Source organism: Marmota flaviventris, chromosome 3 (assembly GCF_047511675.1).
Source record: "Marmota flaviventris isolate mMarFla1 chromosome 3, mMarFla1.hap1, whole genome shotgun sequence".
Taxonomy (NCBI): Eukaryota; Metazoa; Chordata; class Mammalia; order Rodentia; family Sciuridae; genus Marmota; species Marmota flaviventris.
This window is the reverse complement of record NC_092500.1, coordinates 121,023,526-121,130,169: the sequence shown is the minus strand read 5'-3', so window position 1 is coordinate 121,130,169 and position 106,644 is coordinate 121,023,526. Positions and strand designations below refer to the sequence as shown.

At 41.0% G+C, this 106,644-nt stretch overlaps 4 protein-coding genes and 1 non-coding gene across 8 annotated transcripts; 2 read left to right on the top strand and 3 right to left on the bottom strand.

Annotated features, from left to right (window-relative positions):
* Positions 1 to 9,753: 9,753 nt before the first annotated feature.
* Tulp3 (TUB like protein 3) lies at positions 9,754 to 76,020 on the bottom strand. 2 transcript variants are annotated; one of them, XM_027951066.2, is made up of 11 exons: positions 75,908 to 76,020; positions 37,765 to 37,816; positions 24,532 to 24,691; positions 22,938 to 23,114; positions 17,173 to 17,306; positions 16,630 to 16,827; positions 14,308 to 14,420; positions 13,885 to 13,999; positions 12,615 to 12,713; positions 12,052 to 12,223; positions 9,754 to 11,406 (listed from the first exon to the last, which is right to left on the bottom strand). In XM_027951066.2, the coding sequence occupies exons 1-11, from the start codon at positions 75,946 to 75,948 to the stop codon at positions 11,273 to 11,275; spliced, it is 1,395 nt and encodes a 464-aa protein (XP_027806867.2). In that variant the 5' UTR covers positions 75,949 to 76,020; the 3' UTR covers positions 9,754 to 11,272. The 2 variants fall into 2 exon arrangements, with proteins under 2 accessions (XP_027806867.2, XP_071466420.1); XM_071610319.1 differs by lacking the exons at positions 24,532 to 24,691; positions 37,765 to 37,816; positions 75,908 to 76,020 and adding an exon at positions 24,421 to 24,483.
* Trnat-agu (transfer RNA threonine (anticodon AGU)) lies at positions 14,938 to 15,011 on the bottom strand. The gene has a single exon. It is a non-coding gene; the product is annotated as a tRNA-Thr (tRNA).
* Positions 76,021 to 77,201: 1,181 nt separating the features above from the next.
* On the bottom strand, positions 77,202 to 83,804 carry Rhno1 (RAD9-HUS1-RAD1 interacting nuclear orphan 1). Of its 3 annotated transcripts, none has more exons than XM_027951158.2 (3): positions 83,737 to 83,804; positions 80,239 to 80,510; positions 77,202 to 78,590 (listed from the first exon to the last, which is right to left on the bottom strand). In XM_027951158.2, exons 2-3 carry the CDS (start codon positions 80,404 to 80,406, stop codon positions 78,036 to 78,038), a joined length of 723 nt encoding a protein of 240 aa, XP_027806959.1. In that variant the 5' UTR covers positions 80,407 to 80,510; positions 83,737 to 83,804; the 3' UTR covers positions 77,202 to 78,035. The 3 variants fall into 3 exon arrangements, with proteins under 3 accessions (XP_027806959.1, XP_027806957.1, XP_071466419.1); XM_027951156.2 differs by having other exon boundaries at positions 80,239 to 80,490; positions 83,737 to 83,800; XM_071610318.1 differs by having other exon boundaries at positions 80,281 to 80,490; positions 83,737 to 83,800.
* A 146-nt stretch (positions 83,805 to 83,950) lies between these two features.
* Positions 83,951 to 99,745, top strand: Foxm1 (forkhead box M1). The gene is made up of 9 exons (XM_027951287.2): positions 83,951 to 84,064; positions 86,817 to 87,365; positions 87,960 to 88,111; positions 89,849 to 90,040; positions 92,608 to 92,736; positions 93,411 to 93,455; positions 94,043 to 94,112; positions 94,305 to 94,480; positions 97,713 to 99,745. Exons 2-9 carry the CDS (start codon positions 86,864 to 86,866, stop codon positions 98,727 to 98,729), a joined length of 2,283 nt encoding a protein of 760 aa, XP_027807088.2. The 5' UTR covers positions 83,951 to 84,064; positions 86,817 to 86,863; the 3' UTR covers positions 98,730 to 99,745.
* A 663-nt stretch (positions 99,746 to 100,408) lies between these two features.
* On the top strand, positions 100,409 to 106,022 carry Tex52 (testis expressed 52). The gene is made up of 3 exons (XM_027951055.2): positions 100,409 to 100,483; positions 102,482 to 103,032; positions 105,728 to 106,022. Exons 1-3 carry the CDS (start codon positions 100,409 to 100,411, stop codon positions 106,020 to 106,022), a joined length of 921 nt encoding a protein of 306 aa, XP_027806856.2.
* The last annotated feature ends 622 nt before the right edge of the window (positions 106,023 to 106,644 follow it).

Sequence of the window (106,644 nt, the reverse complement as noted above, 5' to 3'; positions counted from 1 at the left end):
AATTGAGACTGGTGTGGAGCAGCATGGACAAATGTCGGCACGTGCAGGCTGTTTAGCAAAGGTGTGTGAGCAGGAGAATGAGATGTGAAGACTGCAGTTAAAAAGGGGGAGCTGGGAGCTGGGGGCTGGGGTTGTGGCTCAGTGGTAGAGCACTCGCCTAGCATGTGTGAGGCCCTGGGTTCAATCCTCAGCACCACATGAAAATAAATAAATAAAATAAAGGTATTGTGTCCAACCACAACTAAAAAAATATTAAAAAAAAAAAAAAAAAGTGGGAGCCAGGTTGGGAAGATAGTTGTATGGAGTTTTGGCCATCATAAAAGCCATAAAGTGCCAGGCACAGTGGCACTTGCCTGTAATCCCAGCAGCTCCCAAGGCTGAGGCAGAAGGATCAAGGTTCAAGGCCAGCCTGGGCAATTTAGTGAGACCCTATCTGAAAATAAATAAATAAATAAATAAAAAGGGCTAGAGATAAAGCTTGTGGTAGAGCGCCCCTAGATTCAATCCCCAGTATCCTAACAATAGCAAAGCCACTTGGACACAGTTGTGACATATTCAGCGCCACTATCAAGAGACTCTGGCAATAGTCTTGGGGGTGATTCAGAGACTTAGGGTGTCCTAAGCTCAAGGAGTGGTCCTGAAGATGGCAAGTCTGAGTCCAGCCTCAGCAACTTAATTAAGGATCTGGAAGCAGACCAGAGGCAAAATCAGCTGAAACTGTTGCTTAGAGTTTGTCTGTGAAGGTGAGAGAGAAAATAAAAATGGGCTAAACCTTAACAAGGGAGCAATGGATGGTGTCATTACTGAGATAAGAATTCAAACAGCAAGGGATTCAGGTGAGGTGGAAGGTGAGTCCTAGCCAGATTGAGAGGAAGGTAGGACAGGGCACAGTAGAAACAGGAGAGCCACCCTTGGGAGTCATATTCAGCACAGACTGTTCAGAGGGAACTTGAAGTTCAATCTGTTTTCTTTCTTTCCCCCAAATTTTAACTATCCAAAACCAAGACCGTCAGTGGCCAAAGCTGGAAAGCTAGGTCTTTTAGGATTTTGGCTTCCTAGCCTCACCTTCCCTCATAGACTTACCTCCTAATAGAGAGTCTTTGGGAATTTCACACCTGAAGCAGTTGAGGATCCTCTGAGTAAAGAAAGAAAACGGATCAGATACGCCTATTCTGAAGGGTTAAAGACTGACAGTGATTTTAGACATAGAACCCGTCCTTCCCAGGGTATTCCCACTTTTTAAGGGATCACCCCCTCACTCACTGATCCCTAGGAATCAATCTATTGATGGAAATATTTCATCAGTTTGCATCAAGCTGGAAGAGACACAAAAATGCATCATGTAATCCACAACTCTCCTCACTTCCTGGTGATCCAGACCACTCTAATTCTACAAATGGATCCTCAATCAAGCTTGCTGATGGGTGGTGCAGGTGGAGAGCAGCAGGGGTGTGGTGAGAGCTGGTTTTGATGTGGGGAGGGTATTTGTGTCGGTTATAGGCTGAAGTCAAAGTTAAAAATCATATTAATTACTGTTACCATATGTTGTTTGGTATTATTTCCATTGGCATGGGGCGCTGTACCACTGTCATAAACTTTGTTTTTCTAACTCTCATAGGTCATAGTCAAACAAATTATCCATATGACATTTTGTTGAACAAATTCAACCACATCTATGTCATAGAAGTCTTTGCAGCTATTAATAATGAGATGTTTTATATTTTATTCATAGTTATTTTTTGATGCTGGAGATCTAACCCAGTGCCTCCCACATGCTAAGCAACCTGCTACAGCCCGGGCCTCAACAAGATGTTCTTTTTAAATAAACTAAACATATATAAGTGGGAAAGCAGGGTCTAAAGACAGTATTTATATATCTTTATTTTTACCTCTGGAAGCTTGAAGATTGAGATTTCTTTATTTTCTCATGTTATTTATTTTGTATGACTAATTAGTACTTTTACACTTATTTTTATTCATTCATTCATTCATTTTGCAGTGCTGGGAAGATCCTTAAAATGCTAGGCAAGCACTCTACCAATGAGCCATATCTCTAGTCCTACATATTTTTTTGAGATGGAGTCTCACTGTGCTACCTAAGCTGGCCTCAACTCCTGGGCTCAAGCAATCCTCCTGCTTCAGCCTCCTGAGTTGCTGGAACTATAGGACCAGCCACCTTGCCATGTTTATACTGCTTTTATAATCAGGAAGAAAATGGGATTACAACTACATATCTAACCTTCCCTCGTTTCTCACTCCCCTCTCCCCATACTTCACATCTTTTAAAAATGAAATAAGCCCAAGTGCCCATAATCCCAGTGGCTCAGGAGGCTGAGGCAGGTGGATCACAAATTAGAGGCTAGCCACAGCAATTCATTGAGGACCTAAGCAACTTAGAAAGACCATGACTCAAAATTAAAAATAAAAGGTTGGGGATGTGGCTCTCAGTGGGTAAGTGCCCCTTGGTTCAATCCTTGGTACCAAACATAAAATTAAATTAAATAATAAAAAATGCTGGGGATAGTCCAGTAGAAGAGCACTCCTGCATTCCAGTCCCAGTACAATGCAATAAAAAGTAAATAAATAAAAAATAAAAATAAAATAGGTTCTGGGTGTAGCTCAGCACTAGAGAATGTGCTTGGCATGCTCCAGGCTTGGGTTCAATGCCCAGGACCAGAAAAACAAACCCAAACATACATATATCAAAACTTCACATTGTACATTGTAATTATATGTAATTTTTACCTGTTAATTATGCCTTAATAAAGCTGGGGTAGAAAGAGGTTATATAGCCAGGTACAGTGGTGCTCACATGTAATCCCAGCTACTCAGGAGGCTGAGGCAGGAGGATGGCAAGTTCAAAGCCAGCCTCAGCAATTTAGCAAGGTGCTAAGCAACTCGGCAAGACCCTGTCTCTAAATAAAATATAAAAAAGAAGGGCTGGGGATGTGGCTCAGTGGTTGAGTGCCCCTGAATTCAATCCCTAGCACTATTCAATGATCTTTGGATCTTTGAGGAAACACCAACATTTACATCTTCCTAACTCTTCATTCCTTCTTTCAATGTCCAAAATGTTTGTTTCAACCATTCCTAAGTTTATAATACTAGCAAATTATTTTCCAATAAATCTAACCATGTTCCCCAAACAGACAAACAAAAACTGGCAACTGGGATCCAATAGCCCAATAGATCTGACAAGAGCAGTAAGAGACACTGTTTCCCAACCTTTAGGTAAAAGGCAAACAACGTACTGTTTTTGAGATTTCCCCAAAGCTGCTTCCTCCCTTCCTCCCAGAGTGCATTGTGATTGACTCATTCCTACTCTCTCTTGCTCAGCTAAGATTCAGGTTGTTTCTCCCTTTTTTGTACAGTTCCGGAGATTGAACCCAGGTGAGCTCTACCACTGAACTACACCTCAGCCATTTTTATTTTTTATTTTGAGAGAGAGTCTTACTAAAATGCTGAGGCTGACCTCCTAAATTGCTGGGGATTATAGGCCTGCACCACTGTGCCCAGCTTCTTCAGCTTTTTCTTTTCTTTTCTTTAACTGGGGATTGAACCCAGGGGAGTTCTACCACTGAGCTATACTCCAGTCTTTTTTATGTTTAATTTTGAGACAAGATCTCACTGAATTGCTGAGGCTGGCTTTGAACTCAGGATCCTCCTGCCTCAGCCTCCTGAAAGGCTGGGATTATGGGCATGTGCCACTGCACCTGGCTTCTTTTTCCTTTTAAACCTCTGTCTCCTACTTTTCCTTAAGTGGACTCTTCATCTTGTGTTCCAAGAACAAAATGGACTGTGTGTGTGTGTGTGTGTGTGTGTGTGTGTGTGCGTTGTGCTAGAGATGAAACCCAGAGCTGGGTGCCTCCCACCCTCACACATGCCAGGCAAGTGCTCTACCAGGAGTCTTCTCCTTTATTTCTATAGAATAAAAGCAGTCAATAATTTGATAAGCATAATATTAGTTCTGTTATTTCTCTTTTTTTAAATATTTTCATTACTTTTTAGTTGTAGTTGGATACAAAACCTTTATTTTATTTATTTTTATGTGGTGCAGAGGACTGAACCCAGGGTCTCGCATGTGCTAGGTGAGCGCTCTACCACTGAGCCACAACCCTAGTCCAAAGTTCTGTTATTTCTTTATCAAAGAGAAGTAGAGGCCTGGAGTGGAGCTCAGTGGTAGAGTACTTGTCTAGCATGTCAGAGGTCCTGGGTTCCATCCCCAGTACGGCAAAAGAAAAAGGAAAAGCAGCTCTGGGTGTACTATATAGGGAATAGCACACATGACAGACTAAATCTGAACTGAGTTGTGTCCCCCCACCCCAAATTCACATGGTGAAGTGCTAACCCTCAGTACCTCAGAATATGAAAATGATTTGAGATAAGGTGTTCACAGAGGTGGTTAGATTAACAGGAGGTCATTGGGGTAGGCTTTAGTTCACTCTTGAGTGTTGTTCTTCTAAGAAGGTAAACATACACAGATCAAGGGATGGCCATGTAAGAACATAGGAAAGAGGGGTGTCTACAGGTCAAAAAGAGAGATCTCAAATAAACCAAACTTGCCAGTACCTTGACCCTGAACTTCCAGACTCCAGAACTATAAGAAATAAATTTCTGAGCTGAGCATGGTGGCACATGCTCATAATCCCAGCAACTCAGGAGGCTGATGCAGGAAGATCACAAGTTAGAGGTCAGCCTCAGCAACTTAGTGAGGCCCTAACCAACTCAGTGAGATCCTGTCTCTCAAAATTAAAAAGAAAAGAAAAGAAAAAATCTGTTATTGCAGCTTGAGCTGATTGATTTAGTAGTTTTCTAGATTGGGGAAAAAAAAAAAAAAACTGGTTTCTGACACCCAGAGGTTTAAGTTTGCACCCAAGTCTCAAATGGGGATTGTTTCTGAGATACCCAAGATCAGGTATCCAGGGCTGGGGTTGTAGCTCAGTATTAAAGCACTTGCCTTGCATGTGTGAGGCACTGGGTTTGATCCTCAGCACCACATAAAGATACTGTGTGTTCATCTACAACTAAATATACATATATTTTTAAAAAGGTCAGGTATCCAGAGTTGTCTTGAAAAAAATCAAAAGCAACCTACCCAGCTAAAATGTTTTTTAATCTTTATTTATTTATTTTTATGTAGTGCTAAGGATCGAACCCAGTGCCTCATAAGTACTAGGCAAATGCTCTACCACTGAGGTAGAGCTGGGGATGTAGCCCAGTGGTAAAACACCCCTAGGTTCACTTCCTAGTATCGCAACATCATCAAAAAATAAATTAATTAAGCCGGGCTCAGTAGTGCACACCTATGATCCCAGCAGCTCAGCTAAGCAGAGGCAAGAAAAAAACAGCTAAAATTCTCATCTTCAGTAAACCTGTTGGAGACAATATTCTGAAGATAAGTATTAATATGTGTATTATGACCTCAATGGGGATTAAACAATTTGGGTTTAAATTCCAGCTCTGCTACATAATAGACAAGACTCAGTTTCCTCATTGACTTTCCTAGTCCTTTTTATATTTTATTTGGACACAGGATCTCACTAAGTTGCTGAGGGTGGCTTTGAACTTGCAATCCTCTTGCCTCAGCTGAGCTGCTGGGATCATAGGTGTGCACTACCGAGCCCGGCTTAATTAATTTATTTTTTGATGATGTTGCGATACTAGGAAGTGAACCTAGGGGTGTTTTACCACTGGGCTACATCCCCAGCCCTTTTTGATTTTTATTTTGAGATTGTCCAGGCTAGTCTCGAACTCATCCTTCCAAATCATTGGGATTATAGGAATTGGTCACTGCACCCCAGCTGATTACTGCTTTAAGAAACTGTCAAGAGTTTCTTTCTTTCATTTTTATTTTTTGGTACCAGGTATTGAACCCAGTGGCATTTAACTACTCAACCACATCCCCAGCCCTTTTTAAATTTTTATTCTGAGACAGGGTTTCGCCAAATCACTGAGGCTGGCCTTGAACTCACGATCCTTCTGCCTCAGCTTCCTGAGCTGCTGGGATTACAGGTGTGAGGCACTGCACCCCACTGATTTAGTAGTTCATAAACCATAAACCAATATAAAAGTATAAACTTGGGGCGGAGGGTGTGGTTTAATGGTAGGGTGCTTGCCTAGCATGTGAGAGGCACTACTGAAGTACTAAAGCCATATTTCTATATTATGCTGATATAGTTTGTCCCAAGCACGCATTAATTAGCACCTTAGTATTTAAACTTGAACTTAGTTTTTAAAATCATTTTTCATTTCTGTTAGTACTAGGGATTGAACCCAAGCCTCATGTTGATCCTCCTAATTCCTCACCTTCCTCTGCCTATCATCCTTTTCCCTCAGACTGTTCTTCCTTCCTAGCCTTCCTGCCTCCAAGCTACAGAACTTCAAGACAATTATTCTTGAGAATCAGCCAGGCAGGGTTGCACAGGCCCGTGATCCTAGTAGCTCTGGAGGCTGAGGCAAGGAGGATCCTGAGTTCAAAGCCAGCCTCAGCAACTTAGCCAGGCACTAAACAACTGAGGGAGACCCTGTCTCCAAAAAAAAAGTCTGGGGATTTGGCTCAGTGATTAAGTGCCCTTGGATTCAATCCCCAGTACCAAAAAAAAAAAAAAAAGAAAGAAAGAAAATCATAACAACACAACAAGGGACAGAATCTAGGTAGAGAGTGTTTAGATATGAGACCCCTGAGGCTTGAGAGGCACCACATTAAACAAGAGATGTGTCATAAAAGGTGGTGATATGCCAGGAAAGCTCTCACCCCACTTGGTTCCTGATATCATTTGAATGTTGAATGTCCCTCAAAAGCCCATGTGTTAAAAACTTGGCCCCCAACTTGGTGCTATTGGGAAGTTGAGGAGCCTTTAGGAGGTGGGGCCTAGTGAGAAATCCTAGGTCACTGGGGGTATGCCCTCAAAGGGTTCTGTGGGACCCTGACCCTTCCTGTCTTTTTCTTCCTGGACATGAGGACAGTTTTACTCCCCCACTTGGAAACTCTAAAGCCAAGTGTGAGGCCCTGGGATCAGTCTCCACCAAAGGAAAAAAAAAATGAGTTACTAAAGTTCTCAGGCATTTATGAGAGTCATGCTGTAACACTAGGGTGCTTAATAAACAGGATGGTGCAGGAGTCACTCAGCCCTTTTAGACCTCCTCACCTATATTACATCAGTGTTGTTATTTTGTTATTTTAATGTGCAGCTTTGGTCACCAGGTGGTGCCATAAAACCATCTGAAGTCTGTAGTCCTCACAGCACTAACAGCAAATTATTATTGTGGCAGCCTAGGTTTTTGTAGATGGGGGAAAATCTACTGGTTGATCTGTTGATAGACTAGACTTTACTGCAGACTGAACCCAGGGACATCTGCCACTGAGCTACATTCCAGACCTTTTTTTTTTTTTTTTTTGAGACTGGATCTTGTTAAGAAGTTGGCCTCAAACTTGTAATTCTCCTGTCTCAAGACACTATACCCAGCAAGACAGGCATTTTTTTTTTTTTTTTTTCTTTTTTGCAGGGCCTCACACATGCTATGGAAGTACTCTGCCACTGAGCTACATAACCAGCTCAAGACTGAGGTCTGGTGTGGTGGTGCTCACCTGTAATCCAAGATACTCAGGCTGAAGTTGGATGATTGAGAGTTCAAGGCCACCCTCTGAAACTTAGAGAGACCCTGGTTCCCAAAATAAAAGGACTAGGAATATAGCTTAGAGACAGAGTGTCCCTGGGTTCAATCTCCAGAACCAAGAAGAGACACACCAGCCATGATGACAAGGAGACAGAGCAGCAGAGAGTGCATCAGGATGCAGTGTGCACAAGGCAAGGAAATAGGTCTCAGGAGATGGGACACAAGCTGGCTAGTCCCAGGTCAACCCCTGGCTGGGCAAAGAGCAGGCATATGGAGTGAGGATATGGGCAAGGGCCGTTCTACTCAGAGAAGGAGCTGGAGGCCAAGGAAAAGGGCAGCTCCCAGTGTCCCAGCATTTCCTCTGTGGAACAATGTTACTGTAACTGAACTGACAAATGTCAACTCATCTCATAATTGTACTGGTAAAATAAAAGACATTTATTTTTTCAAAATCAGCTGGGCACTGTGGCACATGCCAGTAATCTCAACAACTCTGGAAGCTGAGGCAGGAAGATCCCCAGTTTGAGGCCAGCCTCAGCAACTTCACTACAGACCCTGTCTCAAAATAAAAAGGGCTGGGGCTAGGGTTGTGGCCCAGTAGCAGAGCACTTGCCTCACACATGTTAGGTGCTAGGTTCGATCCTCAGCACCACATAAAAATAAATAAATAAAATAAAGGTATTGTATCCAACTACAACTAACATTAAAAAAAAAAAACCGAATGCTAAGCTAGGTGTGGTGGCACATGCCTGTAATGCCAGTGGTTCGAGAGGCTAAGGCAGGAGGATCGTGAGTTCAGAGCCAGTCTCAGCAACTTAGCCAGGCCCTTAGCAACTCAGTAAGACCCTGTCTCTAAATAAAATATTAAAAGGGGGAATTGAGCACAGGCTCCAGCTCTCACCCTGCTTCAGGCTCCTGCTTTTTTCCTGTGTCTTATTATTGCCATGACACTGCTTTGTGCAGGGAGACCTACTAAAGATTTGTGAACATATGCTTTCTTTTCAACTTATCAATATAAGGTAGCGCTTAAAATGTGAATTCTTAGAGGTGGGGGAGGGGTCTTTTACCATTAGACACTTCACTTGTTTGGCAGCAATGACTATAAAAGACATCCTGAAGGCTCAGCAGTGCAGTGTCCAGGTGATATAAAGGCTGCTCTCTGTAGCCTGTCAGCTTAGCTCTGGGTCCTGCTACCAGTAAGCTCTGGTGTCACATGGATGATGTGCCTTGGTAGCCTCCAAAATAGACGGCTCAGTCTGCAGCCTCCTGCTCTACCCCAGGTCCAAAGTTTGTGCTGATACTGATCACAAAGACCTTATCAGCTCACTGCTGACAGGATGAAAGATTTCACTAGAGACCCTGACAGAGGAACTGTGAGGGATGAGATCAGGAGAAAGATGACGTTCATATTTTTATAAAATTATCATTTATTTCTGTAGCATACAAAAGGTATAAATACGATTTATGTAAAACCAATCACCTGCACACTCAAGACGAGAGTACATGAAACTGGGGTCTGTAGCTTTCTGAGCCAGAGAGAGTAGGAAGAAGCAGGATCAGATCCAGTCACCCCACCGTAGGTCCTCCATTCCCAGACACTGTTATCTTAGGACAGGAAATCAGTGGACAGCTTTCTACTTCAACAAGGGTCACTTGTTAGACGGTACATCAGCACGGTGGGGACAGAGGTATGACAGGCTTTCGGGCACTTTTATAAATGAGGCACTTTATGGGAAGCATGCCTGAGGTGGAAACCAATTATGTCGAAACAAGCAGGCCGCCTTGCCAGTAGGGGATGAGCATGAGATCTCCTCATCTCCCGGATCTCCTGTCTTTATGTGGCTATTTGATGTGGAGAAAGGAGCAGCAACAGGAAGCAGGGATGAAAGGAGGGAAATATCACAGAGCCGCATCAGATTCCTTGCCTCATGCTGGCAAACAGCTCAGTGCCCAAAGGCTTGGGAGTTGAATGATGCTCAATATAGAACTCACAGAGTTTTTGGATTCTCAAGTTCAGATACCACTGTGGTGCCCATGAATTTGTGTAAGAGTCATAATTTGCTGGGAGGAGCTCATACCTGAAAGACTCAGTAGAAATCTTAGGATCTGAGAGGAAAAGTGACGGGAGCAGCATCTGCACTGATGGACCAGCCTTAGGGGGCTAGTGACATGGACATCAAGAAGGGCCCAAAGCTCTTCCCAGAAAGGTGTGCAGAGCTCAAGAGGCAACTAGCGGTATTCACCAAATCTCTTCTGCCACCTCTCTTGACAATGACACTGATATAGTTCCTGCACACAATGTTCCCTTATTTCTTGCAATGTGTGCAGGTGTGTGTGGCCTTCTACACTAGTGGCACCATGGTGTCACAGCTGTGGGAGGCACAGTGGGTTGAGAAGGAGGGCAACTATCAAAGGACTCTCAGTCTTCACTAGAACTAAGTCCCCTCTGGAGTGTGTGCTTTCAGCCTAAACTGAAACGACAATTAAAGAAAATTTTCACATCGTTGATCACAAATCTTGTCACAGCCACTGAGATTGCTGCCTACCCACCTACCCTGAGGGAAGAAAACAAGGGGAACTGTGATGTTAGAACCTTCCCATTCCATGGAAAAAGAAGCTGGTCCCAAGAAACAAATACTACACTCCCTCTGATAAAGAAAACACACTTCTAAGCTGGTTTCCTGGTGCACATAAGGTCTTCTTCCAGGGGAGTACAGTGCAGGCTCTACCTTCTCTTATGATGAGAGAGCAGAATTCAGTCACCTGTGTGGGCTCAAAATGATCACTAACTTTGGGTTTTCTTGGTCCCTATGGTAGACAACAATCTAGAGCCACTGGCACCAAAACAAGGTAAAAGCTACATAACAATGGCTGTAGCACAAGTACCCCTTAAGGTACAATCCGTAAAACTGTTGCTCCTGGGTGTCATTTTCTACTCACGATTCCATGATCACAGACAGGCCCCTTCTGGAAGATGTTCAAGCCCACAAAGCATATGGATATACCTGAAGCAGGAGTTGGCAAACTGGAGCCCACAGGCCAAATCTGGCCTGCTGCCTGTTTTTGTAAATAAAGTTTTATTGGAACACAGCCACACTTGTTTGTGCATGAAATATCTATGGCTACTTTTGCACTGCAAAGGCAGATTTGAGTAGCTGTGAGAGAGATTATTAGGCCATTTGAAGGCAAAGTTTGTAGGCTCTTGCCCGGGAGACTAAAGGCAATTTAGGAAACAAACCATCACTCTCTGAAAAGGCCTTCTAAAAAAGAGACCCAAGTATTTAATCATTAGAATCTGATTCTGCTGCAAATCTCCAAGCATAAGAATCTCACTCTTGAGGCACAGAATCTGTTGGGTGATAACTTCAGGAGCCACTAATGAACTCCTGACAAGAATCTGTCTGTGCTTTAAACCCTCTCTCACCCAAAATAAGCTAAGCTGTGATCCCTGACCAAGTCTCTGGAGCTCGGAGAAGGGTGTGTGTGTGTACATGTAATACATACATGTGTATATGCATGACTGTGTACACACACACACACAGAGGGGTCATTCCAAAAGAGTCATACTCTTGCTCTTCATGTTCTACAAGGTCAAGGTGGCGATTTCCTGCTCCTAAAAGCTCTGTAGCAAGCGAGCTCAGCTCTGATTGCTTTTTTACTCGCACGCTAGCTTGCTGTCAAAGCTAGAAAGCCCAATAGCGAAGGCCTGAAGTGCACACAGCGGGTAGTTGTAGTCCAGCGTGAACACATCATCTGCCACACGTCCAAACTGCATGACTATGTAGTCAGCTAGAAAAAGAAAGAAATTTGGAGGTTAGACCATAATGTGATTGTACTAGGGAAAAACCCAATATATTTTTAGATACAGGGGACAAAACAAAACTCAGGATCAGTTTATCACCAGTTCTCTTTAAATTAGAAAACTGAAACAAAGTGGGTATGGGCTAGGGCGTAACTCAGTGATTTCCATGTGATTAACATATATTGATGCCCTGAGTTCAATCCCCAACATGAAAGAACCTAAAACAAAACCAAAACAAAGAAAAAGAAATGATACAATAGGAAATATATAGAGGATACAAAAGCTTTGTTTTCTTTTGTTTGGTACTAAGGATTGAACCCAGGGTTGCATTCCTAGCCCTTTTTATTTTGAGACAGGGTCTTACCAAGTTGGAGAGTCTGGCCTCAAAACTTGCAATCCTCCTGTCTCAGCCTCCTGAGTCACTAAGATTAACAAGCATGTATTGCCATGCCTGGCTTCAACAACAATTGGGAAGTTTTCTTCTAAAAGTCTAGTTTTGTCTTTCCAGACAAATCCTTTCTTTCTGAAGTAATTCTCTCCTGAATATAATTTCCTATCAGTTATAGGAAGCAATCATTTCTGTCTTGTCAGAACCCTGTCCCCATTCCCACAAAGCCCTTCCTGTGGCTTACGGTCATTTTCGTGAACTATCTGGAAGTTCTTCACAGATGCCTGAGTTACCCGGCCGTGAAAGTTCAGCACATAGGACTGAGTGTCGTCATTCCAGACTGGGGCCTTATTGTGCAGTTCAATCAAGTTCTCCATGGTTTTGTTTTGCCATTTTGAAAGCAAACTCTCATGATCCTGGTGGAAGGTAAAATCATTACTTTGTACTGAGAAGTATGATAACAAATTTATTTTATTTTAAGGCAGAAGTAGGTAAATATTTTCTCCATTTCAGAAAGGGTAAATTAAGAGTTAAATTCAACACTAAGCCAGGTTGTTGTTGTTGTTATTTATTACATATGATCCAGCATTTCTCTTTGCAGAAGAAATGATTTCAAGTCAATGACTTCACTAGCATCTCTGGAACTGCAATTATCCTGAGAATTTGGGCGACGGCTCTCCTAAAGAAGAGTGTGAGCATATTCCAGTTCAGGATCTGAATGAATCAACACTTTCTCTGTGCTGATCTCTTCTGTGTTATGTCATTGTCTTTTTGAGCCCTTTGCCAATCAAGCCTGTCCTTACTTACATTTCGTGGCCGAAACGGGATTCGCTCATGATTCATATTCATCCCTGGAATAATCACAGACATTTTCCTAGGGCCTTTAAATCCAAGCACATTTGTTTCCTGGAAGATGGGAAAATAAAGCACAATTTGAAAGCAGAAAAGAAAAAGAGACCATGTCTGTCCTAACATGAGGCTTCCTTAGGCACACACATGCTGCCAATGGGCCGGGCTCTGGCTCAGCAGAGGAGTGCTCGCCTGGCGTGCGTGAGGCAGTGGGTACGACCCTCAGCACCATATGGAAATGAACAAATAAAACAGAGGCCTGCTGTCCATACACAACTAAGAAAAATCAAAAAAAAAAAAAAAAAAGAAAATACGGACGATGGCTGGGTGCAGAGGTGCACTCCAGTAACCCCAGACACATGGAAAACTGAGGCAGATAGATCACAAGTCAAAGGCCAGACTTGGCAACTTAGTGAAACCCTGTCTCAAAATTTAAAAATGCAAAGGGCTATGGGTGGAGCTCAGTGGATAAGTGCCCCTGAGTTCAATCCCCAGTACCAACACACCGGCAAACGGTAACAATGTCAAGAATACCAAAAATAATTTTATTACTTTGTGTAATTAAATAAAGAGGATGAAAATTAGGAAGCTTGGTCAGTGGCATGTGCCTATAATTAATCCCAGACACTTGGGAGGCTGAATCAGTCCTTAAACCCAGGAGTTCAAGGATAGCCTGGGCAACTTGGTAAGACTATCAAGAATAAAAGAGCCAGACACGGTGGTGCATGTCTGTAATCCCAATGGCTCAGGAGGCTGAGGCAGGAGGCCATCTTCAGCAATGGTGAGGCACTGAGCAACTTAGTGATGAGACCCTGTCTCTCAATAAAATACAAAAAAAAAAAAAAAAGGAAATCAAGTTGAGAAATGGAAAGAGGGAAGGAAGAGAGGGAGGAAGAAGGGAAGAAAAGAAGGAAGGATTAAAAGCAAAGAGATGGTTTTACTGTATTCTAACTTCTGGTCAATGGAGAAAAGGTCAGGAAGGGCTGAATTAAGTGGCATTAGGAAAAGAGAAGAGTAGATGAGGCAAGAAACAGCACAAAAGTCAAAAATAATTCCTACATAAATAATTTCACAATTAAACAATCAAAACATGAATATGTGAATAAAACGATACCAGCAGCAGAAAGAGGGATCAGAGAAATGGAAACGAGCCTGGAGGGCGGCTGGCGGTGGCACCAGCAGGGTGCTCGGGGTGAAGGAGAAAGGGTATGCTGGGAGGGTCACTTACATAGCAGATGGCGGCCAGCTCCTGCCGCGTGTGCGCCTTTTCAACCAGACCCTGGGCCCTGACTGGGCTGACTCCATGGTCATACACTGTGAACTTGGTCCCCATGAGATTGGATCTAGTGTCAGGAGAAAAAGGCACAATGGGATCTGTGTATTTTCCTAACTAGGAGAGAAGAGGTTAAGCAGTAGAAGGGAGGCCTAGCTGTCTGCTCTCCAAATGCTCAAAGGGTCATCATCACTTTTTCAAAGATCTTTCATTAGACAAGGAAGGGACTTAAGATTTTCTTTTAACGTTGTTGTTTTCGTTTTTGATTCCACATCTATACATACTGATTGTGAAAACTAAAAAGCGTATGGACTGTTCTGAAACCATAGGAATGAAGGTATCAGAAATAATAGGATAGTGATATAAGGCTGCTGTCACCTGAGTTTGCCAATGTAACTTTCCCCTTCACGAGATAAATCTGTTGCATCAGTGGAAATCAGGTAGTTGGATGTTTTGCTCTTCTTCCGCTTTCTACCTGCAAGAAGAAATATCTGGAAAAAGAAAACGTGTCAATCAAAAAATGAAATCAAGTGAACCCCCAAGGTTCCGCCTATTACTTCAGCAAATGTTTTACAAATATCTACCATGTACCAAGCACTCAATCTTTGGGTCATTTCCCTTTCCCTTTCCCCTTTTCCTTTCCTGCCTTTCTTCCCTCCCTCCCTCCCTTCCTTTCTCCGTCCCTCTCTTTCCCTTTCTTTTTTTCTTAATGGGAAACTGCTTTCCCTTTATTTAGACTTTAAGGAGAAAAAAACAAACTTTGGTCATATGCTACCATTATTTTGCGGTGGGGAGGGGGGTACCAGGGATTGAACTCAGGAGCACTCGACCACTGAGCCACATCCCCAGCCCTTTTTGTAATTTTATTTTGAGACAGTTTCTCACTGAGTTGCTTAGCACCTTGCTTTTGCTGAGGCTGGCTTTGATCTTATGATCTTCGTACCTCAGTCTCCTGAGCTGCTGGGATTACAGGCATGTGCCACCATGCCTAGCTACATGTTACCTTTAAACTGGTGCTGGGGGTTGAACCCAGGGCCTCATGCACACTAGGCAAGTGCTCTACCACTGAGCTACACCCCAGCACTCTTTTCCTGTTTTCTAAATCTTTCATGCTTCTCAGAATTCAATATCAGGAAGTCTGGGAGTATGGCATAGAGCAGAGGGCTTGCCTAGCACGCGTGGGACCCCGGGTTGAGTCACTAGCACCAAAACTATCACAATTTCCTTCCTGTCCATTTTTATTTACTTTTTATAGTTGTAGATGGAAGAATGCCTTTATATTATTGTTTATTTTTATGTGGTGCTGAGGATTGAACCTAGTGCCTCACACATGCTAGGCAAGCGCTCTGATACTGAGCTACAGCCCCAGCCTGCCTCCTGTACATTTTTAATGAACTCACTAACTTGACTCTCCATATAAGTCTTTACACCTTTATTTTTAAAACTTCCAGTAACTTCTAAAAGAATCATCATCTAATGCCATGAAAAAGTCTTTTCATCTGTAGGAGAGACAGGATCCTAAACACCTTCCTGTAGCTGTTTTTGAAAACTTCTTTTTGTATTTTGTTGTTGTGTTAAGTCCCTGTGGCTTTAGTGATTGTAGGTGTTAACATGCTGGTATATTATTAACCCTCAATAAGTAGTGTTTATATGAATAATATCTACCATCATCATCTCATTTCTAAGCACTTAAAATCATCCACTTATATCTAGAATTAGTCCAAAATGCTCTGCTTATTAGCAAGTATTAAATTGCTTCAAACTTGCTGGGCATGGTGCACATGCCCATAATCCTAGTAACTTGGAAGGCTGAGGCAGGAGGATTGTAATTCCCAGGCTAGCCTCAAAAAAAAAAAAAAAAAAAGAACTGGTGATGTAGCTTAGTGGTAACAGTGGTAAAGAGCCCCTAGGTTCAATCCTCAGTATCTGCCACCCACACAATTTGCCTCAAACATAAATTAGAATGTCTAGGCTAAGAAACAAGACATTTAACTTGCATCTCTTTTCATATTTCCAATTCCTCCTATTCCCTAAAACTTGTTCTCCTTTCCATGTCCTGTTCTACCAAGATAAAAAGAAAAACTAACCAAAACTAAATAATAGGAGAGGGGGGAAAAGAATTACATTAAAACTTTCTCTAGGGGCTGGGGTTGTGGCTCAAGTGGTAGCTCGCTTGCCTAGCATGCTTGAGGCACTAGGTTCAATTCTCAGCAGCACTACATAAAAAATAAAATAAAGATATTGTGTCCACCTAAAACTAAAAAAAACCCCCAAAAAACAAAAACCTTTCTCTAGGGCTGCATAGCTCTGTGCTAGAGTACTTGCTTGGCATGTGCAAAACCCTAGGTTCCATTCCCAGCATGAAAAAAAAATTCTCCTCTATTTATCCTACATACTGATAAGTCTTTTCCCTGGGGCCAGGCAGGGGTGGGGAAGGATAGATCCTGGCTATTTGACTATAGTTCTTTGAAGACAATGAAAACACTTATGGGGATTAACACACAATCCACTTCCAACCAACTAGATAACTATCAGCTTTATCTCCCTGTTGTGAGGCTCACCAATAATCTATTCCTGCAAGTCTTCTCAAGAGTCTTCTCAGGGGCTCAGTGGAAGTGCTTGCCTAACAAACCCTGGGGTCCATCCCCAGCACCACAGAAAAAGAGGGGAAAAAGTTGTCTGAGGAATCAATTCTCATACCTTCCGATTCTCATCTTTTTCCAGGTGCATAAAGTAAGTGGGAAAGAGACCCCGATCCATTCCTTTTTTATCCCTGGTTATCCGACACTTCACTGTGACACCTCGAGGGGCGGGACTATAGGCAAAATCCTCCAAATTCTCCACTTCTCCCAGCTGGTTGTCAACCTGCTGGGACACAGCACTGGAAGCTCCTGGATCCTGAAAGGATTACCACACATGAGCAATAGGCTGGGTAAGAAAACCTCAGACTCTCTGCAAAAAGTACTGATTTCTCCCTTGTCTCTAGTCTTCCAACAAAACACAAGACACTACATAACCAAACAAGGCATGGATATTCAGAGTAATGAAGACACTTAATAAAAAACAGGACATGACCTTACAGTGGCTAACCTAAGACAGAACAATTGAAGTCATAATTTCTAAGTCTAAATTTGAGTTTACAACTTTTGAAGGAATCCTCAATCAGTAATCATATTTAATACATTTGATTATTTGGGAAATAGCCAAATTAGCTCCAAAGGAAGAAGTTTCAGAACTACATACTGTGGTTGATTTCTGGCTGGATGCAGAACTGGGTCTCTCTGTTTCTGAATATGGTGACTGTGAACTTAGTTTTTTTCCTTCTTCTTCCTCACCATCAGTATCCTCCTCATCAAAGTTCAAACTGCTTGAGATACCTGGCAGAAAAGTAAATATTGACAACAATGGCTTAAAAAAAGAAAATCTTTTAAACAAAGATAAGTTTAAGCATATATTGCTTAAAATATTCCTAACCCAGCTAGGGATTCAGCTCAGTGCTGCTGCACTGTAGGAGCACGTGCCCAGCCTGCGCAAGGCTTGGCTTCCATTCCTAGCACCACCAAAGACAGAAAGAAAAAAGGAAAGAAATCCTAACTATTCTGACCCAAAACACAAGATGTTTTACCCCAAATCTGACAATTCATATTCTCATACCCCTCCTTATTTTTTTTCCCTTTCCACTAATGCCACCCCAATTTAGCTGTTTAAAACATCGAGTCTGCCGGGCATGATGGTGCAGGCCTATAATCCCAATGACTGGAGAGGCTGAGGCAGGAGGATCACAAATTTGAGGCCAGCCTCAACAACGCAGAGTGAGGCCCAAAACAACTTATTGAGACCCTTTCTCAAAACAAAAAATAAAAAGAGCTGGGGATGTGGCTCAGTGGTAAAGCACCCATCAGTTAACTCCCCAGTACCAAATAAATAAATAAATTTTTTTTAATTTATAAAATAAAACATATCTAATGGAAAAACTTATTTACAAATCACCCATCTGATAAAGGGGTTAATGTCTAACAAATAAAGAACCCATACAACAATAACAAAAAAAGCAAGTCAAGTAAAAAATGGACAAAGGTTATCAGCAGATGAATGGATTTTTTTAAATGTGGTATATAAACACAAGGGAGTTTTATTCAGCCATAAAGACGAAAAAATTAAATGTCATTTTGGAAAGCAGTATGGAAATTCCTTAGAAAACTTGGGGTGGAACCACCATTTACCCAGCTGTCCCACTCCTCAGTTTATACCCAGAGACTTAAAATCAGTATACTACAGTGATGCAGACACATCAATGTTTATAGCAGCTCAATTCATAATAGTTAACTATGGAACCAACCCAGATGCCCTTCGATAGATGAATAGATAAAGAAACTGTGGTATACATACACAATGGAATATTACTCAGTCTTAAAGAAGAATAAAACTAGGACATTTGCAAGTAAATGGATGGAGTTGGAGAATATCATGCTAAGTGAAATAAGCCAATCCCCAAAAACCAAAGGCCAAATGTTTTCTCTTATAGGCGGATGCTGATCCATAATGGGAGGGCCTAGGGAAGAATGGAGGAACTTTGAATTGGTCAGAGAGAAGTGAAGGGAGGGGAGGGGATGTGGGAGTGGGAAGGGTGGTGGAATGAGATGGATATTATTACCCTATGTACACGTATGACTGCATGAACAGTGCGACTCTGCATCGTGTACAGCCAGAGAAATTAGAAGTTGTGCTTCATTTGTGGACAACAAGTTGAAATGCATCCTGCTGTAATGTAGAACTAATTAGAACAAATAAAAAAGGGGAAAAAAGGTTTATCTAAAAAAATTTGTAGGAAAATGGATAGAACTTGAGAACATTATGTTAGTGAAATAAGTCAAACTCTGATCAAGGATTATATGTTTTCTTTCATATGTGGAAGATAGAGAAGAAAAAGGAAAAGAAAGGTAGGTGGTATCTCATGAAAATCAAGGGGAAATCAGTAGACTAGAGAAAAGGGATGGGGTAGGTAAGGAAGGCAGGCAGTGCTGGGGAGCCAAATTATATTGTTTTATTGTGTGTATATATGAATATGTAACAACAAATTCTATCACAGTATATAGCTATAATGCACCAATAAAAATGTGAAAAATTGAAAGAAAATGGGCAAAGGACTTAGACATTTCTCCAAAAAAGATGTATACAAGAAAATAAGCACACGAAACATGTTCAACATCAGTAGTAATAGGGAAATCAAATCAAAAGCATAAGATACCACTTCACACCACTAGAAGGCTATTATTAAAAAGAAAAAAAGGGGGGGTGATAAGTATTGGCCAGGATTTATAAAATCTGGAGCCCTTGTGCATTGCTAGTAGCAAGGTAAAATTATGTAGCACCTGCAGAAAAATGATAGGGCAATTCCTAAAAAAAGTCAACACAAAATTACCATGTAACCCAGCAATTCCATTTCCAGGTATATACACAAAAGAATTGAAAGCAGAACCTGAACAGGTATTTGTTCAAAAATGTTCACAGCAGCAATATTCAATATATTCAGCAGATGGCAACCATACAATATCCATCCACTGATGAATAAAAGAACAAATTATGGTAGATGCATACAATGCAATTATTATTTGGTCTTTAAAAAGAATGACATTCTGATAAATGACAACACAGGCAAACCCAGACATTATGCTAAATGAAATAAGCTAGATACTAAAAAGACAATCTTGTATGATTTCATTTATATGAAGTACATAGAACAGGAAAATCTGTAGAGACAGAAGGGATAATAGTGGTTGCTAGGAAGTGGGAGCAGGGAGAAATGGGGAATTATTTTGAATAAGTATGGAGGAAGAAGTTCTTAGATGACAAAAAGTTCTGGAGATGTTCTGGTGACAGTTGTACAAGACTGTAAATGTACTTCATGCCACTCAACCTTACACTATAAAATGGTAAATTTTGTTTTATGATGTATTGACGTATTTTTCATAACACACACACACACACAATCAATGATTGCCTATTTTCTAGATCAGTTACTTTTTTATTTTTCTGTATTTTGCTTATGTCTAGTCAACTAACTCCAGTTAAGATATTTAAAATACTACCTAAAATTCATGCAGAATCTTTCATAATCTTTTTTTCTTTTCTTTTTCCCCCAGTGCTGGAGATGAAACCCAGGGCCTTTGCACATGCTAAGCAAGCACTCTACCACTGAGGAACATCCCCAGGCTTATAAAAACTTAAAACTGTTGAGATGAAAACACTTTTTTTCATTGTTTTCCTCAGATTTACTAGAGTTTGAGTAGGAGATCCTGGCAGTATTATTTTTGTTTTGTTTTTTGTTTGTTTATAGGACATACAGTCTAGAGAGGAATACAAATGTAAATGGAAGTGTGACATAAAGTGTAACATGTGAGATAAAAGCATAGTGCTCAGACTTACAGTTGGGAGGAGGCGGCTCAGGGAAAATTATTTCCTTAAGACAAAGCAGCAAAAATAGGACCTAAACTAAATTTCCTTTTTTCTTGTGTCCATAGACTGAAGTGACTCTTATATAATAAGATTTATATAATAAATCATGATTTATATAATAAATCATGGGTTTACAAGCAGATTTAACAACAGTGTGGCTTTTTCTCCAAACCACTTCCTGCCCACATTCAACCATCTTAGATGAAAGAAAATTATGATCTATCCTTACATAGTGCATAAATGTATTAGCTTTATTCAAGGACACCCAAGGATAAGACAAGGCTAGTTAAAACTCAATCTCAAGTGGAAACATATGTCCACACAAAAACTTACCCAATAGTCCCCTGTTATCTGTGATTTCAGTTACCACAGGCAACCATAGCCCAAAACCATTAAAGGGAAAATTCCACATTTTGAGAGAGAGACCACATTCACATCACTTTTTTTTTTTTAGGTATGGATGGACGTAACACAATGCCTTTATTTTTATGTGGTGCTGAGGATCAAACCCGGGTCCTACCTGTGCTAGGTGAGCGCTCTACCACTGAGCCACAATCCCAGCCTCAACACATCACTTTTATTACACTACATTGTTACAATGGTTCTACTTTATTAGTAGTAGCTGTTAATCTCTTTCCGTGCCTAATTTATACTTTACTTTTTATCATAGGTATGTAGGTATAGGAAAAACACAGCATATATATGGCTTCAGGCATCCATAGGGCATCTTAAAATATGTTCCCCACGGATAACAGAGGCTACTCTACATTAATACTCATAGCAACATTATTCATAATAGAGCCTGGTATGCTGGTGCTCGCTTGTAATCCCAGCAACTCCAGGGGCTGAGGCAGGAGGACAGCAAGTTTGAGCTCAACAACCTCAACCAACTTAGTGAACCTCAGAAACTAAGCAACTTAATGAGACACTGTCTCAAAATAAAAAAATAAAAAGGATGTAGCTCAGTGGTAAAGCACTCCAGGGTTCAATCCCCTGTACAAAAAAAAAAAAAAAAAATCACAATAGACAAAAGTAGGACAGGGGCTGGGGATATGGCTCAAGCGGTAGCACGCTCGCCTGGCATGCTTGCGGCCCGGGTTCGATCCTCAGCACCACATACAAACAAAGATGTTGTGTCCGCCGAAAACTAAAAAATAAATATTAAAAAAAAAAAAATTCTCTCTCTCTCTCTCTTTAAAAAAAAAAAAAAAAGTAGGACAAAACCCCAAATGGCCACCAAGTGATAAACAGATACACAGAATGTAGTCTATCTATATAACGGAATGTTATTCAAAATAAAAAGGAATGAAGTAGTGATAAGTGCTACTACATAGATAAACCTTGAAAACATTATGCTAAGTGAAAAAAAAATTACGTTGGACCACATACTGTATGATTCCATTTACAGAAAGTGTCCAGAAAAGGCAAATCCATAGTTGGTAGTTGCATAGGATTGCAGAGGCAAGAGGGAAATAAGAAGCAACTGCTAATGGGTACAAGGTTTCTTTTTGGTGTAATTAAAATATTCTAAAATAAATTGTGATAATGGTTGTAGAACTCTGAATATACCAAAACCACTCAGCTACACCCCCAGCCCAAGAACCATCAAATAAGACTGCTTATGTTAAGTTCCTGACTTATAGAGACATTCAAACCATCGGCGGCTTCCCAGCTGACAGCAGGGCACAGGCAGATGTGGATCTGTCTTTGCCCAGCTTAATCACCACGTCATGGCGCTTTTCTTCTTTTTGTGCAGGGTTGGGGAAAGAACCCAGGTCATTGCTCCTGTTAGATAAGCACTACCACTGAACTATATTTCAGCCTATAGAAAATTATTCTTCTAAGGAACAAAGAAGACTATAGGGACCTCTATAATTATAATAATGAGAACTCCAACTGGTACAAAGTAGGTTCTAGATTATCATGAACTAAGAAATGGAGGCAGGGTAAAGGTATTGAAAGCAACTTTTGTCAAAAGAAGTGAAAAAGCCTAGAGTCCCAAAGAAAAGAGAAAAAAGAGCAAAGTGTTATCCAGTATTTATCCAAATAGTGAGAAAGAGCTGGGTGTGGTGGCATACACCTATAATCCCAGCTACTTGGGAAGCTGAGGCAAGAGAGTTGCAAGTTAGAGACCAGTGGGGCAACTCAGCAAGACACCATTTCAAAAATAAAGAAGAAAGAACAAGAACTGGGGAAATAACTCAGTGGTAGTATGCTTGCCTAGCATGCAGACCATCCTGGGTTTGGGTTTGATCCTCAGCCACACACACACACACACACACAAGTCATATCTAGTAGCTAATATTCTATATTTGATTTAATTATTTTATTTTCTTAGACAATAGCATAAATGTTACTATTTTTGACAATGACCACTACTCAGATATCAAAGTTGCTTACCACTACCATCTCTATAAAGCCCTAAGCCACATTACAAGCAATTTTAAATCATCTTGATTGTTAACCAACAATGAAAGAATGTAAAGGAAAGATTACAAATGTCAAGTGCCTTACAGAAGTTAAATTGCCTTATAATCATTTCCAAACCTCACCATGTTTTTGGAGAATCTCCTCAAGGTCTGGCTTGGAAGCAGTATCCAGAGTGCTTTCCCCATCAACACTACCTTCAATATCTTCTTCTGTAGCAGAAGAACCTACTGAGAGAACATGAAGTTTGGTTTCCAAATCGTGAGCATCTGGCTTCAGGAAGGCAGCTGGACCATCAATGCCTAGAGCCCCAAAGAAAAGAGAAAAAAGATCAAAGTATTATCCAGTATTTAGCTGGGTAGTTCTAGTATTTGTGATCAGAACTAAGAACTACCCCACCATTTCTCTTCCTTGCCTAATATTGGCAAGGACATTGGCCCAAGCCTGGGGTTCAAACAGAACATGCTCTGTTACAGAAGTAACATGTACTTGATGTTGTATTTTAGAAACTTAAGATTGATACCAAGAGGCTGGAGGTATATCTCTAGTGGTAGAATATTTGCCTAGCATGAACAAGGCCCTGGGGTCAGTCCCTGACTCTGTGAGCAGAAAAAGGAGAAAGAGAGACCAAGAAAATAAAGTAGGTCTACGGGAGATGCGTGAGGACCTTTACAGCACTGAAGCCAGTGAGGGGTTAGATCTGGAATTTGGGAACTTATAGTGGCACTCCCGCTATTAAGATTGCCCAATTACAGGTGAACACTCTCTCAGCTCTGCCCTTAAAGGTCCAGCACAGTATGGGAGATGGGCGTGACCTGTTAAGAACTGAGCAGCCTACCTGCTCCACCTCTATCTTGTGAAGAACTTTCTACTGAATCTCTTTGATGTGTTCTGATATAAATAAAAAGGAAGTGGGCTCCCTTCTTTGTCAGAAGGTGCACCCTTCTGGTCAGCTTGGCCCATGGCTGCCCCCATTCTGAACCTATATTTCTGTGTCCTGCAGTTATTTCGTAGTACTACTTTTCTTAGCTTTTGAGACAGGTCCTCCAGAGTATATATCTCGTCAAGCGCTGCTCAAGGGGCGTGACTGAGAAGGTCTTAGTCCTAGTCTTCCTCCTCCCTCACCACCTAAGATGATCCTTTGGCTACCTTTTAGCTACATACCTGTGGCTTTACAGTTAACCTCTGACATGATGTGACAACCACAACTGTATGCTCTTTTGGGCTGGGGATGTAAGTCAGTGGTAGAGCACTTGCCTAGCATGCCTGAGGCCCTGGGTTCCATTCCTAATGCCCAATTTTTTTTTTTTTTTAGTTCTTGATGGACCTTTATTTTATTTATTTATAGGTGATGCTAAGAATCAAACCCAGTGCCTCACACATGCTAGGCAAGTGCTCTACCACTGAGCCACAACCCCAGCCCCTAAAGCCACAATTAAAAAAAAAATAAATTAAAAACCCCAAACTGTAAGCACCTCAGTTAATTCATTTGCTACCTAAAAACAATAGTTCTAGGATGGATGTAAACTTGAAGATATCTTCCACAAAGGGACCATTTTTAAAATTCTATTCAAAGACCCAGAATGTGATTATAAAGATTCAAGGTACCTAGTGACGATGCTAACATTGTCCTTGTGCTCCATCTGAGACTCCTCCTGCCTTCTCCTAGGTCTGTGAAAACTGTACCTCAGCAGGAAACGAGGCTGCCCAAATACACACCATGTAGGATGACATCATTGTGCGGAGTCTGTGGCTCCACCAGAGGCGTGTGCTCCTCACCACCTCTTGGCTTTAACCGACGTAGACGGGCCTCTGGGTTTGGCTGCACCATAAGTGGCTCCAGGCGCTTCTTTCTCTGCTTCTTTTCCAGCAGTGCTCTCTGGGGGAAAAATGATATTTACAGCCAGGAAACCTAGCCACTTCAAATATTTGCAGTGTGCTTTTAATGATCTTCATAAAAACCGTTGTAAATATTTTTTTTTCCTGGCCAGGCACGGTGACGCATGCCTGTGATCCCAGCCATTTCAGAGGCTGAGGCAGGAGGATTGAGAGTTCAAAGCCACCCTCAACAACTTAGTGAGGCTCTAAGCAACTTAGTGAGACCCTGTCTCAGATGTGAATCAGTTGGTTAAGTGCTCCTGGGTTCAATCCCTGGTACCAAAACAAAAATAATACTACTAATTTTTCCCACATGAGAAATGAGGCACCGTTTTTATCATTTATTGAACACCTATGAAAATCTATTTTCAATCATACAATGCATTTCTAGCCCCACTGAGGATATGATTCAAATCTGTGGAAATATATGGTCATTATCGTATTATTATCAAAGCATAATCACAAATTCAAAACAAACACATACACACAGGGAAAAGATGGAGGACATAGCAAAGATGATTTTTTCTTTTTTTCCTTCTTTTTTAAGGGGGGTGGTACTCAACACTGAATACTCAAGGGTGCACTACCATTGAGCCACATCCCAGATCTTTTTTTTAAATATATATTTATTTTTTAGTTGTAAATAATATCTTTATTTCATTTTTATGTGGTGCTGAGGATCAAACCCAGAGCCTCCCACATGCTAGATGAGTGCTCTATCACTGAGCCACAGCCAAAGTCCCCCCAAATCTTTTTATTTATTCTCTGCTTCTTTTCCAGCAGTGCTCTCTGGGGGAAAAATGATATTTACAGCCAGGAGTGTCTCACCCAGGCTGTCCTTGAATTTGTGACCTGCCTGCCTCAGCTTCCTGAATAACTGGGGTGCACCACTGCACCTAGCAGTAACAGTGATTTATTTGGGTACCAGAATATGAACGATTCTTTTTAAAAATATTTATTTCTTAGTTTTAGGTGGACACAATATCTTTATTTTATTTTTATGTGGTGCTGAGGATTGAACCCAGTGCCTCATGCATGCTAGGCAAGTACTCTACCACTGAGCCACAACCCCAGCCCTGAATGATTCATTCTTTTTTCTTTTCTTTCTTTCCCTTTTCTTTTGCATATCAACAACAGAAATTTATTTCTCAGTTCTGAAGGCTGGAAAATCTAAGATCAAAGCACCAGTGTCTAGTCAGGGCTTGCTTTCTGATTCACAGATGGCTGTGTTCTCACTGTGTCCTCACATGGCAGAAGGGGTAAGGGAATCTTATTCAGTCCTCTATTATAAGGGTACAAATGATTATTTCTTTTTTTCTAGTTTTTTGAATTTTCCAAATTTTCTTGTTTTTAAATTTGAAATAAAAAAATTAATACCCTCTGAATCCCAAATTATTTTCATGTTCTAATCAGTCACATAGCAATACATCTGGCTTTTTGTTCATATTACAAAATTAGAAATCAAACAAAATTGGATGGCTAGAAATATAGCTCAATGGTAAAGGGTCTGCCTAGCATAAGCAATGTCCTGGGATCAATCCCAGGCACCACCAAACAGCAGCAATACAAAAAAAATAAAATAAAAAAAAATTGAGTCAGAGGTGAGAAGAAAAAAACACAGCAGTGGGATATGGGATATTCCAAATGGAAAGCAATCAACTCTGTGACAAAAGCAAGACAAAGGTCTGGGGATGCAGATCAGTGGTAGAGCACCTACTGGCCTAGCATGCATGAGGTCTTAGGTTCATACCAGGTCTGGTTTTTTTTTAGTTGTAGATGGACACAATACCTTTATTTAATTTGTTTATGTGTGCTGCTGAGAATCAAACCCAGTACTTCATACACGCTAGGCAAGTGCTCTACAACTGAGCTACAGCCCCAGTCCACCATGTCTGGATTTGATTCCAAGCACAGAAAGGAAGGGGGGAAGAGTAGGAGCTTGAAGCCAACACAGACACACCCTGGTTCAAAAACAAAGAAACAAAAATGAAACATAACAACAATAAAAGCAAGATAAAGAGTATGGTGATAAAATGGGGCTGGGATTGTGACTCAGAGGTAGAGCACTGGGTTTGATCCTTAGCACCACATAAAAATAAGCAAAATAAAGATATTGTGTCCATCTACAACTAAAAACAAAAAAAGATTTTTAAAAAGAAAATGGTAATAAGAAACTCAAAAACAAAATAGCATAAGAGACAATTCAGGAAAAATTCCAATAAGATGGAAAGTACTACAACCACATATACTATTTGTATGCTTTGGCAAATAAGAGCTTATAATAAACAGAAATTATTGTGGTTCTGATATGTCTCAGAATAGGAAAAATGCCAAGCCAACTGAAAAAAACAAAACCATGATTAAAAAGCAAAAGCATTATAACCTCTTTACTATTGCTTCTTAGGCAAAAAGCCATCTGTTCACCTTTTTTTTTTTTTTTTTTTATTACAGACATTGCTTGAGAAAGGTGCTGGAAGGAAGGAAGGAAGAAAGGAAGGGAGGGAGGGAGGAAGGGGTCTCTTGGAAGAAGAGTCAGTCCAAAAGATGAGACTAACAATAGGACAGTAGGTGTTTTTTCCTCCATATAGAAATAGCAGGGCTACTCCTTTTTTTTTTTTTCCATTCACAAAATTGAATTAATTTTTTTTCAGATTATATTAGTTTTTTAAAATATTAAAACATTAAATATATTCACTATTTTATATTTTTTAAAATATACGACAGCAGTAGGGCACAATTTTTCATATCTCTGTATATAAAATATGTTCACACCAATTTATGCCTTTATATATGTATTTTGTTGTTGTTGATTTTTTTGCATTATAATTCTTATTACACATATATACCACAATTTTTTTTTATTTTAATATTTATTTTTTAGTTTTTTTGGCGGACACAACATCTTTGTTTGTATTGAAAGACCCCAGCCCAATAACTTTAGGCCCAGTAATAAATCACCAGGGCTTGCTTCCGCACCTGCACAGACGTCAGATGTATTTTTCAGAAAATCAGTTAAGTGTAACCGATTAAGAAAGGACAGGATGGTTGGGAAAGGAACCGGCACGGTTGGGCAAACGGGATCATACAATGAAAAACCATACAATGAATAACAAATGGTTTTTATGTGGTTTTTCCAGGAACCTATAGTGAAAAACAAGTTTACCCTTAAAGTGACCTATATGCTGGATTCAAAAGAGCCAATGAGATACCTGTTACTGTGCTAGGAGGGAAACTGACCACTGTACCCTATAAAAGATCTGTACCCCAAAGCCCGGGGTGCCAGTTCACCAAAGCTCCGGCTGAGGTTTCGCTGGGCACCCACAGGCGTCTGTGTCTGAATAAACCTCTTGCGTTTGCAGCCAGTGCCTCGTGCGTCTTTCTTGGACGGGGAATCGGTGGGTCTTTCAGTATGTGGTGCTGAGGATCGAACCTGGGCCGCACGCATGCCAGGCGAGCGCAGGCGAGCACGCTACCACTTGAGCCACATCCCCAGCCCTATACCACAATTTTTTGTATCTCTGTTTGTATATAAAGTATGTTGACACCCAATTCAAGTCTTCATACATGTACTTTGTAAAATGATGTCCAACACATTCTACCATCTTTGCTAATCCCCTGCCCCCTCCCTTTCCCTCCCACCCCTCCACCCCATCTAGAATTCATTCATTCCTCCCATACTCTTCCTCCCTACCCCAAGGGCTACTCTTTTTCACTCACTTGTACATAGAGGTAAAAGACTGAGGAGTTAAAATAACATACCATTAGGAATGAATAGATGTCAGACCAAGGAATATTGGTGTTTGTTTTTATTTTGATTATTACTTTTTATTATTTTGAGATTTTGTGAGTTAGCATGAATAGTCAGAAGGAACCTTAAGGTACCAGGAACTGTAAAACTTAGGAGGCTATGAGTTCCTCCCTGTAGAACTTGTTGAGATTCTTTTAGTAGCTAAGAAGCCTTGTATAATTGAAGCCAGATTTAAAATTAGGTAGTCAGTGTAGTTAGGTAAATCGGGTCTAATATCCAGTGAAATCTAAAATGGAGGCCATGTTGAGAATGAATTTCCAGAAAAGCTGAGCAATTCTCGGAATGTTAATGAAGCCCAGGAAACAGCCCCCAACAGATTTGAAGACAGCCCATCCCAAAGAAATGTTAATGAACAGCAAACTTGACTCGGAAATTCCCAGATTACTTCTTTGGCCCACCTGTGTCCCAACCCTTCCCACCTACATTCCATCACCAAAAACTATAGAAAGGGGAACACATTCGCTCTTCAACGGATTCCACCTCTTGGGTCCCCTTCTTCCTCCGGGAGAAGTCTTTTCTGCTGTCCTTTAATAAACTTCTAATTTTCCACTCTGACCTTGCCTTAGAGTGCTTCTCTGGTGTTATTCTTCAACATTGGGGAAGCAAGGACTCGTCACCGGTCAACAGCGGTAACATAATGACTAAGAAGTAGCTTACCTAGCATATGCTGGGTCCTGGGTAGAAATGGTAACTAGGAAGCAGTGTAGAAAACAGGAGAGACGGTCACATCTTATTTGTGTGGCCATAGCTATTACATTCCATACCGTCTTATAACTGTGAAATGATCGACAAAACAAACATTAGCTCCAGCCTGTCCATTTCATTAACACATGTAAACAAAAAATGTACTAGCCAAAGAGCTAGAGTTTGATAATCTGTTCAAGAACGAGCAATACTAAATCTGTAAACAAAAATACTCTATTTACTGGGAGAACTTGCTCTCCACAAGGACAAGAAACTTCACAAGGCTTCTTCGTGCCGTTGTGAAATACCCTGACTGCTTGCTCACCAATCAGCCCTCTAATTTTCAATTTAAATTCTTGGGTATCATACTCTCAGGAGGAGAGCATCAGGAACAGCAGAGATGAATACACACTGAAACAGTAGCGCTCCCACTGTCAATGAACTACTGTTCCAGTTTTATAACTTAACCATTGTGAATGTAACTAGTGTGACTGTGTGCCAAAGGACTCGGTTACATCAGGCTTGCTGACAAAAGCTCTCAGATCTGTAAAGGGAGACTAGACTACTGACCCCAGAGATCCTACCAGGGTACCTGGTATAACCTTTCTCCTTCAACCTCAACACCCATCATTCATTTAGATCAATAAGGGGAAGAAACAACTGTGGACTCAATGACTTCAGGGCCACAGCTATTACATTCCAACACTAAATATGTCCAGCTGTTGTCCAGGTTTGTAAGAATAAAATCATACAATATCTACAAGTAGGCACAGTGCCACCTTGGTGAAAACGGCCACCTGTTTTAGAATTCCGATCACTCTTGTTGGGAAAACATAACGGCGGCAGCACCCCAGAAAAAAAAACACCAACATGGCGTCTAACGACCCTCTTTCTCCTCTTTGTTTCTTTCACTGGCGCGAAACGTTCCCTACGGCGCCAATGTTCAAACCCTGCTGGTGGGAAGCCTTAGCCCCAATTAGAATTAACTTCTTGGGCTCCGGAACTGACATATGAAAGAGCTTGCCAATAAACGGGCGACCTGTTATCTACCTCAGCCCTGCTACCTCTCCTTAGACCTATATAAACACACAGCCTTTTGTAATAAAGTGGAAACCTCTTTGGTGATCTGTGTTGTGTGGTGTGGCGTCTTCCAGTCTTACAACTCTCATGTAGTCTGGGTGGGGAATACTGAATTTGAACATAACCATGCCAACTCATATTGCATTTGTTTTACCTCCGTGTAAAGCTACTAGCGTTTTAACTGAGACTACAAAAACAAGACTGCTTATCAAGACAGGAAGGCCCAGGGAGACAGGATGAGAGCCAAAGTTCAGTGTCTGATGTCCTAAATGTGATATCAAGACTTTAAGGGTCACAAAAACTAAAACACCTTTAAGTTTCCCAATTTCTTTGGGAATTGAACAATAACTCAAAGAATCCATCTTCCCTAGAATCCAGCAGTATGCCTTACTCTTCTGCGGGAGCAAAGTTTTAAATGGTAATGTCAAAATAAACAAGGAGGAAATAAAGGAGATTAGATGGGATGGGGGAGAGGATTTCCATCATAGGACCTTATCCAATAAAATAACGAAGCTCATGCAAGCCTCAAACTAACAACAGCTTGAGTTGTTTCTCAATTTTTCAAGAGGTGAAATCACCCTAGAGATAATCATTGAAGTTACATAATATCACTCTTGGAACTGACTGAGCCACAGAGCACAACCAGGAGGATCAGAATGGTTGTCTGGTCCATTTGTTTGGCCAAAATTGAACTAACCTCCCCCCACACAAAGTGATATCACAGAATGGCAAGGCTAAAAGTTTTTAATTAGACTTCTTCAAATATCAATTTAGTTCACTTATGATCTCCTTTTTAAAAAAGATAAATAAAGACAGATGGGCAACCCCACCCAAAGGGACTATGTAGTACTTCAATCCATTTCCCACCAGGTGATATAGTGTTCCAGACCTCACATGCATCTATGCTTGAGTACACCATAGCAAGTCAGAAAATCTTTACATTATGTCATCAACTAAGGTGTCCACATGCCCTGAAAATAAAAGTACTCTAGTGAAACTAGCAAAAATGAAAGAAAAATAAACTCAATGAGAAAGTATTTTAATAGGAAGTGCCGAGACAACTGGATATCCACATACAAAAGAATGAAATTGAACCCTATCTCACCCCATACATAAAAACTAACTCAGGGCGGGGATGTAGCTCAGCGGTAGAGAGCTTGTCTAACATGCACAAAACCTTAGGTTTGATTCCTAGCACCAAAAAGGGAAAAAAATTAACTCAAAGTGAACATAAAGCATAAGAACTAAAGCTATAAAACACTTAGAAGAAAACAAAGGAACAAGTCTTTGGAAGCTTGGTTTAGCTAACAGTTTCCTAGATATGCCACCAAAAGTATAAGTAACCAAAAAAAAAAAAAACACAGATAATACTTTGATGCTGAAAATGATACTGTCAAGAAAATAAAAAGACAACTCGCAGAATGGGAACAAAATGTCCACAAATCATATTTCTTTCCTTTTTTTTTGGGGGGGTGGGGGGTAGTAGAGATTGAACTTAGGGACACTCAATCCCTGAGCCACATCCCCAGCCCTATTTTGTATTTTATTTAGAGACAGGATCTCACTGCATTGCTTAGTGCCTCACCATTGCTGAGGGTGGCTTTGAACTTGTAATCTAACTGCCTCACCCTCCAGAATTGCTCGGATTATAGATGTGCACCACCACACCTGTTTTTTTTAAACATTAAATTCTAAGATAATATAATAACAGTTAAACATGACAGATATGAAACAAAGTGTAGATATGAAATAATACTGTAACCTGGACAGTGAAAGTATTCTAATGAAACTAGTAAAAATGGTTTATTTTTATCTGTGTCTCTAGTACTGCCCAAGGCAGAATCCTGCTCAGATATCATGTATCGAATTCCTTTGCCAGTGCATCCCTTTAGCAGAAGTGATTTAATTATATCGATACACCTTAATGATATTCACCATAAAGATCATTTTACAAGTTCTACTTGGTCTGATTTCAAAAATACCAGGCTGCTTTCTAATTGCAATCTACTGGGAATGTGATGACCAGCTGATTCTGTTACACAGTTCACTAGAGATTAATTCCTCGATTTAGATTGTTGAGATTGGCTGGTATGAACCAGTCCTCATAAAACTGATGAATTTTCGTTATTCTTAGCAAACTATTTCTTATCCTACAAAGTCATGACCAGTGACTCTCAAACAAAGGGGACATGCCCGCAGTGGAATTTCTAAAAGTCTAATCTAATGAACAGCTGGGGCAGGGTTTCCCCAGCCTTTCATGCCTCCATTGATGATCACTGTCAGAGTGTACCACTGTCACTGGTGGCTGTGCACTGCCTCCCTGGGGCAGGCTGGCCTGCTTTGGACTATTAGGCGCCCACCAAGACAATGCCATCCTGTGGAGTCTGAGCAGCAAACTATCCTTCCTCTACATTCCTCCATCGCAGCTCTATACTCAATATTCTAAGATCCTTTCTAACATTCTATCATACAGTTCAGCCTCACTCTACAGGTGAAACAATTGAGGTACTAAGTCACACAGAAGCTGGGTACAGTGGAAAATACCTAAATTCCATCGACTTGAGAGGCTGAGGCAGGAGGATCACAAGTTCTAGGCCAGCCTCAGCAACTCTGTGAGTCTCTAAACAACTTAGTGAGATCCTGTCTCTTAAAAATAAAAAATAAAAAGGGCTAGGGATATGGCTAAGGGTTAAAGCACCCATATCCAATCCCAGCACAACCCCTGCCAAAAAGAAAAAAAATCACACAGCAAATTAGTGAGAGAAAGCCTTCTGATAGTAGCCCGATGCTTTTGTTTTTTTGGTGGTGGGGAGGGGCTACCAGAGATTGAACCCAGGGGCACTCAAGCACTGAACCACATCCCTAGACCTATTTTGTTGCATTCCTCACAGGATCACTCCAGGTGAACTGGGCTGCACGAAATAATCACACAGAGACAGAGATACCTTTTTCTTTGGGTCCTGTGATGGCTCCTCTGACCTTAGGGGTCTCTTTTATTGAGGAGAAGCCATTCAAATGAGGCAAGGGGTCAGGTTTCAGGGGGTTGAGTCTAGCTTCATGATGTCTGCAGTCAGCAGGTTGACTGACATCTCGGAAGACCACACCCAAAGGCAGAGCAAGAGAAGGGGATACACAAAGGGTGTTTCCATGGAACACTATCCCAAACAGGGCAAAGGGGTAGGATTACAAAGGAATAGGTGAGTGTAGCTTAACCCCATAGGTGACAGGGTACATCTGAAGATACGCCCTCAACTTCCTGGACCAGGACAATGTCCAGGCTACTATGAAATGTAACGACCCGTCAAAGCCTCTCACTTCAGGATGGAAGGCGCAAATCATTCAGAGTGGCTCTGCACATATTTTATTTAGAGACAGGTCTTGCTGAGTTGTTTAGGGCCTGGCTAAGTTGCTGAGGCTGGTTTTGTACTCACTATCCTTCTGCTTCAGTCTCCCAAGCCACAGGGACTACAGGCATGTGCCACGGCACCTGGCTCGATGCTGTTTTCATGAGATGGGGCTGTTTTTCTGATTATTCACCATTTGAATATTCAGACCCCATGGGGAAGTGTCTTACTCCTGCTGAATAAATTCCTTCTCAAGCACATGATAGAATTCCAGGGTTCTAATGGTATTCTCATACACTGCTATTTAACACAAAGTCCAGAGGGTTTTTTTTTTTGCGGGGGGGGGGGGGGGGGGGCTGTTAATTTTTTTTTTTGTAGTTGTAGATGGACAGAATGCCTTTATTTTATGTTTATTTTTATGTGGTGCTGAGGATCGAACCCAGTGCCTCATGCATGCTAGGCAAGCCCTCTACCACTGAGCTACAGCCCCAGCCCCCTATTTTGTTTTTTAATTTGAAAAAATTCCTATAAAATTGTTTACCCCGTCAGGCGTGGTGGCACACTCCTGTAATCCCCAGTGGCTCAAGAGGCTGAGGCAACAGGATCATGAGTTCATGAAGGCCTCAGCAACTTAGCGAGAACCTAAGCAACTCTGCGAGAAAATCTCTAATAAAATATTTTTAAAAGGCTGGGGATTTGGCTCAGTGGGAGAGAGACTTTTCATCAAATGCCTTTTTTGTATTATTATAAATGCTTTTATTATCTATATCAAAACATAATTTAGCCAGGCACAGTGGCGCACGCCTGTAATCCCAGCAGCTCAGGAGACTGAGATAGGAGGATTTCTAGTTCAAGGCCAGCCTCAGCAATGGCAAGGCACTAAGCAACTCAGTGAGACCCTGTTTCTAAATAAAATACAAAATAGGGCTGGGGATGTGGCTCAGTGGTTGAACATCCCTAAGTTCAATTCCTAGTACCAAACAAACAAAGGAAGAAAACATAATTTGGAAAACTTTTGTGCTATAAAAAAGCTTACAAAAATCCCAACTTTTATGCTATATACCACAAGTAGCACCCTTGCTGAAAAGAGTAAAAATTATGAAATATTAGGTCATCTTTTACAAAATTATGATGGTGTGCTTGCCTAGCACGTGTGAGGCACTGGGTTCGATTCTCAGCACCACATAAATAAAATAAAGGTTCATTAACCAAAAAAATGTTTAAAAATTCAAGGGCTGGGGATGTGGCTCAAACAGTAGCACGCTCGCTTGGCATGTGTGCGGCCCAGGTTCGATCCTCAGCACCACATACAAACAAAGATATTGTGTCCGCTGAAAAACTAAATATATATATTAAATAAAATAAAAATAAAAATTCATAAAAATATACAATATATAGAATTTAAAAATTAGTCTTATAACATTACATGACAGGTAGATCATATATTTCATTTACTATTAGTCAAGTATGTGCCACTAAACTTGTAACATTAGGATGCCTAAGAACAAAATTAAATAGAAATAAAAAGATCTAAATTTTTTTTTTAATGTATGTGGTGCTGGGGATGGAACCCAGGGCCTTACACATTCAGGACATGTTCTACCACTGAGCTACCCCCAGCCCAAGATCTGAATTTTGTCATCACTTCTCTCTAAATAGTTTGCTATGCAATGGGATAAAGAAAAAGGGTGGAGGAGTGGCTCCATACAATTATTCTGATATTTGGGGGATACTCTTTGTGTGTGTGTGTGTGTGTGTGTGTGTGTGTGTGGTGGGCCCTTGTTATCCACAAGTTTCATGTTTGTGGATTCAAATGACCTTAAATTGGGGAAAAAAATATATATATAAATATTGGGTACCATATATAAGTAATCTAGAGATGATTTAATATAGGGGATGATATTCATTGGTTATGTGCAAATACTTCTCCATTTTACATAAGGCATTTGATTATCTATGGTTTTTGATATCCTAAGGAGTCCTGAAACCAATCCCTTATGCGGGTGTATCAGAATTTTCTCCACTGTCATTATACATTAGGTTTTTTTTTCCCCATTTTTTTTGAGAGGGGTACTGAGGGCTGAACTCAGGGGCACTCAGCACATCCCCAGACCTATTTTGTATTTTATTTACAGGCAGGATCTCACTGAGTTGCTTAGGCCTCGCTGTTGCTGAAGCTGACTTTGAACTTGTGATTTTCCTGTCTCAGCCTCCCAAGCTGCTGCGATTACAGGTGTGAGCTATTGCGCTTGGCTAGTATTTTTCCCAGTTTTAAATTATGATATCATTAAAGTAATTTATTAAACTAAAAGTCCCATTATTAATTCCACCAGCAACACAAAGAAGACAAAATTTCTATGGAATCTAAACATTTTGATTATTATTATTTTTTTAAATATCTATTTTTTTAGTTGTAGTTGGACACAATACCTTTATTTTATTTATTTTTATGTGGTGCTGAGGATTGAACCCAGGGCCTCGCACATACATGCTAGATGAGTGCTCTACCGCTGAGCCACAATCCCAGCCCAACATCTTGATTTTTTTTGTTGTTGTTGCTGTTGGGATATTATTTATTCTTCAAAGGTTTCACATACATCTTGATTATTAATGATACTATCTAGGTAGGCTTGAGCTACAGATTTTCCCGAATTAGGAAACGTTCATATGAAAAGGCAAATATGAAAGCAATGTACTTGGGTATATATACTACTTAATCAAGATGATCACAGCATGTAACAACACAAAATTGTCCATTTATTCCTTCTTTTATTTAAATATATAATAAAAGATTATTATATGTCCAGCTCTATGCTAAGAAATTCTGATACAAAAAACATACTTGGTATTGAAATGTAACACTGTGCCCCATAAAATATGTACAATTAATGTGTCAGTTAAAATAAAAATGAAATCTTAGCTGGATCCGTGGTAAGCCACGTCTGAAATCTCAGCTACTCAGAAGGCTGGAGGGATCACAAGTTTGAGGCAAGCCTGTGCAACTGAGCAAGACTCTATCTCAAAATAAATAAAGAAGGCTAGGTATGTAGCTAAATGGTAGAGCACTTGCCTAACATGCACAAGCCCCTGGATTGAAACCCCAATATAGTAAAAAATAAAAACATGTTTTTTGAATCTTGTTCTCACAGAGGTTTGTCTAGCAAAGGGGAAAAAAAAAATAGTGAAACCAAAACCTGGGACCAGCATCATGAAGAAAAGGAAGACCAAAGCAGCAAGTTTGGAAAAACTTTTGTAGTTAAGTGAAATTACAGTGTTAGAAAGGTTTTTAAAGTAGCAGAACCAAACTACTACAGTGTTAAATGGCCTGGCATGGTGGTGCACCGAGGCAATTTGGTAAGACTCTGTCTCAAAAAAAAAAGGGAGGGGGACTGTGGGATGTAGTTCAGGGGTAAACACCTCTGAGTTAAACACCCAGAAGAGAAGAAAAGAAGGGAGTAAGGGAGGAAAAATGCTCACATTTGCTATGGTTTAGATATGGCAGTCTAGCTACCAGTGTGGTAAAGAAATCTTAGGAGGTGGGGCCTAGAAGAAAGTGGTTAGGTGATTTGGGAACTTGCTCTGAAGAGGGATTAATGCAGTTCACCTCCCAGGACCCTAGTTCATTCCAAGAGCAAGTTGTTATAAAGAGAGCAAACCTGGCCCTAAATCTCTGGCTTCATGCCATCTATCTTCTGCACAAAGTCATTTCCCCTCTTATTTCTCTGCCATGTTATAATGCAGTCAAGGGGGCCCTCAAGAGGCCAAACAGATGGGGCTACCTGTTCTTGGACTTTCAGCCTCCAAAACTGTGAGCTAAATCAATTTGTTTTCTCATAAAGTACACAGCCTCCATTGTTTTGTTCAACAACAGAAAATAAACCGATATATTATTCTTCTAATTCTTATGAAAGGTGAAAAGGAGTTTTCCGTGATTATACATCTAAGGCCTGCGCTACTGATGGCATCCTAAAAGCAGTTTAGTCTTGCCACAGGCCAGAGCCTTGGTCCAGCAACTACCCCAGACACTGCTTTGTGAGTACGGTCATAGCCCTTTTCCTTCCAGTCTTCTTTCCACGACTTTGTCAACACCTCAGAGTCAAGTCCATCAGCAGCATAATATCACTGTCCACCAATTTCAAAAGAGGAGATTCTGCTCACCTGATTGTCCAGTTTCAGTTGCCGAAGCTTCATGGTCTCATCTTCAAAGGCACTGTTTCAAAACCAAAGAAAACAAACTGGTAAAGAGAAAATCCTTTTAAAACCTTGCTAATTTCATCTTCGTGTGTGTGTGTGTGTGTGTGTGTGTGTGTGTGTGTATGAGAGAGAGAGAAAGAGACATGTGCTGAGAGAGAGAGAGAGAGAGAGAGAGATGCTGAGAAAGAGAGAGAGAGAGATGGATGCTGGGGACTGAATGTAGGATCACTCTACTGCTGAGTTATTTCATAGAGGACCTCAGGAGGAAAAGAAAAAGGTGTTACCACAGACCCCATGCATGCTAGAGTTCTTTCTCTTGCATGCATGGGTGAGTGCACACTCTTTCTTTCTTTCTCTCTTCTCTCTTTATTTTTTGGTAGTGCTGGGGACTGAACCCAGAGCCTTACATATGCTAGGCAAATGTTCTATCACTGAGCTGAATCTCCTTCTTCCTTCTCTCTTCTCCTCCTCCTTTTTGGTTCTGAGGATCCAATTCAAGACCTCTAGCATGCTAGGCAAGGCCTCTACTGCTGAGCTACAACCCAAACGCCTTCTGTTTGTTTTAAACCATGTATTGAGTACTTATTATATTCCAAACTCAGTATTAAGTATTTTACATGCATTATTTTGTTTATTACTCAAAACATCCCTATGAACTAGGCATTGTTATTTTTCACACACTGAAGAAAGAGAAACACAGTCTTGGGAGCAGAAACAGACCCTAATCCTATTCTTCTAGAGTCTAAATTATACCTGAAAATCGAATATTTTTCATTTCTTTTTTGGGGGCCAATTCTAAGAGAGGGAAACTAAGACTGAAGCTAGAGCTCTCTAGTTTATTTAAGATTTGGATAAATCATTTACTCTTCAAGTTTGTCATTAATAATATTTATTACATTGGTCTTCGAAAGAGACTGAAAATGTGGATGACAAGATTTGATACCACTGTGAGACAGATTTGCTTAATGTAAGGAAAAAAAACAACAAAAACTGAATAAAACTATTGTCTTCAGTTGATAAACCAAACTCTCTAGATCTTTTTTTTTTCTTTTCTTTTCTTTTGAGACAAGGTCTCATTATGTTTCCCCAGAGTGACCTCAAACTATTGGGCTCAAGCAATCTTCTTCCCTCAGCCTCCTGAGTAGTTGAAAACACAGATGACACCACGATACCCAGCTACAATTTTTAACAATCTGAAGTCTATTCTATAATTTTGACAATTTGCTAATTTAAGATTCTATCTTGTAGGGCTGGAGCTGTAGCTCAGTGGTAGAGCACCTGCCTAGCATGTGTGAGGCACGGGGTTCAATTCTCAGCACTGCATATAAATAAATAAACAACAACAACTAAAAATATGTATATATTAAAAAATTCCATCTTATGACTCATAACTCTTCAAAAGTGTGAAGTATGAAGCTGCACATAAATAAATAAATAAAGTAAAGGTCCAACAACAACTAAAAAACATATATATTAAAAAAAATTGGGGCTGGGATTGTGGCTCAGCGATAGTACTCGCCTAGCATGCACGTGGCCCTGGGTTCGATCCTCAGCACTACATAAAAAATAAATGAATGGAATAAGGGTTAAAAAAAAATCTATCTTGTGACTCAGAATTCTTCAAAAGTGTGAAGTATAAAGCAAGACAGAAATGGTTCTCAGTTTCTTGGATCCCAAATTTTTACTAGAAGTCTATTGCCAGAAAAACTGAAAATACATCGTCTTATTTAAGACAAATTCCATGGCCACAAAGGGAAGCACAGCTTTTGCTGCTTTTGGGGCAAACACACCAACATATTTCCCATGGTTAAAAGGTTCATCACAGGCTGGGGATGTGGCTCAAGCGGTGGCGCGCTAGCCTGGCATGCGTGCGGCCCAGGTTCGATCCTCAGCACCACATACAAACAAAGATGTTGTGTCCGCCAAAAACTGAATAAAAATTCTCTCTCTCTCTCTCTTTAAAAAAAAAAAAAAAAAAAAAAAGGTTCATCACTACCTTCCTACATTTTAGAAGGTTTTATGCATCATAACAATGCAGAGTGACTTGGAATTTGCATAATATTCCCAAGATTTTTCCTGACTAACAACCTGCAAACAGGTTTAATAACCTCTTAGATGGGAAAGGTGCTTTCTGATTCTCATTAATTCCCTCATAATCTTTGTTTAAAACACAAAACAAGGGCTAGGTTGTAGCTCAGTGGTAAGAGTGCTTGCCTAGCATGCATAAGCCCCTGGGGTTTGATCTCTAGCAATGCAAATAAAAAAACACAATACAATATTGGTTACTCAGTAAATTATCTCCTTTCTCCAAGTCAAAAGAGGAACAAACATACTTCTAGTCTTGACCCTGTGGACCCTATTTCTTCTAGATATGCTTCTATCTTTTTCTTAACTTATTATCCTCATTCACCTGTTTCTAAATCCCAATTCATTAATTATTAACCAGCATATTACTGGTGTTCAGTAAGTGTTAGTATAAATTTGCAAATGTCTATAAGATGATTAAGACAAAAATTACTTTGAACACTGTTTAGGAAAGGGTAACCTAGAGGAAAAAAATCCACTGTTCCAGACCAGTATTTTTAAACAGCTGCTGCTATGAATCTGCTTCTCCTCCAATCACTTTATCCTCAATACTAAACCAAAATTGTAGTGCCTTCCGGCATGGAGAAAAAAAAAAAATCCTCCTCCCTCTCCCATCCCACCTCCCAAACACTGAAACCTCCTCAACAATGTTAAATGCTGAGATCCAATTAAAGTTCTCAAACATTTCTCTCAGATACGTCTTCAATGCCATATCCAGACATACTTAATTCCTTCCGTCAAGCCTGGGCAAGCTGAACAGACAGGCTAAATTAGCAGAATAGAATCAAAGCATTTTGATCTGAACAGAAGAACAATAAATAGCTGCTGTAAGTGTAACATTTAGATACCTCCTGTACATCCAAAACCATACTTAAATTCAAATTACAATTTAGCCTAATATTTTTATATACCTATATTCAATCTGAACTAGAATTTCTAATAATAACTGCTATTCAGTTATTGAATAGCAAGCCTAACCAAGCCAAACTAACATAAAACAGGAAGAATTCCTACAGAATTAAAAAAAAAGTTTCTAAGCTGAAAATAGATGTCAGTGATAAAGCATGTGCTTAGCATGCAGGAAGCATGGGGTTCAATTCCCTAGAAAGAAGGGAAGGAAGGATGGAAGAAAGGAAAGTACAATTTTTCCTCATGGACAACTTCCTATTCACTTGATATACAAAGGGGAATTCTAAAAATATATCTTAGAGAAATGGATCTGTCATCCAAGTGTGGTAGATGAGAATGCACAAAGAACACCATTCTTTAAAAAAAAAAAAAATCTTTATTTCATTTTTTATATGGTGCCGAGGATCGACCCCAATACCTCCTGCATGCTGGGCAAGCACTCTACCACTGAGCCACAACCCCAGCCCTAGAACACCATTCTCTTGAACTATTCTCCAGTTACCAAAATATATATAGAAGAACAATATAAGATCTTACCATTGTGCAGTGCACAGAGAGAATTTTCTGAGAATGGGGGTCTATTCCACTCACCTTGGTTTATGAGCATCAACTTTTTTTCCTAACCCCTCTGTACTATATTTTCATTTTCATTCTCTCATATCCCTGCCACCTCTTTCTTTCTCTCTGTACCGGGGATGGAACCCAGAAGAGCTTAACCACTAGGCCACATCCTAAGAACTTTTTATATTTTGAGACAGGTTCTCATTAAGTTGCTGAGGCTGGCCTTGAACTTCCAATCCTCCTGCCTCAGCCTCTCAAGTCACTAGGATTACAAGCATACCCCACCATACCAGCCATCTATACTATATTCTCTTATTCACCTAACAAATATTTAATAAAAATCTACTAAATGATGACCCTATTCATCCACTTCTATATACATACTTTTCAGAATCCTAAATGGGAGTCTAACACTTCCCGATTTGCCTTAGGAATGTATGTTCTTTTCCCTATTAAAAAAAAGAATCTAGAGGCTGGGGTTGTAGCTCAACTTGCCTAGCATGTGTGAGGCACTGGGTTCAATCCTCAGCACCACATAGAGAGGCAAATAAAATAACAAAGCAAGTTCTAGCAATAGTAAATAGGGTTGGGGACATAGCCCAGTGGTAGAGTGCAGGCTTAGCATGTGTGAGGAGGCCCTGGGTTCAATCCTCAGCACCAATAAACAAACAAACAAACAAATAAGGCAAGCCAGCCAGCCAGCCAGCCCAAAATTTTTGGTATTGTCCCAAAATCACTTAGTTATCACTAATTTTGCCTTCGACAAAATTCAGCACCCATTCATGATAAAAACACTGAAGAAATTAGGCACAGAAGGAACCTACCTCAACATCATAAAGGCTATATATGAAAAACCCAAAGCCAACCTCACAGTGAATGAGGAAAAACTGAAAAGCATTTTGTTGGGAAAGTATAAAAGGCAGCCGCACCCCAGAGAAAAACCCCAACATGGCGCCTAACGACCTTCTTTCCCCTTTTTTTTTCACTGGCGCGAAAAGTTCCCGCGGGTTGAACTCTCCTGTCAGCGCCAATTTCAAATCTCACTGGCGGGGAACCTTAGCCCCAATAAGAACTAATTCCTGGGCTTCGGAACTGATATCTGGAAGAACTTGCCAATAAACGGGTGGCCTGCCATTTTATAAGCCCTGCCATCTCTCCTTAGATCTATATAAGCACACAGCCTTTTGCAATAAAATTGGAATTCTCCCCGGCGAAGTGTCTTGCGTGGAGGATTCTTTCACATTTTCTTTAAAATCTGGGACAAAACAAGGATGTCCACTCTCACCACTCCTATTTAATACAGTGCTAGAAATTTTAGACAGAGCCATTAGGCAGGACAAGAAAATATAAGTGATAAAAAGAATAAAGGAAGAAATCAAATTATGACCGCTTGCATATGACCACATACTTAGAAGATCCAAAAAGTTCCAATGAAGGACTGGTAGAGCAATAAATAAATCCAGCAAAGTACCAGGTTACAAAATCAACATATAAAAATCAATATCAGCTTTCCTATATACCAATAAAACAAATCTGCTCAAAAAGAAATCAGAAAAACATAATAGCTAAACTGTGGAATCAACTCAGATGCCCTTCAGTAGATGAATAGATAGGGAAACTTTGGTATATATACACAATGGAATATTACTCAGCATTGAAATAGAATAAAATCATGGCATTTGTAGGTCAATGGATGGAGTTGGAGAATATAATGCTAAGTGAAGTTAGCCAATCCCAAAAAACCAAATGATCAAATGTTTTCTTTGATAGGAGGATGCTGACTCATAATGGTGATGGGGGGTGGGGGGGACATGGGAGGAATGGAGGAACTTTAGATAGGATGAAGGGGAAAAGAGGGGGCCTAGGGGTAGAATGATGGTGGAATGAGTTAGACATCACTACCCTAAGTACATGTATGAAGACACGAATGGTGTGAAAATACTTTGTGTACAATCAGTGACTTGAAAAACTGTGCCCTGTATGTGTAATATGAAATGAACTGCATTTTGCCATTGTGTATAACTAATTAGAATAAATAAATAATTTTATTTTTTTATTTTTATTTTTTTTTATATTTATCTTTCAGTTTTCGGTGGACACAACATCTTTATTTTTATGTGGTGCTGAGGATCGAACCAGCACCCCGTGCATGCCAAGCGAGCGCGTTACCGCTTGGGTCACATCCCCAACCCCAATAAATATTTTTTTTTTAAAGAGAGAGAGAGAGAGAGAATTTTTTAATATTTATTTTTTTAGTTTTCAGGGGACACAACATCTTTGTTTGTATGTGGTGCTGAGGATCGAACCTGGGCCGCATGCATGCCAGGCGAGCGCGCTACCGCTTGAACCACACATCCCCAGCCCCCCAATAAATAATTTTAAAAAAGAAACCAGGAAAACAATTCCATTGCCAATAGCCTCAAAAAATAAATAAATAAATGAGGTGTTGGGGTGCACATCTATAATCCCAGCGGCTCAGGAGGCTGAGGCAGGAGGATTGCAACTTAGAAAGACCTTGTCTCGAAATAAAAAAATAAAAAGGGCTAGGGATGTGGCTCATGGTTGGATGCCCCTCTATTCAATCCTAAACAAAAACAAACAAACAAATAACCTAGGAATAAATCTAACCAAGTGGGTGAAAGACCTCTATGAAGAAAACCATACCCTGAAGGAAAGAAATTGAAGAAAACACAACTAGAGGGAAAGACTTCCCATGTTCTTAGATAGGCAGAAAGAATAAATATTGTTAAAATGGCTATACTACCAAGAACAGTATACAGATTCAATGAAATCCCCATTAAAATATTAATGACATTCTTCACAGAAGTAGAAAAAAAACAGTCCTAAAATTCATTTGGAAAAATAAAAGACTCAAAGCAATTCCAAGTCACAAAAGCATTGTGGAGGCATCACAATACCTGAGTTCAAATTATACCACAGAGCTACAGGAACAAAAACTACATGGTACTGACATAAACACACACACACCAATGGTCAAGAACAGAAGACACAGACAAACCCACACAGACACAGGCATCTGATCCTTCACAAAGGTGCCAAAAACATATGGAGAAAAGACAGTTTCTTTAACAAATGGTATTGGGACAACTGATTAGTCATATGAAGAAGAATGAAATTAAACCCTTATTTCTCACCCTGTACCAAAAAAAAAAAAAAAAATCAACTCAAATCGATCAAAGACCTCAGAATTAGTCCAGAAACCACACAACTCCTAGAAGAAAACAGGGTTAGCACTCCAACATGTAGGCACAGGCAACATCTCTCTCAAAAGAACCATTAAATAACTCAGGAAATAATACCAAGAGTTAATAAATGGGATGGCATCAGATTAAAAAACTGTATAGCAAAGGAAACAATTAAGAATATGAAGAGAGAACATACAGAATGGGAGAAAATCTTTGCTATCTACTCTCTAGAATATATAAAGAGCTCAAAAAACTTAACAACAAAAGAACAAATAACCTGCCAGCTCGGTGGCGCAGCCTGTAATCCCAGCAGCTCAGGAAGCTGAGGCAGGAGGATCGTGAATTCCAAGCCAGCCTCAGCAATGACGAAGTGCTAGGCAACTCAGTGAGACCCTGTCTCTAAATAAGATACAAACTAGGGCTGGGGATGTGGGGTCAGTAGTTGAGTGTCCCTGAGTTCAATCCCCAGTGCCAAAAAAAAAAGAACAACCAACCAAATTAATAAGTGGGCAAATGAACTAAATAGATACTTTTCAAAAGAAGAAACACAAATGGTCAAAAAATATGAAAAAATATTCAACTTCATTAGCAATTAGGGAAATGGAAATCAAAACTACCCTGAGATTTCATCTCACTTCAGCAAGAATGGCAGTCATCAAAAATACAAACAATAGGGCTAGGGTTGTGGCTCAGCGGTAAAGCACTCGCCTAGCACGTGTGGGGCCCTGGGTTCCATCCACAGCACCACATAAAAATAAAATAAAGATATTGTGTCCAACTACAACTAAAAAAATAAATATTAAAAAAATACAAACAATAGGGGCTGGGGTTGTGGCTCAGGGGTATAGGCTCGCCTAGCATGTCTGAGACTCTGGGTTGGATCCTCAGCACCACATAAAAATAAATAAAATGAAGGTATTGTGTCCATCTACAACTAAAAAATAAATATTAAAAAAAGAATACAAACAATAATAAATACTAGAGAGGATGTGGAAACAAAGGAACACTTTTACACTGTTGGTGGGATTCATACAACCACTTTGGAGGTTCCTCAAAAGACTAAGAGTGTTACCTCACATGCACAAAGCCCTGGGTTCAATCCCCAGCAGCACCAAAAAAAAAAAAAAAAAAAAAGGACTAGGAATGGAACCATCATATGACCCAGGTATACTCTAATCGGTATTTATCTTAAAGAATTAAAGTCAGCATACTATAGCAATACATGCATACCATGGTTGTAGCAGCACAATTCACAATAGACAAACTATGGAACCAATCTAGGTGTCCATCAACAAATGAATAGATAAAGAAAATGTAATATACAGTCATAAAGAAAAATGAAATTATGTCATTTGCAGGAAAACAGATGGAACTTGAGACCATTTTGTTAAGTGAACCGAGCCAATCTCCAAAGGTCAAGGGTCATGTTTTCTCTCATATGCAAAAGTTAGAGAAGAAAAAGGAAAAGAAAGGTGGTAGAGGAGGGGGTGGGTACAGCACCATATGCCTGTAATCCCAGCAATTTGGGAGACTGAAGCAGAAGGACTGCAAGTTTGAGGCCAGCCTCAGCAAATTAGCAAGGTCCTAAGCAACTTAAGTTAAACCCCTGACTCAAAATAAAAAATAAAAAGAGCTGATGAAATAAGAATCAGAATGCAAAAAAAAAAAACCAAAAAACAAAAAACCAAGTACATGTATAAAGACATGAATTGGCCTGAACATACTTTATACAAAGATATGAAAAACTGTGCTGTATATGTGTAATAAGACTTGTAATACATTCTGCTATCGTATATTTAAAAAATAAAATCAATTAAAAAAATTTAAAAAACAAAACAAACAAAAAGAGCTGATGATGTAGCTCAGTGGTAAAACACCCCTGGGTTCAATCCCTAGGACCAAAAAAAAAAAAAAAAAAGGTGGGGTGGGGTTTCCCATGGAAAAAGACCAAGGGGAGGGATAGGGAAGGGAGAAAAAAGAGAAATACAGGAAAATGATATTGGCCAAATTAAAAGTATATTTTTATATTGTTGCATGTATGAATATATAACAACAAATCCCACCATTATGTACACCTAATGCACCAATAAAAAATAAGGAAAAAAATCTGCAATAGTCAAGTCACACAATTGGAATATTATATATATCAATGAAAACGAATGAACACAAGAAGATGAATGGATCATAAACATAAGATTAAGCAAAAGGGACAATGTACAAAATAATTTTAAAAATTTTCAAGGAGATACCTCACATTCATTAGAATTGCTATAGTAAAAAAGACAAATAACAACAAGTACCAGTGATGGGTGAAATCAGAACCCTCACACACCAGCAGGAATATAAAATGATACACATATTTTGAAAGTCTAAACATAAAGTTACCATGGGATCTAGCAATTCTACTTCTAGGAATATATCCGATAAAAATAAAAACATGTAATGCATTCCGATGTCATTTATGTTTTTTAAAAATCAATAAAAAAAGAAAGAAATGGAAAAAAATAAAATAAAAACATTCCAGTCATGGTGGTGCACACCTGTAAACCCAGCAACTCAGCTGGCTGAAGGCAAGAGGAATGAGGCCAGCCTCTGGAAGATAGTGAGACTTTCACTACATTCTCAGCCCATTTTATTTTTTATTTTGAGACAGGATCTTACTAAGTCACCCAGGCTAGCCTTGACCTTGTGATCCTCTTGCTTCAGTCTACCAAAACACTGGGATTACAGGTGTGTGCCAACATGCCCAGCTGTGTTCTAGATTAAAGTAAAACAGATTTAAGAGATTTGTGGCAAGCAAACACAATTATAGATGAATACACACAGTAAAAACTATGATGGGTGCACTGAGGATATCTGACTATGAACTATACATTAGAAAAGAGTATGCAGCCGTTTGCAGTGGCACATGCCTGTAATCCCAGTGACCCCGGAGGCTGAGGCAGGAGGATCGCAAGTTTGAGATAAGCCTCAGCAATTTAGTGAGGTGTTATGGTTTGGATATGAGGTGTCCCCCAGAAGCTTACATGTGAGACAATGCAAGAAGGTTCAGAGAAATGACCCGGTTGTAAGAGCCTTAACCCAACCAGTGATTTAATCCCCTGACAGGGATTAACTGAGTGGTAACTGAAATGGTAGGGAGTGGCTGCAGGAGGTGGGAATTAATAGGGCATGGCTTTGGGGTATATATTTGTATCTGACAAGTGGAGCCTCTCTCTGCTTCCTGATCAGCATGTGAGCTGCTTCCCTTCCCTACACTCTTCCGCCATAATGTTCTCCCTCACCTTGAGCCAAGGAATGGAGCTGGCCTTCTAAGGACTAAGACCTCTGAAACTGTGAGTCCTCAAATAAACTTTTCCTCTTCTACAGTTGTGCTGGCTGGGTCCTTTAGTCATAGCAGCGAAAAGGTGATTAAAACATGAGGATACAAGCAACTCAGGAAGACCCTGTCTCAAAATAAAAAATAAAAAGGGCTGAGGATGTAGTTCAGTGGTTAAGTGCCTCTGGGTTAACCCCAGTACCAAAAAAAAAAAAAAAAAAGAGGGGGGGGCGGGGGCGGGCCGGGAAGGATACAACATGTGAAGGTCCCTCCCACATGTTACTGTTTTGTGGTGGTATAGAATGTCCTTCAGAGTAAGATTGGGGTAGAAATAATGAGGGAATGAGAACAGGGTTGTAAGGAGGAGCTATACTTCTCTGAGTATCCCAAAACCCATAGTGACATGAACGAATAAACATAGGGAAGGGAGAGTTCTTCCTTATAGAAAAAAATATCCATTAATAAAGATTAATAAAGGAATGATGGAAACAAAATCACCATTAGGCAATCACTACAAAATAACTGTCCTAGGCAAGAACCTGCAATGGATGATAACATTAGTGGGTACAAAGGTGATGAGACAATATTTGTATTGTCTCAAAGTGTCTCCCTGTCTGAGTCCATCTGAGTGATATGACAAAATACCATAAAGTAGATGGCTATAAACAGTAACCATTTCTCTCTCACAGTTCCCCCTACTCCTACTAGGACTTGAACCAGGGATTTGCACAAGCTAGGCAAAAACTCTAACATTGAGCTACACACCCCAGCCTTTTTATTTTTTTTAATGAAATAGCTTTTATTTCATTATTATTATTATTTTTTAATGTGGTGCTGAGGATCTAACCCAGTCCCTCACCAGAGCTAGGCAAGTGCTCTACCACTGAGCTACAACCCCAGTCCCGCCCCCCACCCCTCCCCTCCTTGAGCAGAGTCTTGCTAAATTAGCAGACAAGAGTCTTGCTAAATTGCCTGGGCTGGTCTTGTGATCCTCCTATCTGTCTCCCGAATAGTTGGAATTATAGCATGTGCCACTGCACCCAGATATTTTTCAGTTTTTAAAGCTGGGAAGTCCAAGCTCAAGGAGCCAACAGTGTCTGGTGAGGGACTATCCTGGCCCAACAGCACTTCTCTTTGCATCCTCACTTGGTGGAAGGGACAAGTGAACTCTTGGGGTCTCTTTCATTAAGAGCCCTAACCCATTAATGAGGACTCTATCCTCATGACCTCATCCTCTCTCAAGGCCCTCTCTACTAATACCATCATCTTGGAGATTACAGGCAACATATGGAATTGGGAAGGAAACACACCACTGAGACACAACCCCAGCACTAACTCTTAATATCTCTAGTAATAAGACATAATGACATCATGTTGCACCTAATATGATATGCTGAGAAGGGCACAGCACATCTGTGGAACTATAAAATTTTTTAAAAAAGCATATTCTTAATTTAATCATAAGACAACTCAGACAAATCCAAATTGGGGAAATAGTCTACAAAACAACTAGCCAGTACTCTTCAAAAGTGTCAAGGTCAGGAAAGGAAAAGACACAGATTGGAAGAACTAAGGAGACATGATAACTCAGCACACTATAGGATCTTGGATTTGGATCTCAGACAAAGAGACATTAGTGGGAAAAGTGACAAAATTCAAATAACGCCTATGAATAAGTCAGTATAGTACTAAATCAGTACTAATTTCCTGGTTTTGATAACTTTTCTATGATTATATAAGATGCTAACATTGGGAAAACTTAGGAACATATATAAGCACTCTCATACTGTGATTTTTTTTTTTTTTTTTGAGGTACTAGAATTTGAACCCAGGGCCTTATGCATGCTAGGCAAACATTCTTTTTTTTAAAGAGAGAGAGAGAGAGAGAGAGAGAGAGAGAGAGAGAGAATTTTTTAAAATATTTTTATTTTTTAGTTCTTGGCGGACACAACATCTTTGTTTGTATGTGGTGCTGAGGATCGAACCCAGGCCGCACGCATGCCAGGCGAGCGCGCTACCGCTTGAGCCACATCCCCAGCCAGCTAGGCAAACATTCTAACGCTAAATTATACCCCAGCTTAGCATTCTCTCATATTTTTACAACTTTTCTTTAAGTCTTATTATAAATATTTTTTTAAGTAAGGTAGTAAAAATTCATATATATCTGTCCAAGGGGAAAGGTATAGGTTATCAATTGCACTTTTCTTGTAACTAATTGGGAAAACAAATTTTTTCAAAACAAAGGAAAAAAAAACTTGCTAAATGTTTATTTCATAGTAATGGACTGAGTATACGTGCAGATCTTGCCACACTTTTATCTAGCACTTAAATTACACCATGTTTCTAGGAAACGGAGATGGTAGGAATGTGTAAATTTTTGAGCTGCCAGTCACACAAATCTGCCCCAAATCAAATAGCAGAGAAACTTCGAGCCTCCTTTGAAATATTACTCATTACATTGCTAGTTTAGCTCTACACCCAAAAGACAGTGCTGCCAAATAGTTTAAAACATTTAATAATGTCTTAAAGACCCAGTAGATTCTACGATTATGCTACACTCTCAATGTTCCCATCAAGCTCTTTCAGTCTTCAAAATGTGTAAATTTTTGAGCTGCCAGTCACACAAAATTCTTTGTGGCTAAGCAATCAGGAGTCTTTCCTAAACCTACCTCCTGTGTGCCAGAAAAGAAGGATGCTGCATTCAGCACTTCACTGACTTCTGCAAAGCCAGAGCCCCTGCAGGCTAAACAGGCTCCTTCTGTGGTCCTGGACAGAGTAAACATCACCCTTGCCAAGAAAGCTGCAGGACAGGGCTTGCAAATTCAAAGTGTATGGGAGAGAAACCAGGACTTTCCTAAGAGCAATTTGAGAGAACAGTTCTTTTACAACTCCATCTGCTTCTTAACATCAGTAATGATACTTTGCAGTCTCAGCAATTAGTTACAGATAAGAAAGAAACAAAAGAGAAGGAATGGTTTGCTCTACTTTACCAAATGCAAAAAAAATGCCAGTAGGGCTGATAAAGACAACTTTTAAGATAACTTTATTCATTTTGATTGGAGAATTTCATAATTGTAAATCTTTAGTTAATAAGCTGCTTGCATGAAGTTAAAACAAATACAATTTGTGAAAAATTGGGGGCTGGGAGTATAGCACTGTGGTAGAGCTCTTGCCTAGTATGTGTGAGGTCCTGGGTTTCATCCCAGTACCATAAAAAAATAAATAAATAAATTCAACTCAATATACTGGATATAAATGTAATATGTGACAAGGAATTATTTTTAAGATATAAGAAAAAATGAAGGGGAAAAAGAAAATTAAGATAATAGCTACAAAAAATAATGCAATGCAAAATTTCCACTTATATCTAGTCAATTACTCATGTTTAATCAAAGATTTGATTAATACTCTGGGAGGAACTATAGGTTTGATTATGACTTACTTAAATCCACATACTTAAAAATCAACAAAGTTCAAAAATTTTTAAATTCACAAATTAAAAAAAAACTTTTTTCTGAAAAGACATAGCTATGAAAATTAAAAATCAAGTAACAAACTGGAAAAAAAATGGTCTGCAAGTTAGGATAGTTCTACTTAGTGATTTTTTAACCTATGATGGTATGAAAGCAATACACATTCAATAGAAACCAGGTTTCAAAATTTGAATTTCTGGGGGTTGGGGTTGTGGCTCAATGGCAGAGCGCTTGCCTCACACATGTGAGGCACTGGATTCGATCCTCAGCATCACATAAAAATGAATAAACAAAATAAAGATATTGCAACCATCTATAACTAAAAAATATTTTTAAAAATTTGAATTTGTACTTAAACAACTATTCTTTCATTTTCAGGAAAATATTCAATGAATTACATGAGATATTCATTTATTATAAAATAGACTTGTGCTAGACAATTTTATCCAACTATAGCCAATGTAAATGTTCTGAGCACATTCAATGTAGGCTAGATATTATGGTTTGGTTAAGAAGTGTCCCCTGAAAAGTTCATGTGTTGGAAACAAGATACCCAATACAGCAATGTTCAGAGGTGAAATGATTAGATTATGAGAGCTGTAACCTAATCTGTGGATTAATTCATTCAATAGATTTGATGGATTAATAATTTGAATGGACTACTGGGTGGTAACTGTAGTAGGCAAGTGGAAGGTGGCTGGAGGAAATAGGTCACAAGGGTGTGCCCTTGGGGATTATATTTTGTCCCTGGCATGTCTGTGTGCACACGAGCATGCTTTTTTCTCTCCTCTGCTTCCTAGCTACCATGAGGCAGTTTTCCTCCAACATGCTCTTCTGCTGTAATATCCTGTCTTATCATGCACCCAGAGGAATGGCACTGGCTGACCAAGGATTGGGTCTCTAAAACTGGGAGACCAAAATAAGCGTTTCCTCCTCTAAGTAGTTCTTGTCGGGTATTTTGGTCACATTGAAGGGAAAGCTGACCAACACATGAGGCAAAGCTGTTGTTGTATATGTAAAGTGTTAGATGCAACATGATGGAGCCCCACGGTATGCTGAGGTGCATCTGTTTTTGCAAAACATACACCCAATAAAGGAATTATATTTAGGATCTAAAGAATTTGAATTAATTTGCTTAGACTAACAACCCAATTAAAAACTGGGCAAATTCATTTATTTCACAGAAGAAGTTATGCAAATAGCCAATAAGAACATGAAAGATACTCAATATTATTAGTCTTTAGAAAATGCACATTAAAACCACAATGAGTTATCAATACATATCTATAAGAATGGCTAAATTTAAAAACTTGATCACACTAAGTATTGGCAAGGATGTGGAGCAATTTGAACTCACACTGCTGGTGGTCAACCAGCAGTTATATGTAAAATGTACAATCATTTTGGAAAAACAATTTAGCAATTATTTTGAAGAAGCAAATATTTACCTACTATTCATTTCAATTATCACACTTCTACAAATTTAAGAGATGAAAAAATATGGCCACAGGAAAAAACCTATACATGAAAGTACATAGTAAGTTTATTTGTAATAGCCCCAAACTGAAAACACCTCAAAGGACCACTAGTAGATGAGTGAATAAACAAATTTTATGCAAGACACTCCTTGGCCACAGAAAAGAAAAAATACTACTGATACATCAAGCATGCACAAGGCCCTGGGTTTGTTCCCAGCACTGCAAAAATGTAAAAAATAACAGAGGCGGCAGCAGTAACCAACGAAACAGAAGAACCTGTAGGATGGCACCACATTTATATAAAATTCTAGGAGATGCAAACAAATCAATACAGACAAGAAGCAATCAGTAAGTGTCTGAGATGAGTGTGGTGAAAAGAAATGGATTACCAAGGAGCCAGAAACTTAGGGGTATGGTCATTATCTTGATTAGTGAGTTTCACAGGTACAGAACATATATCAAAGCTCATCAACCTGTACAGTTTAAACATGGAATTTGGTGCTTGTCATATATCTCAATAAAGTTATTTTTTTAAATCATTAAAATTTTGTGTGAGGGGAATGCTGGGGATGAACCCAGGGTCTCACACAGACTAGGCCAGTGCTCTACCACTGATCTACACCCCAGACCAATAAAGGCATTTCAAAATTCCACATACAGGGGCTGGGGATGTGGCTCAAGCGGTAGCGCGCTCGCCTGGCATGCGTGCGGCCCGGGTTCGATCCTCAGCACCACATACAAACAAAGATGTTGTGTCCGCCAAAAGCTAAAAAATAAATATTAAAAAAAAAAAAAATTCTCTCTCTGTCTGTCTCTCACTCTCTCTTTAAAAAAAAAAATTCCACATACAAAGGGAATTAAACAAGTAAATAATTCACAATATACATATGTATGCACATCCCTATATTCAGTCATCTCTGTCTCTATGAAGTTCCATGAGAGTTAAACAGACGCAAACTACCTATCTTAAGCTTTTGCAAACTATATTGATGAAGTCTTCAACATCAAAAATACATTAAATAGGCTCCTACAAACACCCAGACCTTTTTTTTTTTAATGTGGTGCTGAGAATCGAACCCAGTGCCTCAGATGCGAGGCAGATGCTCTACCACTGAGCTACAGTGCCAGCTCCAAACACCCAGACCTTTAAAAAATATTTTGACATAATGATGCTCTATGATCATGCTTGCCACACAAATATGCAAGAAAAATATATGTGGAATGGAGAAAGAAACCTATAATGTGAATTAGGCTTTAGTCATTCTGATTTTCCTCTCCCAAGGGGTCCAAGGACCCAACGACCACAAAACTCTTCTCTCTTGAGGTGAACAACCTGACAACAAATCCTTACTGTCCCCTATAACCTTATCCCCCAAATACACACTCTGTCATCTCCTGTGACAGAGAAAGAGGTGTTCCTCTTCTGCGAAGCAAACTTGGTGTAAGGATGGCCTTAAGCCTTAGCTTAATCAACTCCATTTTAAAAACTCCACTTTGAAAGCTGCAGCTCACCAGCACACCTACAGAGCTCTCCAGTATGGCCCACAGGCACAAACAAGTCACTTCTCCCCACCCTGACAAACTCAGAGTGAAGTCTCTGGCAGTGGACCCTCTCTGATGCCCTCCCTGATCTGATACCCTCCCTGATAAGAGAAGCAAGAAAATCAGGGTGGGGACCACAGGGACCAGATGCTTTAACCTTAGGACAAAGATGTTTCTGAGAAATCTGGTAGTAGCTGATTGATAGGGATTGAAAGGGTGGTCAGAAGGCCCAAAATTTAGTATAAATGATGAAGCAAATGAACAGACATTCAGCCAGCTGACACTGACGCACACAAGCCTGAGAGCCTGATGAGGATCTGAACTGACATCCCAACTCTTCTCATCTGCCTGATCCTCTACATAGTTCTCACCACTCTCAAACTCTACAGCAGCCTATTGACCCTGGTGAGAAAAGGACTTCTCCCTATGACCGCCTCCTCAGCCAGCCTGCCTTGGTTCCAGATCTGATCACTAATCTGAGTGAATGTCATCTGCTAGATTTAGAGCCTAAGACTTGAGACTTTAGACCTGACACTTGAGCTCAGCGTGCAGAGGGAATGTCTGTCATGAGCCTGTGATTAAGTGTGTTTGCAGTGCCTAGCATTAAGGATTGTCATTTTCTTGGTTAAGAATCTATACAGTGGGGCTGGGATTGTGACTCAGCGATAGAGCGCTTGCCTAGCATGGGCGGGACTCGGGTTCGATCCTTCCATCCTCAGCACCACATAAAAAAAAATAAAGGCATTGTGTTGTGTCCATCTAAACCAAAAAAATAAATATATATATAAAAAGAATCTATACAGTGAAATTGAGTATTACACAGTATTGAGTGATTTGAGTGAATAAAGCATTGAAAAGGGCAGAAGCGAGAGGGCATTCTTTATTTCTCCCCCTTGACTGCATAAGTCTTATCTTTTGCCCATTCTCAACACTTGCATATTCCTGTATCTTTGTCTTCTATGGTCCCCAGAGGCCTCTTCCCTTGGCTCCCACCTATCTAGATCAGATACCTTCCTAGGCCTTATCTATCTGAAGCTAGGAATCCATCTCCACTTCCCTTCTTCATTAAACAAGGCTAATCAACACCCACTATCACCTTTTCAACTGCAATCTCCTTCTCAATTTACCACAATCTGGCTTTACTCCCTATTCCTCCAACTCTCAAGACAGTCACCAAAGACATTTCTAAATGAGAGAAGAGCTTGTTTTCATTCTTCATCCTGTTTGACTTCTTTGAAGTATTTGATAAGAGTAATCATTAGCTCCTTTTTGAAACTCTCTCCTCCCATAGCCTGGCATGGTGGCACATGCCTGTAATTCCAGGCTCAGGAGGCTGAGGCAGGAGTACCACAAGTTCAAAGTCAGCCTTAGCAACTTGGTGAGGCCCTAAGCAACTTAGCAATACCCTGTCTCAAAAAAAAAAAAAAAAGAAGAAGAAGAAAAGAAACACTCCTACTCTTACCTACTTGACACATTTCATTAAAGTCACTCAACAGACATTAAGCATATCCTAAATGCCAGGTACTGAGGTGGACACTAAGGAATTAACAAAGGAGTTACAGTCTCAGGCTTCACACTATTTCACCCCTTTATTTTCCCTCCCTCTCAATTTACCTTACTTGTAGTCCTAAATGTACTCCTGTACATGCTGATCTTCCTCTGTCACCAAACTGATTCCTATACAGATAACTCCCAAATCTTCACTTCTAGCTTGGAGACTCAATCTGAGGAGGTTCTACGTAAGGTAATGTCCCAGAAGCTCCTATCAAACCAACCTTCCCATAAAAAACAAGCATAACTACAGACCAAATATAAAACATAATTACCTGAAGGACCTGGAAAACAACTGAAAACAAGCCTATACTAGAGGGAGCTTGACATTTCAAAAAGATAACAATAATGGTTGAGGCCTCGCATGCCTGTAATCCCAGCAACTCAGGAGGCTAAAGAAGGAATATCTAAAGTTCAAGGCCAGCCTGGCAATTTACCAAGACTGTCTCAAAATGAAAAGTAAAAAGGGGTGGGATATAGGGCTGGGACTGTGGCTCAGTAGTAGCACACTTGCCTGGCATGTGTGAGGCACTGAGTTCAATTCTCAGAATCACATATAAATAAAAAAATAAAGATCTATCAACAACTAAGAAAAAAAAATTTACAAAGGGGTGGGGGCGCTGGGGTTGTGGCTCAGTGGTAAAGTGCTTGCCTAGCATGTGTGAAGCACTGGGTTCAATTCTCAGCACCGCATATAAAGAAATAAAGGTCCATTGACATTTAAAAAATATTTTTAAAAAGCAGGGGGGGGGGGGGGGCAGGGGTATATAGCTCAGTGGTAAATGCCCTGGGTTCAATCCCCAATACCCCTCTCCCTAAAAAATCACTGAAACGTATTCAAGTTTGTGAGAGACATAAACTTACAGGTTCAAGCTCACTGAACTCCAAGCAGGACAAATGCAAATACACACCAACAATACAAACATTCATATGTACACCACTAAATCCAATCATCACTTCCTCTATAAAGAGGTTCTCAATTTTCTCCACAGTACATGATTTCCACTATTCTACCTCAGAAGCACTTCGAACATTTCTAAATAACATTTATCTTGAATATTCTGTTACATTTGTATCAGTTTCCTACCCCTTACAGGACTGATATTCAAAAATTGTTGACAGTGTGTCACAAAAAGAAACACACTATTCTGTCGTGTTGCTCGCAACAAAAACACTCAGGGTCACACCAGGTGAACTGGGCTGCACGAAATAACCACACAAGAGACAGAGATACCTTTTTCTTTGGGGGTCCTGTGATGGCTCCTCTGACCTTAAGGGTCCACAGAAAAAGAAAGCTCGTGTAGAAACTTTTCATGGAGGAGAAGCCATTCAAATGAGGCAAGGGATCAAGAGCCTGAGTCTAGCTTCAAGATATCTGCTGTCAGCAAGTTGACTGACATCTAGGAAGGCCACACCCAAAGCACAGCAAGAGAAGGAAACACACAAAGGGTGTTTCCATGGAACATTCTATCCCAAACAGGGCAAAGGGGTAATATCATAAAGGAACTGGTGAGTGTAGCTCAATCTATGGGGCAACATGCCTATGTCTGAAGACACATTCTGCTACTTCGAGGATCCAGGCAATATCTATCCAGGTGACTACAAAAGTGACCGACAGAGCCTCTTCAAACACTGGAAGGAGTATGCGAATTCACTCAGCCTGGTTGCCCACACTATTCAATGGATTTAGCACATATACAAACATATAAAACCTAGTATGCCAAACCCCAATATCACAGAGAATATTTTTTTTTTTAAGAGAGAGAGAGAGAGAGGGAGAGAGAGAATTTTTTTAATATTTATTTTTTAGTTTTCGGCAGACACAACATCTTTGTTTGTATGTGGTGCTGAGGATCGAACCCGGGACGCATGCATGCCAGGTGAGCGCGCTACCGGCTTGAGCCACATCCCCAGCCCCCACAGAGAATCTTTCTTTCTTTTTTTTGGGGGGGAGAGGAACTGGAGATTGAAACCAGAGCTGCTTTACCACTAAGCTCCATCCCCAGTTCTTTTTTTATTTTTTATTTTGAGACAAGGTCTTGCTAAATTACTGGAGGTCTCACTGAAATGCTGAGGCTGGTCTTGAACTTAGAATCCTACTGCCTCCCAGAGTAACTGGGATTACAGGCATGTGCCACCATGTCTGGGTATAAGCATAATTTTTTTTAAAGCATTCATTTTTTTAAAACCATTATTTTATTTATTTATTTTTATGTGGTGCTGAGGATGGAACCCAGTGCCTCACATGTGCTAGGCAAGCGCTCTACCACTGAGCCACAATCCCAGCTCCATAAGCATAATTTTTAATGACTACATAATATTTAACTTAAGCCACAGCATCTTATACTAGTCCTCAATTACAAGATATTTATTTTGTTGCTAATTTTTAAGGTACCTGCATATCTTTCTTGGTGCTGGGGATTGAAACCAGGGCCTGCACATGGAGGGAAGCACTCCACCACTACACCACCAGTCCATGTTAAATTTTAAAATAAAGATAATGTTGAAGGAGCATACCAAGAGAAATTAGTACATATGGGCACAAAAAGATCTATGTAAGAATGTTGACCGAAACTTCATTTATAATAGCCCAAAAACTGGAGTCACATGTCTATGAACAGGTAAATAAACTGTTATACATTTATAGAATAGAATACTACTCAGCAATAAAAAACAAACTGCTAATATATACAACATTGTTGAATCACAAAAAAATTATGCTAAAGGGGCTGTGGCTGTAGCTCAGTGGTAAAGTACTTGCCTTGCATGTGTGAGGCACTAGGTTTGATCCTCAGCACCACATAAAAATAAAGATACTATGCGTTCATCTACAACTAAATAAATATTTTTTAAAATATTATGCTGAATGGAAAACAGCATAACACAAGAGTATAGACTATATAGTTTCACTTATAGTAAATTTAAGAAAAGGCAAAGTCAATCTATTGGTAGCCAGGTGAGGTGGCGCACACCTGTAATCCCAGCAGCTTGAGGGTGAAGCAGGAGGATGGCAAATTCAAAGCCAGCCTAGCAATTTAGCAAGGCCCTAAGCAATTTAGCAAGACGGGACTCAAAATAAACAGTAAAAAGGGCTGGGATGTGGCTCTGTGGTTGAACACCCCTGGGTTCAATCCCAAGTACCAGGGGAAAAAATTATGTTTATGACAAACATTTAAAAATGTGACTGTGAGTGAACTGAAAAAAGTATGCAGATGAATCCAAAAGACCAGAAAAGTCAATGGAAAGAGAAAGGGGAAGTACTCTCATCTGTTGCTGTGCCAATGCACCACCCTACACAAAGCCCTAGAGGAATTCGGAACATCACTAACAACAAAGAGAATCAAATATATTTTCTGGTCTGTTTCTTAGGGCTTCCTTTGATAATTCTTTAAATCACCAATGTCATTCCAATTTTCATACCTTTCTATGGGAAATCATACAACAAAATGTCAATGAGGAAGTGAATTTCAAGTCTGAAATATATGACATAGAATCCTTCAGCTGAAATTTTCAAGTCCATGAAAAGTCAACAACTGAAGTTGAACACAAAGCTCACCACACATGGAAGGATTCTTCTGGAGCTGACATAGAAACACAAACATGAACAACTCCTCTCTATATTGCAGAATGAATAAATAACCATGCTTGTTTCCTGCTGCCTAAACTCTATTTTTAAATAACAAAAGCTTCCTTGTGAATTGTTTTCTTACTGTTAAAAAAAAAAAAAAAGCAATTAAGTTGACAGATAAGTAAGTAGAGAAGACAAAAACAATCTACTTAAACTTATAATTTGCCATCTTAATCACAGCAAAACCAGTCACTGCTGAATAGCCATGCTACCTAAAGTCCAGGAAAATCAGGCTGTTTTTATTCTTCGCAGGACCTTTGTCAACAGCACAAAATTTAAGGCCCTGGTAAATATATCTAAAAGGGCATGCAGATAACGTAGGCAAGCAATTTCACTTTTCTTCATTTTCCTTCCCTAACAACAGGGATGATAATAATGATCTCATAAAACATATAAGAGTAAATGGAAAGTCAATCAACTATAAAAAGGAAAAAATACAAGGACAGGTTTTGGACTCTTCTGATATGACTTTTCTGATCATGGCTCCTCTACTTACATGAGCTTGGACAAATTACTGAACCTCTCTGCCTGCCTCAGCTTCTCACACATAATATGAGGATAATAATACTCCCTCCACATGGCTACATAAGATTCAAACAAGAGCTGGGTATGTGGCTCAGTGGTGGAGAGCTTGTCTAACATGCTCCAAGCTCTGGGTTCCATTTCTAGTACCATCACTGAAGGGTTATGAAAAATAATATTCCTACAAGTCAGCTCCTCAAGAAAAATGAGGGATAGTGTGGCTCGGAAGGAGGGAGGGAAATTAACCAAACATTAACAATGAGCCCTGAGGGAAAAAGCCATCCCCAGCATCTCCACCAAAAGCAAACATTCACCCCTTCCCAACCACAATGGGTCCTGTAGGAAGGAGACAAACACTGAAATGCTGGGCCCTGGACTTTTACCCTTTCCCAATGTAGATGAGTCCTGGAAGGAGAAAAGCAAATAGTGAAGCTCTAGGTAACAATGGCTCCCAGAGATAAATCAGTGATCACTAAGTTGTGAGCTTTTTCCAGTGACAACAAGTTGAACTTACAAGTTAAAATTTTAACCTGCACAATTAGGTCCCTGACTGTTTAAATTGAATGTCCGCAGTCTCCATGATTAAGTAACCCTCATTGAAAACGATGAAACCTAAACTCCTTCTGGGGGCCATTTCCTATACCCAGAAAATGAGTCCTCTCATGCCTGATTGACTTCACTGAAGAATAAAGGAAAGCTTGCTGATCTGAGGTTTGCTTACAATCTCCTGCCTCTGTCATTTGGTTGCCATGCGCTTACAATCACCACAACAAACTGAAACAAGTTAAAAAATAAATATAAGGGGCTGGGATTGTGGCTCAGCGGTAGAGCGCTTGCCTAGTGCATGTGAGGCCCTACTTCGATCCTCAGCACCACATAAAAATAAATAAATAAAACAAAGGTGTTGTGTCCAACTACAACTAAAAAATAAATATTTTAAAAAATAGTAAAAATAAATAAATATAAGATGGTTCAAATAGTAGCTGGCAAACAGAAAGCACTCATTAGATTTTCTGAACCCCTATCTTGTCTATGTGCTATACAAGAGTGAAAGATGTAGTCGATGCTCAAAATAGTCCTACCATTAATAAAAATTAAAGAAAATATGTGTCAAAATAAAGTGGTGGGGGCTGGTGGCTCAGTGGGACAGCACTTGCCTAGCATGTAGGAGGCACTGGGTTTGAGTCTTAGCACTGCATATAAATAAATAAAATAAAGGTCCATTGACAACTAAAAAATAAAAATAAAGTGGTATACTAATATAAAATAACAACAATCGGGGCTGGGGTTGTGGCTCAGCAGTAGAGTGCTCGCCTAGCTGCACGAGGCACTGGGTTCGATCCTCAGCTCCACATAAATATAAAAGATATTGTGTCCACCTAAAACTTAAAAAAAAAAATAAATATTAAAAAAATTAAATAAATAACAATAATCATCTAATAAATAAGCAGCTACAAATAAACTATGTGACCTATGTTAGTATAGTTTATCAAGGAGAGGGAAATTGACCCTGAAGTCTCCACAAATTATCATAAACATTGTCAATCTCCTTCACTCCAATCTTCCCAAAGCTCCCATAGTTTTATTATTATTTTTATTTCCCAAAAGTAAAACTCCCTGGAGCTGGGGACGCAGCTCAGTGATCGAATGCTTGCCTTAGCAATGCATGAGGCCCTGGATTCCATCCCAGCACTGCAAAAAAATATTTAGTTTAATTTAATTTAAAAATTTTAAATAAATAAGCCATAAGTAAAAATAAAAATCTCAATTGTATAATAATTATCTCATAGTTGTTCTTTTTATTATTTCTGAAATATAAACACTTTGATAAGAAATATAAAATTTTTCATCATAGATTTCCAAGTGCTTTGTTAATTAGGAAAAGGCAAGGTACAGAAAATTGGGGAGAAGTAATTGCTTCTAAAATTACTAAATTCTAAGAAGTAATTTTCTTCATTTATGGAAAGAAAAATACATAAATATACATTTATGTTTAAAATGCAGGGACCATTTTGGGGAGAATACAGAATAAACTGGTATTGATGTTTCTTTCAGGGGCTGGGGATGTGGCTCAAGCGGTAGCATGCTCGCCTGGCATGCATGTGGCCTGGTTCGATCCTCAGCACCACATACAAACAAAGATGTTGTGTCCGCCAAAAACTAAATAAATAAATATTTAAAAAATTCTCTCTCTCTCTCTCTCTCTCTCTCTCTCTTTAAAAAAAAAAAAAAATGATTCTTTCAGGCAAGAAAATTAAATAGGGGACAGGGAAGGAAACAGTCTTACTTTTCATTATATACTGTTTTGAACCTTTTAAGTTTTACAGTATTTGAGTGCATTTTATAAAAGGTACAGGCCGGGATTGGGGCAGAGTGTATGCCTCACATGTGTGAGGCACTGGGTTCAATTCTCAGCACCATGTAAAAATAAAATAAAGATATTGTGTCCACCTAAAACTAAAAATAAATATTAAAAAAAAATGTATGGGCCAAGACACAGTGGCACATGCCTATAATCCCAGCAGTTGGGAGGCTGTAGCTTGGGAGGCTAAGAAAGGAAAATCATGAGTTCAAAGCCAGCCTCAGCAATGGCGAGGCACTAAGCAACTCAGTGAGACCCTAATTCTAAATAAAATAAAAAATAAGGGTGGGGATGTGGTTCAGTGGTTGAGTCCCTGGTACCAAAAAAGGTAAATAAATAAAATTTTGAAAGGGGCGGGGCTGGGATACAGCTCAGTGATTAAGCCCCCGGGGTTCAATCCCCAGTACCAAAAAAAAAAAAAAAAAAAAAAATTACATGAAAGAAATTTCTTCCTACTTATGCCTTACATTCCTTGCTGTGACTTTGCAAAGTAGGTAAAAATTAGCTATTACTATCCTCATTTTTAACCTACAGGGCTGTGGAAAATAATAAGAATGATAAAATGAGTAGGAATGTCATAAAGTTTATCACAAAGTTTTCAAATTCCCAATCAGGATGGATTCCCTAACTACCCTGCCGAATTATAAGAAACAATTTTAATAAGGTATGCCACAAGCCTAAAATTTTGTTATTTATGTGTGAGAGATCAAAAAATATTTTTTTAAATAGAAAATGAAAACTTTGGGTTTTTTTAAAAAATTTGACTTTTAGTTGTAGATGGACACAATATCTTTGTTTTATTTATTTTATGTGGTGCTGAGGATGGAGCCCTGTGCCTCTCGCATGTGAGGCAAGCGCTCAACCACTAAGCTACAATCCCGGCCCTGAAAACTTTGTTTTAAACCTAAGGTGAACTCTTTTTAGATTTACTATAATAGTACCTGTCCTATTAGCTATGCACATTACATAGTTGACCATTAGAAAAGTGCATGTCTAGGGGTGCAATGAAGCCAGTTATTGAGGTGACAGAGGCTTCTGTTCTGTTCCTTGGTTTCCTCCCCCAGTTAAAGGCATAACCGGGGCAATGTTTTCAAACCCTACTGTAGTATCAGCTATATAACAAACTTTGTTTTGTTTGCCAAGATAAGTCAGCCTGGGATTATGATACTTCATCAGTAAAGCTGGCAAGAGTGATTTTTGAACACACTATTAAATTTGAACTTATAATAATGCTAATTGCTTTATCAAGTCACACTCCAAGAGCCAAATGCTATAACCTTAGTATCTCCAAGGTGGTATATATTGCCATTATTCATGGAATATTTTGCTAACCAGAATCTTGAACTCAGCAACTATCAAACAAAATTTCACTTATTATAGATTTTTTTGATAAAGTTTTTGTGGCAATTCTCCATCATAATTGCCAGTCAAAATCTTGGTAGAGCACTTGTCTCGCATCTGTGAGGCACTGGGTTCGATCCTCAGCACCACATAAAAATAAATAAATAACACATCTATTGTGTCCAAAAAAATTTTTAAAATTTTAAAAAATCTTGGTTTTGCCAGGCACAGTGGCACACACATGTAATCCCAGTGGCTCTGGAGGCTGAAGCAGGAGGATCACGAGTTCAAAGCCAGCCTCAGCAATGGTGAGGCACTAAGCAACTCAGTGAGACCCTGTCTCTAAATAAAATACAAACAGGGCTGGGGGTGTGGCTCAGTTGTCGAGTGCCCCTGAGTTCAACCCCTGGTACCCCTCCCCCAAAATCTTGGTCTCAAAAAATATGCTTGGTTTCATCCACCAAGAACACAAGAATGACCAATAAAATAAAATAAAAAACACAAGAATTGATTACCTTGGTACTTGTTTTCATATGTAAATTGGCTATAAGTTGTTGAACTCTGCATTAATTGACTTCAAATTTTTTATCTGGCCAAGCTTTTAATGTCCATTTGGAATCCTTTTTGCAGATCAGTTTAGATTGCCTCTGATCCATATTGCAAATGGCCCCTCAGTTTTACTATCTAATTTACTGCCTTTCAATATTTGAGTGCCTACTGTGTACTTACTATGCATTTTCAATAGACTGAGCAATAAGAATGGATGGTAACTGCTCCACTTCAAAACAGGCATTCATAATCTACTGAAGAAAAAGTTTAAATAACCTTTTGAAAGGGATATTTAGCAACATCTATCGAAATTTAAACTCTGCATACCCCAAATACACAAAGACATGTGTGACAAGGATGTTATTACTTCACTATGTTCCACAGGGGGAGAAATCAACATAATTTCAATGTCTCTGAACAGGCAAACATAAGGTACGTTTATAAAAAAATAATACTTTGTGGACATTATAAAGAAAAAATGATGGGCTGGGGCTGGGGCTCAGTGTTAGCGCACTTGCCTGGCATGTGTGAGGCACTAGGTTTGATTATCAGAACCACGTATAAATAAATAAAGGTCTATCAACAACTAAAAAAATATTTTAAAAAAGAAAAGGAAAAAACAAAAGAAGCAGGGCATGGTGGTGCATGCCTGTAATCCTAGCAGCATGGGAGGCTGAGACAGGAGGTTTGCCAGTTTAAAGCCAGCCTCAGCAATAGCAAGGTATAAGCAACTTAGTAAGATCCTGTCTCTAAATAAAATGCAAAATAGGGCTGGGGATGTGGCTCAGTCAGCAAGTGCCCCCAAGTTCAATCTCTGATAACCAAAAATAAAAAGGAAAAAAAAATGAAGGTACTAAAGTATAGAGAGATATTAAAATTATAAAGATGTTCAACAACACTTTAGTTTAAAATATAGATTAAGAATAATCTTTTCAATTACATGGTACTAGGACAACTGGATAGCCATATCAAGAGAATTAATTTGGACTCCTATCTCATGGAATAGTCAAAGATCAATCAAAATAGTTCAAAGATGTCCATTAATCCAGTCTATTATTAAAAGTGCTCTTATTAGGCTGTGGTTGTATAGCTCAGTGGTAGAGCACTTACATACCACATATGAGGCACTGGGTTCAAACCTCAGCACTACATTATAAAATAAAGGTATTGTGTCCATCTTCAACTGAAAATATTTTTGTTAAAAAAAAAGAGCTCTTACTGATGGCACTAGTTTTCTTCGCCAGCCATCCTTCTACAGTGAGGTGGTTTTTGTGCTTGATATAGAATCAAAAGGATAAAGATGTCTACTTTTTTTTTTTTTTGGTACTGGGATTGAATCCAGGAGCACACATCACCATTGAGCTACATCCCTAGCCCCTTTTTAAATTTTAAGACAGGACTTTGCTAAATTGCTGAGGCTGGCCTCAAACTTGTGATCCTCCTGCTTCAGCCTGCAAGTCCCTGGGACAGCCTTCTCATTTCCTGCCAAATGGATCAGACCACACTTTTGCTCCGGTGGCTGCATATCTTGAATAATTTCAGCCTGACTGATGGCTTGTTCCTTATGGTGCTCCTCTAGCCTCATTAGGGGCCAGAAGCAAGAGTAAAAGGCTGTGCTGAGAGGGGGGCCCTGAAAATGGGAGCAGTAAACAGACCAGGACATGGCAAGGCCAGGAGCTGCTCTACCACTGAGGTATACCCCGTTCCACATCTTTAAAATCAATGTTTTGTCTTGAAAATTAAATTTTGGGCTACGTATGGTGGTGCACATCTATAATCCCAGTGATTCCAGAGGCAGAGGCAGGAAGGAAGATTCCTCAGCAAGACCATTTCTTAAAATAAAAAATAAAATGAACTGGGGACATGGCTCAGTAGTAAGTGCCTTTGGGTTCAATCTTCATTAGCAAAAAAAATAAAAAAATTAAAAAAATAAAAATTAAATTTTGGATTCTACTCCATAATGCAACTGGTTCCATTTTAATATAAAAACAACCCCCACTACCCTCTTAATATGAATAACTGACCTTCCGTATAGAAAATACTCTCTTTTAGAAAACATTCTTATCTTGTGACTTAGCATACAGGCTGCAAAATACAACGATGGGCCAAAAGAGCCATGCTGCCTCTTTTTATATTGCCTATGAGCTAAGAATGGTTTCTACATTTTTAGAAGGTTTAAAAAAAGTCTCACACAAATAATATTTTGCGATGTAAAAATTACATAAAATTCAAATTTCAGTGTTTATAAATAATAATAATAAAGTCAATCTTATTCATTTATATTTTATCTACAGCTGCATGTGTGTTGCAGTAGCAAGGCTGAGCCTGCATGGCCCACAAAACCGAAAATATTTACTATGTAACCCTTTTCAGAAAAGATCTGCTGATCCCTGGCTTAGCATGCATTACTTCAAACTAAGAGGTTGCATTCCCTATTTAGAGAAGCACAGCTGTGTGGTCAGAGCCCTTTCCAAAACAACAAACTTGGGAAGACTCAAGTTTCCTTATTGACAAAACTAAAGACAATGACCCTAATTCACATGGTTATTGTAAGGACTAAATATAAGGTTATTGTGGGGTTGGGGTTGTGGCTCATCGTTCGTTACATGTGCGAGGCCCTGGGTTCGATCCTCGGTACCACGTAAGAAAAATAAAATAAAGGGTGTGCCCAACTACAACTAAAAAATAAACATTTTTTTAAAAATATAAGGTTTTATAAGAATTAAATAAGATTTGTTGGGCTGGGGCTATAACTCAGTGGCATGCTGGGTTCGATCCTATGGTGCTAAGGATCTAACCCAGTGCCTCACACATGCTAGGCAAGTTCGATCCTTAGCACCATATATAAACGAACAAATAAAATAAAGGTATTCTGTCCATCTACACCTTCAAAAAAATAAAAAATTAGATTTGTGATAGACCCAACCTGATCTTTTCTTAAAATTGGGCATCTCGCCACAAAACCATGAAAAGATAATTTCGGCTTTACTATAAATTACTGCAAATTCTGAACCTGCTTGGAATGCCTGCCCGTGCCTTGAACTCACCCATGCCTGACTCTCTGACCAGATAGCAGCCCTCTCTGAAACTTTAGTGACACCTCATAAATATTGGCCTTCCCTGGCCAGACAACGACCCTCTCTGAGGCTCTAATGGTCCTCATAAATTCTGATGTTGGGGCCAGCAAAAAAAAAAAAAAAAAAAAAGTAAACTACCATTAGTGTGATACTTGTCAGAGTTCTGTTATCTGTAACCCCCCTTTTGTGTAACTTTCTGGGCTATAAAGCTGGGCTATAGGAAAGGTGGGGTGCTGTCTTGTTCCCGCAGTTTTGGGAGGGAGAGGCAGCCCGGCCGGTCGAAATAATAAGCTTGCTTTAATTTGATTTTAATTGGAGTCAGTGGTCTTTTCTTGCGTCCTGGTCTAACATTTGTCTATAGCAAGGACTCAACAAACAGTAACTGCTGCTATTACATAAAATTCTTACTTTACATTACTATTTATTTATTTATGGTGCTGAGATTGAACCCAGGACTTCGCATGCTGGGCAAGTACTCTGCCACCAGCTACATCCATCCTTTTTAAAATTTTTTTAAAAACTTAAGACAGGGTCTCACTAAGTTGACCAGACTGGCCTCAAATTTAGGATTTCCTTGTTTCATTCTCCTGGATAGCTAGGGTTACAGGCATGCATCTACTCCCAGCTCTATGTTATTCTTTTAACACTACAAAGAAATGTGTTACCTTAACCTTACCTTCACTGACAACACTACCATGACTTCACTATGATATTATCACCCTTCAAAACATTCTGTATATTGGGCTGGGGTTGGTAGCTCAGTGGTAGAGCACTGGGTTTGATTTACAGCACCACATATAAATAAACAAAGGTACATCAATAACTAATAAAATATTAAAAAAAAAAAAAACCTTCTGGGTTTGGGTGTGATGGTACATACCTATAATCCAAGCAACTAAGAAGGCTGAGGCCAGTCTCAGAAATTTAGCAAGACCCTAAGCAAATTCATCAGACCCTGTCTCAAACTAAAAAATAAAAAGGGTTGGAGATGTGGCTCACTAGTTAGTCCCTGGGTTCAATCCTTGGTACAAAAAAAAAAAAAAAAAAAAAAAACCCACAAACAAACAAACAAAAACCCCTTCAAAGTAGTTACTATAATCCCATTTTGCACATGAGGTATCAAACCCAGGAACTAAACAATTTGCCCAAAGTCACACAGCTTATCATGGAAAGAGCCAGAACAGGATCACAAATCTTACTCTTTTCCATCTCACTATGCTAAACCACACCACTGATAATACGTGCTGTCAATGGTCAGCAGAGTCAGGGATTTCATTACTATGGTATTTTAATAAATTTATCAAGAATCTTTTAATTCAAAACACCAGTTCATTTGCTAATTTTAGATAGCAGAATTTCTAAGCCAGTGAATGGATTTCAAAGAGGTTTTTGCAGGGCTAGGGGTGTAGTTTAGTGCCTAGCCTGCATAAGGCCCTGGGTTCGTCCGCAGCACCAAAGGAGAAAAAGGGCATCAGATTTTATGTTCAAACTAACAATCATTTTGGGTAATAGCAACAGCTACAAATAAAGTATTTTTAAAAAATTTTTTAGTTGTAGATGAACACAATACCTTTATTTTATTTATTTATTTTTATGTGGTGCTGAGGATTGAACCCAGGCCTCACACATGCTAGGCAAGTACTCTACCACTGAACAACAACCGCAGTCCCACAAATAAAGTGGTTTTTTGTTTTGTTTTTTTGATACCAGGGATTGAACTCAGGGGCACTAGCCCACCGAGCAACATCCCCCACCCTATTTTGTATTTTATTTAGAGACAGGGTCTCACTGAGTTGCTTAGCACCTTGCTGTTGCTGAGATTGGCTTTGAACTCACAGTCCTCTTGCCTCAATCTCCCAAGCTGCTGTGATTATAAATAAAGTATTTTTTAAGTAAACCTGTCCAGATCCTAAATGTCAATACTGGAAGGCCATATTTTCACATACTGAGACACATCTGGTTAGAACAAAACATTGTTCCTGGGAAAAGATCCATATAAATCAAATCAGTACTGCCAGAAAAGACTCCTTTGAAATCCATCCTTCCTCAACCAAGGAGAAACGTTAGTATTCTAGGCTCAGCTGTCTTCTACTTGAAAGACTGACACAATCTGGAGTTAACTTAATTGAAGCTAGGGAATTAAAAATCCATCTCCTAAGAGGCTCATTTAGTAAGATAGAGTGAAAGCAGAGAAATTGCCTAGGGAGAGGGAGGCAATGAGAAGAAGGAAAAGCTGGCACCCAATTTAAGAATTCATATAGGCTCCAAAGAGCAGAGCAAGGAAAATTATTTTACAATGAACCCCTTTAGGTTTTGCATGACCCACATAGCAAATGCAAAAGGAATTCCTTTGAGTGAGCCAAACAGAAAGGTTATTTAAAATGTATGACTAGAACCAGAATGCATTCATTCCTTGTAGATCCAAAAATAGATAATACTCAGAACCTAAGTCCATTCTACCTTTTATCTGTTTCTCTCTTCCTCGGGGGTTATATTTTCTCTCTTCAGGAACATTATTTATTTATTTTTGTATAAAGATGGAAGTACGATCTTTTGCCTGACAATACCTAATAAATACTTCCAGGAGCTGGGGGCATTAGCCCAGTACAGTGTCTGCTTACCTAACGAGGGCTCCATCCCCAGCATGGCAAACTAAATAAATATTTTCTTTTCTTTGGATAAATCAGTACTCATTTGTACACTCCACATCCCTCTTTATTTTCAATGTTGAGACAGGGTCTTGCTAAATTAGGACCTCTCTAAGTTGCTGAGGCTTATGATCCTTCTGCCTCAGCCTACTGAGTTGCTGGGATTACAAGAATGTGCCACCATGCCCTATTTCGGCTTGTTTTTGAGACAGGGTCTCCCTATATTACATAGGCTTGAGCCCAAGCAGCTGGGTCTATAGGCCCGCACCACCACACCCCACTATCACAACCTTTTTTTTTTTTTTTTTGGTACTAGGGATTGAGCTCAAGGGCACTTGACCACTGAGCCATATCCCCAGCACTATTTTATATTTTATTTAGAGACCAGGTCTCCCTGAGTTGCATAGGGCCTCACTGAGTTGCTTAGGGTCTCGCTAAATTGCTGAGGCTGGCTTTGAACTCGTGATCCTCCTGCCTCAGCCATCCGAGCCACTGGGATTAAGTTAATGGCTCCTGCCCTGTTTTCTTCAGAATAATGAAGTTCAAGAAATCAAATATCTGACTATACTCTGAAAATTACAAAGGTCACACAAATAAGTTGTTAGTATTCATCATTTTTTCTCTTGCTAGACTTTTCCCTTTCTAAAAAATGCAGTTGAATGCATACCTGTAAGCCCAGAGACTGCAAGAGGCTGAAGCACAAGGATTGCAAATTGGAGACCAGCCTCAGCAATTTAGCAAGACTCTGTCTCAAAAAATAAGGGCCAGGGCTGTAATTCAGTGGCAGAGTATTTGCCTAGCATGTGTGAGGCACTGGGTTCAATCCTTAGCACCACATAAAAATAAACTAATAAAATAAAGGCAAAAAAATAAAAAAGGGCTGGGGATGTAGCTCAGTGGTAGAGTATGTACCACTCCCCCAAAAAAACAACAACAACACTGGTTTACCAGTTTAAGAACTTCCATCAAATGCTCCTTCCTACTTTTGCCTGGAGCTTTCCAGACATATCAAATCACTGTAACAAAATACACTGTTACAATATGAAAACAATTTATCCTTTGTTAAACCTCTTTCATTCCAAAACCCAAATCAAAGGCAAATTTTAGATTTACTTAAGTTTCTTTCTGCAAGGCTAAAAAGCACTGATTTCAGTTTTCAAAAGCCTGTGTGAAAAAAAAATTCTTATTTTTATATTATAGTTTTATTCTCTATACATTGTCACAGTAAAGAAACGAAACGAAACTTGCCAACTATAACTCATACTCTAAAAGTAGACATCAGAATTTAGATGACATGTTGTATTCTAAAAATCAAAATGATCAAATTTGAAGAGTAGGAAAGAAATATTAAGAGATCATTTGGCTCTGGTGTAGCTCAGTGGTAAAATACATGCTTAGTTCAAGCAAGACCCTGGGTATAATTCCAGGCAACCCGCTCATCAAAAAAAAAAAAAAAAAAAAAAAAGTATTTTGCAGGGACTCCAAGAAATCTATCAATAGTAGGTGACATGGAGATAATGAGAAGAATCAGTTTTCACTAAATTTCATTTTGTACCTTTTGAAATTTGTACTATGTACAGTTTAAATATATCTATTTGTTATTGTATCAATTTATTATACATCACTGAAGGAATCCAAAGAAGCCCTCATTTCTAGAAGAGAAAATTCAGGCCAAAGAAGTAGAAAACCTGCTCAGAATCACACTGCTGAAGGGCAAAAGGCTGACAGGAGAACTCAGAAACCTAGTGAAAGTTTCCAGTGCTCCCCTCACCATAATGCTTTGTTTATGTTTGTGGCAAAACATCAGGTGCCATCTTACAAAGAATAAAAGTACCACCATCCTCCAGTTCAGAACAGTTCTTTGAGAAATCATGGTGACTGGTACAATAGTAACACTTAATGTTGTCATAGAAGATTCTATGGCAAAGGGACAGACATGACATCTTCATTAACAAGTCTCCTACCAGGCCGGGAATGTGGCTCAGAGGTACAGCATTTGCTTGGCATGTGTGAGGCCCTGGGTTCCATCTCAGTTATCCACACCCCCCCAAAAAAAATCAACTCCTAAAAAGTGAGTTAATAAAGAGGGAGGAGGTATGGCTCAAAGGTGCTCAGTAAGTACAAAGTTTTGGGTTGAATTCCCAGCACCACCCGCAATAAATAGACAACACATGGATTATGTGTGGACAGTATGCCCTCTCTCAGGCACACATAGATTCAAGCCTTTAAGCAGGCTAGGAAATTTTTTTGGCATTCATTATTACTGACAGCAAGTATGTCTGACTAGGCAGAAGATATTAGTATTTAGTAGTACAAGGAGTTTATTCCTGGTGAACTGATTCAGAGGAAAGAGCAATAGCAGCCTACAGGAAATTCTAGTTTGAAAGAAGACTTCATTCCACTGCAGAGATACTCTTCAACAGGGAACTAAGGGAATTATTCAGACCCTAAAACCCTCAAATACTCTGAAGCAAGGCAGCTTCAGCTCCTCTGAGGAATTCAAGCATTCTTTCCCTTTTGGTAAGAACAAGCATTAGCTTTTTCTTTCAGTGGGTACCAATGCCAGGAAAACTGCAGAATTTCCATAGGAAAGAATAAGAGAAGCCAGACGTTAAAACCATTGGAAAAAACTATCTGAATCAGCCTAACTGGAACAAAAAGACCTTGGAAGAAAGTTGTTAAAAAGGACTATTCTTTCCATTTTAGAGCTGTGTGTGGCCTTCAAATTTGTAGAAATACATGTATGTTAGATATTGTTAGTAACAAGACTGGCATAACTTCCAGTCAGAACTACTATTCATATTTCTAAAGAGAAACTATGGCATATGGATAAACCACAGACCAGGACTTTCTTAGATAATTCTAGGTCACAAGGTCACAACACACTGAAAACCACATCTTCAATTCTGTATCACAAAGGCCAGAGAGAACTCAAGTCCCAACACTAGATAACCCCTATGGTCTCTAAGGAATTGATATTATAAAATGCCTCACCTCAACAAACGTCCTGAGTGTAGTTTCAAATCCCATCTCCAATTTTCACTACATATTTTAGACATAAGAAAAAACAGTTGAAGTTTGTTCATTAACAATGTTTCTACTTTGTTGTAAATAAATCTGCCTTGTAGTAAAATAGTCACATAATTCAAATGAAAACAAAAATCATAGGAAACTTAAAAAGTCAATTATCCTCCCAGGGAAAAGTATTAATATTAAAATCTCTATCAATGTATTTAATCAAAAACATTAAATGACCAGGTGTGGTGTCGGGCTGGGCAGATAGCTCAGTTGGTAGAGTGCTTGCCTTGCATGCACAAGGCCCTAGGTTCAATCCCCAGCACCACAAAAAAAATAAAAATAAAAATAAAATAATCAGGTATGGTGATGTACATATGTAATCCCAGTGACTCAGGAGACTGAGCCAGAAGGATCGAAAGTTCGAGGCCAGCCTCATTAATTTAGCAAGACTCTGCTTCAAAATAAAAAATTAAAAGGGTGACTCAGGGCACAGTGGCGCATGCCTGTAATCCCAGCAGCTCAGAAGGCTGAGGCAGGAGGATTTGCTAGTTCATAGGCAGTCTCAGCAACTTTGTGAGGCACTTAGCAATTCAGTAAGACCCTATCTTTAAATATTTTTAAAAGGGCTGGGGATGTGGCTCATTGGTTAAACACTCCTGGGTTCAATCCCTGTACCAAAAAAAAAAAAAAAAGGATTGAGATATAGCTCAGTGGTAAAGCTCCCCTGGGTTCAATTCCCAGTACCAAAACAAAACTAAACAAAAACAAAAACAAAAAAAACTTAAATAAATAGGGCTGGGGTTGTAGCTCAGTGATATAGCACTTGCCTAGCACGGGTGAGGCACTGGATCAGATCTTTGGCACCACATAAAAATAAATACAACTAAAAATAAAATAATAAATAAAAACAAGCATTAAATACATAAACAGAAGTCTAAACCCCAAGACACATTCACTCCTTCTTAGCAACAAATGAGTTAAAAAGTGATAAAAATTCCAGGAGCAGTGGCACAGGCCTGTAATCCCAGTGGCTTGGAAGGCTGACACAGGAGGATTGCAAGTTCAAATCCAACCTTGGCAATTTAGTGAGACTCTGTCTCAAAACAAAAAATAGAAAAGGTTGAGGATGTAGCTCAATGGTAAAGCGCCCCTGGGTTCAATCCCTGGTACCAAAAAAGAAAAAATAAGTTGCATTAACTTTACCTAGGTAACTAACATTACCCTAGGGCAAGAGAAATATTCAGGGAGTCACACATTTCCCTTGATGTCAATTTTAAAAATTAAAGAGCTGGTTTCTTTGATAAGAAAAAAGGGAGAACAAAAAAATTTTAAATTATATCTTTAAGCTTCTGGTCCAATAAATTTTTAAAAATTGCCTCATGGCCACAATATCAAACTCAATTCCATTTTCCCTCCAAAATCATGAGTCATATCAAACATTTGGTGTCCATGAAAACTGCTGCTGTTTAAATTCATTCGATTAAAAATTGAGTTCCCAGGGGCTGTGGCTCAGTGGTAGAGTACTCACCTAGCATGTGTGAGGTACTGGGTTGGATCCTCAGCACCACATAAAAATAATAAATGAATAAAGATATATATGTATATTTGAGTTCCCACACCTAAACAAGTATAATCTATATTCAACCAGAAAAGCTGAATACCAACTTTACCTATCCTACAGTTCCATGCTTACACTTAGTATCAATTTTTTTCTCAAATTGGGGTAAAAAAAAGCACGGTAAAATTTCACGAGTGTAGCTATTAAGTACACAGAACCTGATGAAAAGGGAAAATGGATGTTCTATACTCCAACCTCTCCTGTGTGACTTTTCAAAAAAAAAAAATGGTTTAAAATTGTTTATATGCTAGTTTATTTTTTTTTAATTTTATAGTTGTTGATGGGCCTTTATTTTAGTTATTTATATGTGGTGCTGAGAGTGGCTAACCCAGTGCCTCACTCGTGCTAGGCAAGCGCTCTACCACTGAGCTACAATCCCAGCCCCACATATGCTACTTTAAATGAGACTAAACCCTTACGTGCCAAATCTTAACTTGCCACGGTAATGGAATAAAGAGCTAAGCATATAGTCGTCTTCTCTCAGACAATGCCAAAGTTTTGAGTCAATAATTTCACACGACTCTCCATTAACTTTCCATGAACCTAACTAACAAAAAAATAGACAGGCTGAGATTTCAAATCATTTCTTGCTCTTCTTCTGGCGGAGGCAGAAAGAGGGGGCACGGCAGAGAAAAAGGAGCACAAACACGGGGTATTCGAAAATAAAACAGTCCTGAGTGAGGGACAACTACTGGAAAACAGAGAGAAGAAAAAGAAGAACTTTGCATTCTCAGTCCTCAGACTCCGTTCCAGAATTCAGCACTACTTGCCAAAAGCAATGGCATTAGACCAAATTACTAAATATCACCCACAATCTTCCGCTTCGACTCCCGACACTTTGTCCAACCACTCTCAGTTATGACACTCCCAGGCAGTGCTTGCCGAGCAGTGCTAATGCATCCCAAGTAAGGGAAATCTGAGGCCCAGAGGGGGCACGGCGAGCTTGTAAAGAAAACTCCCAGAGTTCGCAAGCGGGGACCCGAACAGAAAGTCTGCTCACGGTGCAGGCTGCAGAGCCATCTCTTCTGGTCTTCACCTTTACACAAGGGTGGTCCACCTGGGACTGGGGACAGAGGGCTCCCTCCCGCCGCCGCCTCAGTCCCTCGGGACGCGGCGCGAGCCCCTACCCTCTGCCAGCAGAGCTGCGGGACAAGACCTCCACCTTCTCGCTTCAACCCTCCGCCCCGCTCAATAGGATACAACCGCCATCTCTTTCTGACCTGTCCCCGCGGGGTCCGAGTCCGTAGTGCGACGCCTCCATGTCGGCCGCTTCACGAGCGGCACCCACCACCAGACCCCGGGACGCCGATGCTAGGGTGGCAAGTCTGGCCGGCAGCCGGACCCCGCCCCCTGGCAACCACACCCCGCACTGTCGCCGCCGCCTATTGGCCCACGGACCGGCCGCTCCTCCCTCATTGGCTATTGGTGCCAGCCGGCGATGCGGGAGGGTTTCTAGGGGGCGGGAGCAGCACGGGAGTTAAAGGCGCCTGCGCAGGGGCAGGGATGACGCGCCTGGGCTTGGTCCCCTGGAGAGCCCCGCCGGGCAGGGGGCCGCGACCGAGGGCAGAAGTCTGTGATCTCGGTTGCCTTTGCTCCGGCTTGCTGAGAAGCGGCTCAGTGGGAGGAGCCCATCCCCCAATACCGCCACACGTAGCGGCTTCCCGCACCCCAGCGGTGTACCAAGACCACCCAGAGTGCTCCCAGGAGTCTGTAGGTCTCCATTTACAAAACCTCTACAGCCAGCTTCTCCATAGTCTGGTCCTTTCCTTGATACCAGAGGCCTTCCTGGAACCACGCCTGTGCCTTCACTGCACAACACTCTTTCAGCCTCCAACTACTACAGCCCAAACTTCTTGATCATCCCCAAACCTGCTCTGAAAACACACCAGAGAATCCATCTACCTCTCTACTGCCTGTGGATCTTCTTCAAACATTTCAAACATCGTTATCCAAGAGAGCCACTATCTAAACTTGGTAAACTTATACTCTTGTTTCTAATAAATCACGTACCCAACCATCATTCCCTTCTGGTTACCAACATAGCATTAGCATTATAGCCCCCACAGAACTTCCTAACAGAAGTTACTTACACATAGACTACTAGCATTCTGAGGTCAAAGTTTGCACATTCGTTTTGAATCCAGAAGTTAATTTGTTAAGGAGAACTTTGGAGAACACAGCATTGCACTCACTGGGTCAGCTTCCACTCACTGGGTGACACTGAACATGGTTCATTTCTTTGTTGTCCTCTCCCCCGCCACCCGCCACCCAAATGGGGGATGGATCCCAGGATCTCAGCTTGGCAGGCAAGTGCTCTACAACTGAAGCACATCCCCAACTCTTGTGGTTCATTTTCTATGCTTTAAATTCCCATCTATAAAATAAGCAAAACCTGACAGAGTAGGCTTATGTAAAGGCTAAATGATGGGGTTGAATGAGATCACATTTGTATGAGTAAAATGATGGCTGAGACATTTCTTTGGGCAGTCCTTCTGCATTAATTACCATAAGCAGTATTCTTTGAAAACTTTCCATATTTATTTACCTCAGTTTAAATCCTTAGCTTAAGAAACCATTTTTCCACCCTATTTAATTTTACAATTTCTTTCAGTTGGAAACAAAAATATAAAACACAAGCAAACCTAAGTGACTATAGTCTGTGACCCCTTCATCCCATTGTATTCACGAAAACAAGGCTTGCTCCATTTCATCTTGCCTTTTCAGATGAGCCAAAGTTGGAGAGGTGGCAGTCAACCATAAAAAGTCTGAGTTTCCTTTGACTTTTTTCCATCCATTAAGTCAAAGAGGAAGCTGCCACTGAGCCTCAGAGTTAGTACTCAAAAAATGTGGACTGGGCTGGAGTTGTACAGTGCTGACCTAGCATGAAGAAAAAAAATCCCAGCACTGGGGGGGGGAAAAAAAAGTGGAATTAATTAATTTAAATGAGATTAAAGGATTAAAGAATAGAAATAAAACCTTTTGTGGATAGGCAATATTACCACAATACTAACAGAAGCAAAGTTCTCTAAGAACCTTCTGTAGCCCTTTATTTACATACATTTTAAACAGTTAATGCAAGATATTTACAAATTTTAAACAATAAAAGAAAAATATGAAGTGAACAGTTCATGACACTAAATTCAACTGTTTATGAAATATTTTTAATCTGGGAATTGAATTCCCTTGCTACTCTAGGGCTCTAGTTAAAATATTTTTTCTGTTGGCACTATTCTATTTTATTCTTTCAATAAAGTCTGTTATAAACCAGAAAAAATGACTTTATCAACTTCATGAAATTTAGCAATTTCTGAGACTATGATGAGAGAACATGATGTCTGAGAAATCCAGTCAGCTTTTTACAAGGAACTGGCTACTGTTCAGCTTCCCTCTCTCCTTGAGGTAAGTCAACAGGTGCCTTCGTCTCCTCCATGTGACCTTTATCCCATACTTCTCTTCAGGGGTGTCTTTAACCAGAATAGGTCCAGGTTCTGGGCTGGTAGGAGTACTAGTTTGAAGGACACAGCTTACAAGGCTGTTTTCCCTCTGATCTGGGGAAAAGGAGTTCTCCTTCACAGATGATGACTCTGGGGTCTGGATATCAGGCGGAATAAACACATAAGGAAAGTTCTGAAATGCATTTGCTGACAGTTCCCCACAGCTTTGGGGACTGAGCACTGGAATTAAGGGTTTTCTGGAAATGTCCTTTCCTGATTGATTGGGGCATCCCTTTACTAAGGGGATCCCCAGTGTCTCTGAACTGGAAGACAGCTGTGGACTCTCAAAGGTTAGACATGGAAACTTGCAGGTAGATTTTCGGCTTGAATGTCTTGCTTCATGTTGGTGACGATGTTTCCGGTGGGCTGGGAAACAGCTTTCTACTGTTGTGTCAAACTGAGGTGTTACCTAAGGATCAAAAAAAAAAAAAAAAAAAAAGTGAACCAACTAGGCAAGAAAATGACATCCAAAGAGCAGAACCCTAAATGTGGTCCCACTATAGTAATGGACACAGAACAAAAATAGTTATCTAGTAAGACAATAATAATAGATAAAGGGGTCAAGGGTATGGCTCAGTGGTAGTGTGCTATACCTAGCATGCATGAGGCCCTGGGTTCAATCCCCAGCACCACAAAAATATGTAATAATACTAATAATGGTAACAACAACAACAATAATAATAGAATATGAGCTTTAGGCAAGTTATTCAATCTCTCTGGTTTCAGTTTCCTCCTATATAAGAGAGAGGACAATGCTTCTTTCACTTTATCACATCATATAGCTACAAATGTTTAACTGTCTTTAAACTTCGTGAGGGCAGGATTGGGATAGAGCACATACTTAGCATGCTCAAGGCATGGGTTTAATGCCTAGTTCAAAAACAAAAAGAAAACAAAACAGGGCCGGGATTGTGGTTCAGAGGTAGAGCGCTCGCCTAGCAGGGGTGGGACCCGGGTTCCATCCTCAGCACCACATAAAAATAAAGGCATTGTGTTGTGTCCAACTACACCTAAAAAATTAAAAAAGAAAAAAGAAAACAAAACAAAACAAAAGTCATAAGGCAACAACCAGTAATCTTTTTCACCACTGACTTCCCAACATCTTGCAAAGTGCCTGACACACAGAAGGCCTTAAGTAAATAAATGTCAGACTGCAAGAATAGGGCACAAGATCATATACAGAAAGTGACTAACATAGGACCTGGCACACAATGAGTACTCCGTAAGTGTTCATTCTCATCCATAGAATTTTAAACTGTAAGTTGCTTCTATAATAATGAAGTAATATGCTTCTTCCAAGCTGTCCTGATCAAATTATATTTATTAAGCACTGTTAAGCACAGCATATGCTCTTGGCCTTTTTACTATACTATTTCTGTTATATAGTAGGTATATTTTCTTCCTGGATCTCCACCCACTACCCCACCTCCTTTTTTATGCTGGGGATTGAATCCAGGGCCTTGTGAATGCTAAGCAAACCCTCTACCACAGAGTTACATCCCCAGCCTCACTAAGGCAAATATGGTATGTGCCATTTTGGGTGATTTTTTCTTTTTGTCAAGCTTCAATCCATTAAACAGTGGACAGAGTACTTAGCTAAATACTCTATCTTTGACATGAAGTTCAGGGAACAGTCTCACTTTTTATTTGTCTGCCAATGGTCTGGTTTCTCACCTACTTACTAGGAAATGAAACTTTAACACCAAACTTTTGCAGAGGAATGTGGTAGTAAAGACTCCAATTCCATACCTGGGTCTGACCTAAGAAAAGAAGATATACCAGGGAAGATGGCTGACCACAGGAAAGCATACATTGCTTTCATGGACCTTATTCTTTGGAAGCCCTGGTTCAAGAAGAGTTGACAGATCTTTTTGAGACAGGATCTCACTAAGTTGCTTAGGGCCTTGCTAAGTTGCTGAGACTGGCCTCCAACTTGCAATCCTCCTTCCTCAGCCTCCCTAGTTGCTGGGATTACAGCTGTGTGCTACCATGCCCAACAATTAAGAGTTGACATTCTAAAAAGCCTAACAGTAAAAATCAAAGTAAGGATCCCCTACCCAAGAAGTGATAGTGCTGTGGTCTATAGGCTTGCTGGGCACCTGTCTAGTGTGGGTGATGGGCCTCTGTGGAGCTCCATAGTGATGTTTGGGGCCCTCCAGTGGCTGCTGGTGGAATAACAGCTGAGCTTTGCGGGAAGATTGGCCGAGTCTTCTTTTGGGAGGCATCAATAGGTGAATGAAGGGCAGTTAGTAACCACATGGTGCTGGCTGCCTTTGGGTTGTGGAGTAGGTTCCAATTCAAACCCATGCCTGCAGAGAAGAAACAAAAGCTGCAAGAAAACAATTCAGATGATTCCCCAGCTCTTCCTGATACCCTGCCAGTCAATTCTACCAGAAATTACCACCTTGACTTCAAAAGATTGTGAGGAACACAGCCTTTTTTTCTTTTATTTTTTTTAAAGTTGTAGATGGACACAATCTTTATTTTTATTTATTTATTTTCACGTGGTGCTGAGGATCAAACCCAGGGCCTCATGCGTTCAAGGCGAGCACTCTATCACTGAGCTACATTCCCAGCCCAAGCATAGCCATTTTTTTTTTTTTTTAATTTTGATTCAGATTCTTGCTAAATTACTTTGGGACTCACTAAGTTGCTAAGACTGGCTTTGAACTTGTGATCCTCCTGCCTCAGTCCCTCAAGTCACTGGGATTATAGGCAGGCACCACTGCACCCAACAACCACAGCTTCTAATACTAATACATATACCACCAAGCAAAAACACAATTTTCATATCCAACAAGGCTTATTCAATAAATATTTATTGAGCTCATGTTAACTGCCATACTGGATGCTGGGAATATAAAAAAAGAATATTTATTCAACAATCACTTATTAAATGCCAAACTCTTGGAGCAATACAGAGGTTCCTATCTTCAAACACCTCAGAGTTGGACAGTAGCTTAGTGGTAGACTGCTTGCCAAGCATGCATGGAGATTGGATTCTATCCCTAGCACTGCAAAAAAGAAAAGGAACTGAAAGTCCAGCAGAGAACAGACATTTTCAACACAAACAGTACAATATATTTCAATATAATGTTACCATTTGCTTCATGAGAGGCTTTCTGGACAAGGTTATCCCTGACCTATGAATGGAATGGCTTGGAGAAGCAAAAGGCAGGGAGCGTTTTCCAGCCTGAGGAACAGCATATACAAAGCCCATCTTGGTAATTTGGGAATTATAAACTCGGTGTGGGTGGGTACAGAGTATGAAAAGAAAGGGTAAGAAATGAGGCTGGACATGTTGTCAGTGTCAGGTAGAAAAACCAGGTGAAACCATAGAATTTGGACTTGAGCCTGAGTAGTTGAGTATTTTCAAGCGAAGGAATATGATCATATTTGGCTTTTCTTATTTTTTCATCCCAGATAATTTCAAATATAAATAAAAGTAGACTAATATAATGGGCCCCATGTACTCATCACACAGCTCCAACCACCATCAATCCATGACCAACCCTGACCTGACCATGCTCTGACCCATTAACCCCACCCCTACACTATGTTGAAGAACATATATTGTGAATCATTATATCATTCCCATTTACATAACTAAATAAATCAAATACAGATTCCTTAATATTGTAAAATAACCAGGAAGTGTTCAAATTTTCAAATTGTTCCATAAACATCCTAATTTTTTTAAATTTATTTGTGTACTTTATACAGATTATCCTGGCCACAGTATAAAAGGAGAACAATTACCTTGTAAGTTACAATTACCTTGTAACCTGTTAGGAGGTTACTGTGTCATCTAAGTGAGAAATGATGGGGGCCTAAATCCAGGCTGTCAGTGGAGAGGGGAGGCTGACACACAGAGGCAAGGTCCGCAGATAATGTGTCCATTGGATCTAGTAACCCGTGAACTTTACTAAGAGCCTTTCCTGTGGAATGGTGGGACAGACAAGTGTGAATACAGTAGGTAGAGAATGAAATGGGAGTTGCCGCCTAGCACACTGGAAAGCCACACAATAGGGCAGAATGGTTCTACTATACAGTACTATACTATTCATTCATTTGATCAACAATAAAAAATTATACACTGTGACTTAAATGACAAAGCAGTGGAGGGAAATATAAAAAAAGAAAAAGGCATAACATCTCCACTCTAAAGGACTTACATTCTAGTTGGGAAGTGAAGAAAAACCAAACACAACAAGGGGGTTCAATGGCTTTATGCTTTTGTAGACAGGTTTGTCAGGGAAGGCCTACCTGACCTGAGTGAAGAAAGGAGAAAAAAACAGGTAATGGAAAGACAGGAGCAAAAATTCCAGGTTAAGAGAAGAGTAAATGCAAAGACTCCAAGGTAGAACTCTGACATGTTCAAGAAACTGGCTAAGGCTCTGCCTCCTCTGACTGGCACCACACCCATTCAAGTGTCTTAGCTCAAACCTCTCAGCTTCACTTCAATCTCTGTGCTCAGCATGCCTCCTACAGACTGGCAGCTAGCGCACACATAATTCCAACTACTTAGACTTTCCCTCCCTTCTTTGTAGAAGGCACCCACTTTTACAGGAAGCCTCAGTTCATCAGAAAAGCCTTCCCTGTCCTAAGGTAAGATCTCATCATAAGTAATAGGCAGGAGAATCACCTGAGGCCAGGAGTTCAAGACCAACCTGGACAAAATAGGAGGCCTGGTCCCCCATCTCCCGGCCCCACCCGCTACAAAAAAAAATAATAATAATAAAGGCGGTGGGGGTCCGGCCTATCATCCCATCCACTGAGGCCAAAACCACAAGTTCGGGGCCAGCCGCAGCAACTTAGTGAGACCGTCTCAAATTTTAAAAATAAATAAATAAATAAAAGGGCTGGTGATGTCGCTCAGTGGTAAAGTGTCCCTGGGTTCAATCCCCGATACGGAAAATAAAAAAAATCAAAGTATCACTGACCTACTTTGTCACTTTACAGCTATAATTAAGTATGTGTTTATTTGGTTCTTGGACAATGTCTGCTCTGTGAGGATGCTCGGGGGAAGGAAAGGACTCGTCTGTGGTTGTATTTTCAGGCTCTAGAAGTGCCTGGCACACAGCAGCGGCTCGACAAAATTTGAATATGCACTAGTCCTTCTAAAGGTTTGGCTTCAGAGGGGGAAGAGAGACCCGCGGAGAAGACGCCAAGACGCCGCGCTGAGCCAGGGCTCCTGGGGAGTGCGCGCGCGTGGGTTGGAGACCCGCCCTGGAACAGGACGGCAGGCCGCCCGCGGTCGGGGGAACCCGACCCTCTAACTGGATGTAGGCCGAGTGCGATCTCCGCGGGACGCAAACAGACTAACTCAGACCTTTAAAGACGGTGAGCAAAGCCGGAGGGGAGCCAGGGCAGCGTCGCCTGGCGGGAAAAGGCGAACGCGCGTGCGGGGGGCCGAGCAGACGGAGGGCGCCAGACCGGGGTCCCGCCGTGCCCCCGCGTCTTCACACTGCCCTCGGCTCGCCCTCCCCGGCCGCGGGGACCCCCGGCTGCCAGGCCCCGGCCGCCGCTGCCCCACGAGCCGCCAGCCGCCTTACCCGCCCGGCGGGGCCGCGGCCGCCGCTCCTCTCTGCGCAGAGCGTTCGAACCGGAACGCGGAGACACGTCGGCGCCGATTGGCGACGCTCCGTCACGTGATCGCAACGCTCCGCCGGCGCCAATTTCAAACAGCGGAACAAACTGAAAGCTCCGGTGCCGGACCCCACCCCCGGCCCCGGCCCGGGACCCCCTCCCCTCCCGGGCTCCCCCGGGGTTCCCACCCCTCCCGCACCGCCGGGACCCGGCCGGCCTGGCGCGAGTCCGTTTCCGGGCCCTGGCCCGGCCCCAGGTTGGAGAAGCCACAGGCGGCGGCCCTGGGATCTGGAGGTGAGCGGGGCGCAGGCATGGATCCCGGGCCCTGCCCTGGCGGAGCCGGGAGAAGGGCTCGGGCGCCGCTTCCGAAGGTCCTGCGTGAGTTCATGGCGTACAGCTGCAGGACGCGGGACGCGAGCGGAGGTTTGGGGCCACTCGGGAAGGGGGTCTGGGCGAGGGTGCAATATATATATATACATATATATATATATATATATATATATATATATATATATATATATATATATATATATGTATATATATATGTATATATATATATATATATTTTTTTTTTTTTTCTTTTCCTGCATCCAGTCTTCTGGCCTTGGCCATCTCGCTTCTTTCTCCATGCACCCCTTGGGCTTCCCTGCAAGTTTGACTTCTGCACCCTGCCCATGGCTCCAGAAGTGGCCTACTCTCTGAGTAGGGGACTGGGGCTGGGATGAAAACTGAGCTGGTTATGCATTGAGTAAAAGACCATCCCACATACACGCTCCCCTGCGCCCGGGTGTTCTCACCATTAGGCAACACTGCCTCCACCCTCTGCTTTTACATGATTCTTGAGAGTGTAGCAAGGTTTCCCTGTTCAGAATGGGGATTGGAGCAAAGGAGTGACGCTATAAAGTGTTGGCATTATTAGGAAGAGGCAGGTTAAAGGAGTTGAAGAGAAAATTAAGACTCACTCTGTGGAAAAAAGGGAACAGTGCTTACCTATTGAGGTGAGTGGGCCTGGAGGGATATGAGGCAGAATTAAAATTGAGTTTTGAAGGTAGAGAAAACTGAAATATAGAGGGAAGGAAGATGACAGGGTGGGGAAGGCCTGAGAACTCTAAGCAGATGGTAAATGTCAAAAAAGTGCACTCATTCTTATGGGCATAGAAGGTGTCCTCAAAAGGGTCATCGAATTCCTCTGTCTCTCAAAGGACCTCAAAATATAATGCTAGGATTGTACTTAATGGTAGAATAGTTCGCATATCTATAAAAATCAAAATAAACCCCCCCCCTTTTTAAAGATAAGATTTCTTAGCATTTCAGAACCACCTTAGCATATTAATTATAGCACAATCTAGAAGTCCAGAGATAGTTATAGTCTTGGTTCTGGAAGATAAATTAAATAGTAAAGTAGCATTCTTACAAAGTTAAAATATGGTGGAGCTCAGGATATAGCTCAGTTGGTAGAGTGCTTGCCTTGCATGCACAAGGCCCTGGGTTCAATCCTCAGCACCACCCCCCAAAATAAAACAAAACAAAGGTAATATATGCAAAAACAGCTGGGCATGGTATGAGCACATACCTATAATCCCAGCAGGTTGAGGCAGGAGGATTCCAAGTTCAACCTGGAAAAATTAAAGCCTGTTTCAAAATAAAAAGGTATGGGGGGATAGTTCAGTAGTAAAGAGCCTCTGGATTCAAACCCCATTACTGGGTGGGGGTGGGTATATGGAAATACTACAATGTCACTATATAGCTCTTTTGCAAATTGTGAAAAAATACAGTTTTTAAAAATTAATACAAGAGATGAGCACGGTGGCACACACCTATAATCTCAGCGACTTAGGAAACTGAGGCAGGCGGATCACAAGTTCAAGGCCAATCAGCAATTTATCAAAGCTCTAAGCAATTTAGCAAGATCCTATCTGAACATGAAAAGGTCTGTGGATATAGTTCAATGGTAAAGTGACCGTGTGTTCAATCCCCAGTACCAAAACTTAAAAAAAAAATTAATGCAAGAGGGCTGGGGTTGGGGATCAGTGATAGAGTAGGGATCTGTGAGAGTATTTGCTTAGCATTCATAAAGACCCTGGGCTCCATCCCTAGCACTACAAAAAAAAAAAAAAAATTCAAGACTCCTATGATGTAAATTGTACCCAACAGAGTTGTGCAGTGCAAAATCTGTATTACTTTATCATGGGCTTTTTGAATAGAGAAGTTTTGTGAACTGGGAGATGATTTCTCCAGTGATGTGGCATTACTACAATCTGCCTTTATCTCCTGATTCTGTAGGCATTGATTGTTATCATTTACAAAGTAAATTGACATAAAAATATAAAGGATATTGACATAAAAATATAATCTCAGCTACTCAGAGGCTGAAATAGGAGAACCATAGTTTGAGGCCAACCAAGGCAATTTAGTGAGACTCTGTTGAAAAGAAAAATGAAAAGGGTTGGAGCCATAGCCCAGTGGTAGAGCATTTCTGGGTTATATTTCTAGAACAATACGGAAGCAAATATGTATTTGTGTGTCTATGTACACAAATATATACACACACATTTATACAAGGGCTTTATCTAATATATACACACACATATTTGTACAAAGGCTTTATCTAAGAATAGGTTATTGGATCAGAGTTTTGTGCGGGCTTCTAATTATGTTTTCCTATTTCAGCATTTTCCATTTCCATCCCTATAGTCACTATAAGTAATCTATCTGTATTATAGTTGGCAATAATAGTTTTCAACATTTTTGCAGCTGTCTCACTCATTCTTGTAGTCATTCTTAAGCTTCCAGGAGACATTTGACTATCTCCAGTCCAATCTGTCTCCCCCCACCACCTTGAATTACTTGCTACAGTTGTAGCTTTCTTTGGCCAGTAGGGTTTATCTCCTTATTGTCTGAGGTTTTTATAAAGGACTAGGGAGCATTCACCTGGGCCTTTAGGCTTATGTTCTTGACCATATGTGCAGAGGAACACCTTTCTGTGAGAGAACCCCTTCTCAGCTTAACAATCTCTTTATGTCCTACTGTTCCTTGTACCTTGTAGGGTCCATTCTTGTGATTCTCAATGGAGAGTGAAAGCACAGATTAATAATGAAAACCAGCCCCCGGCGGCCACTGATTCTCAAAAGACGGAGGCTGCCTCTTCCTGTTCAAGATGCCCCACGTGACACACCAGAGGAGGAACCTAAGAGACCCCCTGCCCAAGAGGAGCCTAGTCAAGTACAGGCCTCCAAAGAGGTGGCCGAGTCCAACTCTTGCAAGTTTCCAACTGGGATCAAGATTATTAACCACCCTACCATGCCCAACACACAGGTGGTGGCCATCCCCAACAATGCTGATATCCAAAGCATCATCACAGCATTGACTGCCAAAGGAAAGGAGAGTGGCAGCAGTGGGCCCAACAAATTCATCCTTATCAGCTGTGGGGGAGCCTCAACTCACCCTTCAGGATGTCAGCCTCAACCCCAGACCAGCAATGATTCCAAGAGGACAGAAATTATTACAGAAATATTGGGACCAAGGCCTGCCACTAGGGATGCAAATGTTCTTAGACCACCTGGACCCACTCTGGGGCAGAGACTGGAGAACTGTGGTATGTGGTCTGCAAGGCAAAGGGATGAGGAGCCTGGCCTTTCCTCTCTAGTGGCGAGTCAGCCATGTTGATGCCCTCAACAGATAGGCTGAACCCAGGGAAAGTCTTGACTTTTTCATCCTTAAACCTTGATACAGATTCTCTGGTACTGTCGAGAGTTATAATCATAACTTAGCATTTTTATTGCCTTCTCAATTTTGGAAAATGATTTATTATTTTGGTTTATTCTTTCCATTGAACCTGTAAGGAATTAAATCTTTCTTCATTGTAAAGGAGCAAACTAAAGCATGAGAAAGAAAAGTGACTTTTTTTGTGTAGATATTAAGTAACTCATTTATAAGGTTGCCACAATTGATGATTAAGGTTTAGTGTGGCTCATACTGAAATGCAATTTGAACTATGCTCTTGAATTTCTCCTGAAACCCATTTTGGGTTAGAGTAACTAGAGCTATGGGAGATTTACCATGTGTTCTCTTGTCCCTAAGGGTAAAAGAGTGATTCCCTAACCACCAATACTGATGGGCCTATTGGGATAAGCAGCTGATCCTATTGGATTAGGCAGCTAAGTGGGGTCTTGGATTGTTTCCCCTCTAGCTGGTGGTGACACAACAGGCTGCACCCTGGACAACAGCTTAACCAACATCCAGTGGCTTGAAAAGATGAGTTCTGATGGACTGGGTTCCTGTAGCATCAAGCAAGAGATGGAGGAAAAAGAGAATTGTCACCCGGAGCAGAGTCAGGTTAAGGTAAACCATTCTGTCATTCACTAGGAAAATCAGAGCCAATGCAGGGAATTTCTAAGAGGAAAAATGGATCAAGTGGCTTGCTGGAACAGAATTTCCAAGTTCTAGTAAAAGCACTCAGTGCTCTTCTGTATAACTTTTGAGCTACTTTCTACCTGAGATCTTTTTCTCCCCATCTGTGAAACTTCCTTGAGGGCAGACTCTGAGCACTGGGTTTAGTATTCTACCCTTCTAGATATTCAAGAAATGAGTAATAGTCTTACTTTGGGAAGCTATTTGAACTCTAAGTAAGTAACACAGCTATATAAATTGACTATGGCTTTTTTCTTTTTTCTTTTTTTTTTTTGGTACTGGGGATTGCACCCAGGGGTGTTTTACCACTGAGCTACATCCCCACCCACCCACCCCCTTTTTTTTTTCAGACAGATCTCACTAAATTGCTTAGGGCTCTACTAATGCGCTGAGGTGGCCTCAACTTGCTATCCTCCTGCCTCAGCCTCCTGAGTCACTGAGATTACAGTGTTTACCACCATGCCTGGCTTGAGTATGGCATCTTATTTGTTGGAAGATGTTCTGTAATATTAAAAGAAAATAAAGTGAACTAGGGGTGAATTTTAAATACTTTTCCAGCAATGAAAATTTATTTATCAATTATGTAGTCTGTTTTTATTTTGTTCATAGTCACCAATATCACACATTTAGATTCTTTAGTATATACCCTTTAATCATTCATTCATTCATTAAAAGTGAAAATTTACATGAAGCTGGCCATGGTAGTGCACGCCTATAATCCCAGCATCTCAGGAGGCTGAGGCAGGAGGATCGTGAGTTCAAAGCCAGCCTCAGCAAAAGCAAGGTGCTAAGCAACTCAGTGAGACCCTGTCTCTAAATGAAATACAAAATAGAGCTGGAGATGTGGCTCAGTGGTTGAGTGCCCCTGAGTTCAATCACCAGTACTGCCCCCCCCAATTGCATGAATGTATACATTAGAAAGTATTTTTATGTGGTGCCGAGGATGAAACCCAGCACCTTACACGTGCTAGGCAAGTGCTCTACTGCTGAGCCACCACCCCAGCCCTCATTAGTAAATATTAATTGAATCATATTCTTAAATATTCAATTGTACTTTATAAAGTTCTATCTTAATTTTTTGTTGTTGTTGCTGGTGATTGAACTCATGGCTTTGTGCATGGGAGGCAAGCACTCTACCACCTGAGCTAAATCCCCAGCCCTATCTTAATTTTTAAAAAGCAAATGATCAGATCTTTGTCCAAGATTTAGCCAGATGTATGCTTTGAAGACATTTATCTGTCCCATGTTCATGAGAATGTTTTTCACAAACATTGGAACAAGATGGGTTATTCACAGCATATCAGAGTTGACCTACAAGTCTAAAAAATGGTCGTGGATTAGTATAATAGTCTATAACTCAGCTCGGAAAATTTTCAACTAGGAGAGAATGAACTTCCTCTTAATATTGAACAATATCTTCAACAAAATGAATGACATCAGAGAAGTAGTTTCTCACTCACTACAGTCTAGGCTAGGTCATTGAAGATCCTAATCCTAAAATTTATGCCACTGTGGAACAGCAGTCTCAAATGAGTGTGATTCTAGGATATCTCTATGGGAAAAGGTTCCTCTAGAGGATGTTCTCAAGGGGCTCTGGTTGGAGAAGTTCTTGTGAACTCTCTTTGTCATTCCCTCTTCTCTTTCCTTTTGACTTCTCACATTCCTCAGATGGAAGAGCCCTCAGGAACATCAACATGCTGGCAGGACTCTATGTCTCAGCGACCACCTTACTCTTACATGGCCATGATACAGTTTGCCATCAACAGCACTGAGAGGAAGCGCATGACCTTGAAGGACATCTATACTTGGATTGAGGACCACTTCCCCTATTTTAAGCATATTGCCAAGCCAGGCTGGAAGGTAACATATCCCATAACTACTAAAGTCAAAGTCACTGTGGCCCAAGCCTGACAGATGGTTTCTGCTGTTGTACTGCACTTTGTATCTAGCCCTCTGGGTCAGACATTAAGTGCAAAGGATGCTAGAACTATAAACAGATGTGTCTTTGGATTGTAACTGATCCCACTGAATCTAAACAAAATCATCAATGACAGGCACAGAGATGCATGCCTTTAAACCCAGTAACTCAGGAGGTGATGCCAGAGGATTACAAGTTCAAAGCCAACCTCAACAACTTAGTGAGACCCTGCCTCAAAATAAAAGATATCAACAAGATCCCTATAACAACTTCCTTGGTTTCCACATGAGGTTTACAGAGAGACTTCAGTGTAGTACCCAAGCCTACCTTTGTGCCACACTGAACAGTACCTGCAGCTGGAGTAGTGAAGTCATTTTATGAAAAGATTTGTGTGTGTGTGTGTGGTGGTGGTGGTAGGGGTTGAACCCAGGGCCTTATGCATGCAAAGCAAGCACTTTACCAACTGAGCTATATCCCCAGCCCCTTATGAAAATATCTCAATAAAAAAGAATCAGAACACTGAGATTCACAAGATTGATCTCCGGTAATGTCACATACCATTTACAGTTCACAGGTTCAAAGTTACAAGTCAAGTTTTTAGAGAGGTATTTAATTCTAAGATAAAGATGGTCTGTCCCTGTTTTGTTTCATTTTCCCCGCAGTAGAACTCTTAACTTCACTTTTAGTTCTTGGTGGACACAACATCTTTGTTTGTATGTGGTGCTGAGGATCGAACCCGGGCCGCACGCACGCAAGGCGAGCGCGCTACCGCTTGAGCCACATCCCCAGCCCCAACTTCACACTCTTAATTAACTTAAATTCCTAGTTTTGGGGTTGGGGTTGGGGTTGTGGCTCAGTGTTAAGAGTGCTTACCTGGCACATGTGAGGCACTGGGTTCCATCCTCAGCACCACATAAAAATAAAATAAAGGTATTATGTCTATCTACAACTAAAAATATAGATATATTTATATATGTGTGTGTGTATATACACACATACACAGATATATAATAAATAAAAATTCCTAGTTTCTTTCTTTCTCTTTATCTGTTTCCCTATTAATTGCTATTTCACAGTCTCTGCCTTCCTAGCTTTCCAGGGCGTGTTTTTTTTTGTTTTTTTGTTTTTGTTTTTTTCAGTGCTGAGGATTGAACCTAGGGCCTCACATATGCTAGGCAAGTGCTCTTCCACTGAACTTTATTTATTTATTTATTTATTTATTTATTACTAGGCATTGAACCCAAAGGTGCTTTACCACTAAGTTATACCCCCAGCCCTTTTTATTTTTTATTTTGAGACAGGATCTTTCTAAATTGCTGAGGCTGCCTTTGAACTTGCAATCTTCCTGCCTCAGCCTCCCAAGTCAGTGAAATTACAAGTGTGTGTCACTGTGCCCAACTCCTTTTTTATATTTCACTGAAAACTTTTTTTTACCTTTTGGGTAGAAATGGGATTTGTTGGGTTGGGGATATAATTCAGAGGTAGAGCTCTTGCCTAGCATGCACTAGGCCCCGAGTTCACTTCCTAGTACCACATAAAAACAACAACAAAATGGATTTGCCTGAAAGGGTTATCAGACTTCTACTGGAACCAGCAGGTGGCTGCCTCTTTGCTGATTCTGCATTTGGCCCCAGTGTAGACTGTCCTAACTGTGAAACTTTGCCTACCCAGTGCCACATAGAAGCCCTGGATATGGACATCAAATCTTAGATCATATTTGATTCCCAGAGTGATATATCCCTGAATCCCAAAACCAGTTTCCCAATATCTAAAAAATTTTTGTTGGTTTTGGTACCAAGGATTGAACTCAGAGGTGCTTAATCACTGAGCCACATCCCTATCCCTTTTTATTTTTTATGTTGACACAAGGTCTCACTAAGTTGCAGAGGATCTCACTAAGATGATGAGGCTGGCCTTGAATTTGAAGTCCTCCTGCCTTAGCCTCTCAGGTCACTGGGATTATAGGCATGTGCCAACATGACCAGCCTGAAAAGTTTTTTCTTTCATATTCCCAATACCTTTAGATCTTTATTGACTGTGCAAAAGACAATCTGCTCATTTCTCCTACTGCAGTAGGATCTCTGAAAAACACATTGGCTGCCTGGCTCAGATTGTCTTCCTCTCCCCACACAGATGTAGTGGCAGGCAGAATTTGCAGATGTGAAGTTCTGCAAAGGGTTCTCCTTTTCACCCAGATCCTATGCCATGATAGAGAGCTGGAAGAGAGGGGGAAGCTTCCGGCCCAAGGCGATGAGCCTGGGGGCAAGCCAGGTCTTTTCTTTATTACCATCCTAAGGTGTGGTACCAGGCTTTATCCCCATGGAACAGAAGGACAAACAGCTGAGATTGTTAAGTGTGCAGTGTCAGGAAGAGAGTTGCTAACAGGCAATGTTACAGGAAGCCTGGACAAAGCCTGTGCTGAGCACGTGGGATAGACTCCTACTGGCTTCAAAAGTGATGTTTTTGAAGCTAAATTAACTGATAACGGGTCTCCTTCCTCTCATTTCAGAATTCCATTCGCCACAACCTTTCCCTCCATGACATGTTTGTTCGGGAGACATCTGCCAATGGCAAGGTCTCCTTTTGGACCATTCACCCCAGTGCCAATCGCTACTTGACGTTGGACCAGGTGTTTAAGGTGAGTATCCTTTCTTCTAAATAGGATCAGTATTGGAGGTCATAGCGGACATCTCAAGAGGGACAGACTCTCCTCATGATGCTCTCATTTGGTTGGGAGAGTTAGGAGCCAGCCAGCCAATTAGCAACTTGCTGAAATAAGTAGAGTTGACAAATTAGCAAATAATGCACTTTTGTGGACTGGGGCATGAGAAGACTGTTCTGATCCAACATAGAGGACTTCCTAGAGCGGTGCTTCCCTAATTCCCCTGTGAATAAGAATTTCCTGGGACACTTGTTACAATACAGCTCTCCAGGCCGTATTGTTCAAAAATCAGGAGCCTATTAAAGTTCCTGGTTCAGTGGATCTGGAATGGACCCAGAAATTTGTATTTTTCACAAGCATCTCAGGTGATTCTTACAGAGAAAGTCTGGGAAGGTTGCTCTAAAAACACCCTTCTTTAGGCTAGAGACTAGAAGCTGAGCCATCAGAACATCTTTTCAGAAAGATGCTGTTGTTTGGGGACCTGAGTGCCCATAAGGCTGTGGGTAGCTGTAACCATTCTGGGAGGGACAGTTGTTCAGGGTGTCCCTCGGCATCCATCAGGAGTAGGTTTTTTTCCCAGTCTGGTCAGATTGACCACGTTGGTGGTAACTTCATCTCATTTCTCTCCCACAATGCTTGGCCGCCACCAGCCACTGGACCCAGGGTCTCCACAATCGCCCGAGCACTTGGAATCAGTAAGATTCTTTTCCTCTGGCTCGGGGCTTGGCCTTGTTTTCCTTTCACTGCTCAGCATGGCTTTAGTGGGCAAAGACATGGGGATGGGATTCTATGGCTGTGTGACTGCCAGCCCAGCACACATAGCACCCAAAGGATCTGGGAGTGAGGAACATGAGACTGCTATTGCCACTCCTTTTTACCCTCCCATGAGCATCACAAAGATGCACTGAGCAACGCAGAGCAGGGCACAGCAGGAGAACATGCCATTGCAACTGCCTGGCATAGGCCTTGCAGGTGACAGTTTGTTCCCTCTGCCTTACTTCTTTACTACTAAGATAACTATATGCTTTAGCATCCTCTGGGGGTGGTGAAGACCCATGGGTGAGGTGGTAGGACTGTCCTGCCATCACATGACCTTATGCCATCCACCTGTCCCCTAAACAAGGCTTGAGATATTATGCTTACCCGCATCCCTCCCTCAGATTGGCTTTTACTTTCTGGGCTGTTGGTTAGCTCAAGTGTACCAGCACAGCCTGTGGGGTTCTGCCATCCCTCTTTTACTTATTAACCTAGGTTTCTTTCTTTCCCCATCTGCCACATGCAGCAGCAGAAACGACCCAATCCTGAGCTCCGCCGGAATATGACCATCAAAACGGAACTCCCACTGGGTGCACGTGAGTACAGGAAAGTGAGCCTCAGGCCCAAGCCTTATTCTGGGGGCATGTATGGTCTTTAGGGAATCAGACTCCAGATTCTGTTTCCAGCTCACAGGGATCTGAACCCAGAGAAGGACAGCAAAACTCCTGGTACTGAGAAGGGGAGAACCCCTCGCCCTCCTCTTCCTGATCACTCCTGTTTCCTCCTAGGGCGGAAGATGAAGCCTCTGCTTCCTCGGGTCAGCTCATACCTGGTGCCCATCCAGTTCCCAGTGAACCAATCACTGGTGCTGCAGCCCTCAGTGAAGGTGCCACTGCCCCTGGCAGCTTCACTCATGAGCTCCGAACTTGCCCGTCATAGCAAGCGAGTTCGCATTGCCCCCAAGGTGAGTGCCCTCTGCTTTTCTGTGAAGAGAGACTCCAGTCACTCCTGGGTGATCCTTGAGATTCTAAATCTAGTTGAGTAGTCAAGGCATAAACACAGGAAAACTGAATAAGAGCTAAAAAGAAATTTGGATTATGACATAAGTAGTATCAAAAGCCGATTACTACCTGATGAGTTTAAAACAACGAAGACAAAGGTGATTATGAGGGGCTGGGGATGCGGCTCAAGCGGTAGCACGCTCGCCTGTCATGCGTGCACCCCGGGTTCGATCCTCAGCACCACATATAAACAAAGATGTTGTGTCCGCCGAAAACTAAAAAATAAATATTAAAAATTCTCTCCCTCTCTCTTTTTAAAAAAAAAAAAAAAAAAAAGTGATTATGACAGGTGGGCTGGAGCAGTTAGGGAAAAATCCAGAAGGGAGGCAAATCCTAGAAGAAGTGGATCTGGGAAAGCCAAAGAGCTGCCAGGCATGGTGGTACATGCCTATAATCACAGCAACTCAGGAGGATGAGGTCAAAGGATCACAAGTTCTAAGCCAGCCTCAGCAACTTAGTGAGACCCTATCTCAAAATAAAAAGAGCTGGGGATGTAGCTCAGCAGCAAAGTATCCATGGGACGTGAGTTCAATCCCAATACCACAAAAAAAAAAAAACATAAATTAATCGAAAAAGACCCACATATTGACAGTTTAGTACAAGGTCTTCCATATTTTACTCATGCTCATAGTATGGAATACTATGCCATTGGCAGTACTGGGGATAGAACCCAGGGCCTCACACATGCCAGGCAAGCACTCTACCACTGAGCTATATCCCCAGAATATTAAATCCAGGAACTCTTATCACTGAGCTACATTCCCAGCCCTTTCTATTTCTTATTTTGAGACAAAGTTCTACTAAATTGCCAAGGCTAAATTTGAACTTGTGATCCTCCTGCCTCAGCCTCCCAAGTAACTGGGATACAGGTGCCACTGTGCCTGGCTTCCATGAGGTCTTATTGGGTTAGAAAAAGACAGTGGCCCATGTTTATAATATTAAGTATTCAGAGGAGACTGAGGCAAGAGGATCACAAGGTCAAGGCTATTCTGGGCAACTTAGCAAGATTTGTCTCAAATATAATAGGATAAAAGAGGATGGAGAACTGGGAGTGTAGCTCAGTGATAGAGCACTTGCCAACTCTGTCTACAAGGTCATGGGTTCATTCACCAGTACTAAACACAAAAAAGACGTCACAGAAGTTCTTCCCAGGTACTTGGTATAGTTCTAATTTATTGCTTTTTATGTCCGCGTAACATTCACAGATTATTGAACTCTTATATTTTTTATGGAAATATTTTGTTTCTGGGCTGTTGTTTTTTTCCAAATGTTTTTTAGTTATACAAGGATACAATATCTTTATTTTGTTTGTTTATTTTTATGTGGTGCTAAGGATGGAACCCATTGCCTCACATGTGTAAGGCAAGTGCTCTGCCACTGAGCCACAACCCCATCCCTTGTTTCTGGGTTTTTACCCTATGAACAATAATGTGATAAATATCTTCGCAGCAATCTTTCTTACTAGTGCTTTTATGTCTATGAGATAAAGTCCCAGATATGAAATTGCTAAGTGAGAAGGTATTCTAAATTTTACTAAATATTTCTAGATTGTATTCCAAAAACCTGTGATGATTCATATTTCAAACAGCAATATAAGAACTATATTATCACTGGCAATTGGTATTATTAGTCTTTTTAATATTTGCCAATCTCAGGGCTGGGAATGGAGCTCAGTGGTAGAGTGTTTGCCTAGCAGGAGCAAGGCCCTAGGTTTGATCCACCAGCACCACCACCACCAAAAAAAGGGTTACCAATATTTGCCAGTGTAATGCTATGTTTCCTTGTTGATTCATAAGATTGAGCACCTTCTCATTATATTTGGTCACTTGAAGTTGTCTTCAGTGAATTGCTTATTTATGAAATGGACATTTTTCTGTAGGTCTTGTTATTAATTTGTGAGAGCTCTGTTAGTAAAATATTGACTTCTGTGTTTATGCTGAAGATATTTTTCTGCTTCTCCTGCTTGGTTCCTGTGTATGGTCTCTCTGGCCACAGTAAAATTGTATGTAATCAAATATGTCTTTCTTCTCTTGCAGCTTCTGGGCTTCCAGTCTTGGTTAAGCAGGTCACCCTACCCTCAGATTGTGCATGTAGTCTTCTAGATTCTCTTTTAAGATTTGTATGTTTTTCAAATTTTAATTTTTATGTTTAAATCTTTGTATAAATGGGTTTGATCTCCAACACCACAAAGAAATCTTTGTACCCAGTGTAAAATAGATATTCAATTTTATTTTCTCTGAGGTGGATTCTAATTATGCCAGTACCACATTAAATATTCTTACCTTTTTTTCCCTCCTGTTTGGTGTTAAGAATTGAACTCAGGGCTGGGGATGTGGCTCAAGCAGTAGCGCGCTCGCCTGGCATGCGTGCGGCCCGGGTTCGATCCTCAGCACCACATACAAAAAAAGATGTTGTGTCCGCCAAAAACTAAAAAATAAATATTAAAAAAAAAAAAATCTCTCTGCCTCTCTCTCTCTCTCTCTTTAAAAAAAAAAAAAAAGAATTGAACTCAGGGCCTCTGTTACTGAGCATGTGCTCTATGTGCTCTACCACTAAGCTATACCCCCAATTCCAATTCATTCATCTTTTATCCCCAGAATGGAATTACCACCTTCATCATATATATTATATTCTCATATTTAGATGAAGCTTTTAATTGTATAAAAACCAGAGATATGAAAAATTGTGCTCTATCTGTATGAATAAGAATTGTAATGTATTCTGCTGTTATAAATAAAAATTAGAATTTAAAAATAAATAAAAGAAGCTTTTAAGGACTGGGGATATAGCTCAGTTAGTAGAATGCTTCCTTCGCATGCACAAGGCCCTGGGTTCAATCCCCAGCACCACACACACACAAAAAAAAGTGAAACATATTTAAAAGCTTTTAAGATTTTAAAAAGACAAGAGAGCTGATGGCATATTTCAGTGGTAGAGTACTTAACCTAGCATGCATGAGGCCCTGGGTTCCATCCCCAGCAACGCAAAGGGGAAAAAAGGAAAGAAAATTTAAAATAGTATGACAAGATGATCGGCACCACTATGTCACTTTGTTTGGTGATGGTTCCCTCCTGTTTGGTGTAGCAGCTGGTTGAATGTGTGACCCCTTTTACCTTGCCTCTGCTTCCCTTTCAGCTGCTACTAGCTGATGAGGGCATAGCCCCTCTTCCTCCTGCGGGACCAGTGAAGGAGGAGAAACCCCTGCTTGGAGAAGGGCTGTTGCCTTTGCTTCCAGTTCAGTCCATCAAGGAAGAGGAAACTCAGCATGGGGAGGACATGCCACAGTTAGCAAGACCCATCAAAGTGGAGAGCCCTCCCTTGGAAGAGTGGCCCTCCCCATGCCCATCATTCAAAGAGGAGCTGTCTCACTCCTGGGAGGATTCATCCTGCTCTCCTACCCCAAGACCCAAGAAGTCCTACAGTGGGCTTAAGTCCCCAGCCCGATGTGTCTCAGAAATGCTCGTGATTAAACGAAGGGAGAAGAGGGAGATGAGCCGGTCTCGAAGGAAACAGCATCTGCAGCCTCCCTGTCTGGATGAGCCTGAGCTGGTCTTCTCAGAGGGCCCCAGCACATCCCGACGAGTTACTGAGGCCCCCCTCCTGGCAGAGCCTGTCTCCCACCTGAGCTGCCTCCAGGAGGAGGGAGGACCTTTCAAGACCCCCATTAAGGAGACTCTGCCCATCTCCTCCACACCGAGCAAATCTATCCTCCCCAAAACCCCTGAATCCTGGAGGCTCACACCCCCAGCCAAAGCAGAGGGTCTTGATTTCAGCCCAGTACGAACCCCCCAGGGCGCCTTTGGCTCCCTGCCTGACTCCCTGGGGCTGATGGATCTGAGCACCACGCCGCTGAAAAGCATTCCCCTCTTTGACTCACCCCGAGAGCTCCTCAATTCAGAACCCTTTGATCTTGCCTCTGACCCCTTTAGCAGCTCTTCCCCCTCTGATCTGGAAGTTCCCAAGCCAGGCTCTCCAGAGCTTCAGGTTCCCAGTCTTTCAGCCAATCGTTCTCTGACTGAAGGTCTGGTTCTGGACACGATGAATGACAGCCTCAGCAAGATCCTGTTGGATATCAGCTTCCCTGGCCTGGAGGAGGACCCATTGAGCTCTGACAACATCACCTGGTCTCAGTTTATTCCTGAACTACGGTAGAGACTGGACTTGACCTTGCCTTGCTGCTCAAGCTGTCCACCATTCCAGGCATTCTTGTGGCTGAGCAGTCCCAAGGCTCAGTGTACCCCAATCCCTCTGAGTGAGGACAGCAGGCAGGGACCGTGCTGCTCCTCTTAGCTCCCCAGCCTGATTATGCCAAGGCAGCAGTCACACCTTAACTGCTGCTGGGACCTTTGCAAGCAGTAGGGTAACTGGTCTCTGTGCCACCTATGCTTCTTGAGAGAATCTGATTCCTCTACTCCCCTTGCCATAAGCTGAAGGGTGAGAATGGCAAAAGTAACGGTAAAAAGGAGTTAGTACTTCCCCAAACCGTTTTCATTCTGTGCCCAGCAGTCTCACCTTCCCTGCTCCTTGTAGGGTGACCCTTGTAAATAGTGTAAATTTTCCAAATTATCCTCTAATTATAAATGTAAGCTTATTTCCTTAGATCATTATCTAGAGACTGCCAGAAGGTGGGCAGGGTAACAAGGGGTTGCAATTTGCCTCTATTCCTTGCTTTTGGTTCCTGGAGAAGGGCAGGACCTGCAGTGCAGGTTTCTTCCTGACCCAAGGTACCTAGCTCAAGGGTTCTTTACTGTAGGCACACAATCTGCTTCCCAGGGTCCCTCTTATTGCTCCTTCCTCCTACCTCCCCATGTTTCCAAGTCAGCTTTCCTGCAAGAAATCCTGGTTTAAAAGGTCTCATCTCGGGTCAAGAGTTGAATTTTGGGGTGGTTGGATAAATGCATCTACAGCAAAGTGAATAAGTGCCCAGATGTGCCCCTTATTAGATGTTTCTCTGATAATGTCCCTAATCACGCCAGGGAGACTAGAATTGACGAGAACTCAGGCAGAGGCTTGAGAAGGTGGAAAGGACCCCTGACCTGCCTGGCTTCCTTAACTTGCACCTCAGCTTTGCAAAGAGCCACCGTGGGCCCAGCTGACTGCATGTACATGAGCCAGTTCAATAACACTACTGTAACTACCTACCAAATAAAATCCAGGGTGGACCTGCTTGTCTCTGTGGTCTCAGTATCTGGAAGGGTTGGAAAAGAAAGTGGGTGATGGTGGATATGGTGGTAATGGGGAGAAACAAGGCCTGCAGCTCTCAGTGGTAGCACTGGGAGAATGCACAGGGTTTTTGCAGAATCCCCTCCCTGCCATACTCTGCTGGAGCATATATCCTCTCTGACACAGAAATTGCCAATTTTCCCTCTTTTCCCTGTCATAGATCTGTTCTTGGGGCCTCTGTGCCTACTGGCTAACTTAGGATTCTGTCAGCTCTCAGTAAGAGTGGCAGGCCCCAAAAAACATTAGATTAAAATGGGCTGCACTGCAGGTGCCTTCCTAAAACCTCATTCCCAGCCTGATACCTAGAAGCCAGCCTGTTTGGTTATTCTCCTTACCAAGTCTTCCTAGCAAGTTCCTTCCCAGAAACAGTTCCTGTCACCATTTTTTGCAGCCAGAACTGTCAAGAGAGTCCTTCCCACTCTCTGCCTGTCTCACTTGAAAAGGAGGCAGGATCCCGAGGGCCTGAAGAGTCTCTGGTGACAGGTAAGGGCCTCCTCTCTTGTCACCAGCCAGGAAGTATCACCATAGCGACCCTAGAAACAAACAATGGTGCCAGAAAGGGCTTCCCCACTAAGCCACCCCTCCTGGCTCTGACGCCCAGAAGAAGAATGGCTAGTAACCCACAAAAATCACTCAGAGGAAGGATGAGCAATTCATCTTGTGTCAGAGAGCCTTTCCTGAAGGTAGGGGGAGGAGCCTACCTTTTTCTCCACCTGGGCTAGAGGCTGTGGTGAATTCTCCCCTGTGTTTCCCTCTTGGTCCTATGATGCTGCTGGCACAGAGCTCAAAACAGAGGAGATGCCTACTTAGCACAGATGAGTATCCCTTATCCAAAATGCTTATCCAAAAGTGTTTCAAGAATTTTTTTTTTAATATTGAAATATTTGCTAGATGTCTTGGGGGAGAGGACCCCAAATTCACATGTTTCACATATACCTTATACAAGGTAATTTTATGCAATGTGTTTAGTATGCCTGTGTTTTCACTGCAACTGATCATATAAAGTCAGGTGTGGAATTTTCCACTGTGACTTGTCAGTACTCAAATTCAGATTTTGAGCATTTGGGATTTTGGATTTTCAGATTAATGATACTCAACCTGTATCATATGTATCCCCCAGCCCCACATACTTATAGAAATGACTTAGACCCAAGAAAAAGTAGGTTTGGGGAATCAGAAAATCCTCGTGGGTAGACAGGAGGGAGAAGCATTTTTACAGATACACATTTTTGTCCTGGCCAGGTCACACTGGGCACTGTGCTATGTGAAAGTATTTCACAGCCTGGGGTTGTAGCTCAGTGGTAGAACTCTTGCCTAGCACTTGTTAAGGTTCAAGCCTCAGCACCACATATAAATAAATAGATAGATAGATTAATTAATTAAATAGAGGTATTGTATCTATTTACAACTAAAAATAAGTTTAAAAAAAAAAAAAAGCATTTCACACAGAACGATATGCTGAAGATGAACACAGACAGCTCAAGTCCCAGCATCCTGAGTGAGTTCCTTAACTCATTGGGTCTTGCTCTTTGCATCTTTTGAGATAGTTTCCTTTGCTCTGACAATATCTGAGACAAACAACCTCCTTTAGGAAAGGTTGATTTTGGGTTATGGTTTCAGAGGTTTCAGTCTATAGTGGTTCTGTCCTGCTGCTCTGGGCCTAAGGCAGCACAATGTGTCATGGTGAGAGCTCACAGTGGAGGAGTCATCACTTCATGGTTGTCCAAAAGCAAAAAGAAGAAGGGGCAGGGAGCCCACTGTCTCTTCAAGGGCACACCTCCAGAGACTTCCTTCCACTAGGCCCCATCTCCTAAAGATTCTACCAGCTCCCAATAGTGCCACAGGCTGGGGAGCAGCCTTTAACACATCGGCTTTTGAGGGACATTTCCAAACCATAGGGAAAATAACAATACTTGCTTACATAGTATGAGGGTTGAATGAGATGTGCTTAAGTATGGAGCACAATGTCAATACTTAATTGCTGGGCTGGGGCTGGGGCTCAGTGGTAGAGCACTTACCTAGCACGTGTGAGGCGCTGGGTTCGATCCTCAGCACCACATAAAAATAAATAAAGGTATTGTGTCTACCTACAATTAAAAATAAAAAAAGACATTTGCTACTACTTATCTCGTGGGGGCTGGGCACAGAAAAAGGGGAGGAACTGACATTCTAGATACTCTGTATACTTGTTTGCCTTTTAATAAGAGAGGGGACAGTGCTGTGACAGAGGAACAAATAGTAAAAGGAGTCTGAAATGGAAAACCAACTAGACCTGTTTCCTGGAGTGTCACCAGGTCCAGAAGCAAGGGAAGGAGGGTTTCTGAATGGGCTGGTATGTGCCATTTCCCCTCACAGACCCTGCAGCCGATGTGCTTTCTTGAGAGCACCAGTACCTGGGCAGGAAAGGGGGCAACAATGATGAGAAGGTAGGAAATCAAAGCCGATCAGTGGAAAGAAAATTTGAGCAATCCATGAAAATAATACAGAGAATATTACAATAACTTCAGAAAGGCAGGACAGGAGCCAAGAGATGACTCCCTGCTGGCCATCATGGCTTGATGAGAGTCTTGGGCTTCAGGAGGTTGGCAGTTTGTTCCTGAGGAGGACAGTAGAATGCCTCCCCCCAGTCCCTGCACCCCTGCCTGCATAGCTCATCCCAGCTTCCTTTTGTCTCTCCCTAGATGGTCCATGCCAATGAATCCCTCCCGACCCACCAAACGTGGGTTCAGCGCGAGTTCCTTCTCCCCAGGGAGACCTGCGAGTTACCTGGCTTTACCCGGCAAGCCTACCACCAGCTGGCCCAGAGGCTGCCACCCCACTCAGATATGAAGTCCAAAGTGCACCGCCGGCTAATCCACCCTTGGAAGGACACAATCCAGCACAGCTGGGGCTTTCACACGTGGCTCGATGTGGGGCGTCTGCCTGCCACCTTTCCCACACACCCTGACATGCCCTATGACAGCAATGTCTGGCGCTGGCTGACCCACTCCAATGCCCACGACTATCCCCCAGCAGACACCCCCATCCCTCCTCCCTCCTGGATTGGGAAAAACAACTTCCCGGCCTTCATCCACTCTACCCCCATCTTCTTGGACATAAATAGGAAGAGCCAGGTGATTTTGAAGACAAAGAAGGAGCTGAAGGAGATGCAGAAACTCAAGCTGAGGAGTGAAGTCAGAGCGCCTCCACTGGATACTCATGGCAACATCATGCCTCCTGCAAACTTCAAAAAGTAAGATAAGCCCCTGCCTCCCAAGTTGCTCATCCTGCCCATGTTCACAGGTGACCCTTCCCTCACTCCCATTCCTATTTCTGGTGTCTAAATTGGTACTCCAACCTGCCCATCTATGGTGTCATCCCTTTTATCCTTTTTTTTTTTAAGTTGTAGTTGGATACAATATCTTTATTTTATTTTCATGTGGTGCTGAGGATCGAACCCGGGGCCTTGCACATGCTAGGCAAGTGCTCTACTGCTGAGCCACAACCCCAGCCCCCTTTTATCCTTTTTTTGTGGTGCAGGGGATGGAACCCAGGTTTCCTCAGAGTACTTGTTGCTAAGTACATATGTAGGAGCATCCAAAAGGGAATAAGACCTAGTACCCTCCTCAAAAAGATTTCACTGTCAAATTTAAGTACTTTAACTGTATTACTCAATCCCCTGAGACCCTCAGGAAAGTGGGCATCTTAGATGAAGAGGTCAAGTCTTTTGCTCAAGTTCTCACAGCCCCCAGATCACAAAGTTAACAAACAGTTTTAACTTTTTCTTTTGTCTTTCTCTTTTTCAGGATTGGGTATTTAACCTAGGGTACTCTACCCCTGAGCTACACTCCCAGCCCTTTTTAAAAAAAAAAAAAATATATATATATATATATATATATATTTATTTTTATTTGTAGATGGACACAATACCTTAATTTTATTTATTTTTATAATGTGATGCTGAGGATCGAACCCAGTGCCTCACACATGCTAGGCAAGTACGCCACCACTGAGTCACAATCACAGGCCCCCCCCTTTTTAAATTTTTGACACAGGGTTTTCCTAAGTTGCCCAGGCTGTCCTCAAATTTGTAAGCCTCCTCTCTCCGCTTCCTGAGTTGCTGGGATTACAGGTATATGCCACCATGGCTGGTGATTTTAACTTTCTTAAACCTTTGAACCTCACATGTCTCAGGTATATACCAGAGATGTACCTGGTACTTTGATGGTTTTTTTGTGGATTAAATGGCACTATGCTGAGCATATAAAAGGGGCACAAGAAGTGGCATCACTCCTGGTTTGGCATTTCCTTGAGAGTAAGGTACAGCTGTGGGGGCAGCCCAGGAGCCTAGAATGAAGGAATGGGTCACAAAGTTTTTGTTTTTGCAGTGCTAGAGATTGAATCCAGGACCTTCTGCATGCTAAGCACATGATCTACCACTGAATTTCATCCCCAGCCCCTCAGATAAGGTTTCATAGTTCATAGAGAGGGTAGTATGTGAACTAGACCTTGAAGGAGTTAGACAAGTTCAGTAGGTGGGAACAAGAAAGTAATGAGAATCTGGTTGTTCCTCTGAGCAGCTCTGAAAAAGAAGGGTTTAAAAATTTGTTAAAAATTAGCCTGGGGCCTGAAAGATGTAGTTTAGTAGCAAAGCTCAAGCTTAAGCATGCTCAAAGCCCTGAGTTAGATCCCCAGCACAGGGGGAAAAAAAAAAAAAGGAGTAGTCATCGATGACGTTATGAGCATCAGGGACCCAAAAGACTTCAGACACATAAGATAAGATCTAAGTTTTAAGATGCTGTGGTCTTGTTGGGGAAATAGAACATTTATGTATAAATCCAATAGTTCTCAACCCTGGCAGCACATTAGAATGATCTGGGACTTTTTAAAAACTATGCCAAGGTTTGAGCCTCATCCCAGAAAGTCTAGCTTAAATGATCTGGGGGACAGGCATTGTATTTTGTTTTTTGAAATTATTTTATTTTATTTAGTTGTGGATAGACACAATACCTTTATTTTATTTATTTATTTTTATATGGTGCTGAGGAATGAACCTCATGCCTCACATGTGCTGGGCACTATCACTGAGCTACAAACCCAGGCCCTGGGCATGGTGTTTTACTTATCTTTTTATTCATTTATTAAAATTTATTACTATTATTTTGGTACCAGGATCCAACCCAGGGCCTCACACGTGCTAAGCAAATGCTCCACCACTGAACCACACTCCTAGCCTGTGGTATGTTTAAAATTCTAATGTACAGTCATGGCTGAAACCCCTGAATAAACCAGCAACAGCAAATAGGGAATATCCGCAAACTAAGTGCAAAGCATGTTGAAGCCGAAAATGTGCTACTATTCAACTGTGTTTGTTTTTTTTTTAAGTCAATTTCCTACTGTTCAATACTACAGGCCAACAGAGAAGAGAAGCCACCCACTTGTGCAAAGTTCAGTGGACTTCCCACAGGCACTGCATTAGTGGAGAAGGTGAGACTTGAAGGACAGTTAGAATTCAGATAAGAATCTGCATAATGACAGTGGCTCAGGAGGTGGATGCAGGAGGATGGCAAGTTCAAGGCCAGCCTGGACAACATAGTAAGACCCCGTTTCAAAATAAATAAAAAGGACTGGGGATGCAGCTCAGTGGTAGAGTTCCCTGGGTTCAATCCCCAATTACCACCCTCCCCAAAGAATCTGCATAAAAATATCATATACAGTATGTCAAAAGAATGAAATGTTTATTAGTTAGACATGATCTCACCAGCCCAATGACAAAATGTACACCTAGGGTGCAAGCCATTTGGCAAAGTTCCATATTGAAGGAAGAGAGAGAAGGGATTCCCATAGCCTGATCCCCATGGAGCTTGTGGAAGGCAGTGTCCCCCTCCCCACCATGCCTAGAGTTCTCCCTTGACTTCTCTGATGTCTCCACTTTCCTTCCTCCACAGAGCCCAGTACATATCTGCTGGTGGGAGGTTTGAGCCTCAAGGTCTCCCACTCCTGCCCAATCCACTCCCCACTACTCTCGCCAGAGGCTGGCCTTGCCCAAACCCTGTGCCTCATTACCAGGAGAAGGCGCTAAAGCTGGCCTTGCTGCCCAGCATGCCCCTGAGTAAGGACCTCATAAAGGATTACCAAACCCTGATAAAGGACCAAATTGCCTTGCCCCTCTACCCTCTGTCCAAGGCACAACCTGGCAAAATCTTGGGGAAGAAGAGGAAGAGAAGACCTGGATACATCTAGAAGGAGCCTCCAGATGGGTTGGGACCATGGTGGGTCCGTAGGCACCCCCCCAAAACTCCAGTTTTCTAAACCAGTGTTCCTGCAGCAGGAAGATTTGGAGTGGCTGATGGACTCTGGCTTCTGGAGAACAGCCTCTTCAACATCTTCCCAACTCAAGCTGCCTCTGTACCCCCAGGCTCCTGGAGACTCTACGGAAAATCTAAATTGTTCAACCTCTTTCTTGGAGATACTCATAGCAGATGAGGGGACCATGGTGGGGAGGGGGGCAGAAGAGTGAGAACATGGAGGGGTTCCAGTTCCTAAGGGCAGAACAAGGAGTGGGAAGGAAGAAGATGAGTGTGTGTGCGCGTGTGTGCGTGCGCGTGTGCGTATGTGTGTGTGTGTGTGTGTGTGTTTTGCACTGGGGTAAGAGGGGCTGTAAGAAATGTAGGTAAAAAGTCACATTGACTCTCATAAGGTACAGAGTCCCTTAGGCAAAAATAACCTCCCTTTCTCCCCTCCCTGGACCATCTGACGTCTGGACAAAGACCATACACACTGTGTTTAGGTCCAGGTCCCCATGTAAGATTTGGGAGAATAGAGGTCAGGTCCAGGCCGATGCTGGAGGACAAGAGGATCAGAC

Coding starts and splice junctions, on each gene's coding strand:
- Tulp3 (XM_027951066.2), bottom strand. CDS start 75,948: ATGGAGGCGTCGCACTACGGACTCGGACCCCGCGGGGACAG. Junction 14,421..16,629: donor AAAAAGATGAGAATCGGAAG/GTATGAGAATTG, acceptor TTCTTTTTCCAG/ATATTTCTTCTTGCAGGTAG. Junction 12,224..12,614: donor TCCCGTTTCGGCCACGAAAT/GTAAGTAAGGAC, acceptor ACCTTCCACCAG/GATCATGAGAGTTTGCTTTC.
- Rhno1 (XM_027951158.2), bottom strand. CDS start 80,406: ATGCCTCCCAAAAGAAGACTCGGCCAATCTTCCCGCAAAGCTCAGCTG. Junction 78,591..80,238: donor ACAGCACTATCACTTCTTGG/GTAGGGGATCCT, acceptor TTTGATCCTTAG/GTAACACCTCAGTTTGACAC.
- Tex52 (XM_027951055.2), top strand. CDS start 100,409: ATGGCTAGTAACCCACAAAAATCACTCAGAGGAAGGATGAGCAATTCA. Junction 100,484..102,481: donor TCAGAGAGCCTTTCCTGAAG/GTAGGGGGAGGA, acceptor GTCTCTCCCTAG/ATGGTCCATGCCAATGAATC. Junction 103,033..105,727: donor CCTCCTGCAAACTTCAAAAA/GTAAGATAAGCC, acceptor CTTCCTCCACAG/AGCCCAGTACATATCTGCTG.
- Foxm1 (XM_027951287.2), top strand. CDS start 86,864: ATGAAAACCAGCCCCCGGCGGCCACTGATTCTCAAAAGACGGAGGCTG. Junction 87,366..87,959: donor GCAGAGACTGGAGAACTGTG/GTATGTGGTCTG, acceptor TTTCCCCTCTAG/CTGGTGGTGACACAACAGGC. Junction 93,456..94,042: donor CGCCCGAGCACTTGGAATCA/GTAAGATTCTTT, acceptor TGCCACATGCAG/CAGCAGAAACGACCCAATCC.